Source organism: Biomphalaria glabrata, chromosome 7, assembly GCF_947242115.1.
Source record: "Biomphalaria glabrata chromosome 7, xgBioGlab47.1, whole genome shotgun sequence".
NCBI lineage: Eukaryota > Metazoa > Mollusca > Gastropoda > Planorbidae > Biomphalaria > Biomphalaria glabrata.
In genome coordinates this window covers 14137527-14281705 of record NC_074717.1, presented here as the reverse complement: position 1 = coordinate 14281705, position 144179 = coordinate 14137527, and the positions used below count along the sequence as shown (strand labels likewise).

The window sequence follows — 144179 nt, the reverse complement described above, 5'->3', positions numbered from 1 at the left end:
TAGATATAGATATAGACATAGATAGATAGATAGATAGATAGATAGATAGATAGATAGATAGATAGATAGATAGATAGATAGATAGATATAGATATAGATATAGACATAGATAGATAGATAGATAGATAGATAGATAGATAGATAGATAGATATAGATATAGATATAGATATAGATATAGATATAGACATAGATAGATAGATAGATAGATAGATAGATAGATAGATAGATAGATAGATAGATATAGATATAGATATAGACATAGATAGATAGATAGATAGATAGATAGATAAATAGATAGATAGATAGATAGATAGATAGATAGATAGATAGATAGATAGATAGATAGATAGATAGATAGATAGATAGATAGATTCCATACAACTTATTCTGACTACAGCCACACCGAGTAAAACCTCTTTAAAGAATGTTCTGAGACCTTCAATACATGACATCATGACCTCCCTAACAACGATGTGATGGGGCGGGTAGGCAGGCTCCCCTCAATTCTCTGTACCAGGTGCTCCGGGTACCTTCTCAAACACGCGCATCAGCAATGTCGCAAAGAGCAGCTGTAAACCATGGCGGACTTAAGTTCTCTAAAGACTAAAAGATCTGACCGTAGATTTAAAGCTGTCACTTCGTACATAAGAGCTCAGCTACAAATGTTCAAACATTCTGTCTAGAAGAAACCAGCAGATAACTTGTTGTATGTTTCAGATTAATTATGATAAGAAATTACGTTGGACATTTTGACATTGAAGTTCATTAGTTTCAGAAAGAGAAATGTTCAAATTAGTCTGTGTATGTCTGTCTGCCTGTCTGTATGTATGTATGTCAGTTTAGAGTTTAGGTAGTACATGCGGGGACTCATTAGACTTCAATTACTACCCATCAAGGATAATTCTTAATCAAAACCTTGCCGCCATTGTCGATAACAGGGGTGGGCAACCTTTTTGTTTCGAGGGCCGCACTGCCAAAAATGTTGGGAATTGCGGGCCGCATATATATATATATATATATATATATATATATATATATATGTATGTATGTATATATATACACACAACTCAAAAAGATAAGTGTAAAGTGTCTATTTTAATTCATATTTACACTGTATTATATTCGAGTTTCTTGTTTTTTCCCCACACTCCACGTTAAGGAATTACAACATGTGTTAGCAATTTTTGAAGCAATTTTACGATTTTTTTATATTTGCTGTTATCGTTTTATACCACAATATCTCCACAAATATACAGTTGTACCTAATGTACTAAATGGTGAGCTATTGGTTTTGAGAACATATAATATTATCAATCTAATTAGAACGAAGTGTGCTAACCATGGGTAGTTTCTATTTAAGAACAAATTATTAATAAATAATGTATCCGTTAGCTTAGCATGGGCAGGGCAAATGAGAAGAATATAAAATCTCAAGGAAGAAATTGTAATGTTACCTGAAGGACATTGACTATTCATATTTTTCAGGATTGCTATTGCAATGGGTTGTTTGCATATTAAATGTAAATGCATATGTTAAATCTTTTCAAACAAGACTTTCCCATTTCTAAAAACAAGCAAAAGAAAACAGATTTAGTCATTTTCCTTTGCTGAAAGGTGAAACTATTTCTAGTGAAATTATTAAAAGTACAACATTTATTTAGATTCCTTAATTGTGCAATTTATACAAGAAAATTTTAAGACGTCAAGAGCCAGTTCTCAATACCATCAGCTCACTATTTAGCGCAGAAGCTGATTTAGCTCCAGAGGACATAACTCCAAGCCAAGAGACGTTCGAGTCGGTACTTCCACGGGAGTCCTATGGGTGCCAGAAGCTGTATTTCCACACTTTAAAAAAAAAACTTTGCTGCTGTTCACACAATTTGGGTACACACGTTACATCTGTTCTTCTTCCTATTCGTTCTCATTTCACATGTTGGAGGCTTCAGATCAGTAATGTGCTAATAACGATAAGTTGAAATTTTATGCAGCTTTGTGCAAACTTTCATTTCTAGAGTATATGGTTGGGATATTTTTTATCAAAAAAAAAAAATAAAAACAGCTATTTTTCTCAGTTAAAGGTCAAGCTCCATCAGTTGTTACACTTACCATCTTGTTCTAACCCTACCCAACACAGTTCATCAAAGCATTGAATAAATACTGGCCTGAGATTGTGTTTTGAATTGAGTGCATTAGTGTATAGTTAATAAGCATAATCTTCGTTTGCTTGAAACTTTTTATAACGAGACAGTTCCAATAATTTATATAGAGAATATTTTTAATATATTTGCATTTTTGTATGTATATACTGTGGGCACACCTGATTTTCTGTAGGTGTCGGCGGGCCGCATAAAACACTCCGGCGGCCCGCATGTGGCACGCGTCCGTAATTTTCCCACCCCTGGTCTATACCAAATAAGGGAAAGGCTTCCAGATTCAACCCCGATGAAAAATCAGGAACCGATGACCCAGAGGCAGAACTTTTGACGCAACTGATTTTAAATGGTAGCGTGTATTTGCCTTTAGACAAGGGCAGCGTAGAGAAAAGGGGGGGGGGGGCAGGTGCAGACATATATTTATTGGTGTATTGTTTATTGAATAGTTAATAAATCCATTATTAACGTTTGATGCATCAAATCACTAAACTAGGACTTGCTGTCTACCTAAAATGTAAAGAAAAGTACCCCATTCTTACTTAGCGATCTATAGTGCATTTGATATGTGAAGCTTATGTTTCTGTAGCCCACAGTTAACGAGAGTGTCGTGTAGCCAGCACAACAACCAAACGCCTTTACTTTCCCGAACTAAAGTCAGATACTCATTAAAGCTGGTGGATTCAGAGGCGCCCTAAAGATCCTAAAATTAAAAATCCCAGTCTTCACCAGGTTTCGAACCAGGGACCCGCGGTTCAGAAGACAAACGCTTTACCATTCAACCACAAATCTACCTAAAATGTGCAAGAAAATAATCCATTAGTAACCCTTGCAATAATCAGCTAAAGGTAAAGAGAATATCTTTTTTTTTCACCATTTTCCGTGGCAAGCAGTTACTGAGAGTCTCAATACAATCAGCAGTGTTACATAACTCTACGATCTGTTTGAACTGGATAAAACAAGTCCCTCATCTAACTCGGTCTATCTCTCTCTAAGTCAACCAAAACAAAATTAGATTGAATGATTTATGCCAAATTTTCGCATAGCGATATATCTGCTTTGAAAGTTGTACAAAGTCACTGATTGGATGATAGTCAATAGCTCTGGAGCTAGTCCATAACAGAAATGGCAAACGAGTAGACGTCAGCAAGATGCGGAACTCTTCAATTCTGGAGAGCCTTGTTAAAACTACAACGTTCCGCCAAATGAAGATTTTACAGCGTCTGGGAGTGTCCGGGACACCACAACATACTCGTCAGTGTAGACAACACTCAAAACTTTGTCATTTATTGACTTGTCATTGTCTTCTCATGACATTGATTGCTCAGTCTTGGTCAAACATAGAAGGATATTTTGAGGAACCGCTTGTAAGTTTACGTACGTACAGATTGAAACTTTTTCAGTAGGACACAAAAATGAAAAAAAAAGTATGCCATTGCATAGGAAAGGTTGAAAATTAGGGAAGGGTGCGGGGGATAGATGTTTTTTTTTTACTAATAATAACATACAGGAAATTATCAGAAGATCATAGTGGCCCCCTGACCTCTTGATTTTAAAATGATGCAAGTACAGCCATTGAGTGATGGCACCACAAGGAAGAGAATCTAAAAGTCTAATACAATCAGAGATTATAAGATTATTTTTTTTTAAATTTCTGCACCAACAAAACAAAAACGTTTTCCTAGACACAAATTGTTTTGCAAATATGCAATTGTAGCATTAAGATGTGGTCACATCCTTTTATTTATTCCCATGCTATATATATATATATTTGCTATGACACCAACATATAGTCATACTAAATTACAGACATACTTACATACATACTTCAAACATACGAGCATAGAAACATAATTATAAAAAAAAACTTGCATGCACATTAACAAACACACAAACACACTTATAAACAAATATACAAACACTAGTCAACCCACGGAGTAGAATATGCCGCTATTTTTGCAGGCCGGCCTTAGACCACTTTCATAGGACCCGAGCTAATTCTAGGTGTAAATTATTAACTTAAACCATTTTATAACTTATAACAGATTTCCCGCGGCCGCCTGATTTACCAGGAGCTCCTGGAAATCTCCTGAAATTGCAAAATATACGAAAAAGTTCTGAAAATCTCCGAAAATCTGAAATTGCAAAATATACGAAAAAGTTCTGAAAATCTCCGAAAATATAAAAAAAAATCTTTTGAAGACTTATACAAATCTCATGAAATATATAGACAAAAATTGTAATTTTGAGGTGTCATTCAATATGGAAAATCAATCCTACGCGCGATAAGTAAAAACGGCATTATGCATTATCCGTAATTGTGTAATATGGTGAAAGAAGCTTCTCGCACCTCAAACTAATGAAGAATTACTTAAGGTCAACAATTCTCGTAGATAGATTGAAACATTTTGGTAATTCTTGCTATTGAGCGTAATTTATGTAGGAAACAAATTTTTTATGATATACTGTATGCCTTCGCTACACGCAAGGCTCGTAAAGAAGTTCTGTACGTAGTAAAGAATGAATAAAATGCAAAGACGAATTTATTTTCTAATACAACTCTTAAATTTCACTTTTATCCGTATCCCTAGCCAAACTTGGCCCCGCTAAATCCGTTTCGCATAGGGCCCCACAACGGTTGAGTCCGGCCCTGCTATTTAGTGACGGGTGAATACAGAGTAGATTACTTGTTCTCCTCCCCCCTCTCTTTTTTTTCGGCGCTAAAACTACTTGGGGTAGAAATAAAAAAGAGTGATCTTTCCATGACTTCTTGGTCACAACGGTTAAGTCCGGCCCTGCTATTTTGTGACGGATGAATACTACTTGTTTCGTAGGGTAACTCTAGTCCGTCCGACTTGCAGAAATATAAGAGTGATCTTTCCTTTACGTGGTGTCCTAACTCATGAGCCATGAGAATTATATATATATATATATATATATATATATATATATATATATATAGATGCTACCAAACAAGAGCACAAACAATGCATGAGAAGACTATGTAGAGAGAAACTAAGTGTGGATAGATCGAAATATGATCTAGGTAGAACAAAATGAATGTTCAGTCAGGGTTGAGAGGCCATCCTGGAGCCTACCTGAGAAGACTGCGCTTGTTGCATTTCTAATTATCCATGTAAACTGCGGGAAAGACGTGAGGTTTCTTTCAAGAAAGGTGAGTGGAGTTGCAGCCCCTGTAACTGAATCAGACCGAGAGAACATCGTACAGGAAGTAGAGACCAGTCGTTTAGTTTTTTGTTTTTGAAGTAGTGTTGTATTGTGGGTAATTGTTCACTAATCCTGTAGGTAGGTGGTAAGGCTAACTTTACTTTTGCAGAAGAGAACGATGACTTGTGCAGACGTGGAAGTTTTTCACTTGCTAGGGTAGATGTGTTGAACTTCAATAAGATTTACCTTCAGGCAATTGTCTGTCTGTCTGTTTGTCTGTCACTCCTTCCATTTTCTGTCTATCTATTCATCTACCTGTTAGCAAACGCTTTCCCTTGATTCTGTCATAACCTACTACTTATAAGTATATCGCCAAGACTTCAGTTACGTATGCTTCAAGGGAAACTCAAAAAAGAGAAACCACCACTAGTGATGCAGGTGAAGTGACGCAGTAAAGAAGGGGGTAGCTACTCTTGCATTCTAGTATGTCAGAAGGCCAGCCGGTCACATAATGCATAGACACTAATCAATAATCTTGAATAACATCCTACCTTACCCCCACATCCCTACATAGACATTTAAAATGTAACTATTGTTTGGATTATAATACATAAACAATGGACAAAGCAGTTTATAAGCAACACCGTCGAGGAAGTCTCAGCTTATAACTGGGAAATGAAAAAATGTTGTCGAAGAGATTTTCTTAAAGCTTATAATATAATATTTTAATCTGGACGTTTTATATATATATAACTTGCTTTTTTTTTTTTGGCACATATTTCATGATGCATAGCATGCTCATTACTTTCTGGTCCAATCTCTTTTGTGGCTATGTGGAAGGAGGGAGTACCTGGAAGATGGTTTCCGTGCTGCCTTTAGGCGCTCAGCAAACAGAACTCGAACTGGAATTTAAACTCAAGACGCTTGTTTGGTAGCCAAGCGATGCTGGGACACATCTCACAATACTGAATCCAGACTTGTCGGAAAACGTTTTAAAAACAAAAAAGCTAAATCATTTATCTACTTTGTTACTAGTTGAGCTTTTACAGAATAACATAAGCCAAAAGTAGAAATCAACGGCACATTTGGTGGATTGCATAGACATAGAGGAGGATATTCATCATTATTTTTTGTATATAATTATTTTTATAAATTTGACCAATAAAAACCCTCAATAAAATAATTGTAACATTATAATCTTTTTATTCCTCTATAATATATCTAGTCCCATTTGAAATATATCACTTACTAATCGCCTCCCTTACATTCTCTAGAATCCCCGAATTCGTTCATTGCTGAGAAAGTATAAAGTCTGATTTCTCTAAATATACAATGTGCCCAGTGGAACGATACTGGTCATAGGGCTGACCACAGTTATCTTTTCAGAGGCAACCTACAGATAATACAACGTAGTTGAACCCCATTTGACCTTTGAACCTATCACCCTTCAGGTCTAGCTAATAAACAAATGTTGCTTATCATGTTGAAGAACAAATACACACCATGGCAGTGAGCTGATAAACACAAGCACTGAAAGGTTCACGTCTTCCTAGTGGACCTGGTAGTTTCCCCTAGATCAGTGATGTCCAAATTACGACCTGCGGGTCATATCCGGCCATGGCTCGGAGCTATGCTTACTTCTCACAGTGCATATTGAAGCCCAAATTCGCAGTTACTTTGTTAAAGCGCTTGACCTCCTAACCGGGAGGTCTTGGGTTCAAATATCGGTGAAGAATGAATTTTTAATTACGGTAATTTTAGGACACCCCTGAATCCACCCAGCGCTCATGACATTAGGCAATGTAAAGGAGGTTGGTCTTTGTGCTGGCCACATGACCTTTACATCCTGAAAGAGGAATGTTACTTTTACTGCAATTACATTGACTCAGCCTGTGACAGTCGTGTCAGAAACTTCTATGGCCGCAGACAGAGGGCGCCACTGCTCTAGATCTATCCAGTTTAAAGCAGTGTGCTCAAGTTTTGTTTTCTGATCTAATCGTATTCTGATCAGGTCTCTGCCATGTTGTCTAAATGATCATGCACTGAATGCAAGCATCCTTTTAATGATGATTAATTTTATTCATTGCATGTACATAGAATAATGCATGTGAAAATCTCTTAATATACAATTTTAAACGTGATTCTCTTATTTAATTGTGTGCCTACGAATTCTCCAGGTCCTGAAACAAAAGTTTTTAAAACATTATTTAGCTAAAATAACGTCATTCATTCTTACATTTACCTTATTATATCCTTTGATTTGAATTGTAAAATGGAACTTTTGGGCACGTGGCTTTCATACGTACTTATATGGCGAAGATTGTATCTACTAATGGCTTCAATTTATTTGGGATTTTGTTTTCAGGATGCTGCTAAGTAATCGGTTCTTGACTTACGTTGATGAAGTCAAGGCAATTAGTCCTTGTGATGGCCACAAGACACCCTCGTTAACCGTCAGCAGTAAAAACAAAAGCACGATCGCAAGGTCTAAAGAGTTACCTACCTTAAAACGTGGGTTTGTCAATGCATTCTTGGTATAAGTTCAAAATACTTACAAAACATCATATATATTTCTTCTATGAATGGTTTTGTCTGTGTTGGTTGTGGCAAACTATGTAGGTCTCAGCTGGGTATGGTAATCGAAATAAATTGCTGCACTCTTCCTTAATCTTCTCACTCGAGGATAATCCATATATTATTATAAGATTGCCAGCAGAAAAACAACAACTTTAAAATGGCTCCAAGAGAAACATATTTTGTTAAATTACTAAATCACTATTACTGTAAGTCACTTCAAAATGTATTTTAAGTTATTTGAGTTACATAAAAAATGCACACACACAAAATTACCAATTACTTAGTAGAGTTTGAGTCCAAGACAAAGTTAACACATGGATAGGCGTCGTCTGTAATACTCTCTTGTTTAAATAAAACTATCCCTTTCAGACCTTGCAATTTATAGGGTAGTGTAGATGAGGTAAAGGTCATCTGTTTCTGTGGCCGATGGTTAACGAGGGTGTCATGTGTCCAGCACAACGTCCAACGACTTTTACTTTCCCTAACTATGGTCAAGTACCCATTAGAGGCGTGTGGAGTCAGAGGCGTGTGGAGTCAGAGGCGTGTGGAGTCAGAGGCGTGTGGAGTCAGAGGCGTCCTAAAAATCCCGAAATTCAAATCCCAGTCTTCACTCATTCTTCATCTATTTTTATAAGGAGAATCATTTGATTACAAGCTAAAAAAATAAGATAATTTATACGAAACTGGAAAATGTGTTGAAATATAATCAAGCTAAATATTTGTCTGGCCATTCCTACCACCCTGCACCCCGTAGGTAACCCTGCAGCAATCATGGTTCACTTTATAGGTCAATCTTGTCCACAGAAGAATAGGCAAGAAAGAAGAAAAAAAGCAACAGGTAAAGAATGCTGTTTTATCCTTCGGCGATTACTTACCGGACAAGTGGCACTCCTCCCAAACGTACTCGCCCAGGAAGTCTCCCACGTCCCATTCCAAGTGTTAGAAGTTTCAAGAAGGGAGATAAGTCCGTGACATACACCTCCCTGGAAACTGTTCCCTTGAAGATACTAACACGATTGCTCAGGATACTGTCCCCTATCATTTCCATATTAGAGCAATCTTTCTCGACATTAGTTTTTCTTCTTACAAGTAGATCTACCACATAGTACAGTAATAGAATCATAATAATAATTCAACTTATACAGCGCTGTTATCTTATCTTATACTTTACCCTCTACAGACGTAACTTAATTAAAAAAAATATTTAAAAAAAAAATTAAATCCTTTACTTTTAAATTGTCAATATAGTCATGCATGTTAAGCAATGACTTAAGCTCTGCCGAGTCTTTGGTTTTCCTGGCTGATCCAGGCAACCCATTCCATTCTCTAATGGCACTAGGGAAGAAGGAGCACATGTATGAATTTGTTCTAGTATATGAAATAAGAAATGTGACTCTATCTTTGTGTCTGAGTATTTCATTAGGTTTGGTTTTGTATTTGTAAATTATGGTTTGTGTTGTACGTATTATAGTTACTTTGTATATTGATTGTCTGTTCTGAAGTATCTCTAAGTTTAGTGATTTTACTAATGGTGTTACATGAATGTAATGAATATTGTTTGTCTGAGCTCAATGGGCAGCGAGTTTAAAAAAAAACTTGGTCTATGCACTGAAAAAAAATGCGAACAGTAAATCTATTCAAACGAAATAAATTTTGTGTTAACCCGCCATATAGAACAACAAAATACACATTTTTTGGCAACATTTATACACACATGTCACTAGGAAAGTTGTTGGTACATAAGTGACCCAGCCTTGAACCTTGTGTACAGTAATAACATCCGCCAGAATGACGTCACTAACTCTAAGTTGACGAGAACAACTTTAAGTAGCTTAGAGGAATCTGTGACATCACACCACCAGTCTTTTAGTGAGCATTGGACAGAAATTAGTCTATAAAGAAATGTGAGCTTACAGTTGACATTCGTTTCGCTTGTTAGATCTATCTCATCCATTTTTTATTTTATTTGATTGATTGCTGGATTATAATTTGTTTTTAGAATGGAAGTATTTTTACATTTTATCTTATGGAATATTCTTTTGTGTTTTAACCATGAGAGAGTTCTGTTTCGTTTTATTGAGGACAAACACAACCCGCAAGATCTAATCATTGTCACTATACAAAATAAAACAACGCAAAGAGGCATAGCATTCATGCACAAGCAGCACGCACAACAACATACAGAACAATACTTATATACCTAACAGTTGTACACAATCTTAGACAACATACAGAACAATACTTACATACCTAACAGTTGTACACAATCTTACACAACATACAGAACAATACTTACATACCTAACAGTTGTACACAATCTTAGACAACATACAGAACAATACTTACATACCTAACAGTTGTACACAATCTTAGACAACATACAGAACAATACTTACATACGTAACAGTTGTACACAATCTTACACAACATACAGAGCAATACTTACATACCTAACAGTTGTACACACTCTTACACAACATACAGAACAATACTTACATGCCTAACAGTTGTACACAATCTTACATAACATACAGAGAAATACTGACATACCTAACAGTTGTACACAATCTTACATAACATACGGAACAATACTTACATACCTTACAGTTGTACACAATCTTACACAACATACGTATCACACATACACAATCTAAAAACACAACACACAAAGAGAGCATACAAACAGAACACACAAAGAGAGCATACAAACAGAACACACAAAGAGAGCATACAAACAGAACACACAAAGAGAGCATACTTACAGAACACACAAAGAGAACATACAAACAGAACACACAAAGTGAGCATACAAACAGAACACACAAAGAGAGCATACAAACAGAAAACACAAAGAGAGCATGCAAACAGAACACACAAAGAGAGCATGCAAACAGAACACACAAAGAGAGCATACAAACAGAACACACAAAGTGAGCATACAAACAGAACACACAAAGAGAGCATACAAACAGAACACACAAAGAGAGCATACAAACAGAACACACAAAGAGAGTATACAAACAGAACACACAAAGTGAGCATACAAACAGAACACACAAAGAGAACATACAAACAGAACACACAAAGAGAGCATACAAACAGAACACACAAAGAGAGCATACAAACAGAACACACAAAGAGAGCATACAAACAGAACACACAAAGAGAGCATACAAACAGAACACACAAAGAGAGCATGCCAAAACAACATACAAACAGAGCATACACGCACATCATTCCTACATGACCTATACCAAAACACACACCATATACAACAAATACAAACATATTTCGCTGGTACGCATAAAGCATGGCATAACTTCTGTCACCGACAAGCCATCAGAGTCAACAAAAGGTTACAGAAAGTATAGAGGATGTAGTTCCCTTTCAATCTCTCTTTATTAAATCCAAACAGTAGTTAGTTTCCTTGGCTGATAGAGGCAACCCGTCCCATGCTCTTATAGCACTTTGGAAGAATGAGGACTTGTAGGAATTTGGAATTTATTTTAAGTTATGGTTTAGTGTTATAGCTACTTTACTTTTAACTATCTTGCCCTAAAGTGTTTGTAAAGTTAGTACTGTTTAAATATGTCAGACATAAGCAGCAGTCCCTAACGGCCTAATTAAAGTCCAATTAACAGAAACCATCTCACTCTCTCCGTACACGTATAAATCGGCCCCCGAAGTGGTCCACCCAGGCAGGTAAAAAGGCAGGTCTCAATATTTTCAGAAAGAATATCATAATGAAATTATATCAAAGGTAAAATACAGAGAAGAATGGACAAAGAAGGTTAACAGATCCTGTATGGTGCCCTAACGATCCAGCAGATCAAGAGATAGGTGACAGTGAAGGTGTAGCTAGATATGACCCTTGCCTAACTGGTGTCATACAATGATTATACTACTTAATCTAATTGTTTTGTAAAGGGTCAATCTCTTATTCAAAGCCTCAAGGAAAAAAAAATCACATTAGTTTAAGTTTCTAGCACCATCGATACCACCCTACTGTTCTCGCGATAATATGAAAAACTACTTATTAATTGTTGTCTTTAAATTATGTCCCACTTATATGCAAACTAAATAGTTTTTTTCTGTTTAAAAAAAAATAAACATTCTTTTTTTGAAACTGTAATAGTTAATATGACAGAACTTACTTATCTTAGCAATACATAAAAAATATTTTTTGACAAAAATCTACAACCTTTGCATAAAATGTTATAAATATGGAAAAAAGTATCCTCCTTTACTAAAAAGCTTCCCGTGTTTGTTACTATTAATAGTTAATAGTTGTATAAATGGTGTAATTGTAAGAAAAAAACTGCTTGCATGGTTGATTTTAAAAGTTAAATTTTTCACTTTCAGAAAAGAAAAAAAAAGCAGCCGTTGCATCAGAACTTTGAATGGTCTAAAATATCATGATGTCGGATTTTCAATATCTTTTCTAGTTTTCGAGATCTATACGGGACGGACAGACGGACATACCACACAAAACTAATAGCGTCTTTTCCCCTTTCGGGGGCTGCTAAAAATGTAATATATAGATCGAGATCAAATCAAAATTATCAAAAATAAATGTAATCAATTGTAATCCATCTTTAAAACTTCTAAAAGAAAGTTTAATAAGTATGTAATCTTTGTCATGCATAGCCAGCTTTCTTTTCCTTCGACAAACATCTTTAACTTTTGTTGCTCTGATTTCTATAAAAAAAAAAATTTTCTTAAATTTTGTGTATTTCAATGTACATTTTTTCAATAGTTTGAATTTACTCAATCAATATAAAAGTGCGCTGCTCATATCGAACAAGTCACACACAGTCACTCAGTTTTAGTTAACATTACCTTCTAATCATTGGTCTATAGCGTCTAAGTCCCACATCTCACCTTGGCCCTGTTACTGTCAGTCTGTAGGGTGTCTGTCTCGAGTTTAAAAATATTTCTAACGTTAATCTCAAATCCGATTAGAGCACCCCTCTCCATGCCAACAGTAGGGCGAGTAGTGGGTGGTCAAGTTCATCTCTCTTCTTAATGTCTAGATTATTGTCAAGATTATGTCTATCTTGGTCTAGGTCAGCCATAGAGATTATACACAGACTCAAGACTTAGAAAGATAAACGTAAAACAATTTGACTGAAAAAGGGGGAAGGGGGGTAGTTGGAGGTTCTCTTTGTGAAGTGATGACCAGTAAGTATGCCAGGGATTTATCTTGGACTGATGTAGGGCAAGCTGTTAACATCCATGGTCAATAACAACTTAACACGTGGGATAAGTCTTTAATGATCCAGTTTGACTACAGACAGATAGAAGAACTGATAGAAGCCTAGGTTGTGTGCAAGCTTTAAAGTCACCGAAGCTTGAGTTATTAATGAAGAAGTCTGTGACTTTAAAAAAATCAAGAATACAAAGGCAGTTTGTATTGAAACACAAACTCAAAATCGTCCCCCGAAATGGTCCACCCAGGCAGGTAAAAAGGCAGGTTTCAATATATTCAATATATTCAGAAAGAACATCAGAATGAGATTCTATTAAAGAACAAGATTACAAAGAGAGTTTGTGTTACACAAACTCAGAGGCGGCCCCCGTCGAAGTCGGATCCCTGTCGGATCTGCATATTCGCAAATAATATTCAAGAGGTGATTTAATTTTGATGTAAAATGTTTTACACGTTTCGGATGTTCCTTTAGAGTTGAAGATAATTACTTCCTAGTCCAAACCTCACGCAGGACGACGGGGGATGGGAGCGGGCAGGGTTTGAACCCTGGGCCATCCATAAATCTGAACGACAGTCCAACGCGCAAACCGCACGACCAGGCAGCCATCCGATGGTCAAAAGTAATAATGTTTCAAAGATTCATTTGCCGTAAATTTAAATTTAAATTTAATAAAAAAAATAGTAGATTAGTTTTAGTATATTAAAACATTACAATATTGATCAAAACGTTTGGAAATGAAAATCTACACTTTTTTTTTACACTTTAAGTTTAGAAATTGAAATTCTACATCTTAATCTAGTCTATTTTAGTCTAAACTAGATCTAGAAATTCTAGATCTAGACTCTAAAATAATTTTAATTAGAATATAAATCCAGATCTAGATATACTGTAATAAAAATCTAGATCTAGTTTAAAAAATCTAGATTAGATCTAAATCAAGATATCATTCCTTTTTTAAACGCGAGTCACATAACGAGGCTTAATAAACATTACTATACCGAGTTCTTTTTTCATTTCATTTGAAGAATTAATTCCATATAACGTCAGAGGGAAAAAAAAAACACTACGTCACACGGCCTAGCTAGACTAAAAATCGCCTTCATCTATAAGAGCCATTTATCGAGTGTTCATAGACTTTGGTGCACCGAGTGCGTTCTTTAAGCATTTCATTTAAAGAATTCATTCCATATGACGTCAAAGGAAAAAAAACACTACGTCACACGGCCTAGCTAGAATAAAAATCGCCTTCATCATTACGAGCCTTTTATCGAGTGTTCATAGACATTGGTGCACCGAGTGCGTTCTTTTAGCATTTCATTTAAAGAATTCATTCCATATGAATATGACGTCAAAGGAAAAAAAAACACTACGTCACAAGGCCTAGCTAGACTAAAAATCACCTTTATCAACACGAGCCATTTCTCGAGTGTTCATAGACATTGGTGCACCGAGTGCGTTCTTTTAGCATTTCATTTAAAGAATTCATTCCATGTGACGTCAAAGGAAAAAAAACCACTACGTCACACGGCTTAGTTAGACTAAAATATGTTTTCATTAATACAAGCAATTTTTTCGAGGGTTAATAGACATTGGTGCACCGAGTGCGTTCTTTTAACATTACATTTAAAGAGTCCATTCATATGACGTCAAAGAAAAAAAATTCCATTACCTCACAATAGGCTAGTACCGGTACCATAAAAAAAAATGTCTTTATTTACACGAGATATTTAACGAGGGTTCATAGACATTGGTGCACTGAGTTCTAATAGATATTATTTAAAAAGGATCAAAGCCACATTGTTTTCGCGTTTTGTCTGTCAGTCGGTCTGTCCGTTATCTTGATATAAAAAAAACAACTAAAAGTTATTAAAAATTGATTAACCTTTATTTTACGTTTCAAAACATCGCAATAATTTTTAGGTATGAACACAATTGAAAAGTTTATATAATAGATTGTTCCGGATGTTTGTATAAATAGTAAAAGAAAAAGAGAATTTCAGATAAATGTAATACCGTTAATTAAATTTTTTGGATGGTCTCGTATAAAAATTAGATGTACTACAGCCACGTGGAGAGATTTTCATACCTTACTTTGGTGTTTGGATTCTGTTTTCCTTAAAAATCGGAACATAATATTAACGATAATTAGATTTTTTAATGTTTTAGGTAGAAAGTTAAATGTACTGTAAGAGAGTAGTGAGTTAAAATATTTTTCATAAAAATCCGTAAAAACATTATTTCGTAAATGAGAAGATTATTTGTTTATTAATTAGAAGAGGGAGTTCAAACAATTATTTGGCGTTAGTAGATTTTTAAATAAATTCGTAAATTTCTGGCGACGATTTGTAAGAAACAAAATCCGGAACTTTCTTTATCGATTACAAAACTTCTATGTTACGTTTTACAAGAAAATTAAATGTCTAAAAAGTAATTTTCAGTAATCAATTCTAGTAAATTATTTTTTTTAAAAGCCTTATCCGATTTCAAACAATCATTAGGCATAATTCATGTTTTATAAAACAATATCCGGAACATTTTTACAATTAATGAAATATAAGTCAGTATAGAGATTATTATTTAGCATTAATATGCTAGTTACATAAAAAACGGAACAACATATTATTGATAATGTGTTTTTCAATAGCTTTTAGAGTTCTAGTTTTTTAAATCTAATCGTGACTGACAGACCGACCAACAGACAAAACGCACAAAAATAAGTTTCTTTTATTCGGATGGGGGCACTAAACAAAAAATAAATAAAATCTGATTTTTAAAAAAAGTTTAAGGAATTGGTTTAGCACCTGATCATGTTGCGACGTTACGCTACTGCACGAAAATCGCTGCATAAAAAGTCCATTTAAAAAAATGTGCGTGATATTTACATACAAAGTGCATTATTAGCCTTTATAAACAAACAGAAATGTTTTCTTTTAATTTTAGCAGCTAGTTGACCAGAAAAAACGTCTTTAACTATTATTTATATTTGTTGTAAACATTTCCTGTACATTTTTAAAATATATTTGACTTAGTGATACTAAAAATACACAAAAATTGTCCATCTTTGTTAGCATATTGTAACATTGCCTCCCTTACATTTACGTAATTGTTTTAGAATTGGTGTATTTTTATGAAAAAATCGCTTGCATAATTAATTTTATAAATTAAACGGTTTGCTTTTAGAAAACCAAAAGTAGCCGTTGCACCTAAACTTTTCAAGCCGGATTTAATGATGAAATAATATTTTTCATATCTCTTCTAGTTTTCGAGATCTGAGTGTGACAGACGGACAGACGGACAGACGGACATTTTGCACAAACCTAATAGCGGCTTTTTCCCCTTACGGGGGCCGCTAAAAATGACATAGAAGAATGGAGAAAGAAGATTGACAGATCTTGTATGGTACCCCAGAGGTCCAGCAGACCAAAGAAAAAGTAAAAATGAATGTGAAGTTAGATGTGAACCTTGCCTAACTGATGTCTTATAATGAATATCAAATTGATCTAATTGTTTTGCATAGGGTCAATCTCTTATTCGAATCTTTAAGAAAACAAGAGTCTAGATCTAGATGTAGAACTAGACATAGAATCCTGATATAGAATCTACTATATCTAGATTAAAACTCGTATGAATTTACACGTTTGATTTTCTAATCACTAGTCCTAAGCCAATGTTATGATCATGAATAGTAAGCTTTTTGTTACCGGGTAATGGTGTACTATGCTGTTCGTGTCCGATTCATTTCTTAATGTGATACTATTGTTTACATAATAAATAAATCTGCAACCCTAAACTATCAGAAGATAAGTTATTGTCTTAATAATTAAAATTGTGTTCAAATTATCAATACATTTAATAATAATAATAATAATAATGATAATCTTTATTGTCCATATTTAGACTGTCAAGTGTAAGCCACATTGTAACGAGAATATGGCAAGACTGCGCGCTATAGCAGGAGATTGTTATTTTTTAAACTTATAACTAAAACGAAGTTCATATCAAAATTATTTTTAAAAACAACTTTTGAATCAGTATTCTATTCAATGAGTTAGTTAATAAATGGAAAATATATTTTATAATGATACATTGACACTTTTACCATTGTGATTTTAGATGCAAATTTTTTGTACTAATGCGCGAATCTATGAATGAAGCTTGAGTTATCAATGAAGAAGTCCATGACCTGTTACAAAAGTTACCTCCCCTGAAGTTTTTCATTGAAAAGTGGTGTAATTTTTTGAAAAATCTGCTTGCATAGTTAATTTAAAAATTAAATATTTTACTTTTGGAAAAGAAAAAAAGTCGCCGTTGCATCATAACTTTGAAAGGTCTAAAATATGATGTTCAATTTTCATTTTATTTTATATTTTATGAGATCTAAATGGGACGGACAGACGGACATACCACACAACACTAATAGCGGCTATTCCTTTTCAGGGGCCCCTAAAAATATCACTAAGAAGATTCCGATAGAAGATCACGAAAAACCAGTCGTTGTCGTGTTAACAGTGCCATAAATCTAGATCGTGAAATAATGTTTGTCTCTTGGAAACTTGTCTGCAACATTTGTACGTCACAAATAAGACTATCATTTTCTTCATTTTCCAGAGAGTGAGTAAAGACAAAGTTCCCCTTTCAGACCTATAGGGCAGAGAATGTTAACGTCTTCCGTCTTTGGTTAAAAGTTAACGAGCAGGGTGTCATATGGCCAGCAAAAATGACCAATTGCCTTTACTTCCCATTAGGGAAGCCCTAAAAAAATAAACGAAATTAAAAATCCCAGTCTTCACCGACATTCGAACCCAGGACCACAGGCTAGGAAGTTTAACCACCAAGCCACCGCGATACCAAGGAAGTTATTGTTTATTTTTTAAAGTTGTTGTTTCTTTTCTCCATTGACATTTCGTGATAGTAACATGAATGTGACAAGTCGAAGTAGATTTATATGGGTTACAATACATTGTCGTTTAGGTCGAAGTAGATCTATATGGGTTACAATACATTGTTGTTCAGGTCGAAGTAGGGGGATCTATATGGGTTACAATACATTGTCGTTTAAGTCGAAGTAGATCTATATGGGTTACAATACATTGTCGTTCAGGTCGAAGTAGATTTATATGGGTTACAATACATTGTTGTTTAGGTCGAAGTAGATCTATATGGGTTAAAATACATTGTCGTTTAGGTAGAAGTAGATTTATATGGGTTACAATACATTGTCGTTCAGGTCGAAGTAGATTTATATGGGTTACAATACATTGTCGTTTAGGTCGAAGTAGATTTATATGGGTTACAATACATTGTCGTTCAGGTCGAAGTAGATTTATATGGGTTACAATACATTGTCGTTTAGGTCGAAGTAGATTTATATGGGTTACAATACATTGTCGTTCAGGTCGAAGTAGATTTATATGGGTTACAACACATTGTTGTTCAGGTCGAAGTAGGGGGATCTATATGGGTTACAATACATTGTCGTTTAGGTCGAAGTAGATTTATATGGGTTACAATACATTATCGTTTAGGTCGAAGTAGATCTATATGGGTTACAATACATTGTCGTTCAGGTCGAAGTAGGGGGATCTATATGGGTTACAATACATTGTTGTTCAGGTCGAAGTAGATCTATATGGGTTACAATACATTGTCGTCCAGGTCGAAGTAGATTTATATGGGTTACAGTACATTGTCGTTTAGGTCGAAGTAGATTTATATGGGTTACAATACATTGTCGTTTAGGTCGAAGTAGATCTATATGGGTTACAATACATTGTTGTTCAGGTCGAAGTAGGGGGATCTATATGGGTTACAATACATTGTCGTTTAGGTCGAAGTAGATCTATATGGGTTACAATACATTGTCGTTTAAGTCGAAGTAGATCTATATGGGTTACAATACATTGTCGTTTAGGTCGAAGTAGATCTATATGGGTTACAATACATTGTCGTTCAGGTCGAAGTAGATTTATATGGGTTACAATACATTGTCGTTTAGGTCGAAGTAGATTTATATGGGTTACAATACATTGTCGTTTAGGTCGAAGTAGATTTATATGGGTTACAATACATTGTCGTTCAGGTCGAAGTAGATTTATATGGGTTACAATACATTGTCGTTCAGGTCGAAGTAGATTTATATGGGTTACAATACATTGTCGTTTAGGTCGAAGTAGATTTATATGGGTTACAATACATTGTCGTTCAGGTCGAAGTAGATTTATATGGGTTACAACACATTGTTGTTCAGGTCGAAGTAGGGGGATCTATATGGGTTACAATACATTGTCGTTTAGGTCGAAGTAGATTTATATGGGTTACAATACATTATCGTTTAGGTCGAAGTAGATCTATATGGGTTACAATACATTGTCGTTCAGGTCGAAGTAGGGGGATCTATATGGGTTACAATACATTGTTGTTCAGGTCGAAGTAGATCTATATGGGTTACAATACATTGTCGTTTAGGTCGAAGTAGATTTATATGGGTTACAATACATTGTCGTTTAGGTCGAAGTAGATTTATATGGGTTACAATACATTGTCGTTCAGGTCGAAGTAGATTTATATGGGTTACAATACATTGTCGTTTAAGTCGAAGTAGATCTATATGGGTTACAATACATTGTCGTTCAGGTCGAAGTAGATCTATATGGGTTACAATACATTGTTGTTCAGGTCGAAGTAGGGGGATCTATATGGGTTACAATACATTGTCGTTTAGGTCGAAGTAGATCTATATGGGTTACAATAAATTGTCGTTCAGGTCGAAGTAGATTTATATGGGTTACAATACATTGTCGTTTAGGTCGAAGTAGATTTATATGGGTTACAATACATTGTCGTTTAGGTCGAAGTAGATTTATATGGGTTACAATACATTGTTGTTTAGGTCGAAGTAGATTTATATGGGTTACAATACATTGTCGTTTAGGTCGAAGTAGATCTATATGGGTTACAATACATTGTCGTTCAGGTCGAAGTAGATCTATATGGGTTACAATACATTGTTGTTCAGGTCGAAGTAGGGGGATCTATATGGGTTACAATACATTGTCGTTTAGGTCGAAGTAGATTTATATGGGTTACAATACATTGTCGTTTAGGTCGAAGTAGATCTATATGGGTTACAATACATTGTCATTTAGGTCGAAGTAGATCTATATGGGTTACAATACATTGTCGTTTAAGTCGAAGTAGGGGGATCTATATGGGTTACAATACATTGTCGTTTAGGTCGAAGTAGGGGGATCTATATGGGTTACAATACATTGTCGTTTAGGTCGAAGTAGATTTATATGGGTTACAATACATTGTCGTTTAGGTCGAAGTAGATTTATATGGGTTACAATACATTGTCGTTCAGGTCGAAGTAGATTTAAATGGGTTACAATACATTGTTGTTTAGGTCGAAGTAGGGGGATCTATATGGGTTACAATACATTGTCGTTTAGGTCGAAGTAGATCTATATGGGTTACAATACATTGTTGTTTAGGTCGAAGTAGGGGGATCTATATGGGTTACAATACATTGTCGTTTAGGTCGAAGTAGATCTATATGGGTTACAATACATTGTTGTTTAGGTCGAAGTAGGGGGATCTATATGGGTTACAATACATTGTCGTTCAGGTCGAAGTAGATTTATATGGGTTACAATACATTGTTGTTTAGGTCGAAGTAGGGGGATCTATATGGGTTACAATACATTGTCGTTTAGGTCGAAGTAGATCTATATGGGTTACAATACATTGTTGTTTAGGTCGAAGTAGGGGGATCTATATGGGTTACAATACATTACTTTAACTTTCTCGGGCGCCACAAAGGTGTGGAAAATCTTGTTTTTTTTCTTGGAAGCAATGGTGTGGGATGCACTTAGATAATTAACACGGTCAATGAGTAGGCCTATAGATCCGTTTATCGTTCAGTGACTCGGCTACAAGATAATATCTTTCTTACGGGTAAGTTGTTCAATCAAAACTTTACTAACTGGGTAAATACACTGGAGGTGTTTACACAGCCGAGCTGTCTACAAGTGTACAACTTAGTGTAATCAAATCACGGGATTGAAATCCTTTGTTGCTGATAGATTCTGACAACTTTTGTTTTAGTTGTGTTCGCCTCCGAGGAAAACTTATTTCCCCCCCCCCCTCTTCCTTTTTGCCTTCTAGTCCTGTTGGAGTCTTACTCCCTGACACCTGGAAACGGTGAATCTTGGTGGACGTGTTGAATAGATTACCTGGTTGAATCTCTGGCCTGGTGGATGCGATGTCGACCTGCAACCCTCGGCAATCGTTTGATCCTATCCACTTAGACACCATGACATCAGAGACATTGGGTGTGTGGGAGGGGGAGGGGGCAGCATGTTTTGTAGTAAAAATAATTTTTTTTGCCGAATATAAAAAACTTTTTTTAGGCGAAAGGTGTGTGTGGGTATATTATTGTGTGACTAAGGGTGCCTGCACTAGTTTGGGCTGCGGAGATATTGATATTGTGTCTTGATATTGTGTCTTGATATTGTCTCGTCATATTGTGTCGTGAGCGTTTTTCGTCATATTGTGTCGTGATATTGTGCCGTGATACTGTGTCGTGATATTGTATCGTCATATTGTGTCGTGATATTGTATCGTCATATTGTATCGTCATATTGTGTCGTCATATTGTGTCGTCATATTGTATCGTCATATTGTGTCGTGCGTTTTTGTCGTCATATTGTGTCGTGATATTTTTCATGATAATGTGTCGTGGTATTGTGTCGTGATAATCGATCAAAGACATATCGACCCCAGAAAGACTGGTTTTAATCTCTTCTTTAATGTATGCCTTGATTTGAATTTCAATTTCTGAAGATTTCTTGTTCAAAGTTGGAATAGAAAAACGTCTGAAGTGAAGATAAGATATTATCTGTAGATAACGTTTATCTTCTTCTTATCTTATATAATACAGACGTTACTTCAAAAAAGAACATGTCAGAACATTGACTCATTCAATGAACGAGGAGAGCTCTTCTATAACAGTGATGAGCAGTACTGAAGGTGCAGTGCAGTACAAGAGAACAATGTATAGCTGAACTAGAGAACATTGTTTAGCAGTACTGAAGGACATTGTCTGGCATTGATGAAGGACATTGTCTGGCATTGATGAAGGACATCGGTCTGTCGGGAAAGCTTACTTGGCTCAACATCACAGCAAGCTGCACACACACACACATATCCAGAAACCCACACCCACAGCTTAAGATCTAAATAATCTTTGATATATTCTTTGTAGACTTTGATCCCTGGATGTACATTTTGACAAAGGAGAATGCGCAGGGAAAGAGGTAAGGTGGGGGGGGGAGAATGTATGTCTGGATTACATCTACCTGCCTTGTCAACTGAAGTCATCCACGTAGCAAGAAAAGCGCTAGGATAACTTCCCCCCTTCCTACATAGGATGACAGAAAATTGAAATGTTCATTTCTCATGAGTTATACGTAATTCATTTTAGAATCTCTACTCGTATATCTCTACGTAGAGACTGCATGTTGATAAACATTGCTTTCATGTACTTCCTTACGACTCTTAAAACATATTGTTACATATTGGACATTACGATTGTGTATTCTATATTGAAGTGTAAGTGCTTTCGCCTATATCCTTGTGTTATTCCTAGAAATAGTGTCATACATTCGGAAGAGGTTGAACCTTCTTGGGCTGTGAGGGCAAAGTTCACTTTGTTTTCGAGAAACTCTTCAAAGACTTGACGGAAATAGCAAAACGACTTTATTTGGTGCATAAATAGGTCAAAGTGATCTTAGGAATGGGAATTCACATCTGTAAATGAATGTGCAATATAATTATCATTACATAGAAATTCATCTGAGGAAAGTTTCTTTTAGTGGACACCGATCACCGGCTGAACGTGGAGTTTTTGTTGACGTTTGTTTGGAAGAGTTAACTTGGAACACTTGGAGGTTTAAAACGATGAATTCGCAATGCTGACATTTGTGATGTCTTCTGAGATCTATTACATCTGTAATCTCTTCTGATATCTATTACATCTGTAATGTCTTCTGACATATACATCTATATTACATATGGCCTCTATATTACATAAGATATTTGTAGACAGCTGACATCTATAATATATGATACTCTGCTGACATTTATTATATAATATACATCTTCTGATATAAATGTGTCAACTGCTGATATATATGATATATGTGACTTATGCTGAAAAGTATGATACATGTAACATCTGATGACATCTATGGTATATGTGACATCTGAAGACATCTATGGTATATGTGACATCTGAAGACATCTATGATAAAACATCTGCTGACATCTATAATTTATGTGACATCTAATAACAACTATGATATGATATAATAGACATTGACTGACATCTATAATTTATGTGACATCTGATAACATCTATCATATAATAGACATTTGCTGAAATTTCTTTACTTACTTTTTCCACTCTCTAACAAAACTCTCTTATATCCTTATTTTTTGTATCTTCCATTCTCTCTCCAACACCCCTCTCATTCTCTTTCTTTTTTTCTCTATCCGTTTAACTGTTTCATTCGCTCTGTCCCTTTCTCATACTCTCTCATCCTTTCTGTAGACAATACGATATCGCTTTCTTAAAGCTTTCATCTTTCACCTTTCTGTCATTGTCTCTGTCTCTCTTTGTTTCTCTCTTTGTTTCTCTCTTCCTTAGGTTCAACAGAAACGTTTCAACAAACCTCTATGACATAAGTATGTAGGAACCTATTCACTAGACTTAGTGTGTCAATGGTTTTAAATAACTGCAACCAGTAAACTGAACACCATAAGTCGACAGACCACCATTCATCAATTCATGAAATAAAATCAATCAAGTGTCTAATGTGATCGCAGACTTCTTTCGGATTTCATGTATAGCTACTTTCAAATGTGGTCTTTCTTTACTTACAAATGTGGTCTTTCTCTGATCTTGCTCTCTCTCTTTCAACGTGCTCTCTGCCTCTCTGTGTCTCTGTTTTTCTATGAGAGATTAATAGAATTAAATGTTGAGATTAAGGTGAAGGCAAACGAGGGTAAGAAGCAAGGATCTACAAATCCACAACGCAGACCGACATTAGAACAGGAACCAAGCAGACAATCTACTGGACCGTTTTACTGTCAAAAGAGTTGAGCCAAAGGCTCTTCGAGCTCTAGGCTTGTAAGCCTGATTGAACAAAACGCACCTTCTGGAATAGGCCCAGGTTATCTCTTATCTGTGGCATTTTACGTCTCGAGAGACGATCTTTTCCCTTTGCAACTTCTTGTGTGACTAAAGAGGCCAATCCTTGATACACAGCTGCGATCGCAGGTTGGGCATATATAATCACCAGGCGCCGTTGCATTTTCACCCTTCTTTCTGCTTCTGTTGTGTATGACATCTGCAATCTGTGACCCTTTCTTTATGCTCTCTCTCCATGTGGATCTGTCCAGTGCCACCTCTTCCCAGTCGCCAGTGTCGATTTTGAAGAGCTTCATGTCGCGTTTGCATACATCCGCATAACGTAAAAGTGGGCGACCAGCGGCTCTCCTGCCTTCTATTAGATCGCCATACAAGATGTCCTGTGGAAGTCGACCTACTGGCATTCTACGAACGTGGCCAAGCCAGCCAAGGCGTCTGCTGCTGATAACAGAGCGGATGTCCTGGCATCCTGCTCTATGTAGCACTTCCTTATTGGTTATCTTATCTTGCCACCTTATTTTAAAGATCCGCCTTAGGCATCGGAGGTGGAAGACATTCAGCTTTTTTCCTGCCATGAGTAGGTTGACCATGTTTCACTTCCGTACAGCAAGGTGCTCAACACACAGGTCCGGTAGACTAGGGCTTTAGTACTGCTAGTCAGCAATATGTTGTCCCAGACTCTTTTCTGCAACCGTGACATGGTGGCCATTGCCTTGGCTATCCTGTTGTTTATGTCTTTATCCAGTAGAGTGTTGTTGGATATGATGGAGCCAAGGTAACAAAAGTGATCAACAATTTCTAGTGGTTGGCCATTAATGCTTACTTGAGGTGCAGTGTTTGTGTTCTGGACAAGTATCTTAGTCTTGCTTTGACTGATGTTTAAGCCGAACTTCTGGCAAGCAGCAGATAGTTTGTCAACCATGGACTGTAGCTGAATATCAGAATCATCCACAATAGCTGCATCATCAGCATACAGGAGTTCCCTGACGAGTAGCTTCCTAACCTTGGTTTTCGCCCGCAGCCTTGATACTGTTAGGAATTTCACTATGCAGGCTCTCTGCAAACTGCACCATACACCACCAACTTAAAGAACTTGACAACTCAGGGCTCCAAAGTAACGTAATAGTTTAATGTCAATAAATAACAGCCAATACTGTACAATTGGCAGCACGTAACACAAGACTGTACAAATATCTCTCCTGTTAATAGCCGTGCTGTCGCATCAACTCTTGCACTGGTCTCTCCGTCTCGTCTTGGACTTGTACTGAGCCTTAGTAACGAACTGTAGATCGGGAAGTTGTAACTGACTCGTCTCTGATACTTTCGCTCTTTATATAGGGTCCCTACTGGCCTTCTAGAACCGGACAGAACGTCGCTCGACCATTCTGGGTGTCAGATGACTACAACCCTCGTGACGCTCCTGAGCTCTGTTCACGACGTCGATCCTTCCCGAACCATCATGTTGAAACTCGTCTCGGCCGTACTGACGTAGCTCGTCACGGTTGACCGCTCGTCTAGCGCTGACCTGGGGCTATTTGCGTCGGCTGACTACACACACACCACTACCCCCATATGTGCCACCACCAGGTTTATAACACTGCCCCCTCCTTAGATCTGTCCGTCCCGGGCAGATCCAGCTTCACCATAGTACTTGTTGAGTCTGTCGATGTGGACGACCTTCAGTTTGGACCTTGGGCTCTTCTGTATTCGATACACGACATCGTTGATTCTTTTTATCACGCGGTAGGGTCCTTCCCAGTCTTTTTGAAGCTTTGGGGACTTGCCTTTTCTTCTTTGTGGGTTGTACAGCCACACCAGATCGTTCTCATGAAATCCAGCGGCATTGGCCCGTTTGTCGTACCTTGTCTTCATCTGGTCACTGTTAATCTTGATGTTTCTGCGGGCTAGAGCGTGAGTTTTCTCCATCCGTTTTCGGAGATGTGCGACATAGTCTGTTGAAGAGGCTGGCACATTTCCCGGGATCCCGAATAGTAAATCACATGGTAGTTGCAGCTCTCGGCCGAACAACATCTTTGCTGGAGTGTAACCGGTGGTGCTGTGAATCGATCCTCTATATGCCATAAGGAACATTGGGATATAGGTGTCCCAGTCCTCTTGACGTTCATCGACGACTTTCGACAGATGTTGTTCCAATGTTCGGTTAAATCGTTCCACCATGCCATCTGACTGGGGGTGAAGAGGAGTTGTGCGTGTCTTTTCGATGCCGAGTACCTGGCACATCTCTTGAAAAATCTTGGATTCGAAGTTTCGGCCTTGGTCGGAGTGTAACTCCCTGGGAGCACCGAATCGGCTAATCCAATTCTCCACAAGTGTTTCCGCTATGGTGGTGGCTTCTTGGTTTGGTATCGCATACGCTTCAGGCCACTTAGTAAAATAGTCTATCACTACTAGAACGTACTTATTTCCTCTCTGGGACTCAGGAAATGGTCCGGCTACATCGATCGCTATTCTTTCGAAGGGATTACCGACGTTGTATTGCTGCATACGTCCCTTCGTTTTCCTGTGCGGGCCCTTTGCTGCTGAACATGCGTCGCATCTTCGGCACCATTCTTCTACATCATCCCGGTAACCGAACCAGTAAAACCGCTGGCGTACTTTTTCAAAGGTCTTGTTGACACCTAAATGTGCCCCACTGGAATTATTATGGATTTCTTGCAGCACCTCAGCAACTCTCACTTTAGGCAACAACAGCTGTAAGCGATTGCATGTCCCATCTGCCGTTTCCCAGACCCTCTTGAGAACTCCATTGTCGATTGTCAGTGAGTCCCATTGCGCCCAATAGGCCTTGGTAGCAGCTCCTTTATCAGAAAGGTGATGCCATTCTGGTCTTTGTCCGTCTTCCTTCATAAGTAGAATGGGAGCCAGGTCTTCATCTTTTAACTGGTCATCTCGGATTCTTTCGTCGGACCATGATCCACAAGCTTGTACTCCAAGACGTTGACAATCAATGATAACTTCCTTTTCTTCAACCTTGCTGCAGTGTTTACATTCCATTCTACAAGGTCGTCGTGACAGCGCGTCAGCATTCTGATGAGTTTGTCCTTTTCGGTGCTGTGTCTCGAAATCATAGGTTTGCAAACGTTCAATCCACCTGGCGACTTGTCCTTCCGGACTTTTAAATGACAACAGCCATTGTAGAGCAGCGTGATCTGTCCTAAGGATAAATTTTTGTCCATATAAGTATTTGTGGAAATGTTGTATGGCATCCACAACTGCCAGTAGCTCACGTCTTGTGACACAGTAGTTTCTCTCGGCTTTGGACAAGCTCCGACTAAAGTAAGCTATAACCCTCTCAGTTCCATCTACCTTTTGGGATAAGACAGCACCTATTCCAGTATTGCTCGCATCGGTGTCAAGTATGAACGTCTCGCCTGGTATCGGGTAGGCCAGAATGGGTGAAGAAACAAGAGCCTTTTTAAGTCTCTCAAAGGCCTCATGACATTCCGTGGTCCAAATAAACGGCCGCTTCGGTTCTGTCAATTGATGAAGGGCACTACAGAGGCTAGAGAAATTGGGCACGAAACGTCGATAATACGTGCAGAGTCCAATAAAGCTTCTCAACTCCTGGGTATTAGCGGGGATCGGCCATCCATTTACGGCTTCAACTTTGTCCGGGTCTGTGCTGACTCCCTCCTTTGACACGATGTGCCCAAGGTACTTGACGCTTCTTCTGAACAAGGAGCACTTCTTTGGATTCAATTTCATTCCAGCGTTCCTAATTCGTTCAAACACTTCCTTCAGGTTTGCAATATGTTCCTCGAAGGTTCTGCCTATGACGATAATGTCATCTAAGTACACAAGACAAGTGGTCCAGTTAAGTCCTCTTAGCACATGCTCCATTAGTCTTTCAAAGGTGGCTGGAGCGTTGCAGAGGCCAAAAGGCATCACTGTAAATTGCCAGAGACCATTACCAGCAGAGAAAGCTGTTTTATCTCTGTCCTCGGGGTGTAGTCCCACTTGCCAGTAACCGCTCTTCAGGTCAAGGGTGGAAAAGATCTGTGACCCAGCAAGTGTGTCCAATGTGTCGTCAATCCTAGGAAGCGGATAGCTGTCCTTGTGTGTGGCGTCATTTAATAATCTATAGTCGACACAAAATCGCGTGGATCCATCTTTCTTCTTTACCAAGACGATGGGTGAACACCACGGACTGTTGGATGGTTCAACAACCCCCTGCTGCCTCATCCGTTCTATCATGTCCATAGCTTCTTGGTGTTTTGCTAGCGGCAGGCGACGTGGTTGTTGTCGGATGGGCCTAGTGTTTCCTGTGTCTATTCGATGCTGGATCAGGTTTGTTCGCCCAAAGTCCATTTCATCAGATGGCAATATGTCGGAGAACTCTCTGAGGAATCGTTCTGCTTTGGTGTACTGTTCCTTTGACAAGATCGTTTTGACTTCTGCCAGAAGTTTAGTAACCTGTGGTTCACTGGGCATGAGTGTTCCGTCGGGATTTTCACTGCTGCAGTTTCGTATCATCTCTAAAGCATGGCAACCAGCGATGATGCTACCTTCCCGTAAATGTTTCTCTACTGTGCCGAGGTTCACAATCCTCACGGGTACCTTTTGGTCTTTCCCAATCGTGACTAGTGTCTTTCCTACTGCTATCCCGTTGTAGTTGGTGTCCAAGCTTTCTACCAGCGCTGTTCTTGTCGTGGGATAGTCATCCTCGATTTTTCCCCAAATGATCATTTCCGACTTAGCAGGCAAGGTTGTATTTTCTACCAACTTAACCCTTCTGACTCGGCCATCTTCTTCATCCTCGTCGCCAAGCAAGGGTACTTCGAGGTCCCCACATTGTAAAGTGCCTCCGCCGATATTCAAGGAAAAGCCATATTTCATCATGAAGTCGAGCCCTAGTATGCAGTCATCTGTGACGTCAGCAATCAGGAATTCGTGTTTGAATGACTGATTCCCGATCTCGACTGTTATGTCGATCAGGCCTTGTATGGGCATCAGTTCTCCACTGGCTGTTTTCAACGAGTAGGCTCTAACTGGCGTTTTCTTGCAATTGTCCACTTTATCCGTCCGGATGACTGATCGTGAGGCACCAGTATCTAGGAGGAAGTGATAATCTTGACATCCAATTTTTCCGATAATTTTCAGACTCTTACTCTGCCCTAGCACGGCGACCGGGATGATGGTTGCAGGGGCTCTCATTCTCTGTGTCGCCGGGTTCCGCCCCTTGAAGCCGGCGCGTGCTAGTTTCCCTGGTAGCCCCGGGAACTTGGTCGTGCATACCTTTCTGATCTGTAATGGTTTCCGGTTTGTGGAAATCTTCTAGTGCAGCTTCTTTGTATATGACCGAGTTCACCACAATTCCAGCATCGTACAGGAAACCTAGGTTGATTTTCTGGTATCTGGTTGGTTCGTCGTTCATCTAGTGCCTCTGTCACCCTTCTCACAAGTTGTGCGAACTCTTCCTCTTTGACTTCTAACCTTCGGCCTTGATGAGTGCTCCCCGATGCGTCTTTGGCGGCTTCATATGAGAGAGCGTATACGAGGGCCTCACTGGCCTTACGTTTACCACTAACTCTGGTGGCTTTCTTTAACTCGGGGTCTCGAAGGGCATCAATGAAAGCGTCTGTAATAATGACTTCCAGAAAATCTTGTGCGGCGGTCGGGTAGGCTAGATGTGCGAGGCGTTCGATGTCTGTCTCTAGCTCCTGTAGTGTTTCATCGGGGCGCTGTTGTCGGGTCTTCAGTTGCACTCGATAAACTTCTTGCAGATGTTCATCCCCGTATCGGAGTTCCATAGCCTGTACGAGAGCGGCGAGGTCTTGCTGGTTCGGTAAGGACTGAAGCAATTCGGAGGCCTTTCCTCTTAGAGATAACACAAGGGCAGTGGCTTTCTCCTCCTCGCTGTTCCATTTGTTAACTTTAGCCGCTGCGTCAAATTGCTTCTTGTACACTGACCAGGACACGGAACCATCAAATACGGGGGGCTTCATTTTTCCGGAGCTTTCAGGCACAAATGACGCCATACTTGTTTCCGGTGCATTAGTGTGCTTACAGTGAACTTGCGTTTTCATTTCTTCGATTGCCTTCTCCACTGCGTCGACCCTCTGATTCACCTGTTCATCAATGGTGGTGATTCTCTCTTCCACAGCCTGAATGCGATGGTTCATAGCCAATAACTCGGTCTTGATTCCGGATTCCATGGCGTCTATCTTGGTATCCATATTTTCGAGCACAGCTCCCATCTGTTCTTGCCGAGAACTTATCTTTTCAAGTACAGCTCCCATGTCTGGTAAGACTTCAAAAAGATAGGTGTCCGGGTCTGCTTCTTCCTCCACCAGGTCCTCCCGAAGGCGTGCTTGTAACGTTTCCTTATTTCCACTTGTCTTCAGTCCTCGTTCACGGAGCTCTCGCCTCAGTTCATTCACAAGTAGTTGGTCTAGTGTTTTCGTGGTAGCCATTACAGATCCCACTTCTGACACCAGTGTTACGAATCTCACTATGCAGGCTCTCTGCAAACTGCACCATACACCACCAACTTAAAGAACTTGACAACTCAGGGCTCCAAAGTAACGTAATAGTTTAATGTCAATAAATAACAGCCAATACTGTACAATTGGCAGCACGTAACACAAGACTGTACAAATATCTCTCCTGTTAATAGCCGTGCTGTCGCATCAACTCTTGCACTGGTCTCTCCGTCTCGTCTTGGACTTGTACTGAGCCTTAGTAACGAACTGTAGATCGGGAAGTTGTAACTGACTCGTCTCTGATACTTTCGCTCTTTATATAGGGTCCCTACTGGCCTTCTAGAACCGGACAGAACGTCGCTCGACCATTCTGGGTGTCAGATGACTACAACCCTCGTGACGCTCCTGAGCTCTGTTCACGACGTCGATCCTTCCCGAACCATCATGTTGAAACTCGTCTCGGCCGTACTGACGTAGCTCGTCACGGTTGACCGCTCGTCTAGCGCTGACCTGGGGCTATTTGCGTCGGCTGACTACACACACACCACTACCCCCATATGTGCCACCACCAGGTTTATAACAATACATTAAATAGTTTTCCAGAGGATCTTGTATGGAGAAACACAACTTCGTTTATGTCGCTGTACGCATAATGCAGTAGACAGGAGAAGAATATGCCAAACAGAGTAGGTGCGAGCACACATCCCTGCTTGACACCACTGCAAACCTCAAAAGGTGCTGATTGGGCTCCATTGAATTTAACAGTACATTTAGTTTCCTCGTGAAAACACTCAATTAACTTCAGTAGTTTGGGAGGGCAACCTATTTTCCTCAGGAGTTTGAAAAGGCCACTTCTGCTGACCATGTCAAAAGCTTTAGTCAAATCAACAAAAACGATGTAAAGGGATCTGTCTCTTTCTCTGAATTTCTCCTGCAGTAGTCGTAGAGAAGATATCATGTCTATAGTGGATCTACCGCTCCTGAATCCACACTGAGACTCTGGGTAGACTCTAGAAGCTTCTAGCTTCTAGGCCCAGGTTAATGTCCAAATTAAACACTAATATTTCCAATGTGTAGGACATTCCGGGAGCACGGACTAGAATACTTAGCCTAAGGCGGAGCACACCGGGAAACATCCAAATTTTCATTTAGTTTAACAAGCTAATCGTGTAGGATGAAACAGTTCCTTGAGGAACAGCGCCTGGGTTTTGACATGGTCGTGGAAGCTCTCTTACAACTCCGAACTGTGCAATGGGAAAGCTCTCGCCCTCCCTTAGACACTCCCACAGGAGTCTTGTGTATCTACCCATTTAGCAAAATCGCTTTCTCAAACGATCGTTTCCACACGATGCCCAATAATTTCCGACCTTGGGACATGTCACGTAATTAGCGTAAAGTTCAAGGTTGTTTTAGTTGCAGAACCAGTAATCAGAACGCTTTCCTTTCCAGAACAACACTTACTTTCAGATAGAACTATCAAAGGATAGAGGTAGTTCAACAAATGGACCATTCCATTAAGAAATTCTCATTCATCTTTTCAAGTGGAAGAACTGACTTCAGCTTCTGCACTAAATCGCGAGCTGAGTGTTTTGAAAGTTGGTTCCAAATTCTTGATGTCTTAAACTTTGATTTAAAATTCCACAATCAAAGAATTCCAAAAAATCTTGTACTTTTAAAACCATTCCACTAGAAATAGTTTTAATTTTCAGAAAATAAAGAAAATGACTAAACCTGTTTTCACTAGCTTGCCTGGAGAAATAGGATAGCTTTGTTTGAAAAGATGTAATATGCACATATATTTAAAGTGTAAACAACCCATTGCAACGCTACCAATAGCAAACAGGAAATCTTTCTTCCACTCTTCATTAGAAATATTAGTAACAAAGTCAAAGTCAATATCCTTCAAGGAACATAACAATGTCGTCATATTCGTCTCAATACCTCGCCCACTCTAAGCCAGCCAATACACTTTGTTACCAAACATTGGAATGTTTTGTTTCCTTTTTCCAAAAGTTTCCCTTTTTTAACACTCATACATTAATTAGTAGATCTTACAAAAAAGTTTTTTTTAATTGTTTTTTTTTTACTTGTTTTTAAAATGCAAAATTCAAATATGAAAAATTAAAAAAAAATATTTAGAAATATAAACTTCGTGTAATGAACAAGTAAATATGAATCAGTTTATAATAAACCCTTTTTACTAGATCCAGACCAACCTTAAATGACAACGCCATTTCAACAAATTCTTACATCTCCTCATAGTTCTATACTACCTCCGCGTTGACTCTTTTTCCTGCACGCGCGCTGAGTCTCGTGCGGGTAGTTTTGTGTGTGTGTGTATTTTTCTCGTCTCTAGCAGTGGGCAGTGAAACCTTTCAAGTGAACCTGCCTCGTGCCTCACTGTATATAGAGTTCAGTGTTTACATACTCGTCGCTTGATAGAGACACAATGTCAGAACAAAAAAAAACACTCGCTGTATTTGTGTTCGTGAGTAGACTTAGAAGCTATTAAAGACAGATTAGGCCCGAGGGCTGACAGAGAATATTGACACTGTGATTAGCGTGCAAACTTAAAACTTCATTGACATTTTTAGTGCAATTTTTTCACATGTGCGCTTTTCTATTTTCAAAGGGAATTAATTCAAATCTTGACATGGTAAGTAAAAAAATTATGTTCCGTTCCTTTTTTTTGTTTTGTTTTATCAGACTTCTGACTTTAAATAAGTCAGTTGTGAATATAGTCATACATTATGAAGGTATTAAGTATAACAATGAAAGTTACGCACATAAGGACTGCTCCTCTTTCGAGAGACATAACCTGGTGTTATTATTTGAACACTATACATTGATTTTGTTCTGTGCCGAGTCACTTGACCTATCCATTATTAGTGCAACGTCCAGAGACAACTCAACAAGTACTTCATGCAATGACTATATCATAAACTCTACACAAAGACAACTCAACAAGTACTTCATGCAATGACTATATCATAAACTCTACACAAAGACAACTCAAAAAGTACTTCATGCAATGACTATATCATACACTCTACACAAAGACAACTCAACAAGTACTTCATGCAATGACTATATCATACACTCTACACAAAGACAACTCAAAAAGTACTTCATGCAATGACTATATCATACACTCTACACAAAGACAACTCAACAAGTACTTCATGCAATGACTATATCATACACTCTACACAAAGACAACTCAAAAAGTACTTCATGCAATGACTATATCATACACTCTACACAAAGACAACTCAACAAGTACTTCATGCAATGACTATATCATACACTCTACACAAAGACAACTCAAAAAGTACTTCATGCAATGACTATATCATACACTCTACACAAAGACAACTCAAAAAGTACTTCATGCAATGACTATATCATACACTCTACACAAAGACAACTCAAAAAGTACTTCATGCAATGACTATATCATACACTCTACACAAAGACAACTCAACAAGTACTTCATGCAATGACTATATTATACACTCTACACAAAGACAACTCAACAAGTACTTCATGCAATGACTATATCATACACTCTACACAAAGACAACTCAACAAGTACTTCATGCAATGACTATATCATACACTCTACACAAAGACAACTCAACAAGTACTTCATGCAATGACTATATTATACACTCTACACAGAGACAACTCAACAAGTACTACATGCAATGACTATATCATACACTCTACATAGAGACAACTCAACAAGTACTTCATGCAATGACTATATCATAAACTCTACACAAAGACAACTCAACAAGTACTTCATGCAATGACTATATCATAAACTCTACACAGAGACAACTCAACAAGTACTTCATGCAATGACTATATCATAAACTCTACACAAAGACAACTCAACAAGTACTTCATGCAATGACTATATCATAAACTCTACACAAAGACAACTCAACAAGTACTTCATGCAATGACTATATTATACACTCTACACAGAGACAACTCAAAAAGTACTTCATGCAATGACTATATCATAAACTCTACACAGAGACAACTCAAAAAGTACTTCATGCAATGACTATATCATACACTCTACACAGAGACAACTCAAAAAGTACTTCATGCAATGACTATATCATACACTCTACACAAAGACAACTCAACAAGTACTTCATGCAATGACTATATCATACACTCTACACAAAGACAACTCAACAAGTACTTCATGCAATGACTATATCATACACTCTACACAAAGACAACTCAAAAAGTAACATGCAATGACTATATCATACACTCTACACAAAGACAACTCAACAAGTACTTCATGCAATGACTATATCATACACTCTACACAAAGACAACTCAACAAGTACTTCATGCAATGACTATATCATACACTCTACACAGAGACAACTCAAAAAGTAACATGCAATGACTATATCATACACTCTACACAAAGACAACTCAACAAGTACTTCATGCAATGACTATATCATACACTCTACACAAAGACAACTCAACAAGTACTTCATGCAATGACTATATCATACACTCTACACAAAGACAACTCAACAAGTACTTCATGCAATGACTATATCATACACTCTACACAGAGACAACTCAAAAAGTAAAATGCAATGACTATATCATACACTCTACACAAAGACAACTCAACAAGTACTTCATGCAATGACTATATCATACACTCTACACAAAGACAACTCAAAAAGTAACATGCAATGACTATATCATACACTCTACACAAAGACAACTCAAAAAGTAACATGCAATGACTATATCATACACTCTACACAAAGACAACTCAACAAGTACTTCATGCAATGACTATATCATACACTCTACACAAAGACAACTCAACAAGTACTTCATGCAATGACTATATTATACACTCTACACAAAGACAACTCAACAAGTACTTCATGCAATGACTATATCATACACTCTACACAAAGACAACTCAACAAGTACTTCATGCAATGACTATATCATACACTCTACACAAAGACAACTCAACAAGTACTTCATGCAATGACTATATCATACACTCTACACAAAGACAACTCAACAAGTACTTCATGCAATGACTATATCATACACTCTACACAAAGACAACTCAACAAGTACTTCATGCAATGACTATATTATAAACTCTACACAAAGACAACTCAACAAGTACTTCATGCAATGACTATATTATACACTCTACACAAAGACAACTCAACAAGTACTTCATGCAATGACTATATCATACACTCTACACAGAGACAACTCAAAAAGTAACATGCAATGACTATATCATACACTCTACACAAAGACAACTCAACAAGTACTTCATGCAATGACTATATCATACACTCTACACAAAGACAACTCAACAAGTACTTCATGCAATGACTATATCATACACTCTACACAGAGACAACTCAAAAAGTAACATGCAATGACTATATCATACACTCTACACAAAGACAACTCAACAAGTACTTCATGCAATGACTATATCATACACTCTACACAAAGACAACTCAACAAGTACTTCATGCAATGACTATATCATACACTCTACACAAAGACAACTCAACAAGTACTTCATGCAATGACTATATCATACACTCTACACAGAGACAACTCAAAAAGTAACATGCAATGACTATATCATACACTCTACACAAAGACAACTCAACAAGTACTTCATGCAATGACTATATCATACACTCTACACAAAGACAACTCAAAAAGTAACATGCAATGACTATATCATACACTCTACACAAAGACAACTCAAAAAGTAACATGCAATGACTATATCATACACTCTACACAAAGACAACTCAACAAGTACTTCATGCAATGACTATATCATACACTCTACACAAAGACAACTCAACAAGTACTTCATGCAATGACTATATTATACACTCTACACAAAGACAACTCAACAAGTACTTCATGCAATGACTATATCATACACTCTACACAAAGACAACTCAACAAGTACTTCATGCAATGACTATATCATACACTCTACACAAAGACAACTCAACAAGTACTTCATGCAATGACTATATCATACACTCTACACAAAGACAACTCAACAAGTACTTCATGCAATGACTATATCATACACTCTACACAAAGACAACTCAACAAGTACTTCATGCAATGACTATATTATAAACTCTACACAAAGACAACTCAACAAGAACTTCATGCAATGACTATATTATACACTCTACACAAAGACAACTCAACAAGTACTTCATGCAATGACTATATCATACACTCTACACAAAGACAACTCAACAAGTACTTCATGCAATGACTATATCATACACTCTACACAAAGACAACTCAACAAGTACTTCATGCAATGACTATATCATACACTCTACACAAAGACAACTCAACAAGTACTTCATGCAATGACTATATCATACACTCTACACAAAGACAACTCAACAAGTACTTCATGCAATGACTATATCATACACTCTACACAAAGACAACTCAACAAGTACTTCATGCAATGACTATATCATAAACTCTACACAAAGACAACTCAAAAAGTACTTCATGCAATGACTATATCATAAACTCTACACAAAGACAACTCAACAAGTACTTCATGCAATGACTATATCATAAACTCTACACAAAGACAACTCAACAAGTACTTCATGCAATGACTATATCATAAACTCTACACAAAGACAACTCAACAAGTACTTCATGCAATGACTATATCATAAACTCTACACAAAGACAACTCAACAAGTACTTCATGCAATGACTATATCATAAACTCTACACAAAGACAACTCAACAAGTACTTCATGCAATGACTATATCATAAACTCTACACAAAGACAACTCAACAAGTACTTCATGCAATGACTATATCATAAACTCTACACAAAGACAACTCAACAAGTACTTCATGCAATGACTATATCATACACTCTACACAAAGACAACTCAACAAGTACTTCTTGCAATGACTATATCATACACTCTACACAAAGACAACTCAACAAGTACTTCATGCAATGACTATATCATACACTCTACACAAAGACAACTCAACAAGTACTTCATGCAATGACTATATCATACACTCTACACAAAGACAACTCAACAAGTACTTCATGCAATGACTATATCATACACTCTACACAAAGACAACTCAACAAGTACTTCATGCAATGACTATATCATACACTCTACACAAAGACAACTCAACAAGTACTTCATGCAATGACTATATCATACACTCTACACAAAGACAACTCAACAAGTACTTCATGCAATGACTATATCATACACTCTACACAAAGACAACTCAACAAGTACTTCATGGAATGACTATATCATACACTCTACACAAAGACAACTCAACAAGTACTTCATGCAATGACTATATCATACACTCTACACAAAGACAACTCAACAAGTACTTCATGCAATGACTATATCATACACTCTACACAAAGACAACTCAACAAGTACTTCATGCAATGACTATATCATACACTCTACACAAAGACAACTCAACAAGTACTTCATGCAATGACTATATCATACACTCTACACAAAGACAACTCAACAAGTACTTCATGCAATGACTATATCATACACTCTACACAAAGACAACTCAACAAGTACTTCATGCAATGACTATATCATACACTCTACACAAAGACAACTCAACAAGTACTTCATGCAATGACTATATCATACACTCTACACAAAGACAACTCAACAAGTACTTCATGCAATGACTATATCATACACTCTACACAAAGACAACTCAACAAGTACTTCATGCAATGACTATATCATACACTCTACACAAAGACAACTCAACAAGTACTTCATGCAATGACTATATCATACACTCTACACAAAGACAACTCAACAAGTACTTCATGCAATGACTATATCATACACTCTACACAAAGACAACTCAACAAGTACTTCATGCAATGACTATATCATACACTCTACACAAAGACAACTCAACAAGTACTTCATGCAATGACTATATCATACACTCTACACAAAGACAACTCAACAAGTACTTCATGCAATGACTATATCATACACTCTACACAAAGACAACTCAACAAGTACTGCATGCAATGACTATATCATACACTCTACACAAAGACAACTCAACAAGTACTTCATGCAATGACTATATCATACACTCTACACAAAGACAACTCAACAAGTACTTCATGCAATGACTATATCATACACTCTACACAAAGACAACTCAACAAGTACTTCATGCAATGACTATATCATACACTCTACACAAAGACAACTCAACAAGTACTTCATGCAATGACTATATCATACACTCTACACAAAGACAACTCAACAAGTACTTCATGCAATGACTATATCATACACTCTACACAAAGACAACTCAACAAGTACTTCATGCAATGACTATATCATACACTCTACACAAAGACAACTCAACAAGTACTTCATGCAATGACTATATCATACACTCTACACAAAGACAACTCAACAAGTACTTCATGCAATGACTATATCATACACTCTACACAAAGACAACTCAACAAGTACTTCATGCAATGACTATATCATACACTCTACACAAAGACAACTCAACAAGTACTTCATGCAATGACTATATCATACACTCTACACAAAGACAACTCAACAAGTACTTCATGCAATGACTATATCATACACTCTACACAAAGACAACTCAACAAGTACTTCATGCAATGACTATATCATACACTCTACACAAAGACAACTCAACAAGTACTTCATGCAATGACTATATCATACACTCTACACAAAGACAACTCAACAAGTACTTCATGCAATGACTATATCATACACTCTACACAAAGACAACTCAACAAGTACTTCATGCAATGACTATATCATACACTCTACACAAAGACAACTCAACAAGTACTTCATGCAATGACTATATCATACACTCTACACAAAGACAACTCAACAAGTACTTCATGCAATGACTATATCATACACTCTACACAAAGACAACTCAACAAGTACTTCTTGCAATGACTATATCATACACTCTACACAAAGACAACTCAACAAGTACTTCATGCAATGACTATATCATACACTCTACACAAAGACAACTCAACAAGTACTTCATGCAATGACTATATCATACACTCTACACAAAGACAACTCAACAAGTACTTCATGCAATGACTATATCATACACTCTACACAAAGACAACTCAACAAGTACTTCATGCAATGACTATATCATACACTCTACACAAAGACAACTCAACAAGTACTTCATGCAATGACTATATCATACACTCTACACAAAGACAACTCAACAAGTACTTCATGCAATGACTATATCATACACTCTACACAAAGACAACTCAACAAGTACTTCATGCAATGACTATATCATACACTCTACACAAAGACAACTCAACAAGTACTTCATGCAATGACTATATCATACACTCTACACAAAGACAACTCAACAAGTACTTCATGCAATGACTATATCATACACTCTACACAAAGACAACTCAACAAGTACTTCATGCAATGACTATATCATACACTCTACACAAAGACAACTCAACAAGTACTTCATGCAATGACTATATCATACACTCTACACAAAGACAACTCAACAAGTACTTCATGCAATGACTATATCATACACTCTACACAAAGACAACTCAACAAGTACTTCATGCAATGACTATATCATACACTCTACACAAAGACAACTCAACAAGTACTTCATGCAATGACTATATCATACACTCTACACAAAGACAACTCAACAAGTACTTCATGCAATGACTATATCATACACTCTACACAAAGACAACTCAACAAGTACTTCATGCAATGACTATATCATACACTCTACACAAAGACAACTCAACAAGTAACATGCAATGACTATATCATACACTCTACACAAAGACAACTCAACAAGTAACATGCAATGACTATATCATACACTCTACACAAAGACAACTCAACAAGTAACATGCAATGACTATATCATACACTCTACACAAAGACAACTCAACAAGTACTTCATGCAATGACTATATCATACACTCTACCAAGGGAAAAGTGAGAACCGTGGTAATGATCCAGATGTAAAAAGTCCGTCTTGCTAAATGTGCTGCAACTATTTCTCGGCGTCTCTAAGTGGCGTCATAAATACAAGAGAAGTGAATTAGAGATGATAATAAAATGTACAAGCTTTATGACGTCTTATACAAAGTACGTGATTGTGTAATGAGGCGTTAATTTTGTTAAAATTTCTTTTAACCTCGCTCACTACTTCGTATCTCCTCCAAATTAAACTCCTCTCACCTCCTCCAAGTTAACCTCCTCTCACCTCCTCCAAATGAACCTCCTCTCACCTCCTCCAAATTAACCTCCTCTCACCTCCTCCAAATTAACCTCCTCTCACCTCCTCCAAATTAACCTCCTCTCACCTCCTCCAAATTAACCTCCACTCATCTCCTCCAAGTTAACCTCCTCTCACCTTCTCGCAGATAACACCCATGAAACCTTTCTCTGGCATCTTGACTTTCATACTTTGAAATCTATCTTTGTATAGAAAACCAAGGTTTACATCTACAAATCAATCAACTAATAAAATATCATGTAAATTAAAAAAAAAAAAAAGCGAACCCTCCACACACATACACACACACATTGCCCCCCTCCCAAAAAAAAATAAAAAAAAATGGACTAAAAAAAAATTTGAAGAAATAGCAGAAAAATTCTAATATTAATTTTTGTACAAAAATTTTTTTTTTTTTTAAAATTGTAACTTAATAAAAAAAAATTTAACGCTTCCCAATGCAAAGATTGTTTTTATGTGTGTGTGTAAAAGATCATTGTCGCTTTCTAAATTAAATTGATTTCTTCAATCTCATATGCTTGTGCATGTTTTTTTTTTCAGTGTAGGCGTCCCGGGGAATCGTTATTAAAACATCAAAGTAAATATTTGCTGTTTAACTTCTAAAGATTTAACCTTTAACCGTCGTAGATTCCCGTAGATTACCGAACTTTACCGAGTTAGAACTATTGTGGTGCGTCTTTCATTTGATGTTTTGCAAAACGCAAGAGACGTGGAGGACTGGGAGAACGTCGAGGTCACTTTGTGTTGGCTCCTAGGGGCGGAGAATATCAATTAAACAAGGTCACTTTGTGTTGGCTCGTAGGGGCGGAGAATATCAATTGAACGAGGTCACTTTGTGTTGGGCTCCTAGGGGCGGAGAATATCAATTGAACGAGGTCACTTTGTGTTGGCTCCTAGGGGCGGAGAATATCAATTGAACAAGGTCACTTTGTGTTGGCTCCAAGGGGCGGAGAATATCAATTGAACGAGGTCACTTTGTGTTGGCTCCTAGGGGCGGAGAATATCAATTCAACGAGGTCACTTTGTGTTGGCTCGTAGGGGCGGAGAATATCAATTGAACGAGGTCACTTTGTGTTGGCTCCGAGGGGCGGAGAATATCAATTGAACGAGGTCACTTTGTGTTGGCTCCAAGGGGCGGAGAATATCAATTGAACGAGGTCACTTTGTCTTGGCTCCTAGGGGCGGAGAATATCAATTGAACGAGGTCACTCTGTGTTGGCTCCAAGGGGCGGAGAATATCAATTGAACGAGGTCACTTTGTGTTGGCTCCAAGGGGCGGAGAATATCAATCGAACGAGGTCACTTTGTGTTGGCTCCTAGGGGCGGAGAATATCAATTAAACAAGGTCACTTTGTGTTGGCTCCTAGGGGCGGAGAATATCAATTGAACGAGGTCACTTTGTGTTGGCTCCAAGGGGCGGAGAATATTAATTGAACGAGGTCACTTTGTGTTGGCTCCAAGGGGCGGAGAATATCAATTGAACGAGGTCACTTTGTGTTGGCTCCTAGGGGCGGAGAATATCAATTGAACGAGATCACTTTGTCTTGGCTCCTAGGGGCGGAGAATATCAATTGAACGAGGTCACTTTGTGTTGGCTCCTAGGGGCGGAGAATATCAATTGAACAAGGTCACTTTGTGTTGGCTCCTAGGGACGGAGAATATCAATTGAACGAGGTCACTTTGTGTTGGCTCCTAGGGGCGGAGAATATCAATTGAACGAGGTCACTTTGTGTTGGCTCCAAGGGGCGGAGAATATCAATTGAACGAGGTCACTTTGTGTTGGCTCCTAGGGGCGGAGAATATCAATTGAACGAGGTCACTTTGTGTTGGCTCCAAGGGGCGGAGAATATCAATTGAACGAGGTCACCTTGTCTTGGCTCCTAGGGGCGGAGAATATCAATTGAACGAGGTCACTTTGTGTTGGCTCCAAGGGGCGGAGAATATCAATTGAACGAGGTCACTTTGTGTTGGCTCCTAGGGGCGGAGAATATCAATTGAACGAGATCACTTTGTCTTGGCTCCTAGGGGCGGAGAATATCAATTGAACGAGGTCACTTTGTCTTGGCTCCTAGGGGCGGAGAATATCAATTGAACGAGGTCACTTTGTCTTGGCTCCAAGGGGCGGAGAATATCAATTGTATTTGAACGAGTTCAACGAGCTCCTCAACTGTAAGAGATGGTGTGGGGCTTGTGTGGTCTGGTCAGACGAGAATGAAATTAATGATTGTTCTAGTGTGGATCATTTACTGATCCATTATCTAGTCTAGTGTGTTTGTGTGGTTGTGAGTGTGTGGGTGTGTGTATGTGTGTTTGGCATGAACGTATCACTTTTTTCAGGGATGAAAATTTGCGACCCACTTTAAGTCTACATTAAGGGTTAAGAAAAAGAATGGATTAAAAATTGTGGTCAGTTTAGCCCTTGGTGACCAACATATTTCAATGTTCAGTTTAAATCTATGGTGGTCATTTTGAATTTGTGAAGGAAAGCATATTCTAAATGTCAATTAAGTTTTAAGAGGCCAGAACATTTAAAAGGTCAGTTTACATTTTTGGTGGCAAACGTCTGTGAAACGCAACCCTGACTGAGAGAGAGAGAGATAGAAGAATAGAGAGAGAGACTAAAGAGAGAGATACGAGAGAGAAAGACTAAAGAGAGAGATAGAGAGAAAGACTATATATATAGAGAGAGAGAGACACTAAAGAGAGAGAGACTAAAGAGAGAGAGAGACTAAAGAGAGAGAGATGATAGAGAGAGAGACTAGAGAGAGAGACTAGAGAGAGAGACTAGAGAGAAAGACTATATAGAGAGAGACTAGAGAGAGAGACACTAAAGAGAGAGAGACTAGAGAGAGAGACTAGAGAGAAAGACTATATAGAGAGAGACTAGAGAGAGAGACACTAAAGAGAGAGAGACTAAAGAGAGAGAGAGACTAGAGAGAGACTAGAGAGAGAGACTAGAGAGAAAGACTATATAGAGAGAGACTAGAGAGAGAGACACTAAAGAGAGAGAGACTAAAGAGAGAGAGAGACTAGAGAGAGACTAAAGAGAGAGAGACTAAAGAGAGAGAGACACTAAAGAGAGAGAGACTAGAGAGAGAGACTAGAGAGAAAGACTATATAGAGAGAGACTAGAGAGAGAGAGACACTAAAGAGAGAGAGACTAAAGAGAGAGAGAGACTAGAGAGAGACTAGAGAGAGAGACTAGAGAGAGAGATACTAGAGAGAGAGACTAGAGAGAGAGGGAGAAAGACGAGAGAGAGAGAGAGTCTAGAGAGAGAAACGAGAGAGAGAGGGAGACAGATGAGAGAGAGAGAGAGAGAGAGTGAGAGAGATAAGAGAGAGAGGGAGAGAGACGAAAGAGATAGAAAAACACGATGTTAATATCTCCATATCTATTTGAACCTTCTTTCCTCCAGCTAGAGAACAAACGTACAAAACTAATGATGAAATGAACTGATCTCAAACGAACGAAACAAATTAAACAGAAAGAGAAAGAGCTTATAAAATATAAACCTGTGTGACACAAAATCGATGACATCATACGAGGTGTGTAAACAAATGCTTGACGTGTTTCATGACGTCAACAGAAAAAATGTATTTCTGAACCAGTTCTCAATAATACATTATTATTATGTAAGCGCTAGATCATTTGTAATTCTCGTAGACACGGGCTAACACAATGTTGTTCACCACTTGACTAATGTTATAGCAATAGACATTTCAATACATTTGTTTAGATGGCGCCCCGCCGCTGACAACATAAGGGCTCATACCCACCCCGTGGCCCCCAGTCGTCCAACATGTTCCCCCCCCCCCCCCCCGCCTCAGCAGCATTCTTACAGGAATTGTAAATGTCATGATACATCGTGCAGACTTGAACAACTGGTACCTTTAAAGTGAGTCTCCTTGTCTGCAGAGCGGGCTGGATGTCAAGTAATCGAAAAAGATAGGAAAGTCTCAGGTTGAAAGTTAGCTCAAAAGTGTTAGCTCCTATTGAAAATGCAATCAACTATGGCTTGTTTCGGCTAAATGTAAGCTCAACAATTTTCGTTTGAGCTTAGTGTAAATCTAAATGACTTTATTAAAGCTACACTGAGAAAAGCATAGCTTTGTGACAAGAAACTTATATTATATTATGAAATACAGACGTTACTTCTAAAAGGAAGATGATTACGTCCTACTCGTATTTCTTGGTCAATCTAATCAAATTCTGCCCAGTCATTGGTTTTCTGGGCTGGCTCAGGCAACCCATTCCATGCTTTAATAGCACTAGGGAAGAAGGAGCATTTGTACTTATTTGTCCTAGCATATGGAACGAGGAATGTGCCTTTATCTTTGTGTCTTTCTGAGTATTTTATTACGTTTTGTTTGTGTATTTGAAGATTATGGTTCAGTGATTTATGCATAATTACTACTTTTACATTTGTTATGAATCTCACTGCTCTATTTTGAGTCTGTTCCAGTTTCTTGAGTTGGGGGTTGGGGGTGGGTCCCAAACCGAGCATGCATATTCTATTATTGGCCTAACCAAGGTTAAATAACAAAACTGGAGCTAGTCACAAATGAACACGAGCTAAACTGATCTAGATGTAGTTGAAGAAGTCCAGTTGCTGTTTAACATCAAGAAGTCTAGTTGTAGTTTAACATACGCTTAAGAAGTTTAGATGCAGAGTAACATATGCTAAAGAAGTCCAGTTTCAGTTTAATATTAACAAAAGAAGTCCAGTTTCAGTTTAATATTAACAAAAGAAGTCCAGTTTCAGTTTAATATTAACAAAAGAAGTCCAGTTTCAGTTTAATATTAACAAAAGAAGTCCAGTTTCAGTTTAATATTAACAAAAGAAGTCCAGTTTCAGTTTAATATTAACAAAAGAAGTCCAGTTTCAGTTTAATATTAACAAAAGAAGTCCAGTTTCAGTTTAATATTAACAAAAGAAGTCCAGTTTCAGTTTAATATTAACAAAAGAAGTCCAGTTTCAGTTTAATATTAACAAAAGAAGTCCAGTTTCAGTTTAATATTAACAAAAGAAGTCCAGTTTCAGTTTAATATTAACAAAAGAAGTCCAGTTTCAGTTTAATATTAACAAAAGAAGTCCAGTTTCAGTTTAATATTAACAAAAGAAGTCCAGTTTCAGTTTAATATTAACAAAAGAAGTCCAGTTTCAGTTTAATATTAACAAAAGAAGTCTAGTTACAGTTTAATGACATGAAGACCTACTGTATATACAACTACGTTTGTTGTCAAACTGAGAACTAAACAGAATTCTTGCCAGTTTGTTGTTATTTTGTTTTCTGTAATGGGAAGTTTGGTCTCTGCCATCAATATATTTTTCCCGCCTACTGCAGCAGACATCATGAACTTTGGATCAGGGATATCCCGGGGGCACAGACAGACCCCCGGAAGACAGCTGTGTGTACTGTCACAGACATCAAAGACGTGCTATTATAATCATGTAACCCTAACCCTAACCCTATAACCCTAACCTTATAATCGTGTGAAACCTATGTTTCATCACTGTCACAAAGAAAGGGAAGCACTCCATGTTTATACGACCCCCACAACACTAGAATATTCTATATCTTTAGGGAGCTGCCATCCAAGAAGCACTAAAAGCTAAAAATGAATTTAAAAATATGAGGGGGAAAAAAAAGATCAGTTTACTAGCTGTTACCGCCAAAATATTTTTGTAATTGTATTGTTACTTCCCTTGTTGTGAAGAAGTAAGAAAAATTAACACCAATTTTTTTTTCTGAGAGTTTACAAAGGTTTAGAAGTGGATGAGTGGTAAAACGCTTAGCTTACGAATCGTGGGTCGCGGGTTTGAATCCTGTAAAGACTGTGTTTTTAATTTCGGCATTTGTAGGGCGCCTCGGAGTCCACCCAGCTCTAATGGGTACCTGACATTAGTTCTGGAAAAATAAAGGCGGTTGGTCGTTGTGCTGGCCACATGAAACCCTGGTTAACCGTGGGACAGAAACACCTTTACATTTTTTACTTTTTTTTTAAAGGTACAATTTATGCCTACATGAAATACACACTCTTACAAACAACCGCACAAACAGCCGTAGCATTTCCTGGCCTAAATATAATCATGTTTTTATATTAATCTTTAAGTCTAGAAATGGCACTTAGTTTCTCTTAGTCCTGGACTAATTGATTAGTTTAAAAAATGTGACAGCAGTACTTCATGCCTTTAATCAACCTTTGAACGCTCTCTACCTATTTATGAAACTATAACTGTTTAGAGCTATTTATTAACCTATTAACTCATTTAAGCTGTTTATCAACCTATCAACTCCCTGAGCTTGTTCAGTAAAGATATTAGTTTGCTCTCTTACTGTATGCAATATTTGTTTACAGACCTTCTTTGAAACTTCTTCATGAGCTGGAACCTATTTTGTTTATATCTCATATAGCCATCTGTCTTGTCTCTTGTAAATATAAGACAAAGATTACGTTGAGTCATAGACTGACAGTAGAACTCATCAATGAAACAATGATGATAATAATAATAATAATCTTTATTATTTGTCTTACACCAAACAAAAAACATTATAACTATAAGAAACCAAAATGTACATTCACACCAGACGCACTCATAATTTACATGTGACAAAGTTTATACCAGATTGTTCTTATTTAATGATTTGATTGCCAGGGGAACAAAAGAGTATTTGTGTCTGTTTGTCTTTGCTATCGGTGTCTTGTATCTCTTTTGTGATGGTAAAATCACAAAATCCTGACACAAAGGGTGATTCTTTATTTCTATGACTAATAATGTAGTACTATGGCTCCTCCTATCTCGCTTTTTAGACTTGTAGAAAGACTTTTCTAAAGAGCACAATAAGCCTTGACTCTTTCTTTGCAAATAGTCTCTCCTCCGGAAACCAAAAGGCCAAGGTCTCAACTGGAAACCTCGCTGAACATCTAGAACATATTTTTTTCTGACCAACTTAGTTTACAAACTTACTCATTTTGTTTGTAGGTAGTCGAGCGTGACTAATAAATACATGTTAAAAATAATTAGCAATAAAAGTTTTTATTGAGAAATAATGTAAATATTAATGTGAATAATTGTTTCTATGTTTCTAAATGTTATTATGTTTTGTTACTATAAAGTATCAAACTACAAGAATGGAATCCAAACCAACTACTTAGAAGTTAGACATTTTATGTTCCGCTTCATTGGTCTTGACATAAGCACTTTCTAGATGGGCTGAAGGAAGACAATGGCGTCTGAGCCGGGTCTACATTCCGCCTGGTTTCTAGCACGACCTTCCACCTCAACTGATCATAAGGTTAGCGCACCCCATCCACACCCGCGGCACCCCCCCCCCACCCCTACAGCACTCCCTCTCTTGCATTCCCTCCCTAACCGTCACCTGGTTGTGTTGTGTGGAAACGCGAAAATAAATAAAGGATGCTGTGATAACTGATCCTTCCCTTTAAGTCATCTTTTGTTATTTCTGCAAGTTGAGACGACCCCTCTTACCCCATACATACCCACAGGGGCGGCACGTTTGAGGGGGCGGAGTGTAACATGATGGAAACATCTCTTTTTCTGTTTGTAAACTAAATCCAGTCTTTTGTTCCCACGTTGTCTTTCTTCCCCCCATTAAATAATCTCCCCTGGCTCTGCCACTCCCTTTAACTTTTTCCCCACGCAACTTTTCCCCCCCCCCCTCTGTCTTGCCGACACTGCACCAACACAGGTCCCCATCTTTGTTGTTTTGTTGAGCAAGCTCTTCTGCGGTGGAGTCGTTTGTAGCTGAGCACATCAAATACAAATCAGAGACAACAAGTGCACTGCCTCTAAAGTCTTCAAACCTCGACCACTTAGCCTCCGAGTCATTTGGTTTCCTGAAACTACCTGTTGGCCTCTTGAGGATCATACTTCTGCTCCCTTAGAAGTCCTGCGAGCCAATCCCTTAGTTCCTGCTTGCCGACATGGCAGACAGCAAGATGCACCTGATACTGTTAGAACTTTGCATACATTTGATAAGTACAGAACATAGAATTCTTTTTTGAAGTATCGTCTGTATTATATAAGATAAGATAAGACTGCATACAATTGACATGGTTTCTGACTGCCCACTTGGTCAACATTTCCGGTTAAAACATAATGATGTAGTGTTTTTAAAAATAAACATATGGCTATATATGCTGATTAACAAGAATATTTGTGATTGAGATTTCATTTCATATGAAAATCTAGCGTTTTTATAAAAATATTTTTTGCTTATATTTTACATTACAAAAATGTCTCAAGCGAAAAAAAATGTAGTATTGCCTTAGACCTGTTCTTTCTCTCATAGACCTGTTCTTTCTCTCATAGACATGTTCTTTCTCTCATATACCTGTTCTTTCTCTCATAGACATGTTCTTTCTCTCATAGACCTGTTCTTTCTCTCACAGACCTGTTCTTTCTCTCATAGACATGTTCTTTCTCTCATAGACATGTTCTTTCTCTCACAGACCTGTTCTTTCTCTCATAGACATGTTCTTTCTCTCATAGACCTGTTCTTTCTCTCACAGACCTGTTCTTTCTCTCATAGACATGTTCTTTCTCTCATAGACCTGTTCTTTCTCTCACAGACCTGTTCTTTCTCTCATAGACATGTTCTTTCTCTCATAGACATGTTCTTTCTCTCACAGACCTGTTCTTTCTCTCATAGACATGTTCTTTCTCTCACATACCTGTTCTTTCTCTCATAGACATGTTCTTTCTCTCACAGACCTGTTCTTTCTCTCATAGACATGTTCTTTCTCTCATAGACATGTTCTTTCTCTAATAGACATGTTCTTCTTTCCCTTCGTGTTCATTCTCTCCTACGTATATTATTTCTCTTCTATGAGCTTTCTTGATGTCTTCTTTCTCTCTCAGTCTGAAATTGTTGTTCAACCTATTTAGTCCAATTATGCAAACGAATTTAAAATAAACATTTCTAAATATCTTTCATAGGTTTAAATTTACAATCCTTAAATATATATTTAAAAAAAAAAATCATATCAGTAATGCCTAACGTTGTTGATAGTTTCCAGCCCATAATAAGTTTTTCTTGGTAGTTTTTGAAAACTACGCTTGACAGACAAACGTCAGACAGACTACACAAAAGTAATGGACTTTTTCCTTTCGAGGTAGTTAAAAATAAGGCATAATAAAAACTACGAATTTGTTCTAAATTCTCTGCAAGTATTGATAATGCAATGTTGAATCAATGTTCGGACTCTTGTTTAATGTGCTTTCTTAAATTTAATATTTAGTAAGAATAAAAATACCCTTTCATTGTAGACATCAGAAATGTCTAATTAAGAAACTCTTACCTTCTTCAACTTAAAGGATTAAAATATAAAAAAAAAAATAGAATGTAAAATTAAAAAAAGAAGATTTAAAAAAAGAGTTACAGTTTCCGGAAGTAACTGTAGGTAAAATATTCTAACCGGAAGTAGATAGCACTTGTCTGTCACGAAAGGATTGAACAATTATTAAATTTAGCTTTTTTGATAATTCTGTTAATCTCACCAATGCGCATTTCCTTGAACTTGCAGATTCCAGATTCAAACTTGTCTGTGCTATCTCCAGACTCACACTTCTCTGTGCTACCTCCAGACTCACACTTCTCTGTGCTATCTCCAGACTCACACTTGTCTGTGCTACCTCCAGACTCACACTTCTCTGTGCTACCTCCAGACTCACACTTGTCTGTTCTACCTCCAGACTCACACTTCTCTGTTCTACCTCCAGACTCACACTTCTCTGTGCTATCTCCAGACTCACACTTCTCTGTGCTACCTCCAGACTCACACTTCTCTGTGCTACCTCCAGACTCACACTTGTCTGTTCTACCTCCAGACTCACACTTCTCTGTGCTATCTCCAGACTCACACTTCTCTGTGCTACCTCCAGACTCACACTTCTCTGTGCTATCTCCAGACTCACACTTCTCTGTGCTACCTCCAGACTCACACTTCTCTGTGCTACCTCCAGACTCACACTTCTCTGTGCTACCTCCAGACTCACACTTGTCTGTGCTACCTCCAGACTCACACTTCTCTGTGCTATCTCCAGTCTCACACTTCTCTGTGCTACCTCCAGACTCACACTTGTCTGTTCTACCTCCAGACTCACACTTCTCTGTGCTACCTCCAGACTCACACTTCTCTGTGCTACCTCCAGACTCACACTTCTCTGTGCTACCTCCAGACTCACACTTGTCTGTGCTACCTCCAGACTCACACTTCTCTGTGCTATCTCCAGTCTCACACTTCTCTGTGCTACCTCCAGACTCACACTTGTCTGTTCTACCTCCAGACTCACACTTCTCTGTGCTACCTCCAGACTCACACTTTTCTGTGCTACCTCCAGACTCACACTTCTCTGTGCTACCTCCAGACTCACACTTCTCTGTGCTACTTCCAGATTCACACTTCTCTGTGCTACCTCCAGACTCACACTTCTCTGTGCTACCTCCAGACTCACACTTGTCTGTTCTACCTCCAGACTCACACTTCTCTGTGCTACCTCCAGACTCACACTTCTCTGTGCTACCTCCAGACTCACACTTCTCTGTGCTACCTCCAGACTCACACTTCTCTGTGCTACCTCCAGACTCACACTTCTCTGTGCTACCTCCAGACTCACACTTCTCTGTGCTACCTCCAGACTCACACTTCTCTGTGCTATCTCCAGACTCACACTTGTCTGTGCTACCTCCAGACTCACACTTCTCTGTGCTACCTCCAGACTCACACTTCTCTGTGCTACCTCCAGACTCACACTTCTCTGTTCTACCTCCAGACTCACACTTCTCTGTGCTATCTCCAGACTCACACTTCTCTGTGCTACCTCCAGACTCACACTTCTCTGTGCTACCTCCAGACTCACACTTCTCTGTGCTACCTCCAGACTCACACTTGTCTGTGCTACCTCCAGACTCACACTTCTCTGTGCTATCTCCAGTCTCACACTTCTCTGTGCTACCTCCAGACTCACACTTGTCTGTTCTACCTCCAGACTCACACTTCTCTGTGCTACCTCCAGACTCACACTTTTCTGTGCTACCTCCAGACTCACACTTCTCTGTGCTACCTCCAGACTCACACTTCTCTGTGCTACTTCCAGATTCACACTTCTCTGTGCTACCTCCAGACTCACACTTCTCTGTGCTACCTCCAGACTCACACTTGTCTGTTCTACCTCCAGACTCACACTTCTCTGTGCTACCTCCAGACTCACACTTCTCTGTGCTACCTCCAGACTCACACTTCTCTGTGCTACCTCCAGACTCACACTTCTCTGTGCTACCTCCAGACTCACACTTCTCTGTGCTACCTCCAGACTCACACTTCTCTGTGCTACCTCCAGACTCACACTTCTCTGTGCTATCTCCAGACTCACACTTGTCTGTGCTACCTCCAGACTCACACTTCTCTGTGCTACCTCCAGACTCACACTTCTCTGTGCTACCTCCAGACTCACACTTGTCTGTTCTACCTCCAGACTCACACTTGTCTGTGCTACCTCCAGACTCACACTTCTCTGTGCTACCTCCAGACTCACACTTGTCTGTTCTACCTCCAGACTCACACTTCTCTGTGATACCTCAAGACTCACACTTCTCTGTGCTACCTCCAGACTCACACTTGTCTGTGCTACCTCCAGACTCACACTTCTCTGTGCTACCTCCAGACTCACACTTCTCTGTGCTACCTCCAGACTCACACTTCTCTGTGCTACTTCCAGATTCACACTTTTCTGTGCTACCTCCAGACTCACACTTCTCTGTGCTACCTCCAGACTCACACTTCTCTGTGCTACCTCCAGACTCACACTTCTCTGTGCTACCTCCAGACTCACACTTCTCTGTGCTACCTCCAGACTCACACTTCTCTGTGCTACCTCCAGACTCACACTTCTCTGTGCTATCTCCAGACTCACACTTCTCTGTGCTATCTCCAGACTCACACTTCTCTGTGCTATCTCCAGACTCACACTTCTCTGTGCTACCTCCAGACTCACACTTCTCTGTGCTATCTCCAGACTCACACTTCTCTGTGCTACCTCCAGACTCACACTTCTCTGTGCTACGTATTAGGTAGTTATTAATATAATTGGTGCAGTGTTCACAGGAGAGATAACCCACTGTATTCGGCAGTACAAGAGAGATAATCCCACATTGTTTTTGCACCGTTTGTTTCCAGATTGTGTTTATCAGTAGATGTCAAGGGAGAAAAATCTGTTTCAAGGGAGAGAAGTTATATAAGATGAAAGTTTGATTGTGCAAAGAGAGAGAGAGAGAGGCTTGAACAGGAACGAAGTTTGAGAGAAACAAAGGTAGCAGCCGCCCCTGATCCTGCTCTTATTAATACTACGCGTATCCTCCTCGAGAAACTAAAACAGAATATTGTACTTAACTTGGATTTATGCTAATATTTGCTCTTTGTTGGATGCGTGAGACAAACCGCTTGGAGAATTCAATGCGGCTGTAGTTGTGCTGGCTACATAACATCCTCGTTAACCGTCAGCCACTGACAAAGATGAGCTCTAGAGACAGCAAGGTCTAAAAGAGGTACTGTTTTCTTTACCTACCCATATTTAGTACTATATTCATGAAAGTACCAGCTACCATGCTGTGACTTGTGATCAAATCTAATGTCCAAAGTGATCTTGTTTGCTGCTTAAAGAGCTAGAAATGTGTGCGCGTCAGTGTGCAGGAGAGAGATTAATAATTTACAGATTATATAGTCAGCTTTCACCTTTCCGGTTTGAGTTATATTAAAATTTACTTTCGTTCTCTATGTTTGAGAGACAGACTGACAGAGAGGAAGAGAGAGAGAGAGGAAGAGAGAGAGAGAGAGAGAGAGAGGCAGGTAGGCCAACAGATACAAAGACGCATTAATTGAGAAACACTTTTGACTCTCTGCCAGTGGCTCCGCTAGATGTCGTGAATCAATCAATTATTAACTACTGTACGGAGATGCTAGTCGCTAGGACTCTAACGCTAGGCCATTCAGAAATATGATCTTATCGATACTATTGATTTAGCGCAGTGGTTCTCAAACTGTTTTCTCAACGGAACACGTCGCATTTTCTAACTTTCAAGCGAAACACTTTGCTTATTTTTTTGAGAAAGGTTAATTCATGTGGTGGGTTACTAGTTAATTGTTTCAGTAGTTCGTGGAGCATCTAGTCAGGTCTCGAGGAACACTAGGTATCCGCGGAACCCAGTTTGGGAAACACTGAATTAGCGTATTGAAAAAATATAAGCCAATGTTGGGTAATTAGTTTGAAATGTACCAATTGAGATGATTAAACCAAGTTTGTTCAAACTAATTATTTTTAATAATACAAATGCCGCATCTTCATTGAGAAATAATTAGAGTTCTCAAACCAGGTGAGTGTAGCCAGATGGGAAGAGTTTGAGGTTTAAAACTTCCTCGAAATAAAGTACTTCGCGCATTCACTTGTTTTTCAACCAGACACTGGCATCCATTCATAAATTGTAGTGAATAGCAGAAATGATTTTCGTACTAAAATTTTAGTTAGAAGCATTGAAAATTAGTGCTCTGTTGACACCTCAGACATTTATTTTTGTCTGAAGCTTAGAATACTGCAATAAATAACAGTACGTGACAAGTTAGAAATTTGACCGTTTGTATGTCAGAAAGGCGTTGAAATGTCTTTTTGAAAAGAACAAAAAAATATAAAATATTTTCACTATGAGCTAATGTCTCTTACGAAAACGGTTTCATTGTTTTCTTTACGTTGTATATATATATATGTATGTATAATCCACCAGTCCTTACGTCACTTTTATTTCACTGAAGCCATTTTGTTCCATTGATGCATTTCTATTGTGTGCCGAACTATTATGGTCCAATATGTTCTGTTACAAAGACGTGCAGGTATACAAACACATACGTGTGCACAATAATATGAGAAAATTGCTTATCAGTTCACGTCATGGTCATTGATTTTGGTAATACTGCTGACATTATGTAGTAGCACGTTGAACTGAAATAGTAACGCATTGATCTGAAGCTATTCTATTGCAGTCTTCCTAGTATCCACTTTTTAGACGAGGTCGTTTGGTCGTAAACTTTATCTCCTTTCGTAGTCTCTCAATTAACTCCCTTTCTTTAGGCTCATGAATAAACAACAGACCTGAGCGTTCGGTCGTGGTTCCTGGTTCTCTCAAGGGGGGAGCTGAGCGTGCTGAAAAAGAATTCAACTTAGATGTTGTGTGAAACTGAAATAAGGTCAAGAAGGTTATCAGTAGCAAGGATGGACGCTCGATGACCTAGGCATTATTAGGGAGATAATGAAAATTGGTACACACTACGTTCCCCTGCTCTTACTGTTAACACTGGTCAGTTTTGGGTGATTCTGTAAGGATTTACACAGTTGTTCAAATCAAACAATTAATGGAATCGTCAAAGAAATTAAAGAAGATAAGGGCCTTTAAAAGGTCACACACAAAATTGGCACAACACTGAAAATACTAAGATCTTATTGCTCTGGCTATGTAAAGTACATAAAATCAACTTAATAAATATGCAACGGCCAAGAGCAGACACAGGGCGCCAGACACTAGCCCTGTGTATCTCATCACTCCTAACCTATGGTGGCTGAGGACAAAGCGTCTGACTTCAATCATCCATTCACTGGTGATATGGTGCAGTACATTCAAAGTTCAAAGCATGCAGACTGGATGTAAAGTGAAGTGATTGAAGTATTTTTTGTTCGATACATTTGTTTGATCAATGTAAGGATGATGGATACATCATTAGCTCGCTTTCAATGTCAGCTTCAGGTTATAACGTCATTGATTGATTATATGAGGAAATGTGGACTAGGAAATCAAATACATATACGATTAGTTTACTTTGTTTCTTTGTTGCTGTGCCTCTGTGTGACAGTGTCCTTGTGTAACTGTGTCCATGTGTGTCTGTGTCCATGCGTGACTGTGTCCACGTGTAGCAGTGTCCATGTTTGACTGTGTCAATGTTTGACCGTCCATGTGTGACTGTGTCTTTGTGTGACTGTGTCCCTGTATGACTGTCCCTGTTTAACTGTTTCCCTCTGTGATGTGTCATTGTGTGACTGTCCCTGTGTGACTGTGTTCCTGTGTGACTGTGTCCCTATGTGATTGTGTCCCTTTGTGACTGCCCACGTGTGACTGTGTCTCGGCGTGACTGTGTCCCTGTGTGACTGTGTCCCTGTGTGACTGTCCCTGTGTCCCTGTGTGACTACCCCTGTGTCACTGTGTGACGGTCTCTGTGTCCCTGTGTGGCTGTCCCTGTATGACTGTGTCCCTGTGTGACTGTTTTCCTTTGTGACTGTGTCCCTGTGTGACTGTCCCTGTGTGACTGTGTCCCTGTGTGACTGTCCCTGTGTGACTGTGTCCCTGTGTGACTGTGTTCCTTTGTGACTGTGTCCCTATGTGATTGTGTCCCTGTGTCCCTGTGTGACTGTGTTCTATGTGACTGTGTCTCTGTGTGACTCAGATAGATCAGTTTCCACATCGACTTCTTAGAAATCTAGGATACTTTGATAATGACCTTAAATATTAAGAGATGTCAAGCTGACCTCTTTAAACCATTTTAAAAAATGTTTAAGGGAAGAAATTTTAAAGTATTCTGTTTTACCTTTAACGACATAATAATTTAATAATATAATATAATAAGAGAATATTAATAACAGACAGGCCCATCTGTGACCTACATATTTCGTCACAACTGACGCAGAGAAAGCCGATATATGTCATGGATATGTCCTCGGTAAAGAATTTAGTACTTCAAAATATTAGCTTAGCAACTAAGATCAAAGTAGAGGGAATACTTTTAACCACACTCAATGTCCGGTAATGTCCGTCATCTACTGTCAACGTTTGAAAATGTTCATTTTCGTTTCCTTGGTTTCTCCTATTACTCAGTTCTCATATTTAGTTCCCGCCTCTCTGAGTGCGCTGGTGACGTCTGCTAATATTGATTCAAATTTGTTCTTGAAAGCCAATGTTTAGACTATAATTGTTTTCTCCAGTTCTCAGTCACCCCCGAGCACTGACTCAGTACATCTTTAATGGGGAGAGGAACAATAGCGTCAGACTCGCACAACGGTCACAGTTTGCATTGGAATGACATGAAGGGGAGGCAATCAAAAGTAGATGTAAGAAGAGATCTTTACAAAACGCTATAATATGGATTGGCTCCTTTTATGCATAATTTGTAAAGTAGAACAATGTTTATTGCTGTTAGATTTTTTAAATATTCAAAATATGATGAAAGCAGAGTACATTTGGACATAGATATCTGTAAAAATAATGTAATAACCTTCAAAGAGACAAAAGATTTATTGGCTTAATTTAGCTATTTATACATCTCTGTTATAGACGGTTTAAGCATGTTGTGAAGATAATCCTGTATAGTACCAATGATCTATACCTACATAACAAATATATAAAGCACAATGTAAGGGTTATGTATAATGAATATATGTATATTTTTATGTATGTATGTATGTATGTACCTTATAGACATCAACACCGCTTGATCTATCTAGATCAAATTTGGCATGAATGTTCATGAGACAGAGCGGAGACCGTAGTGTACTGTAAATGTCTCTCCCCCAAATAACATTAACCAAATTTATATTTATTTAAGAACGAAACTTTTAACAAATCGGGTAAACCCGCTTTTGCAATATTTTATATAAGCTATAGCTAAATGGGTAAAAACCATTTTCATAGTCTACTTTCACTTTCGTGTGAACATTAAAAGAGTCAAAGGAAAATTTCACCATGTTTCAGATAGATCTAAATCCATTGCACAAGATCAGTGATGGCTGTGATGCACAAACTAAGGTTCGAGGTAAAAACCATGGCCATAAACAGGCAAAGACCCAGCAACTTTTACGACAAAAATGTTCACATAACGAGACTGCATTCCTACCAGTCACTGGGCTTCGCCAATAAATCCAATCTAAGAGAACAGGCAACAATTTGAGAAAAGTACCATTTCTTTCCTTTGTTCGATATTCAAAACAAAAAAAATAATTAATTACCAATAGTTAAGTTACTAATTGGTATTTTTTAAATTGATTCTTGTGCTGTCATGTAAAAGAAATAATTATGCAAAATTTCAGCTTGATCTGAGATTGAGTGTCGGAAAAATGACGTGTACAAACGTTTTACCAGACAGACAGACAGACAGAGTGATTTGATATAAGCTTTGTAAAAAAAATACCCTTCTCCAAACAAAAAAATGAATTATTACAAATTGAAAAATAGAAGATAACAAAAGTTCATCGGTTTTTCACATCACGTTTAACTTTTTAAAAATGCCTCTCCACAGACTAGATCTTTTATATCATATACATGCAAAATAGAGAGTACAATTACAATCTATTAGTTAACATGAGAGTGAATCATTCATAAAGCCACAATGTTGAAAGTTGGAAGTTAACATGAGAGTGAATCATTCATAAAGCCACAATGTTGAAAGTTGGAAGTTAACATGAGAGTGAATCATTCATAAAGTCACAATGTTGAAAGTTGGAAGTTAACATGAGAGTGAATCATTCATAAAGTCACAATGTTGAAAGTTGGAAGTTAACATGATAGTGAATCTTTCATAAAGTCACAATGTTGAAAAAGTGAACATGATAGTGAATCATTCATAAAGCCACAATGTTGAAAGTTAATATTATAGCTTTTATATAGCGCTACTTTCATGCTTATAGCATGCTCAGAGCGCTTTGGTCCAATCTCATTTGTGAAAGTTTGAAGTTAACATGAGAGTGAATCATTCATAAAGCACAATGTTGAAAGTTTGAAGTGAACATGAGAGTGAATCATTCATAAAGCCACAATGTTGAAAGTTTGAAGTGAACATGAGAGTGAATCATTCATAAAGCCACAATGTTGAAAGTTTGAAGTGAACATGAGAGTGAATCATTCATAAAGCCACAATGTTGAAAGTTTGAAGTGAACATGAGAGTGAATCATTCATAAAGCCACAATGTTGAAAGTTTTAGAGACATCCATCTCCGTCCCTTTACTCTCAACGCTACGAGCGGCTTTACGGCAGCGACAACGACCAAGAAAAAAAGAAATCGATCAAGATAAGAGTTGAACTACATTCATAGAAATATAATTCCCAGCAGTCTTGAGATTAGCTTGCTCTATTGTAAGCCCCTCGGAGGTCTGTAAGCGGAGCCATGCTCACCACATCTCTTCACGGCTCAAGCCAGGCCAAGCTCATGTCAAAACACAGGGGCAATCCAGATATAAACACCGCCTCACACACACTCAGATCAAAACACCTGCCATTCCTGGACCCTTCCTTTCCCCCCCCCCCCACATCAGAATTAAGACATCCTCTTCATCGGATATTGCAGATCACTCTACAAACAGCACAGAATTTGATCATGCCAATAAGAAAGACAACCGATTCATATCTTTGTGTTTGCAATGAATTCACTCCCTTGAATAGCTTAACGTCTTTCATAAATAAAGGGAACAAACTCGTTATTCTTTCATTTCCTTATTTCTAATCCAGTCAATAATTGTGTGTGTGTGTCAATGTTGACTTAGATTTCCAAAGAGGGTCGAGTTAAAGATTCGTATAAGCAGCCTTACTTTATTATTTTGTTAGTTCTATCTACACAACTATCTTTTTAGCGGCCCCCGTAAGGGGAAAAAGCCGCTATTAGGTTTGTGCAAAATGTCCGTCTGTCCGTCTGTCCGTCTGTCCGTCTGTCCGTCTGTCCGTCTGTCACACTCAGATCTCGAAAACTAGAAGAGATATGAAAAATATTATTTCATCATTAAATCCGGCTTGAAAAGTTTAGGTGCAACGGCTACTTTTGGTTTTCTAAAAGCAAACCGTTTAATTTATAAAATTAATTATGCAAGCGATTTTTTCATAAAAATACACCAATTCTAAAACAATTACGTAAATGTAAGGGAGGCAATGTTACAATATGCTAACAAAGATGGACAATTTTTGTGTATTTTCAGTATCACTAAGTCAAATATATTTTTAAAATGTACAGGAAATGTTTACAACAAATACAAATAATAGTAAAAGACGTTTTTTCTGGTCAACTAGCTGCTAAAATTAAAAGAAAACATTTCTGTTTGTTTATAAAGGCTAATAATGCACTTTGTATGTAAATATCACGCACATTTTTTTAAATGGACTTTTTATGCAGCGATTTTCGTGCAGTAGCGTAACGTCGCAACATGGTCAGGTGCTAAACCAATTCCTTAAACTTTTTTAAAAAATCAGATTTTATTTATTTTTTGTTTAGTGCCCCCATCCGAATAAAAGAAGCTTATTTTTGTGCGTTTTGTCTGTTGGTCGGTCTGTCCGTCACGATTAGATTTAAAAAACTAGAACTCTAAAAGCTATTGAAAATCTGATTTACCCTTTAATGTTCCTCCCATAACATCTCAATAGTTTTAAGTATCTAAAATTGATTGTTCCGGATTTTTTTGTGCAAAACTAATCAACGCCAACAAATGTTTGTTTGCTCTTCTAACTTATATTACATTCAATTTCCATGCTTAAACGTTGCAAAAACACATTATCAATAATATGTTGTTCCGTTTTTTATGTAAATAGCATATTAATGCTAAATCATAATCTCTATACTGACTTATATTTCATTAAGTGTAAAAATGTTCCGGATATTGTTTTATAAAACATGAATTATGCCTAATGATTGTTTGAAATCGCATAAGGCTTTTAAAAAAAAGTAATTTACTAGAATTGATTACTGAAAATTACTTTTTAGACATTTAATTTTCTTGTAAAACATAACATAGAAGTTTTGTAATCGATAAAGAAAGTTCCGGATTTTGTTTCTTACAAATCGTCGCCAGAGATTTCCGAATTTATTTAAAAATCTACTAACGCCAAATAATTGTTTGAACTCCCTCTTCTAATTAATAAACAAATAATCTTCTCATTTACGAAATAATGTTTTTACGGATTTTTATGAAAAATATTTTAACTCACTACTCTCTTACAGTACATTTAACTTTCTACCTAAAACATTAAAAAATCTAATTATCGTTAATATTATGTTCCGATTTTTAAGGAAAACAGAATCCAAACACCAAAGTAAGGTATGAAAATCTCTCCACGTGGCTGTAGTACATCTAATTTTTATACGAGACCATCCAAAAAATTTAATTAACGGTATTACATTTATCTGAAATTCTCTTTTTCTTTTACTATTTATACAAACATCCGGAACAATCTATTATATAAACTTTTCAATTGTGTTCATACCTAAAAATTATTGCGATGTTTTGAAACGTAAAATAAAGGTTAATCAATTTTTAATAACTTTTAGTTGTTTTTTTATATCAAGATAACGGACAGACCGACTGACAGACAAAACGCAAAAACAATGTGGCTTTGATCCTTTTTAAATAATATCTATTAGAACTCAGTGCACCAATGTCTATGAACCCTCGTTAAATATCTCGTGTAAATAAAGACATTTTTTTTTATGGTACCGGTACTAGCCTATTGTGAGGTAATGGAATTTTTTTTCTTTGACGTCATATGAATGGACTCTTTAAATGTAATGTTAAAAGAACGCACTCGGTGCACCAATGTCTATTAACCCTCGAAAAAATTGCTTGTATTAATGAAAACATATTTTAGTCTAACTAAGCCGTGTGACGTAGTGGTTTTTTTTCCTTTGACGTCACATGGAATGAATTCTTTAAAAGAAATGCTTAAAGAACGCACTCGGTGCACCAATGTCTATGAACACTCGAGAAATGGCTCGTGTTGATAAAGGGGATTTTTAGTCTAGCTAGGCCTTGTGACGTAGTGTTTTTTTTTCCTTTGACGTCATATGGAATGAATTCTTTAAATGAAATGCTTAAAGAACGCACTCGGTGCACCAAAGTCTATGAACACTCGATAAATGGCTCTTATAGATTAAGGCGATTTTTAGTCTAGCTAGGCCGTGTGACGTAGTGTTTTTTTTTTCCCTCTGACGTTATATGGAATTAATTCTTCAAATGAAATGAAAAAAGAACTCGGTATAGTAATGTTTATTAAGCCTCGTTATGTGACTCGCGTTTAAAAAAGGAATGATATCTTGATTTAGATCTAATCTAGATTTTTTTAAACTAGATCTAGATTTTTATTACAGTATATCTAGATCTGGATTTATATTCTAATTAAAATTATTTTAGAGTCTAGATCTAGAATTTCTAGATCTAGTTTAGACTAAAATAGACTAGATTAAGATGTAGAATTTCAATTTCTAAACTTAAGGTGTAAAAAAAAAGTGTAGATTTTCATTTCCAAACGTTTTGATCAATATTGTAATGTTTTAATATACTAAAACTAATCTACTATTTTTTTATTAAATTTAAATTTACGGCAAATGAATCTTTGAAACATTATTACTTTTGACCATCGGATGGCTGCCTGGTCGTGCGGTTTGCGCGCTGGACTGTCGTTCAGATTTATGGATGGCCCAGGGTTCAAACCCTGCCCGCTCCCATCCCCCGTCGTCCTGCGGGAGGTTTGGACTAGGAAGTAATTATCTTCAACTCTGAAGGAACATCCGAAACGTGTAAAACATTTTACATCAAAATTATATCACCTCTTGAATATTATTTGCGAATATGCAGATCCGACAGGGATCCGACTTCGACGGGGGCCGCCTCTGAGTTTGTGTAACACAAACTCTCTTTGTAATCTTGTTTTATATTGGCTATAAGCAATTCATATCCACACAGAAAGGATTTCTTACATAATGATGTGATGGTAGACTCAGTTTAACAATATAATACGATAGCAATATAATGGTACACACGGTCGAAAATTACATGTGTCAGTATGTGATGGTAGACACTGTTGATAATGTGATATCATTGTAAACATGTTGTAAACAATGTGAAGTGGTGAAATAAACAATTAAATATGTTATGGGATGGTAGACACAGTTGACTATCTGATGTAATGGTAGACACAGTTAACGATCTGATGTAATGGTAGACACAGTTAACGATCTGATGTAATGGTAGACACAGTTAACGATCTGATGTAATGGTAGACACAGTTGACGATCTGATGTAATGGTAGACACAGTTAACGATCTGATGTAATGGTAGACACAGTTGACGATCTGATGTAATGGTAGACACAGTTAACGATCTGATGTAATGGTAGACACAGTTGACGATCTGATGTAATGGTAGACACAGTTGACGATCTGATGTAATGGTAGACACAGTTGACGATCTGATGTAATGGTAGACACAGTTGACGATCTGATGTAATGGTAGACACAGTTGACGATCTGATGTAATGGTAGACACAGTTAACGATCTGATGTAATGGTAGACACAGTTAACGATCTGATGTAATGGTAGACACAGTTGACGATCTGATGTAATGGTAGACACAGTTAACGATCTGATGTAATGGTAGACACAGTTAACGATCTGGTGTAATGGTAGACACAGTTAACGATCTGATGTAATGGTAGACACAGTTAACGATCTGATGTAATGGTAGACACAGTTAACGATCTGATGTAATGGTAGACAGAGTTGACGATCTGGTGTAATAGTAGACACTATTGAAATGTGATATGATAATAGGCTCTAGTAATAATGTGTTGTGATAGTAGAAACATTTAACATTAAAATGTGATGGTAGAGACACAATTAACAATGAGATGTGCTGGTACACAGCCTTAACAATGGAACGTGATGGTATAGACAGTTGACAATAAGAAGATAGACACTGTTAACAATGGAACTTGATGGTATAGACAGTTGACAATGTGAAGATAGACACTGTTAACAATGGAACTTAATGGTATAGACAGTTGACAATGTGAATATAGACACTGTTAACAATGGAACTTGATGGTATAGACAGTTGACAATGTGAAGATAGACACTGTTAACAATGGAACTTCATGGTATAGACAGTTGACAATGTGAAGATAGACACTGTTAACAATGGAACTTCATGGTATAGACAGTTGACAATGTGAAGAAAGACACTGTTAACAATGGAACTTGATGGTATAGACAGTTGACAGTGTGAAGATAGACACTGTTAACAATGGAACGTGATGGTATAGACAGTTGACAATGTGAAGAAAGACACTCTTAACAATGGAACTTGATGGTATAGACAGTTGACAATGTGAAGAAAGACACTGTTAACAATGGAACTTGATGGTATAGACAGTTCACAATGTGAAGATAGACACTGTTAACAATGGAACGTGATGGTATAGACAGTTGACAATGTGAAGATAGACACTGTTAACAATGGAAAGTGATGGTATAGACAGTTGACAATAAGATGTGATGTAAAGGGAAGAGATGTGTTTGTTTGTTTTTGAATTAGTGTTTCCCACGTAATGTTTTGTTCTGTTAATTCTCTTGAACGGATGCTTCTCACTTTGTTTATCATTCCTTCATTAACATGGATTTGATGTCATTAAATTTCTTATGACGTCCCTCCATACATTTTTTTGTTTAGTAAATAGTGTGAGTGTAGCGCTGTATGGAGTGCATCTGTGTCATTGAAATGTCGTCAGTGTGAAAGTTTTTCAATGCCAAGTGCATTAGTATTAATGACTTTTAAAATATTCTTTTTTTTCTATCAGTCCTAATGGAGAACAAAATCGATTTTTTTGTAATATTTTGACAATAAATTTCGACTCCGGGGGGAATATCGACATCATAGACACGCCCATCCCTCCCAGCTGACCACTGGTTGACCATATTCTCGAGCGATAGCCACGGGGCCAATTACTGTATATCTATTGGATTCTCTGCGGCGCCAGTTCAAGGATACAGTGGCGTCAATAATCCCAATCATCTACCCCGACGTTAGTTAATAATTGATCACTTCCTAGCATCGATCTGGTCTATGCAAGCCTTTAATGTTCCGTTCATTTAATTTCAAAGGACTTCATTATGGAGTAGTTCAGAGTGAGCTTGTCATATTTGCCTTTAATCAGTGAATGTTTGTTTTCTTTGATACGTTTTAAAGAAGAATAGACCCAAACCACCTGCAGGACACTGGCGTATCCAGGGAGGGGGCCGGTAGAGGGGATCGACCCATCCTCACGGTGTCCTCACCTAGCGCAATGGGGTGCTACAGGCGAATTTTTATAGAGAAATCACACCATCTGAGTACAAATATATTTACTTATCTTAATAATATATACACGTTATTTATATTTCAAGCATTTTATATTATATATTATTACTTATATTATAGATATTATATTTATGTTATATATATCGAATTTGTATTATATTATTTTTTTATTTATTTATTGCAACTAGCGCCCCTCCCATGGGAGGTGGGTGGTCTAATTTTTTGTGCAGAAATCACAGTTTGAGAACAAAATTAGTTCAATATCTATTTAATATATGCTACCTATTGTTGTTAAAGGGAGGCGCGGTGGCTGAGCGGTAAAGCGCTTGGCTTCAGAACCGGGGACAGGGGTTTGAATCCATGTGAAGACTAGGGTTTTTAATTTCGGGCGCCTCTGAGTCTACCCAGCTCTAATGAGTACCTGACATTTAGGTGGGAAAAAAGTAAAGGCGGTTGGTCGTTGTGCTGGCCACGTGACACCCTTGTTAACCGTAGGCCACGAAACAGATGACCTTTACATCATCTGCACTATAGACCACAAGGTCTGACATGGGCACTTTACTTACTTTTATGATTGTTGTTGTATATCATGCGACTCTTTAATCTCAAATTGAATCATTGGCTAAAATATAAAAGTAAAAAGTTGGTTGTCGATCTCAGTGTAGCCAGTGGGGGGAGGAGTAGATCGTCCCCCTCTTTTATAAGTGGGGGGAGGAGTAGGTCGTCCCCCTCTTTTATAAGTGGGAGGAGGAGTAGGTCGTCCCCCTCTTTTATAAGTGGGAGGAGGAGTAGATCGTCCCCCTCTTTTATAAGTGGGAGGAGGAGTAGATCGTCCCCCTCTTTTATAAGTGGGAGGAGGAGTAGATCGTCCCCCTCTTTTATAAGTGGGAGGAGGAGTAGGTGCAATCGTCCCCCTCTTTTATAAGTGGGAGGAGGAGTAGGTGCAATCGTCCCCCTCTTTTATAAGTGTGGGGGAGGGGGTTTTTTAGTGGAGAAATTACACAACTTGTGTAAAAAAAACACTACTTGTCTTTAATAGATAATGTGACAATGACAATGCTAAACAAAGACATAGACTTACCTGCCACATGTGCCTCGATTGTCACTGTCCCATTTTCAGAGAGCAAAAGTTTCGTTTTAAACGTGAAATAGAGATGTCAGGCGTATAACAAATGAATATTCATATTTAACTAGAGTAACACCATTAGTGAAAGCACTAAACTTAGAGACACTTCAGGAAAGGAGACCAAAAGGTAAAGTAGCAGTACTACATCTATATCACTAATTTATCATTTACAAATTCAGTAACAAAACCTAACAAAAAAATACGTAGGAAGACACAAACGTAGAAGTGCTCCTTGTTCGAAATTCCTTAGTGCCGCCATTAGAGCATGAAACGGGTTGCGTGAATCAGCCAGAAAGTCCAAGTGGAGTTTAAGTCTCTTGTTAATACGGACGACTAGATTGATACGTGGATACTCGTAGGGCTCAATTATCTTCTTTAAAAAGGTAACGTCTTTAATGTATAATATAAGATAAGATAAGATAGGTAAATATCTTTATATTTCAGACAGGTTAGTTTTACTTTATAAATAGCTGTGCATACGTTTTGGTTATTAATGTATCTAGCTCTATAGTTTGTCGTGTTCATCTAGTAAAATCTAGTAGGTCTAGTCTATGTCCAAATCAAATGTCCTTGTAGTTTCTGACACCACTATTGACACATAAACACTAGACTCAGTTAATGCTGTGACGCCATTCTTAATAAAAATAATGTTTTTGAAGGGTTTTACCCTATAAGCGAATGTACAAAATAACCGGAGTTGCGACAAGAGAGACATTCATTTAATTATGCTATTGATTTAAAAAAAAAAACAAGAAAACTAAACAAAAAAAAAAAAATTAAAGTGAAATCAGGTTTTAAGATATTGTCTGATGGCAGAATGGAGAATGATGATAAATAATGCATTTATTGAAAGAGAGTTTTGTTTTTCTTTTTAAATCTGTCTGATGCAGAAAATCTTTGGGGTTTGGGGTTGGGTTGGTGAGGGGATCGAGGTGGGTGGGATGCTAAGGTTGGGGGTTAGCTGGAGAGATACAAAACGAGGATACAGAAACACAGATATTAAGGAGGTCAAGTGTGTGTGTGTGGGGGGATAGGGAGGTTGATAACGCTTGTTAAAAGCCAAAAAAAAATATGGCGTAGTGATGTCGTGATGGGTGGTGGTTCTGACGGGATTATAAAGGAGTTAGCCCTTGGAATGATGGCAAGTTGTGGTTAGAATTAAGTAGCCAGTCTTAGAACAAGGCTGAGGGCCTACACGTTGAATCAACTGGATACAGAACTTTCTTAAGTAGCCAGTCTGAGAACAAGGCTGAGGGCCTACACGTTGAATCAACAGGATACAGAACTTTCTTAAGTAGCCAGTCTGAGAACAAGGCTGAGGGCCTACACGTTGAATCAACAGGATACAGAACTTTCTTAAGTAGCCAGTCTTAGAAGAAGGCTGAGGGCCTACATGTTGAATCAACTGGATACAGAACATTTTGGGAAAAGTAGGATGGAGGATGTAAAATATATTTCTGTAAAGCAAACAATGTCAAACAATGTCAAACAATGTCAAAAATGTCAATGTCATGTGTCATTAATTAACTTTGAAACTTTTTAGATTTATTTTTATCTTATACTATATCATCATGCACCGGCTACGGCAGTTGATGTATTCCCTGGCTTGATGTTACATCCCCTCACTTTGTTTACAACTTACAATAATCGGGACACATAGAACCCCCCCCCCCTGACATACTTTGTTTATCCCGTGCCCTAATAGCGCCTGTGTTACAATCACATGAAACGGCTCTCTCCTCACACTCTCATTCTCTCTCTTTTCCTCTCACTCTCTGAAACCCTCTCTGTTTTGTTTTGTTTTGTTTGTTTTGTTTTGTTTTTTGTTTTTGTTCTGTTTTGTTTTTTTTTGTTTTGGTTTAGTTTTGGTATGTTTTTTTGTTTTGTGTTGTTTTTGTTTTGGTTTGGTTTAGTTTTTTTGTTTGTTTTTTTTTTGGTTTAGTTTTTTTTTTTTTGGTTTGTTTTGTTTTTCGTCCTGCGCATCGTAATTTCTCTGACTTTTGACTTAATTTGTAACGCGCCCATTAAGTCCTATGGTACTATGTCTGACTTTTTTCGGATTTTCAATTCATTATTAATTTTAGTAATTGTAAGAGAGTGCCCAAGTGAAATCATGATCATTCCTTGCACTCTCTTTCCCCTCAAAAAAAATAAAAAAATGGACTTTTAGTTTTTTCTTGCTATTACTCATTTTTTTAGAAAGTCCAAAAGTAAGCGAGAATGACGTAAGGTAAATTAAAAAATAAGTTGACTTAGGTAAACGAAACAAAATATGCTTTCAAAATACAGGAGATTGAATTGTGTGTGCTTTCATTTATGCTTTAGCTATTGGAAAAAATACCGAAAATAAAATACTATGGTTATGCAGAATTATTGCGGTGTTTGTCGCTAATAGCGGCGTTCAGTTTGCTATTCTCTCCAAACCGTGTCTTAGCGAGCACATAAATGGTAAAAAGGAACGTGAGTACGAGATTTCATGCGAATCCATTGACTAGTGTAAAAGATGCGTTCATGAATGTGTGGACTAATTGAATCTCTAGAAGATTAGAGTGTGATTGGAGATTTTCATACATGGCGGAAAACCTGTAAATAGAAAGCTTTAATCGGAAAGGTATTTGGTGTCTCCGGTGAACAAACTAAAGGAAGTGTTGGTCAGCAATGACGTTGTAAGTCACATTCTGGGAATAAGTCACATTCTGGGCATAAGTCACATTCTGGGTATAAGTCACATTCTGGGTATAAGTCACATTCTGGGCATAAGTCACATTCTGGGCATATAATTGATAGCAATGCAGGATCCAATGTGTTCAGCTCTTCTAGTAGTCACTGTCATTGCGTGGGATGTTTGGAAGTTCAATGTAGCATCCATGCCATGGCTGAGTGTCTCGCGAATATTTCCAGTCCAAGTATTTCCAGTCCAAGTATTTCCAGTCCAAGTATTTCCAGTCCAAGTATTTCTAGTCCAAGTATTTCCAGTCCAAGTTATTTCCAGTATAAGGTATTTCCAGTCCAAGTAATTCCAGTCCAAGGTATTTCCAGTCCAAGTATTTCCAGTCCAAGTTATTTCCAGTATAAGGTATTTCCAGTCCAAGTAATTCCAGTCCAAGGTATTTCCAGTCCAAGTATTTCCAGTCCAAGTATTTCCAGTCCAAGTATTTCCTGTCCAAGTATTTCCAGTCCAAGTATTTCCAGTATAAGGTATTTCCAGTAAATGGTAATTCCAGTCCAAGTATTTCCAGTCCAAGTATTTCCTGTCCAAGTATTTCCAGTCCAAGTATTTCCAGTCCAAGTATTTCCTGTCCAAGTATTTCTAGTCCAAGTATTTCCTGTCCAAGTATTTCCTGTCCTAGTATTTCCAGTCCAATGTATTTCCATGACAAGGTATTTGCAGTTCAAGGTATTTCCAGTTCAAGGTATTTCCAGTCCAAGTATTTCCTGTCCAAGTATTTCCAGTCCAAGTATTTCCTGTCCAAGTATTTCCAGTCCAAGTATTTCCTGTCCAAGTATTTCCAGTCCAAGTATTTCCTGTCCAAGTATTTCCAGTCCAAGTATTTCCTGTCCAAGTATTTCCAGTCCAAGTATTTCCTGTCCAAGTATTTCTAGTCCAAGTATTTCCTGTCCAAGTATTTCCTGTCCTAGTATTTCCAGTCCAATGTATTTCCATGACAAGGTATTTGCAGTTCAAGGTATTTCCAGTCCAAGTATTTCCAGTCCAAGTATTTCCTGTCCAAGTATTTCCAGTCCAAGTATTTCCTGTGCAAGTATTTCCTGTCCAAGTATTTCCAGTCCAATGTATTTCTATGACAAGGTATTTCCAGTTCAAGGTATTTCCAGTCCAAGTATTTCCAGTCCAAGTATTTCCAGTCCAAGTATTTCCAGTCCAAGGTATTTCCAGTCCAAGTATTTCCAGTCCAAGTATTTTCAGTTCAAGGTATTTCCAGTCCAAGTATTTCCAGTCCAAGTATTTCCAGTCCAAGTATTTCCAGTATAAGGTATTTCCAGTAAATGGTAATTCCAGTCCAAGTATTTCCAGTCCAAGTATTTCCTGTCCAAGTATTTCCAGTCCAAGTATTTCCAGTCCAAGTATTTCCTGTCCAAGTATTTCTAGTCCAAGTATTTCCTGTCCAAGTATTTCCTGTCCTAGTATTTCCAGTCCAATGTATTTCCATGACAAGGTATTTGCAGTTCAAGGTATTTCCAGTTCAAGGTATTTCCAGTCCAAGTATTTCCTGTCCAAGTATTTCCAGTCCAAGTATTTCCTGTCCAAGTATTTCCAGTCCAAGTATTTCCTGTCCAAGTATTTCCAGTCCAAGTATTTCCTGTCCAAGTATTTCCAGTCCAAGTATTTCCTGTCCAAGTATTTCCAGTCCAAGTATTTCCTGTCCAAGTATTTCTAGTCCAAGTATTTCCTGTCCAAGTATTTCCTGTCCTAGTATTTCCAGTCCAATGTATTTCCATGACAAGGTATTTGCAGTTCAAGGTATTTCCAGTCCAAGTATTTCCAGTCCAAGTATTTCCTGTCCAAGTATTTCCAGTCCAAGTATTTCCTGTGCAAGTATTTCCTGTCCAAGTATTTCCAGTCCAATGTATTTCTATGACAAGGTATTTCCAGTTCAAGGTATTTCCAGTCCAAGTATTTCCAGTCCAAGTATTTCCAGTCCAAGTATTTCCAGTCCAAGGTATTTCCAGTCCAAGTATTTCCAGTCCAAGTATTTTCAGTTCAAGGTATTTCCAGTCCAAGTATTTCCAGTCCAAGTATTTCCAGTCCAAGTATTTCCAGTCCAAGTATTTCCAGTTCAAGTATTTCCAGTTCAAGGTATTTCCAGTCCAAATATTTCCAGTCCAAGTATTTTCAGTTCAAGGTATTTCCAGTCCAAGTATTTCCAGTCCAAGTATTTCCAGTCCAAGTATTTCCAGTCCAAGTATTTCCAGTCCAAGTATTTCCAGTTCAAGGTATTTCCAGTCCAAGTATTTCCAGTCCAAGTATTTCCAGTTCAAGTATTTCCAGTCCAAGTATTTCCTGTCCAAGTATTTCTAGTCCAAGTATTTCCTGTCCAAGTATTTCCTGTCCAAGTATTTCCAGTCCAATGTATTTCCATGACAAGGTATTTCCAGTTCAAGGTATTTCCAGTCCAAGTATTTCCAGTCCAAGTATTTCCTGTCCAAGTATTTCTAGTCCAAGTATTTCCTGTCCAAGTATTTCCTGTCCAAGTATTTCCAGTCCAATATATTTCCATGACAAGGTATTTCCAGTTCAAGGTATTTCCAGTCCAAGTATTTCCAGTCCAAGTATTTCCTGTCCAAGTATTTCTAGTCCAAGTATTTCCTGTCCAAGTATTTCCTGTCCAAGTATTTCCAGTCCAATATATTTCCATGACAAGGTATTTCCAGTTCAAGGTATTTCCAGTCCAAGTATTTCCAGTCCAAGGTATTTCCAGTCCAAGTATTTCCAGTCCAAGGTATTTCCAGTCCAAGTATTTCCAGTCCAAGTATTTCCAGTTCAAGGTATTTCCAGTCCAAGTATTTCCAGTCCAAGTATTTCCAGTCCAAGTATTTCCAGTCCAAGGTATTTCCAGTCCAGGTATTTCCAGGTCTTAAATTATTCCTTACCCAAAAAGATAGTTACAAATATTTCAACGTTTGTGTGTTAGGATTGAATAATAATTGCGTTATGATGGTGCGTTTTGATTTTATACGATGATTGTGTGTTATTATTGTAATCACACACTACTACCAAAACACAAGAACATAATAATAACTGGTTATTAAGCATTCTAGTTCAATGCAGGAAACAAAAGAAGAACAAACAAATACCCAGAAATACAGAAAGGTAAAGCCACATTTCTAATTCAGTAGGCAAGGGCTCGTCTACGCAAATGCTTCTACTTCCATAGTTACATTAGATAATGGAACGGGTTGCCTGAATCAGACAAAAAAAAGAGAAGACTTAGAAGAGCTTAAGTCTTAAATTAACATGCACAACTAGAGTGACACATGGATGGACGTAGGAAGTATTCTTCTCTTTTAATTAAAGGAACGTCTGCAATTGAGAAGATAAGACAAGATTATTTGAACTACTTTACAGTGTAGTGATTGAGAAATACTAGTGACTAGTCAATGTGAAAAGAAAATACTCAGCAAGGTAATCAACTCTGCTGAATAATCTCTTCTCAATGATATTCTCTCCCTTACATAAAATTCTAATCGATAAGACAAAAATTTCATATTCCACAATAAATGTTTGCTCGCGATATAATGTTTTTATTTACTAAGCATGTATATTTAAACTTTTATTTGTAAGTATGTTTTGTGTACATATCGTAATTACATTAGCATAAACGTTTATTATGTCCCTTTAATAGTCTATCTTGTGCAAACAGTTTTAAACCAAACAGCTGGGAGTCTAGACCGGTTGTCTCCCCCTCCCCCTGGTATTTACCTTACAGATGTTGAAAAGGGTCATCGAGTTATCTTTTCATTTCTTCTGCCTGATAGAGGAAATAGATCCCACAGCGAGGCTGGATTGATTCATAACTGACTTAACATTAACCCCCGCCTGACTCTGTTCCACCTTTGCTCACAATTCCTTGAAAAGGCGAGAAACTGAAGAGAAATGATTTTACGCGTCAGGATTAGAACCAATCTTACATCATAATTGGATTCTTTTTAAACTAGAAATTACTTTTCTTTGATTAGGAAGCACGGAAGTATAATGCAGTGCAGGGCGTAACTAAGATTATCAAATACATACATCTTTAAAATAGCAAAATATAAACACATTTTTCTCACATCTAACAAAATGGAAATGAACCTCCCAGTACAGATACAGATAAATAGATATGCTTAGAAAAAAAAATCAAGAGAGGGACGGTACATAAATAGTAACTTTATTGATTTTTATTAAGGCACACTAAAGCGCATGCGCAAAATGAAACTCATTGAAGTGTGACAATAAATTTCTGAATGTGTTGTTTAATTAGAGAAACTAATCCCAATAAAAGAAATGATTTATTAAACTATTCTAATTATCAATTATATTATTTTGCACTAAAAATTTCAAACAGGGAAACCAGAAATTAATCTTGTAATTAGCATTCAAATAATAAGAGGCTTTGTACAAACGCTGAATGTCCATGTGAGCCTGCGGGACACATCCATTCCTTGGCGCTGTGTTCTCTGGTCCGAAGAAAGTTCCGTCCACACAATTTAATAAAGTCGCAGACGATGAATTTCATTTTAACCCGACAAAATTTTGTTTCGGTGATGTGGTCCGTACAACCTTTTTATAAAAGAATATGTCCCCAATGTGATATGGTTTGTATACAACGCTGTTTCAGTTGAATACATGAGTCAGGTTAGGTGAGTGACTTCAACTTTAACCTTTAAACTTGCATTTACTGGCTCCAAGCAGCACCCCTCCTCTGTTTGGAGTTAGTAGCACACGTTCTATTGATATAGTATCTAGTGGATGAGTAAGAGATACTCTTACAAGAGAGGCAACTACTTGTAAAGTCACAGCGTCTTCTTTTATCGTAGCTGAACTTCCATGCATTTGTGATTTCAGATAAGACGCCAATAAACTATTCAATTGCTTTTCGTTACGCATTTATTCCAATGTGTTATTTTATTTGGCACCTAATCATAATTAGTTAGTTTGCTATCAACCACAAAACTCTATTCTGTTAGTACTCCAGCGGTGGTAATCTCTGTGTTTAACGTCCTACTTGAAATGTGCAGCCGCCGCGCGGTCTTATCTCTAGCTACACGAGAACCACTTCAATTCAGTTGATTCGGATCATAGTTTTGACTTCTGGCTAATAACTTGTGTTTATTGACTTGAAGAGGACCACACAAGCACGCACACACGTGCACACACACACACACATACAGACTAAAACAATACGTTAACTATTACGTATGCGTCAATATGATCAATGTCTGTATGTGTGTCTGTGTGTGTGTGTGTGTGTGTACATTTTATTTTTGTTGGATGGCTTTCGTCAAGCAAATCTGTCATGTTTACTCGTCTGCTTAGTGCGTAGTGGTCCAATGTTGATCACTTGGGGGTGGGTGGAAGTGGAGTGGGTATCTGTAAGAAGCAAGCACTACTCAGCTCGAGTCAAGATTCGAACTCTAGCTCCCTTGATGGGCAGCCATGCTGTTTTTGTCCCTCAGCCACACATCCCTGTCTAACCCTAATAGCTCCGGATGTCACCAGCTGGCCGTAGTTTTGGAATCACTGGGATAGTGCATGCAAAATAACTGGAGATACCATGTCACGTGTTTCCTTGAGAACTCATCATAATTAATATGTTCATCTTTCTCTAATTGAGCAATCTCTAACAAAAAAGCAAGCATACAAATATGTGTCCTACTTGTAGAAACAGTTGTCTACCTGTGGTGGGTAAAAAAAAATTCCTTGGATTTTGAATTTAACATTGATTAGTTAGTATTAGAAAACAATCGGTCTGTGAGTTCTGTAAAGGAGGTATTGTCTTTTTAAAATGTATTTTTAATGTTTAACTAAAGACTTTATCTTTATCAGATCTTATTATTATTTTTTCAAAGCTTACATTAACTCATTCTATCTGTCTGTCTGTCTGGGTGGACTCCTGATCACGTGATTTCATTCACTCCCCATTCTCGGATCAAGTTGAAACTCTGTACAGTTCTTCATTGTTCGGGCCAAAACATGAATCATATTTAATGCGCCGTAATTAATTAATTTTGTGTTTAATAGAAAGTGTACTTACTTTGGGGAACGTAAGCCTGGTCTAGAGAATTAGGTCGTTCGCTAAAGATTTCATAGAAAGTTTAGAACATTGATGCCCAAAAATACGGTCCGCGGGCCAGATTCGGCCTGCGACCTGGTTCCATCCGCCTGCCGAAACGTCGGCACAAAGTGTAGAAAATCCCCACCCTCCTCCCCAAAAAAAAAAAAGGTTGAAAAACATATCTTTACTTTTTCTCTGATGGATTGGTACTAACACCTTTAACATTTGTGTGTTTATAAAATGGAACTCTGAATGAAAAATCTACAAGGAAAAGTGAACGGATATTTACTTGTTTGTGGAAAATGATATTAAGCCAACGTGTTTGTTTTATAATGAAAATGTGGTTGTTTAAAAAAAAAACAAGGTATAATCGGCATTTTAGAGACAAATATGGAGGCATTCTTGCTTTTATGCTTATATATATATATATAGTTCGTCCATCGTGCTTCGATGATGACCACTTTGTCATCCAGGGGGCTGAGGGCTTTGCTCTGGGGTTCTATGCCTCCGCTTGTGGCTAGTGCTATGTATAAAAGTTTGTTAAACTACTCGTAAAGATTTGAGGATCTCTGAGAACATTTGCCAAACTAAGAGACAAGACAATTCGTCTACAACTAGCTACAACGTTGCTCACATTTTCCGACGTGTAAAAAAGATAAACTTCAAATATACCACTGATCATTGTAAGTACTAGATCCCTACGGAGTACTTATAAAATAGGTTCAGGTCAATTTCATTTCGTTTTTGTACCATTCGTTGCAGTGGCCCGCGACACGAGTGTCGGAAGTTTAAATGGCCCGCAGGTCGAATTAGGTTGGGCATCACTGGTTTAGACACTAAAATCTATTTGTATATGTCGACTACTTGGTAGGTCAATGTCTAACACGTCGGCTGCCCATCATGGAGGCTCGAGATCTCGAGTTCCAATGCAGACTCGAGCAACTTCAATATCTTTTGAAAGAGCAGCACGGAAGCTTCTCGATTCTCCCCCCCCCCCCCAACTAGTCCACAAAAGTGATTGGACCATGCTATAAGCATGAACGTTTTGCTAAACAAAAACAATGAATGCAAATATTTCCATTGGCATCAATTTTTGTATTATTGGTCTGAATCTATTAAAAATGAACTACATCATTGATTCCAAACATTAGATTTATACATTCGCTTAGCCAGGATTTGTTTGTTTCGTGGGGGAGAGAGAATTAGGGCAGGGAAGAAAATGTTCCTTTTCTTTTAATCTATCATTCATTAGTGATTTAGAGTAAAATAATAACTCATACTTCGAAGCAGTCATCAGCTTCGCAAAATATATATATATTTTTTTTTTACCATTTATTTGGTTATCCAATGTGTTTCTTCCCACAGAGTAACAAAATATAATCTCTATTTAAATAAAAGGTCATGGTGGTGGAATGGAGTCTGCCGCCATGCCTTGTGCCACCCTATTTGAGAATTGCACCAATTTAGATATGGCTGTTACGTATTTGTTTTGATTCACATTTAAGGTTTTAATTTATTTACAGAACTGAAAGACTTATCAGCGAAGTAGTATCAACAAGAAGGGGAGAGAATAGACATAGCACCGGCAAGACGTGAGACTAAGGGAGATAAGCGTCGCGATGAAGACTGCGTGAGTTAAGGAACTTGGCTCACCTAAACAAAACAAAAAAATCCATCTCTGTGGTGTGAGTTTGGTTTTCGCGCAATTACTGTTGCCCCTACCTACGTCTGGATTATTTCCCCTCAGTCAGTGGATTGTGCTGGATTAAGTGGATTACCGACACGCTCAGCCTCGTGGAAATGTAGGATGAAAGGTAATGTCTTGAATTGTGAAACAAAAACAATAACGGAATGTCGTTAACAAAACAAAAACAATTGAGTGCTAGAGAACAGAATACAATTAGAACAGCGAGTAAACTAAAATTGTTGATTAATTTCATAAATTACAGTCACAATGAGCGTAAAGTATTTGGAACGTTGAGGTAGATCTATATTTCCATTGGATCAAATTATTTCCATTTTTAAAATTGATCCTTTTTTTCACTAACTATTTTGTTTACATTATTTAAATATACGTAACAACAAAGCCCGTAGTTAAAAAATTTACAAAACTTATATCAACTCACTCTGTCTGCCTGTCTGGGTGAAATATTCGATTAGATCGTCAACACACAAGTCTTCAGATCGCTTTCTCTTCTTTGTTTCTTACTGAAATGCTTAAAGACACTAGACGGGATCTTAACACATTCAGCTCAAATCAGAGAGAGAGAGAGAGAGATAGCAGATTACCGTGATTAACTTTTATTGTAAGAATTTCCAATTCTTAGTATTCTATATAACGGATATTAACAATTAAAAAAATAATTAATTTTTGATTAACTTCGAAGTTCCGTGTATGAAAATTCCCCCTACAATGTTGCGATCATTCTTTAAATAGTTGATTATATATAATGAGAAAAAACGTCATTTCAGGGACACATATTAAAATATCTACATTGAGAGGAGAACAGAAAGTTTTTTTTGTTTTGTTTAGTTGTTGAAACAAACGAGACCACAGCTCCTTAACCTGAACATTGCCTTTAGAGACAAACAAATGTTTATTAAGTGTATCAATTAGTTTGGATCAGTCATGTAATTATAGACAGACCTGTGACGTGGCTACGAGCTATTGGTCTCCATTGCCCACAAGTTGTGACGTCGCAGGTCAGTGTTGAGGCCATCTATAAACCCGGTTTGACTGTATTCACTGTGTGGTATGTAATGCACATTCCTTAGATATGTTAAACAAACATTTTCTGGTTGTACATGATTTTGAAAACTTTTATTTTAAATTCCATTGAGTTAATACATTTAAAAACATACATTTCAAGAGAATATGACATTTGATTCAATCTCTGTCAGTCTCGTGCTCCAATAGTCACTTCACACGCACGTGGTACTGGCAGCATAACATGTCCAGTCCAAAGTCACCAATACACTTAAGTTTGATTATACATTGATGACAAGCATTTCAATAAAACGCAATAGCATGGGGCGTAGATAGGGCCTCAGTGGTTTACATGACAAGCATTTCAATAAAACGCAATAGCATGGGGCGTAGATAGGGCCTCAGTGGTTTACATGACAAGCATTTCAATAAAACGCAATAGCATGGGGCGTAGATAGGGTCTCAGTGGTTTACATGACAAGCATTTCAATGAACTCAATAGCATGGGGCGTAGATAGGGCCTCAGTGGTTTACATGACAAGCATTTCAATGAACTCAATAGCATGGGGCGTAGATAGGGCCTCAGTGGTTTACATGCTTCCATGCTGCTTCGGAATCACATAGGATTCTGTTTCGTGTAATAGTTTGGTATCTCTGTGTACACTCGGCTATTTATTTAACAATTGTTACTGTATATCAGTGTTATAGAACAAAAGTTATGCCAACGCACTCTGTCTGTCTGTCCGTACGTCTCGTAAAACACCCATTTTTTTGGATCAAGTTGAAATTTGTATTATAACTAAATGGCATAGATAAGACATTAATCAACGAAAAAAAATAGTCAATTAACTTTTTGTAATTAATTATTTTCTTTGATACCAAGAAGGGAAATTAATCCTTCAGCACTGACAGATATGGAGAAACATATAGGGTTTTGTCCCCTTAGATAATTGTACAAGTTATTTCTCCCACATCTAGTCTCGATCAAGTTGAAATTTTAAACAATTATTTATTATACCTAACAAATCATGAATCTATTAATTATGGTAATTAATTATTTTGTTAGATATTGAATAAGGTAAATAATCTTTGTATTATTGAGAGATATAGTTGTACGTGCGTAGTTCTTTCAATTAAATAGGCTGTGTTTTGTTTTTTAAAAAGGATTTTTTTTATTTTGCTTGTTTGCTTCATATAGTTTCTAGACAATTTAAGAATAGGATTAGTTTATAGTGACATACTTTTATAGTGACATATTTTTTATAGTGACATACTTTTATAGTGACATACTTTTATAGTGACATACTTTTATAGTGACATACTTTATATTAACAGACTTGTTATTGACATACTAAATTGACAAGTTTGTTCTAGTAATACTTTTGCAAGAATGTCTTAAGTCTAAAATGTGATAAGGATGTCGCGGTATTGATTGACTCATTGATTGCCAAGAAATCGTTTGTTCCACAAATTGGATTTTGTTGATGACTAAACAAGTTCCAGAATGGACGGATTTAAAAACATAATTGACCAATTACCTGGCCTTCAAAATGGTGGAATGGATTTTATCTGCCAGACGCTAGTTGAAATCAAAAGGAGAAGATAAAAAAATGGAATTGTCTTGGGACAACAGATCATTATATAAAGTGGACGTTGGAACTCAAGAGTCTCGTCTGGGTTACTCTTTATAGACAAATCGTCTCTCTCTCTCTCTCTCTCTCTCTCTCTTGATTTCTCAATCTATCCCCCTCCTCCTATCCAACTTTTATCTATTTATGTTTATCACCATTACCATTATTTTTTGTTACAGTTTCCATTGTGTTCCAATATTATTTATATATTATAGGTTTAGACTTTTCACTTTTTCTCACCTTCCTTTTTGCGTTTAATTTCTCACTAAAGGCTTCACTTTTTTCCTACCTTTTTAAACATGCATTTCAAAGTCTGTCTGTCTGTCACAGTTTCTTTCTCATTGTTCTCTCTTCTATTACTTTTGTCGTTTTATTCACCACATTTCTTTCTATCTTCTGCTGTCCTTCCGCTCTCCCCCCGTGTGTCTCTCTCACACCTGTGTGTGTCTCTCTCCCCGTGTACATCTCTCTCCCCATGTGTGTCTCTCTCTCCCCGTGTGTGTCTTTCTCCCCGTGTATCTTTCTCTCCTCGTGTGTGTCTCTCTCCCCCGTGTGTGTGTGTCTCTCCCGGTGTATCTCTCTCCCATGTGTGTGTCTCTCTCTCCCCATGTCTCTCTCCCCATATGTCTCTCCCCCGTGTGTCTCTATCTCTTCCGGTGTCTCTCTATCCCCGTGTCTCTTCTCCGTGTGTGTCTCTCTCCCCGTGTGTCTCTATCTCTTCCCGTGTCTCTCTCCCCGTGTGTGTCTCTCTTGCCGTCTCTCTCTCCATGTGTCTCTCTCTCACCGTGTCTCTCTCTCCCACCTTGTGTCTATCTCTTCCCGTGTCTCTCTCTCCGTGTGTCTCTCTCCCCGTGTATCTCTTTCCCCGTGTGTCTCTTTCTCTCCCCGTGTGTCTCTCTCCCCGTGTATCTCTCTCTCCCCGTCTCTCTATTTCCCCCAGTGTGTCTCTCTCTCTTCCCGTGTCTCTCTTTCCCCGTGCCTCTCTTCCCCCGTGTGTGTCTCTCTCTCTTCCAGTGTGTCTCTCCCAGTGTGTGTGTGTCTCTCCCAGTGTGTGTCTCTCTTCCCGTGTCTCTCTCCACGTGTGTGTGTCTCTCCCCGTGTGTCTCTCTCTTCCCGTGTGTGTGTCTCTCTCTCAACATGTGTCTCACTCTCTTCCCTCATTTTCCCTCCCACTATTTCTTCTTTCTCTTTTCATACTTCTTAATAAATTGTTTCCTCTTGCCCCCCTCCAAAAAAAGTTTCTCTTTCCTTTTTCTTCTTTCCATCTTTCTCTTGCTCATTTCTTTCCTCTCTCTTTTTCATTCGTTATTTCTCTTGCTTCCTGTCTCTTTCTCTTTCTTCTTTCTTTTTTGTCTTTCTCTATCTTCTTGGCTCTCTCTCTCTCTCTCTCTCTCTCTCTTTTCTCTTTCTGTCTTTCTCTTACTCTCTTTCTTTTGCTTCTTCTTCTCTCTCTCTCTCTCTCTTTTTCTTTGTTATTGTCTCTTTTTCTCTAGCTCTCTCTATCTCTCTCTTGCATCTTGTCTCTCTCTTTCTCCTACTTCTTGTCTTTCTCTTTCTTTCCTTCTCTTTATTTCTCTTTATTTCTCATTTTTTTGCTTCTTGTCTCTTTCTTTCTTTCTTTTGCTTTTTGTCTCTCTCTCTCTTAGGCTCTTATTCACTATATCTTTGTTTATCACTGTTATTATTATTAATGATTTATGTTTATCATTTTGTCTATTTTGTTTTAAATGTCTAGATCTTTTCATAACTGTCTCTCTCTGCCTGGCTTTCTATTTTGTCATGCTAACAAACTCATTGTCTGCCAACAAGGCCTATTGAAGAGTTTAGCACCAACATGATCAGCTGTCTCTGACTCCTAGCAGCAACACTTTTCTCAATGCTCCTGTGTGCACCGTGGGAAGGGGAGAGCACCCGCATGCACAGCCTGAACATGTTTAGAACGAAATCGCAATTACAATTTCCCGAGAAAAGTGCTGAGACCGAGTGCAGAGTACTTCTTCCAAGTCGCCTGTCAATGACATCCTTCAGACACTGTACTTAGAGTGTCAATTAAAATGCTATGTTCCTCACACCAAAGACACACTTTCACGTTGGAGAATTCCAGACTCTGACATTTAAAGATTCCTCAACAAATTCTGTTTCTTATTTTTTTATTTTTGTTGATATCTTTATATATTGACTATTCCAAAAGTATTTAAAGATATTTCTTTGTCTTTTTTTAGTGTCTCTCGAAATGAAAGTCACTATCGCATTTTGCAGTCTGCCTGTCACATCTCCATCTCACTAACTAATAGCGTTATTGAAAATAACCTTTATTTTACATGCACACGCGCCATTCTTAGACAAGTTTTGTTATGGTGTACACTAGTGTCTAGTGGTGACTTGGCTAGGATCAATAGATAATTATACTGTGAAGATGATAGATAGATAGATAGATAGATAGATAGATAGATAGATAGATAGATAGATAGATAGATAGATAGATAGATAGCAGATTTCTGGCATAATGAGGACATGATTGGCAGGTAAAGTGTGAAAATGTTCGGCTGTTGTTTGAATTCAATCTTGTCATGACTTCATTAATCATACAGACTCGCTCATAAGCAGACGAAAGATGTCAGTTTGTGTTGCATTGTCAATGGACGGTCACACGGTGTAACCACGTTGTCACAGAATCCCTTTGCTTCAAAAGATACAACAACAGAGAAACCTTTAGAGTGACTCTACTTCTATACTGATAACTTGGAGACATTGTTCCAAGTGGCCGCAGGTTTTCTTCGCGCCTGGAGAGAGCTCCAACTTTTAACGCACTTCATCTCACGCCCAAGGTTCCTTATCACAGAACATGATGTGTCTTCAAGATTCAAACGAAGTCAGCCTGCTCGTGGGGTATTCACTTCGAACTGTCATCACCATGGACCCCTCGCCTCCATCCTCTGCCGTACTGCAACTAGTTGGGCTAGGGCGTAGTAGCAATAATAATAATAATAATAATAATAATAATAATAATAGTAATAATACTACTACTAATAATAATAATGATAATAATAATAATAATGATAATAATAACAAAAATAATCTTTATTGTCCGTGAGGAAATTTGTTTTACAATTGGGCACTACAAAAAATAATCCATGATTACAGCAAAACATTTGTACGATAGCAGTTTGAGTATAGGCCGTAATTAATGTGGGATAGAAAATAATCAGTTTTAGATATGACGTAATCAGTTTGGGATATGACGCAATTAGTTTCCTTTTTTGTCCGTAACTGACACAACAAAGAACAAGAATAAAAAACTAAAATGTCAATGACAAAGAATTGTTTAGCTCTTAGTTATGCTTTGACTACAGTGCTCAAATACCACTAATGCTGAAAACATAAAATATTAAAAATACTAAAAAAAAAAGTTCGTCTATCATGATGCTGATGACTGTTTCGTAAGCGCGTATAATTTACTCTTAATCACTAATGAATGACAGATTTAAAAAAAAAACGGAATAATTTCAAAAAAAGATATAAATCCTGGTTCAACTTATATATAAATCTACTCAGAGTATATGTAATGGACCTCATTCACCAATCGTAAACAAACAACATTTAGCCATATATCTTCTATTCAAATTATGTAATCCATAGTGGCTGTCACGTGATACGTATTTTTCATTGTTTTATCAATATTATGACGTGGCTAAATGTGTTTATTTACGATTGGTGAAAGAGGTCCATTCTAATGATAGACCTATAGATCTAGAACTGACGGTGCGCACAATGTTACTTAAAGTCTGATGATTTATTAAACTTTTTAATGAACAGTGCTTACATGCGGAAATACCCGAAGACTTAATCTGTCCAAGATAAAGATTTTCTAGTCCTTTAGCCCAATTTAAATTAATTTTACCTTGAAAAGTTGAATTGAATTTTGAATAGTAATATTTTGTGATACATTGGACAAAAGAATGAAGAAAATATTTTTTTGTTATTTGTTAAAACCATTAAATTATTTTGTGGTGAAACGTCATACCCAGCACACCTAAATATTTAGAAAATCTCTACGCACGCCGGTACTACAAAGTTAAGCGTAGTTCTAGGTCAGTCTAATTCTAGGCGTTTACTTGATAGATAAATGTATACAATTAGTGCAGGCTACACTCCCTAGTCTAATTTTTTTTTCTGTGGTTTTTAAAACTCTTAATAAATAGCAAATTTACTATCTGAAAATTACATCACAGACTCAGAGTGTACATGCATTATATTAATAGAAAAGGTGCTATCATTAGAACTATGTTCATAGCTTGTTAAATTCATTCAAACGTATGCAAAATGCGAAGAGAATGGAATTAAAAGTTTATAACACGATACTAGAAACACTTTGGAAAGTATTACATTCCACTTGTCTTCACCTGTTTCTAGCACAGCGAGGAAATGTGGACTATTTAATATGTACCTGCATTAACTCCAACTCAACTCTCTCGGATCATTCAAGTAAATATCTCTTATGATTAGATACACGGCTGTATGGTAGGCGATGGTTCTTGAATTCGATTCCTGTCCTTTTGCTTAGGGTTTCCAGATTCATGCACACCCATAGGATAACAGAGAAGAGTCTTACAAAGGAGAACAGAAAAAAAGGACAAGCCTTGCAAAGGAGGAGAGAAAGGAGGACAAGCCTTACAAAGGAGGACAGAAAACTTACAAAGGAGGAGAGAAAGGAGCACAAGCCTTGCAAAGGAGGAGAGAAAGGAGGACAAGCCTTGCAAAGGAGGACAGAAAACTTACAAAGGAGGAGAGAAAGGAGCACAAGCCTTGCAAAGGAGGACAGAAAACTTATAAAGAAGGAGAGAAAGGAGCACAAGCCTTACAAAGGAGAACAGAAAACTTACAAAGGAGGAGAGAAAGGAGCACAAGCCTTGCAAAGGAGGACAGAAAACTTACAAAGGAGGAGAGAAAGGAGCACAAGCCTTACAAAGGAGAACAGAAAACTTACAAAGGAGGAGAGAAAGGAGCACAAGCCTTGCAAAGGAGGACAGAAAACTTGCAAAGGAGGACAGAAAACTTACAAAGGAGGAGAGAAAGGAGCACAAGCCTTACAAAGGAGGAGAGAAAGGAAGACAAGCCTTACAAAGGAGAACAGAAAACTTACAAAGGAGGAGAGAAAGGAGCACAAGCCTTACAAAGGAGAACAGAAAACTTACAAAGGAGGAGAGAAAGGAGCACAAGCCTTGCAAAGGAGAACAGAAAACTTACAAAGGAGGAGAGAAAGGAGCACAAGCCTTACAAAGGAGGACAGAAAACTTACAAAGGAGGAGAGAAAGGAGCACAAGCCTTGCAAAGGAGGACAGAAAACTTACAAAGGAGGAGAGAAAGGAGCACAAGCCTTGCAAAGGAGGACAGAAAACTTATAAAGAAGGAGAGAAAGGAGCACAAGCCTTACAAAGGAGGACAGAAAACTTATAAAGAAGGAGAGAAAGGAGCAGAAGCCTTGCAAAGGAGGACAGAAAGGAGGACAAGCCTTGCAAAGAAGGAGAGAAAGGAGGACAAGCCTTGCAAAGGAGGACAGAAAACTTATAAAGGAGGAGAGAAAGGAGGACAAGCCTTACAAAGGAGGACAGAAAGGAGGACAAGCCTTACAAAGGAGGACAGAAAACTACAAAAGAAGAGAGAAAGGAGGACAAGCCTTACAAAGGAGGAGAGAAAGGAGGACAAGCCTTACATAGGAGGACAGAAAACTTACAAAGGAGGAGAGAAAGAAGGACAAGCCTTACAAAGGAGGACAGAAAACTTACAAAGGAGGACAGAAAGGAGGACAAACCTTAGAAAGGGGAAAGAAAGAAGGACAAGACTTACAAAGGGGGAGAGAAAGGAGGACAAGCCTTACAAAGGGGGAGAAAAAGGAGGACAAGCCTTACAAAGGGGGAGAGAGAGAAGGACAAGCCTTACAAAGGGGTAGAGAAAGGAGGACAAGCCTTACAATGAAGGACAGAAAACTTACAAAGGAGGAGAGAAAGAAGGACAAGCCTTACAAAGAAGGACAGAAAACTTACAAAGGAGGAGAGAAAGGAGGACAATCCTTACAAAGGAGGACAGAAAGGAGGACAAGCCTTACAAAGGAGGAGAGAAAGAAGGACAAGCCTTACAAAGGAGGAGAGAAAGAAGGACAAGCCTTACAAAGGGGGAGAGAAAGGAGGACAAGCCTTACAAAGGAGGAGAGAAAGGAGGACAAGCCTTACAAAGGAGGAGAGAAAGGAGGACAAGCCTTACAAAGGAGGAGAGACAGGAGGACAAGCCTTACAAAGGAGGAGAGAAAGGAGGACAAGCCTTACAAAGGAGGAGAGAATGGAGGACAATCCTTGCAAATGAGGAGAGAGAGGAGGACAAGCCTTACAAAGGAGGAGAGAAAGGAGGACAAGCCTTACAAAGGAGGACAGAAAGGAGCACAAGCCTTGCAAAGGAGGAGAGAAAGGAGGACAAGCCTTGCAAAGGAGGACAGAAAACTTACAAAGGAGGAGAGAAAGGAGCACAAGCCTTGCAAAGGAGGACAGAAAACTTATAAAGGGGGAGAGAAAGGAGGACAAGCCTTACAAAGAAGGACAGAAAACTTACAAAGGAGGAGAGAAAGGAGGACAAGCCTTACAAAGGCGGAGAGAAAGGAGGACAAGCCTTACAAAGGAGGAGAGAAATGAGGATAAGCCTTACAAAGGGGGACAAGCCTTACAAAGGGGGAGAGAAAGGAGGACAAGCCTTACAAAGGAGGACAGAAAACTTACAAAGGAGGAGAGAACGGAGGACAAGCTTTACAAAGAGGGGACAAAAAGAAGATTAAAGTAAACCTTCAAAACTAGGCTTACAACTTCCTTGATGAGTTAGATCAGAGGTTATAGAACTACTATAGTAAGTGCCATACAACTACTATATTAAGTATCATACAACCACTATATTAAGTATCATACAACCACTATATTAAGTATCATACAACCACTATATTAAGTGCCATACAACCCCTATTTTAAGTATCATACAACCACTACATAAGGTATCATATAACTACTATGTTAAGTATCATAAATCCCTATACTAAGTATTATACAATCACTATATTAAGTATCATACAAACACCATATTATGTATCCTACAACTACTATATTAACTATCCTAGTTCTCAGCAGTAGTGACTTTCATGTAGTGGTTCATTACTGGCACAAACATGAGCTTGGAAGCTGACATTTTCAGATTGTAGACTATTGCCCTGACTACTCAGAGAAAACTATTCAAACGTTTCTAGCACAACATTTTGGGGAGTCTCTAGTTTTCTTTGTAAACATCTCGGACTAAACAAACAGTTGCTCATCAAGAAGATTGTTTGCTATTTAGGAGTGTGTTGAAACCAAAAGATTTAAGAGAATTTAAAAAAAAAAAAACATTCAAATGTAGTGTATGCATCTAATATTCAAATGCAGTAAACAACAGATTACAACTTTAGGCTAATGTCTGCCGACGGAGGACACGACCCTAAAAATGAGAGAATGTCCGCTTTATTGCGGACGTCTGTAAATCCTAGTCTTGCAGAGAGTTTGAGCTAGGAAAATGTAAATATTAAATTTGAGAGCGAGGCTACATTTTGAGAGTTACCACCTGCCGAGGAGCTCCTCTAGTCGTTGTTTTGAGATCATCTCAACTTAACATTGCACAAAACGTCTTGCTCTAGAAGAGAATGTCCTTTGCACCTTGTTCTACCACGCTAGGGAGAAATCGGTTTTTCTCTTGTAGTTGAAGTTTTTGAGATTTAAACATGAATGACAGGCAGACACACGGACAAACAGACAAAACCAATTGTGACATTCCGCCTTTGAGGGCGGCTAGAAATGTACTAAAATTTGTTATGTTTATTAGTATTGCTTTTATTTCTTTGTCCCATTTTGTATTTATATAAATTTACAAACTAAAATTATTCTCCTAGTAGTTTATTTCACAGTTTATATGACACCTGTTTTGAGAGCTATTCTGAATTGTTATTTTAAGAGTTTGATAGAGTTTGTATTTGATAGTTCTAGTTTTTATCAAAGAGTTAATTTACATTTTTTGAAAGCTAATTTACCTCAGCTGTGTAAATTCGGTCTATTTATAGGTCTGAGTTGGTCATTTGCTGTGGCGATGCTGCTGTTCGTACGGACACGGACATTCGAAACAGGAATAGACAAAGGTCAGTGCTCATTAGTGTCGGTCTTGAATCAACTTATTTCCTAAGAATCACTAGTGGACATTCCTGAATTGGTCTGTACCTCCTAATGTGCTTGACCTTTGATCTTCCATTAGGTACTGTCCATTGTTCACGAGAGAAAGGCAATGAGGTTCTTCATGCTGAGAAAGGTGACCATGGCTTCATCGTCTCTGGTAGCTACCCTGGAAACTACAGGTAAATTACAGACCTTTCAGAACATTTGTTTCAGGACATTGATGCAGCAATGCAGAATTTCAGACACTCCAAAGTGAATTCATAATATCAGTTCTAAGGGGAGGCATAATGAGCAAGTTAATTTATTGGCGCCCCCCATCGTGGCCCCTACCCCGCCCCTCACTAGGCCTTTTGTTCTAAGCCTTGTTTGCTTTTCTATGCCTTGTCCACTATTCTAGACTTTTCTGCTATTTTAGGCCTTGTCCGCTAATCCAGGCATTGTCCGCTATTCTATAACTTATCCGATATTCTGGATCTTGTCTCTATTCTACAACTTATCCGATATTCTGGATCTTGTCGCTAGTCTATAACTTATCCGATATTTTGGATCTTGTCTACTGATCTGACAGTCTCTGATTCGAATCCCTACTTGTGTGTGTCCCAATAAATCAATACTAAATGGCATTGAAGAGTAAATGATTTCTTGGACATGACTTTCACGACCTTCACGTTGTTGACCACACGTCGTCATGGAAACGAGTTCACTTTCGTTATAACGTTTTGGCACCAGTATTGAAGAGAAAAAAAAATCGACTTGACCTTGATCTTGCTTTACGTCTGCAAAAAGGAAATTTCTGGCAGACGTCTTTACTTCTGTAATGACCCGCGCTTTTATTTAATGAGGTCCTCAAACTGAAAGACGCTTTCCGAACACATGAGTTTTTTTTTCTAGGTTTTTGTTTTTTAGTTTTGTTTTCTGCTCAACACTAGACACTAGGGACCAAGGGCCACAACTGATGTAGGTAAAAAGAATGTCAACATGAAAGATTCTAGTTTTCGCGGAAGGAGGTCGGACAAGGGAGTTAATCTTATCTTGATGTAGGTAAAGAGGCTAGACAAGCAGCAGATGGAGAAACAAAATTACGTCCCCTGGTCGGCTCTCCATCTTGTGGCACAAACATAGTCTAATTGCTGTGGGGGAGAGCCCGGAAGTAGACGAAGCCAAACGAAGAGCATTTACCTCCCTTCTGGACAAGTCGTAGCCATGTTTCCGAGGGTCCATTAAAACGTTTCAAAATAAAATAAAAATAAATTCACAAAGTCTAAATTAGCTTGTTATTATTAGTGTTCAGTTTTTAAAAAAAAAAAAGATTTAATTAGTCCAACATTCTTCGCGTGGTGCATTCCCAGTTTTTTTTAAAGTGTTGTAAGCTCCAGATTTCCGAAATATCCTGAAAAGACTGCATGCAGTTGTCTTTGAATTGATTGGATCAATTAAAAGACAACATGGCTCAAGTATTCTTTCAAATCCAAATTACATTCTTCAGTCACTAATGTACTAATCACTAATGTACTCATTCTGTCAATCTACACACTCAGCCACTTAGCAGCTCCCGCTTTCTCACCCTGGTCAATTCTGTCACTCACACTCTCAATCCGTCTCATATTAATCATCCACACCACCCATTCACTGTAATTACTCTCTCTCTCTCTCTCTTTCTCTCTCTCTCACACACACACACACACACTTTTCTTTCACTCATTCATTATAATCATTTACTCTCCCTTACGACTTATTCACTATAATCACTCACGCTTTCGCATGTTGACATTCCTGCTCAATCCATTTACTAATCACTCCAATCCTTCACTCAATTGTTCACTCAGGCACTTGTAACCTTGACCTTTGTCTGCTCTCTCAAAGTGAGCAACAACGCCTCAAGCGGTGTGACATATCGACAAGGAAGGTCACTTTATATGAGCCTCAGGTATTCTTAATGCGAAGTAACTTAAGTGGCCTCGAAATTTCAGCATCTAGATCAGTGGTTCCCAAACTTTTTTGTCTCGTAGACCCCCTAACATGTTTTCCGGTTTTCGGTAGACCCCCTGCTTAACTATTATTTTAATTTTGTAAATGTAACAACTCAATTTTTTAAAACTGTTTTTAAACTGTATTTATGTGAATAAAAGTAAAACAAAGTATAATGAAGCACATGTTAATTGGTATATATACAAATTAAAACGAAGCAAAATAAAATTTAATAAGTTTTACATGAAAGTATGAAGCAAAAAAAAAAATAGTACAAAGCACATCAGTGGGAAGGATGGGCCTGATGCTTTGATACTAACATATCAATGTTGGGCTTCCATTTCGTTAGGCTTAATCTTCAATCTCCTCAGTTAGTGATGTCCAGTTTGTTTCTTTTATTTAGTAGACGATTGGTAACAGTGCTGAACCCTCCTTCTACAAGATAAGAAGATGGAAAAGCAATTAGAAACTTTCTGATGATATTCCATAATATGGGATACGTATCGGGTATTTCTTTTGGAAGCCAAAAGAGCTGATATCCTTTTTTAAATTGTACTTTCAGTTCTTCATTAGTACTTATTCCTAGAAGTTCTTCTTGCAATGCTACATCATCCTCTTCTATAATATCAACATATGGATCGATAATCCACTGAGGTATTACCATATTCAGAATATCCTCAAATCTAATTTTAAAATCAGAATATAGGGAATTCAAATGCACATAAATGGAAATGTCCTCCTCCTGACATTTTGTGTGTTCTAAATTTGGAAATTGGGAAAATTCGCCAGGACCAATGTTTTGCTTCATTAATTTTATTCTTGCAAGATTATGGACTTTGTTTTGATCTAATTCAGGTTATCCCCTTGTTGCTGCAAGTTAACTTCATTAAATTTCTGAAATAAGTCTGTCAAATTGGCAATGTCCGATTTCCGCTTAAATTTTGTTTTAAAATTGAATCTTTATCATGCAAGAACTCTGAAACAGTGTCAAAAAGAGAAAAAAATCTAGCCATCATAAGCCTTTCGACAACCATCGAACTTCAGTGTGAAGGAGCAGTTGGTGAAAGTTCTCGTAATTTTCTTCACACAATTGAGCAAATAATCGAGTATTCAAAGCGTTGGCTCGGATTCGATTAACAGCAGTAATGACAAACTGAAGAGATTCATGCAATCTGACACTGAGATTTTTAGCAACTAAATGTTGTCTATGGATAACGCAGTGTATTGCTAACACGCCGGGTACATTTTCTTTTAAAAGGCTCACAAATCCTCGATGCTCCATCTGTTGCTACTGATATTCTATTTCCTAAAGGGATCTCTTTTTCTTTAAAGTAGTCCTTCAAAACTTTCAGTATTGATTCGCCTTTTGTCTCAATGGCCAAAGTTTTTGCAAATAGAAGTTCTTCGTGGATTTCTTGATCCATAATAAAACGAAAATATGCCAATAATAATGCTTCATTACTAGGCAAGGTTGACCCGTCCAGCTGTATAGAGAAGCATGTGGTTTGCAAATATTTACACAAGAAGTTTTCAGTGTCATAACTCATTTCATCTATTCGTCTTTGAACTGTGTTGTTACTTAAAGGAATTCTTTTAATGATATCAGAAGCAGGCTTGTGTAAAACAGTTTGTAAGACTTCTGCAACGGCAGGCAAAATCAATTTTTCACCTACAGTGTGAGGTTTTCCGGATTTTGCTATCAGTAAAGAAATATTGTAAGATGCTCGTAAACCATCATCTTCTCTTTGTGATGTCGAAGTGAACATTTTGTCCACTGTAGGTCTATTCTGAGATCTATCTTTAAGTGTTTGGAAATACTTCAAGTCTTTATCGATTTTATCTGGGTGGCATCGTTTCAGATGATTCTCCAGTTTAGATGGTTTGATGGCGTCATTACACAAAATTTTGTTACATAAAAGGCACATAGGTAATAGCTTGCTGGATGAGGAAGGAATGAAGCCAAATTTCAAATATTCAATATTATACTGTCTACATTTCTTTCTAGATTCGGCCATGTTAAATATCAGTTACCTGTAGACATAATTAGGATATTTTAAAAAGTTATTAAAATAAAAACTTTCGATTCGCACAAGACGATTTCACCAGGATTGAAAGTTAAAGAATTAGCTAAGGTAGGCGTACAAATAAAGTATCTTGTGTGTTGAAAATAAAAGAAAATAAAAGTGAGGTTCTGCAGTTGTCAGGAAATAACTATCCCATCCATGAGAGCAGATGTATAGCATCGTATTATTCATTCTAAGAAATCAATGCACATAAAATAAAACTAATAACATCATAAAAAATATTTCTTTTATTATAGTGAAAAATAGTCCTAATAGGATAAGCATCAATGTTTTACCATGCTAACGTCTGCATTATTTTAAGTTTCAACATCACTGCCATGTATGGCAATCTGAACATAAACAAATAAAATATACTTTATAAGATAGTAACGTTCAATGTTGTACCAAAACAAAGCGCACACTTGGACAATTAGTCAAGGAAAAAACAACATTGATAGGTAAGCTATACAGATTTTAAGCAAAAAACAACCACCTCTGTTTCATGATTTAAAAAAATGAACCTTTAAGTTGTAAATTTTACATGTAATGCTAAAGAGAAACTGTTGTACGAATGTATAGTTTGTGCAATATCCTACAAATTGTTTGCTCTTATAATGTATTGTAATGTGTAAGGCACAATTGTAAAACAAATTTTCTCACGGATAATACAGATTATTATACTATATTATTACTATTAACATTTTTTTAAATAGAATCTTGAAGTCTTGAATAGGTTTACTCTACAGAGCTCAATAACCTTCAAATGCCACATTTAGTTTCAATCCACTCTCCAGTTGAACTAAATAATCACTATCTCTACCATCAGACTCAAACAGCTGGTAATCACTTACCACAATCCTTTTTCTACAATAAAAACAATATTATTAAGTCTTATTGACATTTTATTTATTCAAATCTAATTATATCCACTCTGTCTTTCTCTTAGGTCAGAATTAGTAAATGTTAAAAAAAAAAAAAAAATTAGCAGTGCATTCGTCAACGAAACAATAAAAAATCTGCGATTGCAGGCATAGCCCGGTGACTATAATTGTGTAATGGTTTTAAATGGAATCCATTAGCGTAGACCCCCAAAAGCATCTCATAGACCCCCAATTTCTTTTTTAACTTCCGTGGACCCCCTGGAGGTCGTCGTAGACCCCTGGGGGTCCATATGGACCACTTTGGGAATCACTGATCTAGATCTAGATGTCTGTAGGAATTTCTATAAACCTTTATAAGAATAAACTTGATGCAATAATGTATACACAAAAGTCTGAAATGAATAATGTAGTTATTTTGTTATTGTTATGAATGGTTAGCGCATGGCTTCCGAACCTGGAGTTCCTGGATTCGAATCTCGGTGAAGACTGAGATTTTGAATTTCGGGATTTTTAGGGCGCCCCACCCAACTCTAATAGGTACCTGACTCCAGTTGAGGAAAGTAAAAGCGGTTGGTCGTTGTGCTGGCCACATGACACCATGCTCGTAAAAACGTTGGCCAAAGAAACACATGACCTTATCCACATCTGCCCTATAGAACGCATGGTCTGAAAAGAGAAACTTTACTTTTTTTTTACTTTACTCTATCTTACTATAATCTAACAAAATTTTATAACCAAGGCGAACATATTGTATTATACACCATAAACAGAAACATACAGACCACAAGCGCACTGGCCTAGATGATTGATAAATGACATCTAGCCCTTCTTCTCTGTTGAGACAGTTCAACAACGTGGCGGAACTAACTATGTGTTGACACTACTGACATAAAACAGACATTTCACAAACATTTCAGAAGACATTTCCCCCTCTTATTCCGACTCACCCCCATCGCACTCATTTCAGTTCAAAATTATTTTGGACATTTCGATATATATTTGATTTCTCAAGTTGGATCATTGTATCTGCATATAAATCAGAAATTCTGCACGGTCTGGGTGAGTTGTTGATTGTGAGTGCTGTCCTGAGACTTGATGCTCATCCGTCTTGATAGATTTTCAGATGTTTCACGATGTTTCACGATGTCTGCCTCATCGTGGCGCCGGGGTGGAAACTGTGGTGAGAGGGGACGCAAAAGGGTATCGAAACAAAGCTCCCTCGGGAGTGACTAGGAAGGTACGAGAGTCTCTTCATTGCACTTTGCGGGGATGTAACAGAGCTTCCACGTCTGTCAACGTCCAGCGGCGGTCCCTCAAGGGGCCGTTACATAAAAAGTTGTGCCCCGCATGGTTAGCCTGGTAGTACGCGGGACCTCGAGTCCGGATTGTCCGTGTCACTGGAACGGAATGCAAAACTAAACTTCAAGTTTAAACCCGAGTCTCACCCCCGTCAGACAGGACGGTGTATGCCAGGTGTGCACTGTTCATTCAGGCCGGTGAAAGGGAGCTCTTGTTCGCTTTGCTGACCTTAGGGTCCCAAGTGCTATCTCACAACTCTACACGACAATTGCAAATGGTTACTATATGTTACATGATGTTAAACGATGCTATATAATGTTATACGATGTAACATGAAGTTATACGATGTTGAATGATGTTACACGATACTACATGATGTTACACGATACTACATGATGTTACACGATACTACATGATGTTACACGATACTACAAGATGTTACACGATACTACATGATGTTACACGATGTTACATGACGGCAAGGTTAACAACATCTTCATAAGATCCTTTTTTTTTTTTGCAACATATTCGTTTCAATAGTTTTGGTTCACATTCAATGTTTACTAAAAAGAACACCACTACACTGATTGCTTTATATGACACTGAAGCTTACAAGAAAGTCAGACATTTATATCATGAACATCTCATTTTGTAAAGACAGAATGCAATCTTGACCTAAAGTCTTAATACTTTGTTTCCCCCCAATCTCTTAGTAACAAGCAAAATAATAAAAAAATACAACTTCTTAAAGGGGTAGAACTCCACATATTCACAAACATATATCTCGAAAGTGTAGAATTTTTTTCCCTTTTCGAAATCAAACACTTTAATTAACTACCAATAATAAATTGGCTAATTAGTTAGTTTTTTTTTTTATTCATGTTTCGTTAGGTAAAGTAAATAATTATTTTATTTGTTAAAATTTTATCTAAGACTAGGGGTGGGGAGAAATAAGGTGTAAAACTAGGAATAATGGGAATAATGCAGGATTAATTTCCCTTGTTAATATAAAATAAAATAATTAATAACCAGTAATTAATTGACTTATTGGTTAAATTTTAATTGATTCGTGTATTTTTACAGACAGACAGAAAGACAGACATAGTGAGTTGATATTAGCTTTGTAAATATAGGTCGCAAACATATTGTGCTTAAATTCTCTCTTAAAACAAAGAAATTAGTGATTTTCTTTTGCAAATTCTAAAATTTCCTTTTTTTTAGCGGACCCCCGAAAATGGAATAGACGCTATTAGTTTTGTGTGGTCTGTGTGTCTGTCCGTCGTCCGTCCGTCTGTTCGTCCGCCCGTCCGTCCCGTTTAGATATCGTAAACTAGAAGATATTGAAAATCCGACATCATGATATTTTAGACCTTGCAAGGTTACTTTTTTTCTGAAAGCGAAAAATTTATTTTTTAAGATCAACTATGCAAGCATTTTTTTTTCTTAAAAATCCCCATTTTTACAACAATTCACTATTAATAGTAACAAACACGGGAGGTAATTTAATAAGGGAGATGACTATTTACTATGACTTTATATTTTTTGTCAAAAAAAAAAATTATTTACAAATTTATTGCTAAGTTAAGTAAGTTCTGTCATACTAAATACTGCATTTACAAATTAAAAAAAAGTTTTCTCTTGTTTTTAAGGAGAAAAAAAATCTATTCAATATACATTTAAAAGGAACATAATTTAAAACAATATTTAATAAGTAGTTTCTCATATTATCATGTGAACCATAAGGTGCCTATTGCAACTCTCACGCAGTACATACAACTAAAGGGATTTTTTTTAAGGAAATGTTTTTTTCTTGAGGCTTTGAATAAGAGATTGACTCTTTACAAAACAATTAGATCAGTTAGATAATCATTACATGACATTAGTTAGGCCAGGTTCGCGTCTAACTTCACCTTGTTTTTCACCTACCCCCTGGTCTGCTGAACCGTTGGAGCACCACACAAGATCTGTCAGCCTTCTTTCTCCATTATTCTCTGTCATTTGCCTTTGATAGTATTTCATTCTGATATTCTTTCTGAACATATTGAAACCTGCCTTTTTACCTGCCTGGGTGGATCACTAGAACTAGAGTTTGTTCTGAAAAATCAAAATAAAAAGCTCCTCCTTCGTGATTGAAGTTGAGTAGACCTACAGGCCGCCTACAATATCATTTTAACTGACTGCATAGTAAGGAAAGCATATATCATGGAAGCATCCTCACGATTGTAAGCTTATATCTCTGTATTTAATAAGATTGTCCTAAGAGTCTAGAGTCTGAAGATTTAGAAAGTGCAAGGCATTTCACGTGACTTTTCAGACCCAGTTATGACCTACATATTTTGTCACCCCTTATAGAAAAAAGGCGTTATCTCAGGGGTGTTTATCAGAACTCGCTTTTAACTGTCTGTTTTCTGTGCTTGCTTTTCTTTGGGTCTCACAAACGTGCCCGACTGTATGATGAACAGATGTCAAGAAAGCGTCTGATAAGGCTCAGTTAGTGGTATCTATGTTATGTCTCCGTAGCTCTGTCCGCACAAGTTACTACTGACCGCTAGATGGCGTTAGCACATTTCCACCAAACTCTGCACTTATCGAGGCTTAATTGTTACTATTCACTCCTCGTCTCCTTCTTACATTGTTCATTAACTGGTGTAAGAAGTGCTCCCATTTAGATGCCCAGCACTTTCCTACTGTATTTAGCCTTTGACGCTAATCAAAAGTAATAAGCTGGAAAGAACTGTAGTTTTATTTCATTTATTTTTTATTGGTAAAGATTTTGATCAATATTGTCATTAATTGTCAAGCCTATAACTACAAATTATCAAAGCTAATTTTATAAGCTATGAAGTACAAATAGTAATTTTATTAGTTATCCATTCTACATTTATCAGTTATTAGCTCTACATTTGTTAGTTAATCAATCTACACCTATTAGTTAATAAATCTACACCTATTAGTTAATAAATCTACAGATCTATTAGTTAATAAATGTACATATCTATTAGTTAATAAATCTACAGAACTATTAGTTAATAAATCTACATCTATTAGTTAATAAATCTACAGATCTATTAGTTAATAAATCTACATATCTATTAGTTAATAAATCTACAGATCTATTAGTTAATAAATCTACAGATCTATTAGTTAATAAATCTACATATCTATTAGTTAATAAATCTACATATCTATTAGTTAATAAATCTACAGATCTATTAGTTAATAAATCTACAGATCTATTAGTTAATAAATCTATAATATCTATTAGTTAATAAATCTACAGATCTATTAGTTAATAAATCTACAGATCTATTAGTTAATAAATCTACAGATCTATTAGTTAATAAATCTACAGATCTATTAGTTAATAAATCTACAGATCTATTAGTTAATAAATCTACAGATCTATTAGCAGGGCCAAATGTAAGTAAGCGGAGCCCCAGGGCTGTATGGAGACCGTAGCACTATGTTTTGGAAAGCTTCAACACAAATCCCCTCAATAATAAAACTACTTATATCTAAGAGGTGACCATACTTTAGAAGAAAGACAAGGAGCACTTGTCAATTAAATCTCATTTTCCTTCTTTAAAAAAAAAAATTACTTTTAATATTTTAGTCCCAAAAAAATGTACATTTTTGAGTTTGTGGAGGATAAGGCCCTGGGTGACGCACTGTCGTAACTAGTCGTAAATCCAGAACTTCATTTACACATTACGAGCAGGCGGACACTTCTGAACCACAACAGTGTCATTAACATTCAGATTTAAACAAGGTTGGTCAAAATGTGAAAAAAAGGTAGAATAAAAAAAAATCACAAAAATTTCTGAACCCTCGAAATGCAGATTTTTGAAATTTGTATCTCTATTGTGAGGGCCCCTCTCTTATGGATATCACGAGACAGAGGGGGCCCTCCTGTCCTTCCTTAAACACGTCAAGATCTATTAGTTTTAATATTCACATTTATTGTTATTTAATAAACATGTATTGGTATTAAATCCACATCTATTAGCCATCAATATCTATTATACATCTCTGATGTGTTTAGGTCTATGTTTAAGTCTAACAAAAACTAAGTACAAATGGGCATAATTTTAAAAACAACTTTTGAGAACAATTGAATGTAAGATCGTCTGTTGTTACACCAGTTCTTTGTTAGAGGGAAATCCATTCGACCCATGGACTGACCAACCTACCACAGCGAACATTGCCCCTAGGTCACATTCAGTCTCCATTGACTAGTTCTGCATGACCAACCTCTCAACACTTCCTTAAGACATTCAACAATAAATAAATGGTTTCACAAGTTTGCTGTTCTTTTTTTTTTTTTATTCAAACGACCTTGTCTCTCAACCATATAATTAGCCTGACCTCTTGAAAAAAAAAATACGTGCATAGTTTCCGAGTCTCGTTTTTAAACGATAATTAACACGCAACGGAACTAACCAATCTCTTCCCCCTCTCTCCTAAGTTTTTTTTTTTTTTTTAATGGATTCTCTTACTTCCCTTGGATTAACTTTTTTTTTTCCAAGAGTAGTTAGCCCCTGGGGTTAAAACGGGCGTGCCGAGGAAAACAACACAAGGGATATAAGCAAGGTGTGAGAAGAAATTGAATTATCGGCCCCTGCAACGTGACACGATTATAGGATTTGTGTTTTGTTCTAGTCTCATTATTGTTAGTGGTGTTATAACGATAGCTCCAGCCAATTGATTGGTTAAGGGAAGCTATACGAAGATACCATGATTACGTTACAAAACTGATCTGCGCCATCATTTGAACCACATGTTTACAATATACATACTACATAGTCTAGTCTCATAATATTTGAGAGTATTTTACTCAACAAAAACAACACTTACAATTTACTCAGACACAGAATTGCAGACATTATCATTTAATTAGCAGATTTCCCATGAACAAAAAGTCTTACTTTGAAAACAAATCTGCATTTTAAATGGTCTAATGGATGCAATGCAAAACCATAATAATTCACTGACTCCCTTGTCAACGCATTCTATGCCTGAAGGACACTTATAAAGATTTAAGAGTTTCCAGCATATGGAAAGCTGTTATTAACCTAGTGTCGCAGTATTCTATTAGTTTATGTTTGTTACAGCTAAAATTCACCAAGGTGCGATTATTATTATATTTGTTGCTAGTAATTGTTTTGTTTATTATTGTTTTTCCTAAGCAATGACTGTAATTAGTTGATAAGATTTTAAACAAAAATGTAGTCTTTAATTGTACTTTCTCCTGAGATTTCTTGTGTATGCCGCGGAACACACATTTGAGACTAAAGGGGAGCTAGTCTATAGCACTGGTCAAGCCTTATAATGCCTCCTTCAGGGTCATCAAATGATCATAGACTCTACAGTTATTAGGACCTGTTTAACCAACAATATACTTACTCTGCTTTTGTTCATTTAGAGATTTTAACTTGACTCAGTCCCACAAATTATAAACGCCATCAAGAGAGTTGAAAACTAAAGAGTGCGAGTTATAATTGTACATTTAATTATTTGATTCGTTACACCTTACTAGCTATACTTACATATTTATAATATTTGATCTTTACTTTTCAGTTTAATTTAAGAAAGAAAAGATAAATTGTGTGTACTCAATTATGTCCATTATATCTGTACTACATTATTTCCCTTGTGCTTGCAATAAGTTACTCCCCCTTGTGTATGTCAGTTGTTGATGCATTTGTTGTCATCTTTCAGCACTGGGGGCAAGACAGGCCTGTGGTGTCAGGTCCACATCCAGGTGTGTAGCACCTGCAAACTACAACTGGAGTTCCTGGAGCTGACCTTCACCCCGTGTACGCCACACAGGCACCGGAGCCACAACAAGGACTGGTGTCACCTGGGGTAACTTTTGGAATTATATGATTGAATACTGTATATGGCGGTGCCATCTAGGCTAACTTTTGGTATCAGATGATTGGATGAAATCCTTTAGAAGCTCGTAGGATTTGGGACACATAAAATATAGTTTTGGCAAAATAGAAAGGAAAATAGAGGAGGCCTATACAATTGAATGTCCTTTTCCTCCCGGGTAATTGTGACCCAGCATAGTAATATTTTTTAGTTAAATGTGTGTGTCTGTGTGTATTTGTGCACTGTGGAAATGGCATTAATTGTATGAGTGTGTATGTGTGTGAGGGGGGAGGAGCTAATGATCCTTGTTAGTATCACTATCACTTCTTGTTCGGGTTCTTGTTGATGACCTGATCATCAAAAGTTTTTAAACTGTAAGCAAGCGAAACAAATATTCTGTTACACATACAAGATTTTCATACATAGAGACGAGTTCATCAATAGCACATGATTTGGTGTCTCCGGTGTAGAGAGTAAAGGAAGCGCGTAGAGACACGTGAAGTAGTTGAATGAATCCTAGAAGTCTATGTATATTTATCAGATCAAGATCAAGATCAAGCTCTTTTTCTTGTAACACAAATTGTTGTTTTTTTAGTTGGCAGCGGTGATCTTTCACTATGGAGTCCTTGACATTGTTTATTTCGTCTATTTATTTCAAAACCTGTCCAGAACGTCCTCTTTTCATTTTCTTACTTTTCTTTTGACTCTCTTTCTTGATATCATTTTCTTTCCTTTTCTTTCTATTACTTTTTTTGTTTGTTTAAAGAAAGTCAACGGGATTTTAAAAATCAGAACCAACATTATGTTGACATTTTACCATCAATAATTGTCTACTTTTGTGTCCCCCAGGTGTGACCACATACACGTATATGAGGTAGACCCTCCTTACAACAAAGTGACCCACAAGGACTATTTCTCTGCAAACGAGAGTGACCAATACACGTCCATTTCTGGTAACTTGAAAATCCGCCATTGTGTGGCAAGCACTCACGAGGACGATGGGAAGAGGTTTAAAATAGCCTACAAAGTATTAGGTCAGTTGTGTTGATAGCCTACAAAGTATTAGGTCAGTTGTGTTGATAGCCTACAAAGTATTAGGTCAGTTGTGTTGATAGCCTACAAAGTATTAATTTTTAAAAATTAAGAAATTGATTAATATGGGGGGGGGGGGGGAGGAAGGGGATGTTTTTGACCTATACATATTTTTTTTAATGTGTTCTAAGTTTGTTAAACTTTAAAAGGGCTTAGTAATAGATTGTATAGTAGAAAACAGCGTCTCAATGTCTTAGAGAAGAATGTTCGATCAAATTACAATGACAGAATGTCTAAGTGGTCCAACGTTTCTTTCTTTTGTTTTTAATTGTAGTTGTTTAAACTGTTTTCAATGAATTAATAATTTAATAAATTTGTGTCACACATCATTGACCAACATGCACACAACTCTCTTTAACTAAATAGTCTAACATTTCTAAATTATTTACGGGAGCTCCTAGGACTGCTAGTTTGAAAAACCAGTACGAGTCAACATAAATGATGTTCTTGAGGCTAAATTCGTTTAATTAAATAGACTGAAAGTCGTGATCATGTCCATGCTTTGCCTTCTGCTAATCAGAGATTTCCCCAAACATATTTAATATTGATGCACCATTTCCCCGAATCTTCTCTCAAGATACGATTTTTTACAGACCTTCATTGCACTCATCCAACTAGAGCTTGGGAAATGTATTTATCCATCAAAATGTTTTGTGTATGCAACAATGTGAAAGTCTACTTCGATTCGGTTGAAAGTTTAACTTCAACAGTACATCCTTCAACACAAAAAGTTTTGCCCCCAGAAAGAGGCAGCGCGTATTTCATGTGATGAAAATCTGCAGACACATGCCAAAGTCTGCAAGTGTCAAGGTCAAGATAGCCTTCTCGAAGACAAACTCTAGGGAGAGAACTGTTTTTGGAAACCATTATAGGACTAGCTCTTTGATCCGTCTGCTATGACTAATGAGCACGAATAAGAAGAATTTTAAAAAATAGCACATAATATTTTAATTACATTGGATTCTGTGTGTTCTCTATCATATATTCTGCTCACTGGGGCAGAGTTGACTTTTAGTTATATGCCATCAAGATTGCTGAGTTAACATTTTAATATATCAAGAAATGATTATATAAGAATTTTTTTTTAAATAGCAATGATTGACTACAAGGTTTGGTAGCTAGAAAATGGTGGAACGTATTTATCATGCAAGTTTTATATTTTCAGCTTTAGAATTAGAGCAAGAAACTATTTCTTATTATTGTAGTTTTTGACACTAGCTTTTGATCAGACCACATCGCGCCAGTTTCGCACCCCGGGTGCTGCAGAGGAGGAACTCAAAGATGGGTATCAAAACACTACAGAAAAAAAAACTCATTTTGTCTCTACTTTGGTTACGTTTTTATGTAAGATTTGTACTATTTTCACTTTTCTTAAGCAAATATGAATTACGATTGGGTTAGCTGCCCCTAGTCCCTGACATACTTGCTACGCCAGTTGTTTGATGTTTTCACTTAAATTTAAAATTTAAAAAAAACATGATAGAAACATTGAACTTTTTTTTTCTTAATTTGTTTTCATAATTTAACAGATAAAAAAGAAATTTTCAAAGGCGTTGTATCTCAATATGGGGATGTCAGGGGCATTGTCAAGTCACCAAACTTTCCTCATGGCTATGCCCTCAACGGAGAGTCTTTCACCTTTGAGATCCATAACCTTGACCCCTATGGTCATGTCAGACTGACATTTGATGATTGGGATATTGCACAGGAAACTAAAGTCAAGGTAGGAGTACATTCGTTGTACCGTAAAATTGTATGTATGTGTCTCTCTTTATGCTCTATAATCTATATTTATATTAACTTTTAACATATATGCATATCTTTATTTTTTCATGTAAATAAAATGTTAATTATGAGTATTGTTTTCTTTGCCTTTAATTGTAATTAGTTAAGTAATTCTCCGAGGTTGACAAGGGCTCGGGGCGCAGTTTTACTTTAAAAAATTATCAATAATTGATATGAAAAACGAAAACACTACATCAAGCGTGGAGTAGACCATTCATCCCAGATTTCATTCATAAATCACACACACATTTAAACCTATATATGCCTGTTATAATAGAGTCCGAAGACCGAGGGAGACTAATGAAATATTATAAATTATTTTCTTAAGAGCTGTCTATTCTTTATAAGAAATAGAGCTTGCTATAGAGAGCTGTAATATTGCGAGAAAGAAGACAACGCTCTGCTTGGACCACTTCCAAATCTGTCTGTTTACTTTCATATGCCATTCGACATCGCTTTTCGATAAATTCTTGTAGTTTGAAACATTACGTAACTTTAGCGTCCAATAGCAAAGTGCTTGCATCCCTATTCCACTCAAGAGATAGCAGCTTTCAATGTATTTGCTAGTTCCAAATGTTCTATTCATCTGACTTCATTGTATTCCCATGGAGCTATGAGTGAACTCTGTTTACTCTAGCATGTATATCAAGACACACTGAAGTCTTACAATGAAAACTTATATTAGGGAGAATTGAAACGTTCAGGTGTAGAGATTTTGAGAAGATCAACTTTTAGAATTATTTTTTTTTGCTCACGGTGGAAGAAGAAGTCTAGATCAGAGTAGCTGACTCCTTACAGGTGCAGCCTACAACTTATCTTGAGGTCTTCATCTTACAATCGTTTTTTTTTTTTTAGTTTTTCCGGCAGAGCAAGAATTATGGTTGTTTGTTTGCGATCTATCAGATTTTTTCTTTTGAAGATTTACTGCGGAGTTAAGAAAATACAGTAGGCAGACTGTCTAACATGGGCAGATACCATGAATATAAGCAAACACTGTGACTTTAAGCAAACACTATGACTATGTGCAAGAAAAAATAGCCTAACATGTGCCCATTGTTAGTATCGGAGTATATTAGCCTGACTAGGTTTGAAATAAATTGAGTTATTGTATTTTTTTTTGTTTATTTTTTATTTTTCTGTTTCCTTTGGTGCCACCAAATTCACTTCGTCTAGGGCCTCCAATCCTCGCCGGCCGCATACGTGACGCGGGTAGGTTTGGTCAGTTGCTGAAAGACCTGCTTCTTCTCTCAGCTTTTTGTTGGTTCGGCGCTCTTTCACGCTGGCCACTCTTCTTGCTTCAAATTTCGAGACTCCGAGACTCACAGGTCACTCACAGCTTCACACCATGAGGAGCGATCGAAAGCTAGTGCTTCCCAGCCGTGAATGTCGATATTTCATTCATTGAAGGAGCTAGTGGGAGTGTCTTTACGGCGCTTGTATTGGCCTCCCTTGACTACACCTCTCCTTGTCAAAATGCTATATGCCTTACTAAAAGTGATTCGCTAATTAGGTTCCTTATGACTCCCTCCTTCTCCCTCTCTGTCTTTTCTCCGTCTCCCTCTTTCTTTCTTTTCAATATGTTTTTTGTTTAGTGAGAAGTTCGACAATTGTAAATTCTTTTCATTTTCCAACTCTTCTTTTTCGTTTAGCAATAGAAGGCCTAAATCTGTCTCAAGCCCAGAGAAACATGTAAAAGGTACTTTCTATCTGGGGTTTACATTTCGTATGTTTAGGATGTCCTCATGAGGACATGTAAAGAAATCCTTATAATAACATTTCAGGAGGTCCTCATCAGGACATTCAAACAGTTCATCCACTTGACTTGACATTTGATTTGAACACGTCAGAATGTTTTACGGGTCAGGGCAGAGCTTATTTATTATCTACTTCTCCTACTCTTTACTTATCTTGCAACACAAATAGTGAATCATAGAATGGGGAGCGGAAGGAGCTACGTAAACTGTTTGTTGAGTGACATACAAATAGAAGTTTATTTTAAGCAGAAATGTAAAAGATAAAAAAAGCCTACACAAGCTTCACAAGATGGGTATACCTTTAAAACCAAGAACTGAATTAGTAAAATGTCTATCACATCAACAATCGACATATCTTTGCATGTTTCAGATTTATGACGGATTCTGGGGCGCCATCAACCATACCACCCTGGAGAGATACCCACGGCCGGTGTTTGTCTCAGTGACCAACACGATTGCCATTGTGATGACTACTGGGTCAGTGAGTACGGCCAGTGGGGGTCAGGTCAGCGATTGCTGTCACTTTAGTGGCTTCAAAGCTGAGTACCAGTTCGTTTCAGGTCAGTTTATTTTGTGGTTGTTGTGTTAAGAGAATGAATCCTGTTTTTTTAGCGGCCCCCGAAAGGGGAAAAGACGCTATTAGTTTTATGTGGCCCGTCTGTCCGTCCGTCCCGTTTTAATCTCGGAAACTAGAAGAGAAAATGAAATCGGACATCAAGATATTTTAGATCATTCAAAGTTCTGATGCAACGGCTACTTTTTTCTTTTCCGAAAGTGAGCCATCTATTTTTTAAAATTATATATATGCAAGCAGATTTTTCAAAAAATTACACCACATTTCAATGAAAAACTTCAGGTGAGGTAACTTTTTTTTAAAAGGTCATGGACTTCTTCATTAATAGATTCATTCATAGATTCGCGCATTGGTACAAAAAATTGCATCTAAGGTCACAATGGTAAAAGTGTCAATGGATCATTATAAAATATATTTTTCCATTTATTAACTAACTCATTGAATAGAATACTGATTCAAATGTTGTTTTTAAAAAAGAATTTCGATACGAAGTTCGTTTTAGTTGCCTGAACATTGACCTGCAATGTCGCAAAAATAACGAACTACTTTTATAGGTGGCAGTTTTGACATATCCTCATTAAAGGGGCCTACACTTGACAGTCTAAATAAGACTAAATAGAGCTCAGATCTAGATATATTTATAATATATATATAATATAGTTCTTTGAGACAATAAAGCTGAAGTCCATGCCTGTTTGTACTGTAAATAAATACCTCGTTTATTGTTACCTCCTGCCTTTCGTTGAGTGCCACACCAAAACAAATCAGGCTGACTTAAACAGAGTCCCAAGCCTGCGTCCCTAAACAAGAAAATACGCATTCCTTGAGACCGCCATTACAATATTATATTAATAACGATTTCAAAACTACCCTGCGAAGACTAACGCAAAATAAACTAACTTACCCAACACTGGGGAAGTAAACCACAGCAGAGAACTCCATCTCAAGGCAAAAACAAGCAGAGCAATATAGCGCAACCTTAGAAACTAAAGCCCTGACCATTATGGTGCACAAAAGAGAAACATCCCACAAGAATCAACTCTAGATGCGCACGACAGCTACCACACCCTCACCGAACAACCACCATAACACCATTGCTACCACACAACCACCACAACACCATTGCTACCACACAACCAACACAACACCATTGCTACCACACAACCACCACAACACCATCGCTACCACACAACCACCACAACACCATTGCTACGACACAACCAACACAACACCATTGCTACCACACTCTCACCACACAACCACCACAACACCATTGCTACCACACAACCACAAAAACACCATTGCTACCACACAACCACCACAACATCATTGCTACCACACATCCACCACAACACCATTGCTACCACACAACCACAACAACACCATTGCTACCACAGCCTCACCACACAACCACAACAACACAATTGCCACAACGCAACCACCACAACACCATTGCTACCAAACAACCACCACAACACCATTGCTACCACACAACCACAAAAAACACCATTGCTACCACACAGCTACCACGCCTTGAGAGTATGTGGAAAATGTTTTCTTTCATTAATTAATGTCACAACTTCGCTCCTCTTTCAATATCATAATTAAATACTTCCTTTATACCCTGCACCGCGGCCCCTTATTACACATGCTTGTGTGTTTTCTTTGAAACTTTGGTGACGTATTCTAACTTTTCAGAGTATGAATGGAAAGAAAAACCCGATGCCTCCTGTAGTGAGGTTCACCCGCTTCAAGGTGGAGGCTCTCTTTCTTTTTCTGGCTCAACAGATCAAGGTAAAATGTTGCCATGCTTCATACTTCACCTTTATAATTAGCTCATTAATTAAATTAATTGAATGGCTGTGTACAGTAAATGTGTTTCTAATTGTACATACAACGTGTCCATTAAATTAACCCTAATTGATGAGTTTGCACTAATTAGATAGATCGCTAGTATTATATAATGATTTTTATTTGTTATAAATCTCATTTCAAATCTAATTTAATGCTTCTTGTTCAAACGCATGTAGTATATCTGCCTATAGCAAACAGTTAAGTAAAACCGTAAACAGATATTTCTACTGTTCGGAAATTTTATCTAACAATGTAATTATTAGTGTCGTTTTTTAGAGGCTCCCGAAAGGAAAAAAGACGCTATTAGTTTTGTGTGGCATGTCTGTCCGTCTGTCCATCCGCCCGTCCCGTTTAGATCTCAGAAACTAGAAGAGAATGAAAATCGGACATCATGATATTTTAGATCATTCAAAGTTCTGATGAAACGGCTACGTTTTTCTTTTCTGAAAGCGAAAAATCTAATTTTTTAAATCAATTATAAAAGCAGTTTTTTTCACAAAAATACGCCATTTTCACAACTGTTCACTATTAATAGTAACAAACACTGGAAGCTTTTTAGTAAGGGGGATGCCTTTTTACCATTTTTTAAAATAAATGTATGCAAATGGTTTAAAATTTTTGGTTAATAAATATTGTTTTACAATTGTATTGCTAAGTTATGTAACTTCTGTCATACTAAATACTACATTTACAAAAAGAAATGTTAACTTTTTTTTAAGAGAAAAAATCTGTTTACTACGGACATAATTTAAAACAACAATTAATAAGTAGTTTTTCATATTATCGCGTGAACTACAGGTGGGGCGTGACACTAAAGGATTTATTTTTTTTACGGAAATGTTTTTTTCTTGAGGCTTTGAATAAGAGATTGACCCTTTACAAAACAATTAGATCAATTAGATACTCATGATAAGACATCAGTTAGGCCAGGTTCACATCTAACTTCACATTCACTTTCACTTATCCCTTGGTCTGATGGACCTTTGGAGCACCACACAGGATCTGTCAAAATTTTTTCTCCATTCTTCTCTGTCATTTGCCTTTGATAGAAATTCATGATGATATTCCTTCTGAAAATATTGAAACCTGCCTTTTTACCTGCCTGGCTGGATCACTTCTGATAGAATTTAATACCGATATTCTTCTGAAAATATTGAAACCTGCCTTTTTACCTGCCTGTGGGGACCACTTCGGGGGCCGATTTTGAGTTTGTGTTTCCACACAAACTGTCTTTGTAACCTTGTTATGTAGTTCCAAAGTTCTTTGAAGCAATGAAACTTATAACTTCTTGCTTGTTCTCTAGTTCCAAAGTTCTACGACTGTGTCTGGCTGATCAAACGTTACAGTTCTACCAATACTGCTGACGCCGTCATGCTGAAGTTACGTGAAGTCTTATTGGGAGATGGTAAGTACTTAAAAACAATGCAGATCTTTGTTTAGCTTCCAAAAGACAATGCCAGATCTAGTCTAGCTTACAAAAGACAATGCCGGATCTAGTCTAGCTTACAAAAGACAATGCTAGATTTTCTCATTTGGAAATTGAAGCTCGGTGAAGACTGAGAATTGGACTTTAGGCCATTGCGGACGCTTCTGAGTCTACTCAACAATGTGTAGCCCACTTGACATACGTTGGTAAAGTTAAGGCAATCGGTCATTTGTGCTGGCCACATGATTCCTTCGTTTACCGTCGGCCATAGAAAGAAACAGATAACCTTTACATCATCTGTCCCCACAAATCTCTAAGGATTACATTGTTGTACCTTAGGAATCAAAAGTGCAGGATCTACCTATAAGCTATAACATTTTTAAAAAGTCCCAGGGTTATAGTCAAACATATTGAAGAAAGGGCAAAGAAAGAATTGCTTGATGTTGATTACAAAGGTCTCCATTAAAAAGCTTTCGGCCTTATCAAATATAACTCCGGCCCCGCGAATCAATTCCATTAGACTTCATTGACTTCTAAACAGCAATATACATGCACAATTATTGAATAGATTATCCAGTATTTTTTATTTCATTTTTTTTTCCCACACAGGCTGGCTAAGGTTTGGAAAGCGCAATAATCTGGAAATCAGAAATGGGGTTACTTCTGAGGCGCCTCTGGTGGCCAGGTACACTGCGCGAAATTTGACAGACATTCCATCGCCCATCTGGTCGAGGACCGGACTGTACATACGGCTGAGGGGCGGGTTTTTCAGGACAGACAAACTGTCCTTCACCTTTACTGCCGTAAAGAATGTTACTGGAGGTATGATATTGAATGTTTGAGATCAAATGAATGGCAAGGCTGTTAGTGTCGCTTCTTACTTACTGTCAGACTTCAGAGACAGTGTTTAAGGCTCTCGCTTGTTACCAGCGATAGCAGATAAAGTTTGTGGAGTATTGGGTCACGTTGTCTAGGAACAGGGTGTTTCTTTTCACTGACTTGATTCTTCAATCTGTAAATATCAGGATCAGTTTAGCATTTGATGGCGTGAAGTGTGAACCGAATGATGCTGGGATTAAATCCAACCTCAGCTATTCATTGTCCATCCTTTGATATTATCTGCTGGGATTAAACCCAACCTCAGCTATCCATTGTCCACCCTTTGATATTATCTGCTGGGATTAAACCCAACCTCAGCTATCCATTGTCCACCATTTGATATGATCAACTATTCTATTTTTCATTCCGTTTTCGTGACATTGTTAGAACCAAAAAATGTTCCAAAGAATAATGATTTGAAAGAACCAAATTAGAAAAAAAAACAACATAGGCCTAAGGACTGCTTATGTCAAGGGCTCTGAATACTCTTGATTTGTTTCCTAGGCATTCTAATTAAGTTCAACTTAAAATCAGTGTATGTGTATGTATTGGCCTAAGTGTGTGTGGAAACATCTCATTTAAATTTTTTAAAAAATATTTTTTCCTACCACTACTTGTTATTTGATTGGATTGATGTCTTTAGTTTCATCAGTACTATTGATGTCTTTAGTTTCATCAGTACTATTGATGTCTTTAGTTTCACCAGTACTATTGATGTCTTTAGTTTCATCTGGACTATTGATGTCTTTAGTTTCATCTGGACTATTGATGTCTTTAGTTTCATCAGTACTATTGATGTCTTTAGTTTCACCAGTACTATTGATGTCTTTAGTTTCATCAGTACTATTGATGTCTTTAGTTTCATCAGTACTATTGATGTCTTTAGTTTCATCAGTACTATTGATGTCTTTAGTTTCATCAGTACTATTGATGTCTTTAGTTTCATCAGTACTATTGATGTCTTTAGTTTCATCAGTACTATTGATGTCTTTAGTTTCACCAGTACTATTGAAAGAACATGTACACAAACAGATTGTATTCAAACATACCACGTGTTGTGTTCGGTGCCACCTACTCTATTCATGGCCCAATCTCATTGCCCCCCCCCCCCATATGGTTTCTATTTGTTTTATTTTTATTTTCTATTAGATCATATCTCAGCGTAATATGAAAATCATCTCTTTTTGCTTCGTTCAGATGGCGAGGGCTGCCCTGGTTACTTTGACTTCCTGTGCCGTAACTTGCTGTGTATAGACCAGGAACTTCTGTGTGATGGACTTGACCACTGTGGGGATGGTTCAGATGAAAGCCCTGCCGTTGACTGCTCTGTGTCTGGTAGGCCTATGTTATACAATGTAATTAAGTATTAACATTAGTATAGATATAAGGTATAGCACAGTGCATAACTAGACTCCATAATAACTACTGGTTATGTAGGCGCTTTGCTGTTTTGTTAATAAATGACGCTCTTGTTGTATATTAAAATCTGAAGTCGTCTCTATTTCTTTATTATTGTGTTTGTAAATCTACTTGAATTTAATCCTCTGTATAAACAAATCAGCTGCACACAGTGAAACTTATATTTTCCTAATATATTCTGTACCCTTCATGCATTTATTGGCATTGAACTTAATTGTCTACTATAAACATATGCTAGGACAAATTTGTACAAATACTCCTTCTTCCCTAGGGCTATTAGAGCATGAAATAGTCAGCCAAGAAAAACAATGACTTGGCAGAATTTAAGTCATTGGTTAACATGCATGACTAGATTGACCTAGGGACATGCGTTGAGCGTAATCATCTTCTTTATTAAGTAACGTCTGTATGTTATAAGATAAGATAAGAATTGAAAATGTTATCATTACACAAAGGGAGCAAGGAATATGTTCTGTTAATCGATTTAGACATGATATTCTTAATTGATTTCATTATACTTTGCTTTGGTCAAAATTAAAAACAGGATTAGATAGAAATCGTGTATCTAGGCATTGGGTCAAATATTGAGAGTTATTGAAGTAAACGTGAAAATAAACAGCCTCAGAGAGATTGACTAGTCACCACGTTTGGAGTCTAGAAATATTCTATCTTCCGAAGGACCCATTTGAAATCCGTTCCAAACCGTAAATTCATTTGGTACTGTGTTCTCTAAATAAAATGAAATATCTATTTGTTATGGTACTTTTTTAAAACCCCTTTGAAAGTAGTGAAATTACATTAGATTTTTATGCTATAAGGATTAGTTCTATATATATAATTTAGTCAGCGTCGAAAGGGAAGCGGAAGTGACGTAAAAAAGTTAAAAACGTTCACTTAGGGGAAAAGAAATAATATTCAGGAAGCCCTATTTTCGTGATATTGTTTTAAATGCTTCATAAATGTATAAGTATACTTCAGCCTTCTGGGGAAGTACCGAAAAAAATACAAAGGTTTGATAGAAAGCATGCAGTGTTTCGTGAATGAGTAGTCGTTAGGCTGCGTTTATGTCAAATCGGGTTCGTAGTGAGCGTCTAGGAGGTAAAAAGAACCTGTGTACGTAGTTTCATGAGGGTACGTGCGACAGTGTAAGAGATTTCATGATCAATCAGTGAGTCAGTGATATTTTACAAATAGCCTATATAGTAGATAAGGTAAGACTTATTAATATTGCATACAACTGGGATTACCTCCCTTGGATCATGGATTATTACTATTGGAGATTATCATACATGGCTGAGAGAAACTATAAATATGTATCTTCTTGGTGTATCCGCTGCTCAAAATATTGAAAATGTTAGTAACCTTTTTAAAAACAAACTGTATAGGATATTTTTGTGTTTGATTCTAAGCTTTTCCGCTTTGCAGCACAAACTAATGTGCGTCAGGAGGACGAAGTGAGAACTTTCTGATTCCAAAAGTTAAAACTTATTTAAAAACAAATGGGCAACTAACTAGCGACAATATTGTTACAATCATAGACAAATTCTTAATTATTTTGTTGACAAAAAATGGAGTTAAATTTAGCATCCTTGCCATTGGTTAGTTTATCGTGTGAAGTTCCAATAGAAGAAATGTTTGGCCTAGAACTTTTTTTGTTTTGTTTTTGTTCCTCCTTAGAACTATTGAAACACACTTTCAAGTGGAGTATGCCTTATATAGGTAAGTGTTCAGGAACTTTAATCATAGTCATTTAATCATTTCTAGCACTGACTAAGGCATAATTATTTTAGTATCATAATTAATATCCTCGGCATATGCATTTATTCCTGCTTACGGTCAACAGAAGATTCTAAGCTTTTATGAAATCAATTAAAGTATATTATAGTTTAATTATTTTTCTACAAATAAATTATATATAACCTCTATATAGGCCTATATTGTAAATCATGTCTAAAAAGTTATTAAGCTGATGACAGGACAAAAGCGGATTTCAGAAGTGTGGGGGGCGGGGGTAAATTTGAAATTACAAAAAATGTTGATTTAGAATTTAGAAGTGACATTAGACCCTGGATTAGGGTTGCCTGAATCAGCCAGTAAAACCAACGACTTAGCAGCAGAGTTTTAATCAAGAACATTTAGACGAGATAGACCAGGAAATACTTAGAACGTGATTATCTTCTTTTTTGAACTAACGTCTGTAATCTATAAGATAAGATACAAGTAAAATAATAATAATAATCAGGCGTAATAGTAGGCATACCTATAAAATATATAATATATATAGTATAATATAGTAATTATAGTTAATAGGATAAATATCTTAAAATGATATATGCAATCGTAGGCCGACCAATGCAATTGGGATTTGTGTGAAACCTGATTTTATTTTATAAGTTGGCCTACACTGAAAAAAAAAGTAGCTTTGCCGTTACTATCTATTCAGTTGGCTGCGTTGGCAACATCAGACTTTCTTTAAAACGCTACTGCTCGTTCGCAAGATCTAGTCATCAACTGCATTTTAAAATAATGTGAACATATGTCCCCTGAATCAGGACTGTTATATGTTTTCAACACTTTCAATACCTCTGTCTCTGCAGTCGATACAACTGTAGCTAACAAGCCGTACTGTCAAGGGATTGTGTGCGGTGCAAAGTGTATAGTTTTAGATCAACTCTGTGATGGGGTAGTGGATTGTGAGGACAGTATGGATGAAAGTAGCTGTGGTAAGTGGTTTTGAACTCATTTCCACTGGAAAGTTCTAGAATTCCATATTAAATTTATGGTACATTACGTCCTATTTGTAGGCTAATATCAATATCAAATATTGTCGTTAACTAAAATGGGGAAAAGGTCAATGAATAACAAAGAATTATTATCAAACCCTAGTAGAGTGATGCTCTATAGTTGTTAAAGTCAGAGATCCCATCCAAGTGTCCTTTAAGATGCTGATGTCTTCATTTGTCTTCCAATGTTTAAAATGCATAAAATGATATAAATTGTATAGAATAGAATACCTGAATATGACCGAAACTAATATGTATTTTATTGTTTCAGCTAAAAAAGTGCACAGATCAGGAAGTCCTATGTTAACTAAACCTATTTTTCTGCTAGCATTTTTATTGGCTTGTTATTTCATTGGTTTGAAACAAGGGAGATGATAAACTGAACAAAGGCAGCACTTCTTCAGCATTTATTTTGTCAATGTGTTTTCATTCATCAAGATACAACACTTGGACCTCGCAGTGACTTCATTCTAGTTGGATTTTTAAACAAAGCTACAATTTAATTTCTTCCAACTGATCTAGGCTAAATGTTCGTTAAACTCCAATATGTCTATGGATACAAAACAAATATTGAACTGTTCAACTCTGATGAAGTCTTTATGTTAAATAAAAGGATATGAACAAAACAAAAAAACATTGCAAGAAAAACAACATAACTTTATGTTACTTTGGAAAAGCTAGATCATTTTTTTTTTTAAATTTCTATTGTTTACCACAGAAACTAGGTCAAAAACTTCACAATATTGTTTAGTGTTCTCTCCACAATGTTCTATAGATATCTTAAAGTTCACTATCACAATTTCTGTTATTGATCTGAATTTTTTTTTCTTTTTTTTTTGGACATAAATTTGTTGCTTTTAAGAACACTTTGAAAAAAATAGTTCATTTTTCATTCTCATAGTGAAATAGTTTCCTTCTTTTGGACTTCAGAATAAAAGTGAGCAAAATAATGGAGTGGCTGATGTGAACATCTTTGTAGAGCATTTTATGTTCAAAAAATACATGAGTTTAATATTTTGTTGGTGTTTCCAGAGCTGGATTTGGGGGAAGGCAGGTGGGGCTACTTCCCCATAGAAAAAAGTTCCTGAAGTTCCATTTGTTAATACAATTAATTTAGTTTTTAATAAATTGTATTTCAATTTAACTAGTTACTACATTCTTTGTTTCAATAATTTTATGTGTTGGTAATACATTTGTCTAAGATATGACGGAAAACTATTGTTTCTTGCTTTTGAAAAACAAAATTATGGGGCTTCTGCTCTTGCTTGCCCCAGCGCCTCTAGACCTATAAATCGGGCCCTGGGTATTTCCTATAAGTTACAAAGTTGTATTGCAGTAAATGGTCTGAGATGAATACTGCTTGTCAACATACAGGACTAAATTAGTTTTAAGTTATTATTTGTCTCACAAACTGAATGCTATATTTGTGATATTGTATAATTAATTATGTGTCAAGTCTTTGTGATATTGTATTCATATGCTTGGATTGTAATAAGCTGTAGACTTGTTCTTATTTACTTTTGTTGGTCAAATTAATATGAGGTGTTCATGCAGTATTTCATTTGGTCTGTTTTCAGCATCATTTTTTTCAACTACATTTTGTGTCTATGTTATCTTAAGTATTTACTTGTAAATGTTTTTCAAGTTATAATAATTGTTACAATTATTGACCTAATTTTGTAACAGCTTGTATAAAATAAGGTTTTAAGAGATGCAAACTGCTCATGATTCTAGTCTAATTATAATCTAATTATATACAAATGTGCATATTAAGTGGAAAGTGAGCTTAGTGTCCAGATGGTCAAAGTTCTCATTTGGGTTTTAGGTTAACAGTGAATGCTATTTTTTTATTTAAATCTTGAGACTTTGAAACAGCTCTGATGTTATCAATTGTGTGAGTACCTTCCACTAGTTTGGACAAATTTTAATTTGCCTATGGTTAAGGTTACTGACGATAGAGAGATGTGAACATAACACCTGGTCTGATCAGTAGTTCTTCAATATTTTTCTTGCAGTCTCTGTTCAATACAGGAGAGATATTTAGTTCAATCAAACTTTAAATATGTCACATTAACCAGAGAGAACTTATTGTGGTCTGCTTGTTCATAGATACCAGCAAGTGCTTTCTCTAGCCAAATGTCTGCACTCTAACAGAATGTCTGTATTCTAGCAGAGTGTCTGTTCTGTAGCAGGGTGTATGATGTTACAATCAAAATAAACTCTAATTGTTTTGTACTGCTATGTCTATCTCAACCCTGATAGTTGTGCTCAATTGAAGGATGTATTGATGTCACTACACAAGACTCACTGTTATTTTCAAATGCATTTTTAAAAACATTCTTTGTGCCTGATACAATCTGTTTATATCTCAATTAAAACACCAAAGTTTCATCGACGTCTTTTTTTTTTTTCTTTCTCATGAGCTCAAATGTTTAAAAAAACAACAACAAGTTTTGTGGTTATTTAATGTACAATAACATCACTTTGCCTTTAGACTGAAATAACATAACTTTGCCTTTAGACTGAAATAACATAACTTTGCCTTTAGACAAAAATAACATAACTTTGCCTTTAGACTAAAATAACATAACTTTGCCTTTAGACTGAAATAACATAACTTTGCCTTTAGACAAAAATAACATAACTTTGCCTTTAGACTAAAATAACATAACTTTACTCTTAGAATAAAAATAATACAACTTTACCATTAGACTGAGTCAGAAGAAACATATGATGTGAGGACAGTATTTGATATTTGGTCAGATAATGAGTAAACGTACAATATATAAAACTCAAACCATAGAATTTATTTACAATTTTATTGTACACTCAGTTACCAATGTTTCTTTATCAAAAAGATGTATTTAGTAATAAACTGTACATTGTTAAGATAAATAGAAATAATGGATATTATTCAGAAAGCAAGGTAGACAACCAGCCATATTAATGGAAGCTGTTAGCAAGAGGTTGTCTTTTTTGTGGTTCCATTTTACCAGGAAACATAAGAAATGAAAAAAAAAACAGAATTATTTACAAGGAATTCTAGAGAAATGTGTTATAACTATATATAAATGATAATTTGAAACTTGTGTGTACCATAATGTGAACTGTCTACTTTAGGAAACTGTGTAAATAACCAGGTAAAGGAGCAAACTGGATACACCCATTAGGTCTTCCCAGATGAGATGAAGCTATCATGGCCACTGGAGTTTTCTATGAATTGTTTTGTTTCTCATGGCCAGGTAAACAGAACAAAATTGTTTAGGATCTTCAATTACACAAAGTTTTAGTCAATTTGGAACAAAACAAAATGCAGACCTATACAACTTCACCAGCAATAAACTTACTGCTTGTGACTTTATAAAAGTAAATGGTGGAAGAGAACTGAAATATTTGTATGTGTGTGACATGTTAATGTGTGAGGGTAGGCAGTCACTGAAATACTACTAGAGTCTATTTACAAACTACCGGTATTTATTGAAAATATGTGCAGGTTGGAATATTAGAATCTATTTACAAACAGACTGTATGTTTTCTAGCTTTAAACAATACAGTTGGAATGTTCATTCAATATATTTACAGCTATTACAAATCTGGTAGTGCATTGGAATGCCATTACATTATATATACTACACTTAGAGCAGAGTTGTCTTCCCATGCCCAATGGATATTTACTTAGCATTTCATTAAAAAGTTTTTTTCTGAAATAGTAGAGACTTCATTTTGGTAGCCTGATCAACAAAATAATTTAGAAATAAGAAATTATTTCAAATTGCAATGACAATTGTTCAATCCTTTTTGGAGTCACTAAATACATGAAAATTAAAAACCACAATCACTGATATTCAATGTAATAGATTGACTTTACAATATAGAAATTTCAAAAACCAAAATAGTTAGCTCAAGAAATAGTCTGGGTTATAAAATGTAAAATAACTAAAACAATAAGAAGAAACAAAAACTATTTCTGAGTACCCACCACACATCCCACCCTAGCAATAAAGTGAATAGATCTTTGAAATAATATACTAACATTACAAACATAAAAGATAAAGATATTTCTCAGCCAATAGAAACCACAACTCTTTTAATTAAATTTATTTAGTGCACAAGATCTTCCAATTGTATTTGAAGATAGGGTCTCATTGCATACGTCTTTAGTCAAAGAGGTAATTTGTAATTTTTAAAAGTTTGATAAGGGATGAATAACATGGAAGTTAAAAACATTGTGATTATCAATTTAAAAAAAAAAAGATTGATTTGTGAATAGAAAACAACAAAATTAATGTATACATTAAAAAAGAAAAGCAAATACTCAATAGGAGTAGAATAAATAGTAGAGGCACAAGATCTAAACTTTTAGATACACAATTAAACACTGGAAGGGTGATCGAATAAGAGGCAACTGTTCTGGAATGGATTGAGAGATCTGCGCTACTTATACATTTTAAACAAGGATGGCATCACAAAATGGAACAAGAAAGAAAAATGTCATTCAAGAAGTCAGGTAAAATAACAGAAAGTGCATTGCAACACCAAATATCAACAAAAAGAATTACAAATTGTTACAATCATTTTTTGTGGTTTAATATTGGTACAGTGTAAATAGCAATAGACAAACAAACTGCTCAAAAACATTTACTTCCAGACTTCTTAAGAAAACCCAAGAAACAAAAGGAAGCTAAAACCAAATGGCTAAAGAAATGAAGTAAGACATTGGAAAACTTCTGTGCTCCAACAAGTTTGTTTTACATCATCTATTACTTATCTCTAGGTATGATGATAGGTTTGGAAAACTGAAAAGATTGGCTTAAAAAGATTTTTTAAAATGCTGATAAGAAAAGAATGTTTACAATGCACTTGAAAATACAAAAACATACAATAGAAACTCTTCAAACAAAACATAAATAATTCGTAAATTAACAAATGATTAAAAAAATATGTTTCACTACCCACTTTTTCACATATATATATATATATATAAATATATATATAAAAAAAGAATTATATGTGTTGATTTAGATTTACAGTTGAATTATAGTAGAAGTACTCATTTCTATTCAAAATGCATTGAACAAAGTTCCAATAGGATTGCAGTATACAATGGAATGCTATGCAATTTGAAAAAAATCAACAATTTGCACTTGTAAAATCATTGTTGTACGTCAGTACAATAGTAAAAAAAAAATTGTTACTAGTGAGCCCCATTCAAATGAAAACATCATTATCAGATGAATTAAAGATGGTTGGATCTAAAGTTAGAACTGTGTTTTCTTTACAGGTGGATTGGTTGTCTTCTGGATTTGATCCTTGTCTTCGCCGTCTGTGTTGATCAACTGTTAGCTCTCCAGACACATGTCTCAGCCTTGTTGCATAGTTGTCAGTCTGTGAGCTGAAAGCCTGATCAGGTTGACTAGGCTCTGATTGCCTATGAACCCTAGCCACTGGAATTGGTTTGGCTGATTTACTGGAGCTAGTTTTGCTAATACCCTGCCTGGGAGCAGGAACAGGTTTCTGATGCTTAGGGTCAGAGCTTAAGCGTCCTGTGTTGGTAGCTTGATTGGCTAAAGCTTCTTTAGGATATGGCTTAGGTGTATCGTAGACTGGCTCTGAGTGTCGTTTGTCTTGTGGTCTGTTCTGATTGAAATTCTGCCTTGGTGTTTGATAAATTGGAGCAGGTGGGTTGGAGCGTATGTCTCCTTGATAACTAACTGGTCGAGCAGGTTCACTACTGTGTTGACCATCTGAGATTTGCTTGGGCGTCTCGTAAATAGGTTCAGGATATGAGTGTGTATGCCTTCTATCGACTGGTGAATTTGTAAGTTTTTCTTGGCCTTGCGTATAATGTTCTTTGTGTCTCGGCTGAGCCACAGGTAGGTTAGCATAATGTTTATTACCTTGTTGGGAAGGGGTCTGATTGGTGACCTCACTATACCTGTCCTTATGTCTATGGTCACCTTCTGGCTTCATAGGAATTTGTTGTATCCTGTCCAAGTCACTGCGTGAGCTTTGTTGAGGTCTGTTAATAATGGAATGATCAGAAGCCGACCTCGAATGATTGCTTTCATTTGGTTTACGTTGTGATAAATTTTGAGTGACATATTCCGGTACAGCCCCAAGAGATGTGGCTTGTGCTGACTTAGGACGATTAAATGACTCCTTCTGCTGAGGATCATCTTGACCAGAAGTCGCTTTTATTTTATGATCATTTAGACCTGGGTAATTATTTTCTCTACATTTATCCAAGAGATGGTCACAGCTCAATGCAGTGAACTTGTTCAAGTTTTCTACTGGTCTATCTCTGACCAAGCCACGACCCATAGTTAATGGGCCAAAGTCATTCCTTTTTAAAGAGACATCTCCATAGCCAGCATAGCTGAACCTTTTGTCTTCATTCTTTCTTTGGAATTCTCCAGAATTTGGAAGCTGACTATCAACAGTACTGGCACCTCCAAGGGAAAGATTGACACAGCTCTGACTCCTGGAGCTTTCACTGACTCTTGATGGTCTGGCAGAGTCAGGAGCTGCAGCATGTCGAGAATGTTTCTGATTGAGCTTTTTCACATACATTCCTTCACGTCCACTCTGTTGATTATCCTCCTTCTTGTTATTTGCTATTGCAGCTTCTTGTGGTTTAGCATTATGTCTGGTGTCAATGAAGGTATCTTCTTTCTCAATGTAAAGCAAGTTGCCCATGCTCCTAGACAGATGTCTATTTGGTTCACGCTTCTCTTTGTTCAGAGCAAGAGAGGACAGCTCAATACAACCCCTTTCAGAGTCAGGTTTGGAAATACTGTCCCTAGACTTGGGATCTAATGAAACTTTCACGCCACATTTGGAAATGTCAAGGTTGGATCTAGCCCTCTGCCCAACAGCAATGCCAGTTGGAAATAAACCATTCTCTACATCGGTTGATGAGTCGGAGGATGAAGATATGTTAAGGTGACTGTCAGGCTCAGAAGTGTCAGATGATGAACTTGATGATGAAACATAAGCCCCAGGATCCAGCGATGCCTGGAGACTGTTCCTAGAGACAGCACTGACCTGATACTGCGGTGAATTAATGTTGTTGGTACTGTGCATGACCATGTTACCTCTGCTCAACACACCATTGGAAGTAGCACTGGCAGAGGGGGGTTGGGATGAGGCACTGGTAGAATCAGGTAAAACTGACTCCTCATAAGATGGGGGTTGTGCAACACCTGGCTCACCTTGCACCCAGGAAAATGCCTGAAATACAAAAAAACAAAATGTTTGGGACTGATGTCAAAAAAAAAAAAAAAACATAAAAGGTATTTAAATAAAAAAAAATAAAAAAAAATGAGTTTATCCTATGTACTGATGACCTATGAAAGGAAACATCAGATGTGTGTAAGTTTAATCATGTGAGCTATGACAATAAAGAATGTTAAAATATTCAAACACAGATAATCATGATTTGCCTATGCATTAGGTGCCTTCATAAATATCTTAAACTTGTCAAATTGAAATAGCATCTTTAAATAATGAATAGTGGCAAGAATATATTATTTTGTTTGTTAGATCTGCACATAAAAACATATCTAAAAAATGTTTCAATCTGACAACAAAAAGTTTATTGTAATTTTACTTTTAAATAATTTATATTAGTTCAATAAAGAACATCAAACTACAATGTATTTAAAAAAGCCAGCATAACTCTGTTCTATTAAGCCAGAGCTAAGCCTTTCAGGAAACAACACTATGATACTAAAATATTGGAATCATTCAATCATGCCTAATTAAATGAGTAAAAGTAAGTTAATAAATGAGCTTTATGTTTAGATATGATCCAAATCAAAGTAACAGAATTTACCATATTGAGGTATCCGATGGGTGTGTTTTGAATAACTTCATCATAAGATGGAGGGTGCTCTCCTGAACTAACGGTCAAACTCATTTGCACATGGTTATGGTGACGTCGTCTGCGAGCTAGAAAAAAAAAGGTTTGTTTACAGCTTTTTATTGACAGGAGATTTACTTCTCCATTTATAAAAGAGTTCAAAATACATTGTTTTATTATTTCAAAATGAATTAACAACATTATAAACTATTCTAATTGATTTGTTTAAATATGTGTTTAAATGTTCATGTTTATCAAACTAGAAAAATATTTTTAAAATCCCTTTTGACAAAGCTTATCTAAGGGCAAGAACTCCATAATTAAAACTATGTCTCAATATTCAATAATGTAGAAGTTGTTTTAACATCAAACCAGACAGGCAGAGTGAGTTTGAAATAAGCTTTGTCAAAAGATGAACTTATTCTCAATGTCATATTTTATAATAAAAATTAATTTTAAAGAGAGAACAAAAATGAATGCAATGCTATTAGCTCTAACACAGATTGATGCTTAACAGGTAAGTTGATTAAAAGCAAGATGACAAACCAAAGATTTAAGAAGCAATGTCTGCTCAAAGCCAAACATCTATATGTGTTTGTCTCCCTTTATTCTTACATTTCAGAAGTAGATCTGAGAAAGTTATCTAAAGTCAAAGTTTAAGACTTACCTCTGTTCTGCTGATGTGCTAAGCCGCCATTCTGAGCCCCAAAAGTATTATTGTTTAGCCGCCGACACCGCCTGATAAATATAATGAGTAGGCACATGACAATCACAAGAAAAACAGACACCACCATTGGAATGATGACACCGATGCCTATGGAATAACTGCTGCCACTTCCTCCAGAGGTACTGCCAGTCCCACTGATGTGATCTAAAATAAAATAAAGCACTTGTTAAAAAGAAACAAGGCTCTGTGACTGCAATTTAATATGTATTTTTGCTAGTTTATCTTACTGCAGGATAGAAAAAAAATGTAAACAGGAAGTCATGAGTTTAAACCCAAAAGAGGCTTTAGTTTTTAATGGTAAATTCATAAAAGCTGTGTTGTGTGTCTATGGCACTTAGCAAGCAGATGTGAAACTTCTCACAATTATATTTCCTTATAAGTAGCTGTGGTGGCGAGCTGGCTGAGTGCTCAAACACTTGGCTTCTGAACCAAGAATCACAGGTTTAACTTCTTCTCTCCTGATTGACGATAGCATCGTTGATTCGACCTCATTAAATTAACTTAATTTTTTGGTTCATAAATTTTGATTTGTGTTATATAAAAAGGGCATACATTTATCTCTACCAATTATAACATTGTCTGATTAAAAGAAAAACTTAATTGAAGCTTAACCCTAAAAGGCTAGTGAAATACAAATGTCAAAATGAATAATTCCTTCTGAGTGCGGAAAATAATTAAGGAGAGATAGAGTTAAATGCTGGTAAAGACTGGGATTTATTATTTAGGGATCTTTGAGTGCCTCTGAGTCCACCCAGCTCCAATGGGTACCTGACAGTTGGGGAAAAGTAAAGCCGGTTGGTCATTTTGCTAGCCACATGACACCCTCATTAGCTGTGGGCTGCAGAAACAGATGACCTTTACATCATCTGCCCTATAGATCGCAAGGTGTGAAAGGAGAACTTTTACTTTACTAGGGTTACTTCCCCTTTATAGCTCAAGTGCTAAATGTTATACAACAAAAGTGATTTGATCATAGCATACTAGGCATGCTATAAGCACATACGTTTCACTAAACAAATACAATTATATAAAAAATATTTTTTATTTTTAGTCTAGATCTATTAAAAATTAATTACATGACATTCACAGTAGTTGATTTAGTTTTACACAATAGAATAATTTTTAAAAAGTATTTTTCATAGTTTGGTTATCATAATCTAAGCATGTGCAATGATATTAAGATTTGTGTGTTTGCAGAAGCTAGAAAAGTCTTTGAAAATAAGGATAATCCATAGTTCCACAGTGACATTGTTTAAAACTATTTTGTGGCTGCTATTACTATTACAATTTATCTTAGGGAGTTTTTTTTGCGTGTGAAACTGAAACATTTCTTACTGCAAATGAAGGCACTCTCATCACTGTTGTCTCCACAGTGATTCACCCCATCACATTTCAGACTGAAGTCTATACATCTGCCACTGTTACATCGAAAGAAATTCTTAAGGTCACTGCAATCTGTGTCAAAAACGCAGAACATTTAATTTTATTTTCTGTCTTAGTCTAGAGGACAATTTGTCTTGCCATTAGTTCATGACAGAGAACAAAACATTTTATGATAGCAACTCAATGCTGAGAGGATAGAGAAATAGTGTGCAGCACTTGAGGAGAGGATGATGCTGTATTATAGAAATAAAGTCTGATTCTTCTTCTAGCCAGCTTGTTGTTGCTGAGCTGTAAGCCTGAGAAGACAATACTTGGAGAAGTGGGTTGCTATCTTAGGTTTTGATTTGACTAAAGGGAGATAAATGTATAACTGATGCTTTTACTTACATAGATGCAGACATTGTAATCACATTTAAAATAACATTTGAACTATAGTTAATGGCTGAAGAAGAGCTGTCTGTGGTGGCTAATTGGGAAAGCACTTGGTTTCTAAACTAGGGGGTTTCAACCTAGACTCCTGCTGAAGACTGGAATTTTGAACTGAAGAATTTTTAGGGTGCCTTTTAGCCCCACTCAATTCTAATGGTTAACTGACATGGTTTGAGGAAGTAAAGGAAGTTGGCCCTTGTGCTGGCCACATAAACATGTCATCAGCCATAGAAATAGCTAAGCTTTCCATCCTCTGTGCCTATAAGAGAATTGTAAGGTCTGAAAGGGGTAGTTTTTTTATTTTACTAATGGCTGAAGAACAAATCTCAAATAATAATTGGAAATTTAAGTAAAAGATAAAAAGAAATTAAGTTTCGTAAAGGTCAGTAGTGCCTTAATGGGTCAATGATAGGTAAAAGATGCTGTACACTTACAGAACCTATAAACTACTAAAACTATTATTCAGACTTACCATCTGTATACATGGCATAGGAAAAAAGCAGAGCACTGTCATCAGTGTAGTACCCCTGTAGTCGGATGTAGAAGCCAACAGTCGATATGTATGTTTTAACAGAAGAACTGGGCGCTATTGGCACATTATCCTTATCAGATGTCAAGCCATTTCTTATTTCTATATAGTTTTGGCTGTTCAAAAATCCTACTAAAGTAAAAAAAAAAGGATTATTACTTTCCAAACATTTATACTAATGCTCGCCACTTTTAATGAATGATTATTGATATTTTTTATCATATGGAATGGAAACTTTTGTTTAATTCATTTATCTATTGATTAATTTGTGATAATACTTTTTGATACCTACCTCTATTATACTGCAAAATATTTAAGTTAATACCACTGAACTCAGGCATTTTCTTGATGACCCAAATACAATCTCTGTAACTCCCATCAGCATAGTCTCCAAGACTAAGTGCCCCGCCCTGGCTGTTTATGACCAGTTTATCACAATCTGAAACAGATCAAAGAAAAGGGGATAGGTACATGTTATCAACATTATTGCCATCTACATTTAAGTGAGGGCATGAGAAGCAACAATCCTCTGTAAAAGCCCTAGACAGAAACCATAGCACCTATGTCACCATACAGGTCAAGTCAATAATCAAAGTAATATGCATGAATGGAAGGAACCAATATAAAACACTAAATATGCTGTACTAATAATGAAGTTCTTCCTGTACATGACATTCGAGATGTTTGTAATTAATATCTTTGAAGATTATTTATAAAAGGTCAAAAGTGCAGATTATGTCAAGTTAAGGATGATAGACCTTTTGGACATCAGAATGATCAACCAATCTTTTCCAATACCTTTTTGATACACAAAAATGCCCTTATGTTTTGTGTATACAAAAAGCACATATTACTTAGTACAATATTCCCAAAAACAAATTTATTTAATTTAAATTTAATTATTTTATTCAATTCACACATTTTCAAAAGCCAAAAATTAAGCAGAGATGTTTAGATATAGCGTAACATCTGGGTCAATGAAACAAACATGGAGTTTGAAGCATGAAATTCCATTTTGTTCCATTAGTTTAGTTACTACTACTTTGACGCTAACTATAAGTTATGTATTAATGTTACCTTGTTCTATTGTTACAGAGCTAGATGATATTCAAATTTGGGTCTGTTTGTCTTTGGAAGACGCTTTGGGCTCCAATATGTGTTGACCCTGAATATAGAATTGTTTGTGGGGGGGACTATTATGGATAGGAATGTGGACGGGCTTTGGGTGGTGATGAGGGACCAAATAACTACACTCCATTGAAGGCTATTTTTCAGAGTGTGATAGCAAAAGTAGATAGGTACCTGCTTTGTGGTCGCTTTGGCAATCTAGGCCTGTCTTAGTTTCACCAGATTTTCTTCACCGTCTTTATATTAATAATAACCTTGGTACCTTAGTGCAGCTGTTATTTATATGTTACACGACATGTTTATTCATACAATACAGGTTGTAGGCCTACATAGGTTGGTGATATGACTCTTTGACAAAAAAAATATTTCCACCCTTGAAATTGGTCATTATTTGCTCAATTTTGGAATTAGTTAGTTAGTTTCCCTTTCAGACCTTGCAGTCTATGTCATGTGGCCAGCACAATGACCAACCACCTTTACTTTCCCAACTAATGTCAGGTACCCATTAGAGCTGGGTGGAATCAGAGGCGCCCAAAGATCCCGAAATAAAAAATCCTAGTCCTCACCAGGATTCAAATGCAGGTTCGGAAGCCGAGCGCTTTACCGCTCAGCCACCACACCTTGCAATTTGAGAATAATAAAGGTCATAAACTTTACTAAACAGAGGAAGTAATGTTTTCCTATTACAATTCAATTTGACAGCTTGATGTATTCTCACATCTATACTTCTTACCTGTTTTTGTGTCTATAATGTTATTCCTATCTGAAATAGAGAATTATGTGATTTTATTAAAATTGAAACTCATATAAATGTAGTTGGACATTTAAATTTGTGAAACTGACGCTTTAAAACTTAATTTCCAAACCAGGAATGAATAAAAGAAATCTCTGTAAAGCCAATAACAATTAAATATGTAAATAATAAATCCAACAACTATTTGATGGAATGACATTTAAGAATGCATGTCTCATGCTATAGCATCATCATTGCACTTTTAGTCCAAACTCTTTTGTAAAAGGGTATCCTCGAGAAAGTTTCTATTTTCCTATAAGTGCTCAACAAACAAAATATCTTAAATCTGAACTGTAGCCTGATTGATAGGTTTAGGATCACTCAGCCACACATATATAGTTAATTAGAATGAGTAAAATTATAAACAGTACCATTTTAAGTAGATTCTTTACTGCCTTTATAACTATTTCTTTAGGTTGTGAGAATTGTGAACCATGATCATATAGTAGTATATATGTAGTATTTTAATATAAATTTTCTAATTTTTATAATGTTAGAATTGAATTCTGTCTTTAATAGGTATATAAAGTGTAGTTCTGTAATCAGTAGCTTTTAAAGTTTGATTTTGGCAATGCAAAAGTTTAGATGTTGTATTAGTTCTGATAGATAGAAAGTACTATGTGTTTCTAGTGTATTCATAATTTTTTGATATTGCTTAGATGAGAATGTATGCATATTATTATATCAATGAACAAAATTATATATGTCTGTGAAAGGACTGTGTTAATCCACCAGAACTGATTGTCTGACTTGAAAATAAAAGTTTTAAAACTCTCTTCAAATAGCCTTCAAAAAAAAAAAATGTCATCACCATCAGGTGACAAAAATCAATTTTAAATTGGTAAATCAATTGTATATATATACTGGGTTCAAGAATATGTAGGTACCCACCCCCCATCATAAGACTAATTTAGTGTGTGACAAAAAAAAATTAAACAAATCAAACAATCTGTATGTATAGGTACATTCAAAAAAAGACATTCCAGCGTAAGTTATGGACCTTTCTTTTTGTTAAATAAATTAAAGGTGTTTCAAATTAACAACAAACTTAGGTCTATCTTCTCATTTTAAATCGGTGGGTTAAGGTAAGTAGTTGTGTTGTTTTTTTAGAAGTTCTTCCACCATGGAATATAGGTGGGGATTTAATCTATTAACACTAAATATTTTTTTTGTTACCTGTGCCATCTAATTGTTAATCTTTACGATGACCATGAAATGAAAGATTGTTGCATGCTAAAGTTAAAGTAACACCCAGAATGCAAAAAACTTCCTCAAGGTACTCCTTACTTACTTCATACACCCTTCTAGCTGTTTATGTTGGCTGTTGGGCAAGCTAGTTATTGGTTCTTTGATTGTCTGTTTAGCAAGCTAGTTATTGGTTCTTTGATTGTCTGTTGGGCAAGCTAGTTATTGGTTCTTTGATTGTCTGTTGGGCAAGCTAGTTATTGGTTCTTTGATTGTCTGTTGGGCAAGCTAGTTATTGGTTCTTTGATTGTCTGTTGGGCAAGCTAGTTATTGGTTCTTTGATTGTCTGTTGGGCAAGCTAGTTATTGGTTCTTTGATTGTCTGTTGGGCAAGCTAGTTATTGGTTCTTTGATTGTCTGTTGGGCAAGCTAGTTATTGGTTCTTTGATTGTCTGTTGGGCAAGCTAGTTATTGGTTCTTTGATTGTCTGTTGGGCAAGCTAGTTATTGGTTCTTTGATTGTCTGTTGGGCAAGCTAGTTATTGGTTCTTTGATTGTCTGTTGGGCAAGCTAGTTATTGGTTCTTTGATTGTCTGTTGGGCAAGCTAGTTATTGGTTCTTTGATTGTCTGTTGGGCAAGCTAGTTATTGGTTCTTTGATTGTCTGTTGGGCAAGCTAGTTATTGGTTCTTTGATTGTCTGTTGGGCAAGCTAGTTATTGGTTCTTTGATTGTCTGTTGGGCAAGCTAGTTATTGGTTCTTTGATTGTCTGTTGGGCAAGCTAGTTATTGGTTCTTTGATTGTCTGTTGGGCAAGCTAGTTATTGGTTCTTTGATTGTCTGTTGGGCAAGCTAGTTATTGGTTCTTTGATTGTCTGTTGGGCAAGCTAGTTATTGGTTCTTTGATTGTCTGTTGGGCAAGCTAGTTATTGGTTCTTTGATTGTCTGTTGGGCAAGCTAGTTATTGGTTCTTTGATTGTCTGTTTAGCAAGCTAGTTATTGGTTCTTTGATTGTCTGTTGGGCAAGCTAGTTATTGGTTCTTTGATTGTCTGTTGGGCAAGCTAGTTATTGGTTCTTTGATTGTCTATCGGGCAAGCTAGTTATTGGTTCTTTGATTGTCTGTTGGGCAAGCTAGTTATTGGTTCTTTGATTGTTTGTTGGGCAAGCTAGTTATTGGTTCTTTGATTGTCTGTTTAGCAAGCTAGTTATTGGTTCTTTGATTGTCTGTTGGGCAAGCTAGTTATTGGTTCTTTGATTGTCTGTTGGGCAAGCTAGTTATTGGTTCTTGGATTGTCTGTTTAGCAAGCTAGTTATTGGTTCTTTGATTGTCTGTTGGGCAAGCTAGTTATTGGTTCTTTGATTGTCTGTTGGGCAAGCTAGTTATTGGTTCTTGGATTGTTTGTGATGCTAAATAGTTCTTTGTAGATCTAAATGTGACACATTTTTTAATCTATTCCATGCATTTGTCATTCTCAAGGGCTCCTGTGAGCCCCTAATGGGCCCAAGCGAAATAAATCCCTTCAAGCCATGGTAGCTATGCTACAGGCTATGGGCATTCTTAGGTCATGGGCCCCGGTTCATTGAACCCCTCTACGCCACGGATGCTACAAGACTGTACTTAAACACTTAAAACTAAGCAAACTTAATATTTTGTTTTAATACTGAACATCTGACTGATGGTACAGCTGGAACATATTTAAATGATAAAAATGAACATTTTCAACTTACCTTTATATGCAATGGCAGCTGCTTTGAATCCAGTAAAACTGTAATACCCTCCTGCTACAACATCACCAGTAGTGAATGTTATATTCATAGATGGCCCATCAGAAATCAAATAGGGCCGGTCCATTTCTCCTGTCAGTTTTTCATGATTTGCTCCTTGAATCTGAGTAAAACAACAAACAAACAATAATTATTAAAGAATGTATTTTGCTCACTTTGTATTTAGATAAATAAATGGACTGTGTACTTGTATCTCAACACCCTTAAAACACCAAGTGCTACAGTAACAAAAACCAGATGATCAAATTACTTAGCTAATGAGAAAATATAAATTGAGTGATTCATTTTGTTTAACTACATGTTTCTCAAACATCAATCACCAATCATGCCAATCAAACTAATTAGATTCATCTTGTATGGCTATAGGATTATATTATTTGTCATTCTCTCTGAGATAACAATCAAATATAAAACATATCTAAGATAAAAGTCTACAAAATGAGGAATGAAACTTGAGCAGACTTTATTAGTAAGGAAACACACCAACAACTTGTTGCTTTGTTTGATATGTTTTTTTTTGGGTGTTCCTGTAGAGTTTATTACACCCACAATAAGAAAACCTGGGAATATCTGGATGACAGTCCAAAGCCTAGACTAAAAGTAGTTAGACATTGAAAACTTTGAAAAATTGAATAAGACTTTAAAATCATAACTACTTGCCCAATAGGAATTTTTTTTGTAAGACTAATATGTGAAATAAATATGTAGTAGCATCCATACATTTTACTGAATTACTTTTTGTATAGAATATCTTTCATGCTATACCATGTAGCACTAAATCTATTTATTGATAATGGATGTAAGCACTCCACTACCTATAAAATGCTTCTTAATGGCATGCATCTCAAATAACTCTCTGAAATCAATCCAACTACTGGCCATCACGTGTGGCTCAGATATTAAGTCCAGCGGAACTGTTCTCACTATCAGGAGAACGGGGAAAGGTGAGTAACTGGTGCCTTAAGGCTATGGCTGGCTACCCACCTAGGGGAAAGAAAACTCTGAATTTAAACCTCTGTTGCCTTGCAGCTATACCCAATCATGGGAAAGGCTTCGGGAGTAAAAATCAGGAGATGGTGACCCTATCGGCACAGCCGTTCCTTAGGTTACATCAGCTTCATGGAGAGGGGGGTGTGATGATCACACTTGCCAGAGATTATATTATCAAACTTGACAATTCAATGAAATGACGAAAGAAACATCGCTCTGTATTTTCTTCAAACTTCTTTAATAACTTCTTCAACTTTCACATCAAATTAACTCCTTAATTCAATAACAACTTGACACTTCATAAATAAAACTTAAAGATACATAAAACTTCACTTAGTATAACTTCAACTTCAACTACTAAAACTTTACTTAATGGACCCTCTAATATCACAAAACTTATTACTAATCAAGAACTGAGCGAGGACCATCGCTCTACAAAAACTACTACTATGCGAGGACCCCGTCTAATTGACTTTTTCTTAATTTATACCTTTCTTAATTGTATGTTCTAGAATCATGGAACCTTCTCCTTTAATTATTTTAGTAACTTTGACCTTCTAGAAGCTGACGTGTGCTATTTTTTCCCTTAACCTCTTTCTTTGATTGGATACCTAAAATTAACTTGTTTACGCTGGACACTTGCACTGGTTTGAACTTGAGCTTCTAGAAACTGGTCGAAATAGGTCACAGACTCGACTCGTGACAGGGGGATCTGCTGTGTGGGCAACATCGTTCCAACCACAACTAATGCCCAGGCATTCATCTCATTTCCATGAGATGATCCATATTCGCTTTGAGACTGAAGGAGGCCATAGGAATGTAGGATATAATTACAACAAAAAGCAACTTAACCTGATTAGCACTTGCATAAAATTATTATAAATGTCACGTATCAATTTATAAACCAAAGTCTAGTTTAAAATAAACTTAACATATCTATGCTAATTACAGAAAAACTGCACGCGCAAGTGTCAAAATTTCCCATGGTGTCATCACATCCGGTGACATCTTGATTGGTTAAAGGCAAGCGTCTATGGGAGGGGGGCTATTTTCTGCCCGAAATTTTTTAATATATATTATGTTTGGGTGTCTCTAACACGTTGTAACAAGCATATTTGTACTAAAGTTGATATTCATTTTTATCTCCAACGCTGTAAGATTAGAAAAATTGTTCGAATTATAAATATTATAATCAAATTATGAAACGATCGTCAAGTATCAATAAAATAAAAAGTGGGAATAACAAAGAACACTGACATATAGCAGGGGATACGAATGACACTTTAAGTGAATGTATCATCTTTGAACATGATTTTTATTGGTAGTTACTTCTTTCTTTTTATATATATATAATTGTTATTCGAAAATATTTGTTGCGACCATATCTTCAATGTTGCAAAATACTTTTTCAACAACTGAAATCAAATGGGTCATAATGCTGTTGCAGTCTAATCACGACGTAAATCACATTTACCTAAGCTAATGAACGAAGAAAGAAATATATAGTTGGGGTTGCTGCCTAATGTAAAATTGTATAAAGGGGTCGTGGAGCTCAAAAGGTTGAGAACCACTGTACTATATATATTTTGTGATTCCAAGTTTTGAATTAAAGTTCTATATTTGATTTAAAAAGGATCTTCATTTATTGAATCTCTAAGACATATTTTAAATCCAGAGATATATCTGCAGAATCCCCAGCAAGTCACAGTAACTTCTTGTAACATCTGACATCTCAAGAAAAGATCTACAACTTTAGCACCATCGACAAATTAGCACTTTCAACAACAGAGTACTGTGACAATAAAGTATTGCTGAAATAAGCTGTTTTATTGATCCAGTTAAAAACTGGTTAGGACAAAAAAACAAGTTTAGTAGAAAGGAGATATTTAGGCACAAGTCTAGACTGAAAGGTTTCATCCAATGTGGACGACTATCATGTATATCTTATCTGTTCTCACTCCTAGTGATTGAAATCTGGTAGTTAAAAGATATCTGGTAGTTATAAGATAAATTAATGCACGCTGATGTTCAAATATTGAACTAGGAACTAACCTGTATTTGAGACCTGGGAGACAGGATCCAGTCATCAAACATCACTGCTATACAGTCTGTAATGATTGAGCTCTTGATTATGTAGGTGTATATTTCACTATTAGCCACATAAGGAGAGGAGAAATTTGGACTTGTGAAAGATCTCTTTGGTAAAGGGTTTGACGATTCAATAGTTATAACCTGTACTTTTTCTGGAAGAAAATATACAAAAATAAAAAACAACAAATTAATACTAGGAAACACAGAAAATTGTTTTAGACAAGATCTTCAATGGCTCAAGAGTTTGGATAAGAAGCAAAGGAAAGATCACTCTTTTATTTCTGCAAGTTGGACTAGAGTTACCCTACGAAAATAAAAGGGGGCGGGGGGAAAACAAGGAGTATTCACCCGTCACAAAATAGCAGGGCCGGACTTAACCGATGTGACCAAGAAGTCATTGAAAAATCACTCTTTTTTATTTCTACCCCACGTAGTTTTAGCGCGAAAAAAGAGGGGGGGGGGGGGGGAGGAGAACAAGTAAACTACTCTGTATTCACCCATCAGTAAATAGCAGGGCCGGACTTAACCTTTGTGGGGCCCTATGCAAAACGGAATTTGCGGGGCCCATTTTGGGTAGGGATACAGATTATAAGTGAAAATTAAATGTTTATATTAGAAAATACATTCGTCTTTGCATTTTATTCATTCTTTAATACATACAGAAATACTTGCAGCGAAGTCATACAGTGTAACATAAAAATTCTATTTCCTATATAGATCACGTTCAATAACAAGAATTACAAAATGTTTCAATCTATCTACAAGAATTGTTGACCTCAAGTAATTCTTCATTAATTTGAGGCACGAGAAGCTTCTTTCAGTAGATTCCAAAATTACGGGATAATGTTGTTTTCCATATTGAATGACACCCCAAAATGACAATTTTTGTCTATATATTTCAGGAGATATGAGTTTTCTAAAGATTTAAATAATTTCCGGAGATTTCCAGAACTTATTATTATATTTTGCAATTTTATGAGATTTCCATGAGCTCCTAGTAAATCGACAGGAGGCCGCAGGAAATCTGTTATAAGTTATAAAATGGTTTAATTTAATAATTTATACACCTAGAACTAGCGCAGGTTATATGAAAGTGTGGGGCCCACTGCGGTCATATAAGTTGTAGTGGCCTAAGGCAGGCCCTGCAAAATAGAGACGTTATAATATATTTTAAAGGTGATATGGACCAGTGTTATAAGAGACACATTACCTAACTCTTTTGTGTATTAACAATCTGTTAAATTGAATTCCATAATGAGGGGAATAAAGAAAAGCAGTGTCACAAAGTCCAAAAAAAACAACAACCTGCTCTATAAAGTATTTTGCTATTCTGTTGCTTTTGAGAAATGAGAAACACCATGCATTTTATTATTATTATTGCAGTATCATAAATAGAAAGAGGATGAATGCAATAGACAATCAAGGTCTGTCTACATGCTTTAAGAGAGACTGCTAAATCCATCAGTTTTTTTTTAATCCCAGTACAATGGTACGAATCTAAAACTCTCAAACACAAAATTAGTTTTATAAACTATAATAAACAAGAGAATTAACTTTGGAAAAAAAAAGCTCTAACTACCATTCTTTTCTTCTATTTTTTCACATCATACTCTGCATCAAGGAATAAATTCAGTGACAAATTTAGTTGGTGATAACTTGTCAGTCTAAATAAACATTCCTTTTTATTATAGAAGTTCATGGCTCAACAATCACATCAAGTGTTCTAAATGAAAAACTAAAACAAAACTCACCTTTAACTGTGACTTTCAGCCTCATGTAAATGACACCAGAGTCAGACAGCTGTTTATAAAAGCAGCCAAAGATGCCTAATTGTGAGGAATCAGTCATGAAATTAATAAGATCTTTTGATGCTGTCACCATTTTGTTCACTGCCAGGTAGTAATTGTCATAGACACTCAAGTAAATGCAGCTAAACAAAAATTTAAAAAGATGTATTTCATTGAACATTATTCTATCAATATAAACAGAACTGTGGAAAAACACATACATATAGTCAACTGTGGTGATCACATACATATAGTCTACTGTGGTGATCACATACATATAGTCTACTGTGGTGATCACATACATATAGTCTACTGTGGTGATCACATACATATAGTCAACTGTGGTGATCACATACATATAGTCAACTGTGGTGATCACATACATATAGTCTACTGTGGTGATCACCTACATTTGTCTTACGTTGTCATGGATTCTAAAGTCTGTCAATGTTGATGTGGAAATGAGCTTAACGCTCTTGACAGTCATAAGTCTATGGAGTGTGGTGGCTGAGTCCTCTCTGGTTTGAATCTCAGAAAAGATTAAGATTTTGAATTTCAGGATTCTATGGATGCCTCAGAATCCACCCAACTCCCATGGGTACCTGACATTATTTTGTGACAGGTGGGTTAGTAGTTGTGCAGGCCTCATGACACCCTCACCAGCCCTGAGCCATCAAAACATCGTCTGCCCTGAGCCATTGAAACCTCATCAGCCCTGAGCCATTGAAACATCATCAGCCCTTGAGATAACAAAATCTGAAAGGGATACATTACCTTTGCCTACTCAAAGGACTTGCATCTTAAAATTTTTCTGACAGTCAAAGCCATCTCATAGTTGTCCTATGTGATTAAATTAACTCTGGTAGAACCTACTTTCAACTGAGAGTAAGGACAAATGGCAACTCATGGATTTATATAAACCACTTTGTTTTACATGTTTTGGATGTTCCTTCAGATTCTTGCACAGAATGACAGCCCAGAGCGCAAACCACTTTATTTTTACACTTGTTCTGGTATTATATCATCCTATCTGCAGTAAGAAGACTGGAAATTGTCAGTATTTTCTTCCTAGTTTGTATCCATCTTTGATATTTATCCTTTTTATAGGATTCAAACAAATGAAATTGTAAGAAATTCAATGTAACTATCCAAAAGTTTTGGACAAATTGAAAGTGACTAGTCCATATTTCATGTACTACATAAAGTTGTTGCTCATTAGTTGTCTGTTTCTCGAGATGCAAGTTGTGCTCCTGTAGTTGTTCCAATACCGATACATAGAGTGCAACACATGTAAGACATATTAGCATATGGTTGCATTTGTAGCATGTTTTTACATATCTGTAGTATGTCATATACTGACCTAATGGTATTTTCATAGTTTATGTTGAGTTATTTTTATTAGTAAATTAAATTTTGCACAAATGACACTTGTTGTAAAAAACCTTTAAAACCTATGGGTTATATGCATGAAAATATGGTATATAGAAACCAATAATTAAACTATGTTAGATATATATATATTTGACAGTTTCTTACTTATTCGCACACTCAGTGGGACTGTTCTTGCTGTAATAATTACTGCAAAGAGGATAATCAAAAAACTCATTGGCCATTTCAAGCTGGAAGCGGCAGGATTGGCAAGTCTTCAATAAAATCTGGCAAGAGGTTGAAAGAGTTTTGTTGGTATATGACATGTTCACAAAGATCTCTGTGGTATCTCCAGGATTTGCCATATATACTGTAGGTGGTTGATACTCTGGGTTGTCTGGTTTACAAAGGTTGTACTCTGATTGGAGATATAAATGAAAAAACCATGTCAATTATAATGTCTATTCCATTAGATAGAGATTTAATAAAGATATAAGAATAGAAAATAACATCAGAAGAGTATTTTCAAAATGCTGCGAAGTCTAAGAACTAAAACATTTTTGGCAGTTCTTTATAATTGCTGTAAAAATTGAGTCAAAAAGAAAGAACTATTTTCCAGCGCCTATATCTTGACCCACAAAAATATAATACTAGATACAACACAAATATACAATTCTGCTTAGTCTTTGACAAATTCTTTTTATTTTATGTCTTTGGGGAAATCTGAGCTGAGATAGATAGGTTTTGAAAACTTACCTTTTGAAACACCATAATTTTGTTCACCTTCACACCACATCACAGTTACTGAAAATACAAAATATATAATTATATTTATTTCTATAATTATACAATGTCTATAGCTAATTACAAACATCTTATAAATATTATCATTGAAAATGTAAAACCCCATAAATAAGTTTTAAAAATGTTTCCCAGTAATCTTCATCATAGAACTAAAAAAGACAAATATACAAAATACTTAAAAAAAACAAAAAAAACAATCAAATAATTAGTTTTCTTAATGGTTAATTTATTTGATTCAATTATTGTTTTTTCAAGTACAAGAAATAATGCATGTACCAGACAGACAAAGTGAGTAAAAGCTTTGTAAAAAATAAAGACAAATTATGTTTTTTATTTGGTGTATGTTCCTGAAAGACAATAGATGATATTATCTGATGGTAAGTACTTTTTAAAAGTTCACAATGTAATCGTTAGGAATATCTGACATGATAAGCTCTTCACTCACCAACCAGTAAGAGAAGTCCTATGTAACACACTTTTTTAGACATCATAGCAATCAGGTGACTTGATTCACGACAAAGTCAGTCAATGCTACATAATATTTTTCTGTCCATTCTGAAAGTGAAATAAAGACATTGATTAAAATTCAGATCATTAGCTGTAAATTAATAGTCAAAACAATTAATAGAAATTTATTTTACTATGCTAAAACATTTTTTTTTTTTGCTTTATGAAATGTAGGATTTTTTTACATATATATATAAAAATCCAAAATAAATGGAGCTTTAAAAGTTGCAAAACAATAAGTCAATAACCCAAAATGTGAACTTTAAATTATAACTAATATCGCATACACTATATATTTATTAAAAACATGTACTTAAGATAATTAAGCAATAAATGTTTTCATATTATGTATATAAAAAAATTACTTTTTGTCAGTTTGTGTTTAAATTGGCATCAATATAGTTGCCACACACTTCAGAGTGTATTTGAACATATGCTGCTGGCTTAGGTTTATATTGAATGGGAACTAGTGTGTTGGTGAGATAAGAGTGGTGTAAATCTATTATTGACCAAACTGTGTAATGATTTAGTCAATGGTGAACAAAAAGTAGTGCAGATTGTAGTGTTTGCTATTGTGAGCAACTTAGAACAGGAACAAAACAACCTTTTTTAATATTCTTAAAAAGTTTAAATGGGTCTAGGTGGCTAAGTGGTTTAATTAAAACACTTAGCTCCAAACCTAGAGGCTTCAAGTTTGAATACCGGTGATCAGTTGGGCTTCAAACTTCATAACTTTTAGGAAGCATTTCAGTCCAACAAATTGTTATGGATACCTGACTTAGGCTGGGGAATTAATGGCAGTTGGCCAGTGTGTTGATGACATAACATTGGCTTGTTACTTGTCCGTCATATAAAAAGATTAGATTTATATTATCTGCCCCATAGATCACAAGGTCTGAAATGGGTATCATTTTTTTTAAACGGTTTTTGTGTAGAGCTCAAATTGCACTTCCTAGAAAAGGTCAACCCATTTCAATCTGATAGTATCAAAGAAAGTCTTCTGATTGAACCCAGCCAGCACAACTATAATTGAACGTTTTATTTATATGTACAGTTAAATTGTTAACACTTTAGTTTAGAAAGGGTTTTGTACTTTTATTACATATTTATATCAGAAAGTGATAAAGTATATTTTATATGTAGCCAATCACAGTAAACATTAATGGTATCAGTATTTCTGTAGCTACCAATATTTAATAATGTCCAAGAAATAACTGCTAAATTCTATATAAGATACCTATATTTCTAGCCCTAAGACTGAAAAAAAACCTAAGAAGTTGTTTTTTTTTGTCTTACAAAGCTTATCATGGCTAACCCCATAAATATGACTCTGTCTGGCTGGGGCTTGACCTCTTTGAGTAATATTTCATATTTAATGTAAAAAACATTTTTTTAGGGGGTCCCCTCTCAAATGGGGGCCTGGGAAATTTTCAAATTCTCTCCCACCCCTCTGCCCAAGTCATAGTGATAGTTTAATATTTAGGCATGGTCAATGCTATAAATACATTTAGCTATGGTAGAGGAAAGCATACTGTATAAAAATTACTTTTTTGGGGGAAGGAAGGTAATTATTTTAAAAGTATTTTTTTTACAAAAAAAAATATGTTGCAAAAAATATTCAATAAACATGTATTTCGAAATTAATACTAAAAATTTACTGATTAAGTTTATTTTTGCTTTAATCCTGAAACCCAATATTCAGGTCTTGCCCAGCTGATGCATCATGAGGCCTTAGCACCGGAAACACCCTCATGGATGTGTGTGGGATTAAAGAAAAGGATGCTTTCATACCTCTTAATACCATGGCACTTCATCGGAAAGTAGAATGATGATCTTGCATAGAGATACAAAACTAAAAGTGCTGAATAGCAAAATGGATCATGCACGCACTGTACTACCACAGTATTTCTCTAGAAACCATCAAATTAAAGATGCTTTGATAAAACATTGATAAAAATATGGTGAGGGCTTTGATATGGGAAACAAAAGAGTGGGAGGGGTTGATAAGGCACTTTTACTCTAGATCTGTTATTTATATATATAATAACCTCTAGATCTACTATATTTATCATTTAGACTCTTGATCTTAAGACTCTTATAATAGATGATAGATCTATAATATAGATCTATTGAGACTATTCTACACTAGTTGTACTCTATGCATACATAAACTAAGGTGACCTGATATTTGGGGAAAAATGCGGTACACATGTTGATCATGGGATGTAAAGAGAACAGGCTTACAATTTTTTTTTTGAGTAATATTTCCACAACTAGGACATTATTACAGTACATCACAATGTACACAAACACACAAAATTTACACAAAATGTAGGCCTTCTGCATGGAATATTGTCACAATGTTGTGTACAAACTGCAGCCACAATTCAGTACACAGGTTTTCAAAGATATTTTTAATTACAGTGGGACACTTCTCTTGTAAAAAGAAATATGATTTCAAAGCAGGTAATAATTTAAATAGTCTCTTCACAGAAGGCTTCAGAACTAACCACTTGGTCTGAATTTTGCTGTGTATTTTATATTCTAGATTGACGAATTTGTTATTTTTTTCTTTTAAAGATTTCCAGAAAAGAGTATTGCAAAGAACTGTATCATCAGGGAAAACAATTTCCCTTTATTGTGAGCTTGAAGCATGTGTGAACGCTGTTAAAAATTGGGCATCATTAACCTGCTTCTTTACTTTTTCATTTTATAGGGACCAAATCTTTTCTAACGATTTCTTTACATCTGTTTGAAAACTGTTATTATGGAAAACTATATATGATAGACAAAAGTACCTTTGTCTGCTGCGATTGTATCTATTTGAATTAGTATTTGAATGTTGAAGAAGTACCTTAATGAAAGCTTATAAGATTAAGAAAGATTTTAAAACAAAAGAGAACCTTTTATTTTTATAATGAAAGTGTGACATTGGCTGTCCTGCCCAGACATTTATGAAGTCATATACGTCATATAGATCTAGGTCTAGAATCTAGAACAGTAATAAAAACTAATAGATCTATATCATGATTATATGTAAAACAGTCAGAGTCTAGTCTACATTAGTTATTATACTCATTATAATAGTCATAGATATACTATACATATATTCTATATCTATGGGCCTATGTAATTGATAGTTCTATTTATAACTGGTCTGCACTTATAAATTATAGAATATCATATATTTAATCATAACTTAAACTAAAACTGGGATAACTAGACCTTATCTAGATGATAGATATAGATCTAGATCTATATAAATATAAGCCATAATTATTCATAAAAATCATGATAATGATTAATCATTTTTTTAATGTGAAAGATGTTTAATTTATGAATAATTTTGCAAGATTAAAATCTAGATGTTCACCCTATAGTCTAGGCATAATATCTAGCTCTACCTCCGAAAGGCAATAAACTCAATAGTGGCACAATTCAAGTTCCAGCCATTTCCTAGTTAAACAACTCCAGTTAAAACACAAGTGACGTAATAGAGGTAACGGCATCTTCCGGAAATGTTACCTAAGCTGAATACAGTATACTAGTAAAAGAAAATATATATATATATACAGGGCAGTGCTTTCACTTCCGAGTATTCTACACAAAATTATTCGTAATAATCTATATAGATATAGATCTGGGTCTGGATCTTTTAAATCCATAAATGTTTTAAATTTTTGGCGTGGGATATTAATATTAAAAAAAAATAAATTCACATAACAACTACTTTCTCTACACTCTGGCCATTGGCGAATCCAGGGTGGGGGGGGGGGGGGGGGCGGTAGGGGCGAATATCTATATAATATAACAGTAGTGATGCTCAACCTCACTCTGACGGTGGGCCATTTTAATATTCGACATTCGAGTCGCGGGCCACATGACGTAAAATGGAAAAAATGGAAATTATACAATAAACTTATTTTTATGAGAAACCCGTGAATCTAGAATTTACATTAATTCATGAGAAGCTTATCCTAAACTACTTTTAAATATCCGGCTGCATAGTTGAGACTCCAAGTCGAAGAACTGAATCTAGAAGTCTAGATGTTCGTCTAAGAGACGATACGATTACGTAGTATCGGTTTCGCACGATTCATCACTGAAAAAGATTGTCCCACTAACAAGTCTTGTACTTATTGGGAGCAGATGAAGAAAACTGCTCAGAACTGAGTTCGGTGGAGAGGTGTGGTTGTGGACATATGCTCCCCTGAGAGATCACAGGATTAAGTCAGTAAGTCAATTATTGTGATCATCCATAATACTAATTTTCGGACATTTTGAAAAGGTTATGCAAGAAAGACGGAGTAGAAATCAATAGTCTGCATCCAGTGGCGTAGCTAGAGTATATGATGCCTGGTGCGGTACCTCATCTTGATGCCCCCCCCCCCCCCCCCAAAAAAAAAAAAAACGAACTAATTAATAACATTGCAAAACCTGTTCAAAATAATATGTATTCATAAATCAAATATTGTTAATTCAAAAAAAAAAATCACTTTTACAAAAACATACTACAAATGAATTTTACTCGCTTTCTTCCGGCAAAAGTATCAATAATTTTATCGAAATCCATTTTTTTTCCACCAGCTCTTGTTCAATGGACAAAATGGCCAAATTAGTGAGTCGTAAATTTGTCATCGTTGATCGCAAATAATTCTTGATCAGTTTCAGTTTGCAAAAACTTCTCTCGCATGTAGGAACGCTTACCGCAATAGTCAAAAATATGCGAATCATCATGACGATATTCGGGACTGAATCATCTAGCTGATATTTATTAATAAAATTCAAGAGCTCAACAGGTTTTGGAAATTCGATGGCTTCTGATGAAACTGTGACAAACCATTAAGCCTCTTTCGCTCCAGCAGAAATTTGTTTTTATCAATGTCGCTAGGAGTACTATCGAGGATTTATTGAGGATATATCGAGGATTTAATAGCTAGGACGAATCATCTAGCTGATATTTATTTATAAAATTCAAGAGCTCAACAGGTCTTTGTTTTGAAAATTCGGAGGCTTCTGATGAAACTGTGAAAAAAAGGTGAAGCCTCTTTCGCTCCAGCAGAAATTCGTTTTTATCAATGTCGCTAGGAGTACTATCGAGATTGATTTCGACCTGAGGATTTAATAGCTGAGAAGGCGACAAAAATTCATATCTATCTGCTACATCATGAAGTTGCTCTAATCGGGTGATTATTTCTTGAACAATCCTGTCCAAGGTAGAATAAATTTCCCTTCGTAGCTCTTCTTTGTGTGTAAGTACAGAGTAGTCACTTTTCTCACCAGGCATCTTTTTCTTATGGCCAATACGTTTTTGAGGTTCTGTACTGATTCTCAGATGTGAACACACGCTTTCGGCAAAGGTAATGCTGGCTTCAGCGATGTCCTATCGATTACTACTTAAAAATGTCTCTAATGTTTTTAGTTTGAGTGAGCAGTCTCGAATAGACAATCCTTGTTTTTCAAGGTAGAATTGCGCATCATTAATTTCAGTTAATACAGGAGCCCAAAATCCAAGATAGGTGAGAAAATTAAAAGACTGAACAGCAACCAATAATCCACCTGCTTCAGATCTAGTCGATGAATTTTCATCTCTGCTAGTTAATGTCTCCAGAGTTTGAGCAGGCAATGAATAGTGACTTCTAGAATACGATTTTGGACACCGTAGTTTTGACCTTTCATGACCGCAGCATTATCATATCCTTGACCCCTGCAGTCCATTATGTCTAAGCCATCCGAACGCAGTTTCTCTAGAATAATCTTAGCGATTCCAGCAGCATGCTTGTCCTTTGTGTCGATGAAGTAAATAAAAGACTCACGAACCTGCACCCCGTCATTATCCATGACAAAGTACCGTAAAATTTGGGAAGTTTGATCCAGCTTTAAGATGTCAGGTGTACTGTCAAAAATAATAGAGAAATATTTGGCTTGTTTTACTTGCTGTATGATTTGTTTTTTAGCGTGATCCCCCAATTTTGTAATAAATTCATTTTGTATTTGTGGAGACGTATGTATTCGGTCTGGAACAAAGGTTAGTTCGAAGCACATGCTCCCTCAAGAGTGGATCGTACTTTGATAGTAAATTTACTAACTCTCCAGTTTTTCGTCTCTTGTATAATCAAATCTTGGGCCTTTTTGTCCATATTGTTTCCTACTCTCAGGCGAACTTCAAGTTCCGTCCAAGCAAGCGATGACTGAATGTGAGCTCTGCTGGTCTCATGTTTTTCTATTTTCGGGGATAACCTCCACCACTCATTGAATCCATCTTTGGATTTAAATGAAGATGAAATCTTAACAAACGTGGCCCCTTTACATTTAAGGAGGGAGAAGGCTGTACTTACGGCCTACGAGCGCTACAAAAGGGGCGACTCTAGGCTACCCACCACAATCTTAGTGCAACAGTGGAGAGAGAGAGGAACCGAATAAAAAAGCGATCGTTCCTCCACATTGCGGCCAATTTGTCAAAATCATCTGGGCTCTCCACTGATAGAATTACTATTAGAAGAATTAATACTTGCTCTCCGTGGAGGAGATTGCCCCACAAATAAATATGTCCCTTATAGGATAAGAGGGAGCCACCAAGAGGCGATTAACACCTGCCATACTCCAAAACTTGGCATCAGCTACACTAAAGTCCCACCCATCAGATGCTATTTTCTGCTACACCAATAGGTCGGTAATGAGGGACCCCGATAGATCTGGGTATGGGGCCTTTATAGACTACACATACTGGACAGAACCAGAGATGCCGATTTCTCCGTCTGAGCTTAAAAGGGTTTTGAGGCGCCAGCCGTACTAGTCATTCTTGAGCACTGTTCATCATTTTGTTTACGTTACAGTATTACAATTAATTAGTTAGTTTTAAAAAAACTCGTAGAAAACAAAGGTTAGCTTATTTAAAAAAATGACATTACAATAGAATTATTTCAAAAATTAAACTATAAAAAATAATAAAGAAATGAATAAACTAAGACAATTGTTTAGAGCTAGAGTTTAGAAATATATTTGTAAACTCAATATCTAGATTAAACCAATGGACTAAACAATCATCAATGAAGTAAAAAAGGTTGGCCTATCTTCTTCTTCTTCTATATATTATAGAGCATTTATCAGTGTAGTAACAATAAATGTAGTAAATTAGATTCAAACTGTTCTATAGCTTACATTGTATGGAAGAAATAGTCAAGGAGATGAAACAAAATAGCGACATGACTAGTTTATAAATCGTTAGTTGATGTTTAAAATACAGTCGTTTATGTTTGTTTGTGTCCATACAATTAGTCGTTTTTAGTGTGAAAGCTCA

At 36.6% G+C, this 144179-nt stretch overlaps 5 protein-coding genes across 9 annotated transcripts; 1 reads left to right on the top strand and 4 right to left on the bottom strand.

Annotated features, from left to right (window-relative positions):
* Positions 1-27940: 27940 nt before the first annotated feature.
* On the bottom strand, positions 27941-29025 carry LOC129927344 (uncharacterized). The gene is made up of 2 exons (XM_056035919.1): positions 28462-29025; positions 27941-28009 (listed from the first exon to the last, which is right to left on the bottom strand). The coding sequence occupies exons 1-2, from the start codon at positions 29023-29025 to the stop codon at positions 27941-27943; spliced, it is 633 nt and encodes a 210-aa protein (XP_055891894.1).
* Positions 29026-29534: 509 nt separating this feature from the next.
* Positions 29535-31301, bottom strand: LOC129927167 (uncharacterized). The gene has a single exon (XM_056034419.1). The coding sequence runs from the start codon at positions 30750-30752 to the stop codon at positions 29535-29537; it is 1218 nt and encodes a 405-aa protein (XP_055890394.1). The 5' UTR covers positions 30753-31301.
* A 1815-nt stretch (positions 31302-33116) lies between these two features.
* Positions 33117-115906, top strand: LOC106074722 (uncharacterized). 2 transcript variants are annotated; one of them, XM_056034828.1, is made up of 15 exons: positions 33117-33417; positions 76816-77106; positions 87756-87830; positions 87944-88043; positions 99794-99940; positions 100799-100983; positions 102571-102764; positions 104951-105140; positions 106853-106948; positions 108312-108413; positions 109044-109256; positions 110511-110648; positions 112410-112451; positions 113330-113455; positions 113787-115906. In XM_056034828.1, the coding sequence occupies exons 2-15, from the start codon at positions 77100-77102 to the stop codon at positions 113888-113890; spliced, it is 1719 nt and encodes a 572-aa protein (XP_055890803.1). In that variant the 5' UTR covers positions 33117-33417; positions 76816-77099; the 3' UTR covers positions 113891-115906. The 2 variants fall into 2 exon arrangements, with proteins under 2 accessions (XP_055890803.1, XP_055890804.1); XM_056034829.1 differs by lacking the exon at positions 33117-33417 and adding an exon at positions 53549-53796.
* LOC106074842 (dentin sialophosphoprotein-like) lies at positions 50692-56752 on the bottom strand. The gene is made up of 3 exons (XM_056035918.1): positions 56481-56752; positions 52857-53311; positions 50692-52820 (listed from the first exon to the last, which is right to left on the bottom strand). The coding sequence occupies exons 1-3, from the start codon at positions 56750-56752 to the stop codon at positions 50692-50694; spliced, it is 2856 nt and encodes a 951-aa protein (XP_055891893.1).
* A 414-nt stretch (positions 115907-116320) lies between the features above and the next one.
* LOC106074721 (uncharacterized) lies at positions 116321-140437 on the bottom strand. 4 transcript variants are annotated; one of them, XM_056034826.1, is made up of 15 exons: positions 140284-140380; positions 139783-139871; positions 136818-136927; positions 136325-136372; positions 135737-135986; positions 134165-134343; positions 132375-132565; positions 129276-129435; positions 126306-126335; positions 124737-124883; positions 124388-124576; positions 123439-123558; positions 122044-122247; positions 121350-121465; positions 116321-120745 (listed from the first exon to the last, which is right to left on the bottom strand). In XM_056034826.1, the coding sequence occupies exons 3-15, from the start codon at positions 136861-136863 to the stop codon at positions 118724-118726; spliced, it is 3702 nt and encodes a 1233-aa protein (XP_055890801.1). In that variant the 5' UTR covers positions 136864-136927; positions 139783-139871; positions 140284-140380; the 3' UTR covers positions 116321-118723. The 4 variants fall into 4 exon arrangements, with proteins under 4 accessions (XP_055890801.1, XP_055890799.1, XP_055890802.1 ...); XM_056034824.1 differs by lacking the exon at positions 139783-139871 and having other exon boundaries at positions 140284-140437; XM_056034827.1 differs by lacking the exon at positions 139783-139871 and having other exon boundaries at positions 124388-124573; positions 140284-140437.
* Positions 140438-144179: the final 3742 nt, after the last annotated feature.

What these genes read in the sequence shown, in the direction of transcription:
- LOC129927344 (XM_056035919.1), bottom strand. Translation starts at nt 29,025, where the DNA reads ATGATCATTTGGGGAAAAATCGAGGATGACTATCCCACGACAAGAACA. An exon ending in GGTGTTCACCCATCGTCTTG is followed by an intron (nt 28,010 to 28,461) that starts GTAAAGAAGAAA and finishes CTCCTTGTTCAG; the next exon opens with AAGAAGCGTCAAGTACCTTG.
- LOC106074721 (XM_056034824.1), bottom strand. Translation starts at nt 136,863, where the DNA reads ATGATGTCTAAAAAAGTGTGTTACATAGGACTTCTCTTACTGGTTG. An exon ending in AAATTATGGTGTTTCAAAAG is followed by an intron (nt 135,987 to 136,324) that starts GTAAGTTTTCAA and finishes ATCTCCAATCAG; the next exon opens with AGTACAACCTTTGTAAACCA. An exon ending in CCATCGGATACCTCAATATG is followed by an intron (nt 120,746 to 121,349) that starts GTAAATTCTGTT and finishes TTTGTATTTCAG; the next exon opens with GCATTTTCCTGGGTGCAAGG.
- LOC106074722 (XM_056034828.1), top strand. An exon ending in AGCTACCCTGGAAACTACAG is followed by an intron (nt 88,044 to 99,793) that starts GTAAATTACAGA and finishes GTCATCTTTCAG; the next exon opens with CACTGGGGGCAAGACAGGCC. An exon ending in AATAGCCTACAAAGTATTAG is followed by an intron (nt 100,984 to 102,570) that starts GTCAGTTGTGTT and finishes ATAATTTAACAG; the next exon opens with ATAAAAAAGAAATTTTCAAA.
- LOC129927167 (XM_056034419.1), bottom strand. Translation starts at nt 30,752, where the DNA reads ATGGCTACCACGAAAACACTAGACCAACTACTTGTGAATGAACTGAGG.
- LOC106074842 (XM_056035918.1), bottom strand. Translation starts at nt 56,752, where the DNA reads ATGTGGAAACTGATCTATCTGAGTCACACAGAGACACAGTCACATAGA. An exon ending in CGTCACACAGTGACACAGGG is followed by an intron (nt 53,312 to 56,480) that starts GTAGTCACACAG and finishes CCTAATACGTAG; the next exon opens with CACAGAGAAGTGTGAGTCTG. An exon ending in AGACAAGTGTGAGTCTGGAG is followed by an intron (nt 52,821 to 52,856) that starts GTAGCACAGAGA and finishes GAGGTATCACAG; the next exon opens with AGAAGTGTGAGTCTGGAGGT.